General features: G+C 42.0%; 3 protein-coding genes, 1 long non-coding RNA gene and 1 pseudogene across 7 annotated transcripts; 4 read left to right on the forward strand and 1 right to left on the reverse strand.

The window, feature by feature from the left end:
- The first annotated feature begins 3,149 nt into the window (after nt 1-3,149).
- Nucleotides 3,150-4,956, forward strand: LOC147249892 (uncharacterized; annotated as a pseudogene).
- An 8,740-nt stretch (nt 4,957-13,696) lies between these two features.
- Nucleotides 13,697-32,000, reverse strand: LOC147249893 (guanine nucleotide-binding protein subunit alpha-14-like). The gene is made up of 8 exons (XM_086225567.1): nt 31,785-32,000; nt 31,280-31,441; nt 28,226-28,410; nt 27,200-27,354; nt 25,367-25,495; nt 24,085-24,214; nt 23,046-23,199; nt 13,697-17,045 (listed from the first exon to the last, which is right to left on the reverse strand). The coding sequence occupies exons 2-8, from the start codon at nt 31,428-31,430 to the stop codon at nt 16,840-16,842; spliced, it is 1,110 nt and encodes a 369-aa protein (XP_086081693.1). The 5' UTR covers nt 31,431-31,441; nt 31,785-32,000; the 3' UTR covers nt 13,697-16,839.
- Nucleotides 32,001-33,666: 1,666 nt separating this feature from the next.
- LOC147249894 (uncharacterized) lies at nt 33,667-35,775 on the forward strand. Its single transcript, XR_015119382.1, has 3 exons — nt 33,667-33,749; nt 34,944-35,014; nt 35,453-35,775. It is a non-coding gene; the product is annotated as an uncharacterized LOC147249894 (long non-coding RNA).
- A 1,905-nt stretch (nt 35,776-37,680) lies between these two features.
- On the forward strand, nt 37,681-65,313 carry LOC147249895 (guanine nucleotide-binding protein subunit alpha-11). 3 transcript variants are annotated; one of them, XM_086225578.1, is made up of 8 exons: nt 37,681-38,878; nt 53,669-53,853; nt 54,004-54,158; nt 54,499-54,627; nt 55,672-55,800; nt 58,640-58,769; nt 60,170-60,323; nt 60,855-65,313. In XM_086225578.1, the coding sequence occupies exons 1-8, from the start codon at nt 38,743-38,745 to the stop codon at nt 61,043-61,045; spliced, it is 1,209 nt and encodes a 402-aa protein (XP_086081704.1). In that variant the 5' UTR covers nt 37,681-38,742; the 3' UTR covers nt 61,046-65,313. The 3 variants fall into 3 exon arrangements, with proteins under 3 accessions (XP_086081704.1, XP_086081703.1, XP_086081702.1); XM_086225577.1 differs by lacking the exon at nt 55,672-55,800; XM_086225576.1 differs by lacking the exon at nt 54,499-54,627.
- A 1,970-nt stretch (nt 65,314-67,283) lies between these two features.
- Nucleotides 67,284-103,674, forward strand: tle5 (TLE family member 5, transcriptional modulator). Of its 2 annotated transcripts, none has more exons than XM_086224569.1 (7): nt 67,284-68,196; nt 85,396-85,484; nt 88,112-88,175; nt 92,378-92,422; nt 97,858-97,920; nt 98,682-98,756; nt 100,269-103,674. In XM_086224569.1, the coding sequence occupies exons 1-7, from the start codon at nt 68,170-68,172 to the stop codon at nt 100,491-100,493; spliced, it is 588 nt and encodes a 195-aa protein (XP_086080695.1). In that variant the 5' UTR covers nt 67,284-68,169; the 3' UTR covers nt 100,494-103,674. The 2 variants fall into 2 exon arrangements, with proteins under 2 accessions (XP_086080695.1, XP_086080694.1); XM_086224568.1 differs by having other exon boundaries at nt 100,266-103,673.
- Nucleotides 103,675-103,922: the final 248 nt, after the last annotated feature.

Here is a 103,922-nt window from a genome sequence, read left to right on the forward strand (position 1 = left end):
AGTAATGTAAATCAGAAAGTACTGCAGAGGGGATTAAGTACTTCTAAGAGATTTGTTGGAGGTATCATTTGCAGCAGAAGTCTGTTCTTTAAATATTGTTCAGTGAAGCAATCAGCCCAGTCTTATCCTTTGCCTTAAGCCTTTCTTCTACTTTTACTTATTCATTAATCCTAAAATACCATCAGAGTCCATTTAATCACATAGACAGACAATAAAGGGGCTCTGGGCAATGGATGCAAAAATATGTAGTCTGCTTGGAAAATAGCAGAACAACAACATGTTGATTCTCGTGTAAGGATGAAGGCAGCAAACAGGAAAATGGGGTTTTGGTCTGAGTCCCTGAAACAGCAAAGAAGCAATTGTTAGCTGAATTCTTTATGGTGTAAATGATAGCAATGTGAACTCAAAGACGAGAGGAAATAGCTCGTTAAACACATTGGACTGCTAATTATAATTAAACACTGAAAGGGTTTCAATTATGCCTACATTATCCTTGCACCATGCATTACAGAGCTTCAAATCATCTTGTTTCATTTCTCTAGCACGAGGAGCTTTATTGCTTTGACACGGCGCAATAATCTGCTGCTCAGAGAGATTGTTACCCAGGGACCCAAAGTTTGTGATAGTCAGTCTTTCGCTGGCTCCCCGGCAGAGGAATATACTGGTAGGAAGACTAGCGATCGCATACACGCCATCTGTCTGTAATTATCATTGCTCCCTTCTGGAAGGGCTCATCAAGCTCCTGCATGCGCAGCCCCAATACACAGTAAAACGCCGTGGCAGCTTGCAAAATAATATAAGATGGCGTTATTGCATTCTTTCATTACTGCCTTTGCCCTTTTCAACTCTTCAAAAGTTGTACTCTTGTGATATTATGATATTTTGATTGGTCGTTTCTGTGAATCTAGCAGGTAACTGGTTAATTTGTAACTTGATTTTGTGTCCTACACATTTTAAATACAATAAAATGATCAATAGTACAGGTCAAAAGGTAATTCTTAATTCATCTGCTAGTGACACAATCATTCAGTCAGACATTATACAAATGAGCTAATGTCCAAATTTAGATTTCCTGAGCACGAGTAAAATGCTTTTATCCTCTATCTGAGCCAGAGCAACGAGTCCACCAACCAATAGAACTGTGCAAGGTGTGTTTTTTCCCTACCATTTTTTTTTTCCATTTTAAGCACAAGAGTTGCTAACTATCCACTCCTCCCTCCACCTCCTCATATGGCATTTTCTCTCTTTTTTAATGTCATGCGATTTTTTTTTACATTGTCCTGAGTGCTATGGTCCCTAGATGGCATCTTATTCATCAAGTTTTCGACACTTCTATTCCTGACATATCTGCTCATTCCTCTGTAGTGGACATGCTGGGCCAGGGAATTGCTTCTTTCTGCAGTACTACACAATCCATCTCCTGACTGAACTGCATGTTTTAGGAGAGAAATTAAAGTGGGTTGGATGGTCTCACTCAACTCTCAGCACGAAAATGAAAAAGCATATTTTCTGTGCCTTTGAGAGTTTGAGCAATTAGAATTTAGACAGAAAGTGAGAGGACTTGGCAAGGCGTGCAAGTGATACTCTCATGGAAAAGACTTGATAGTGAATGTCGGTGCATCTCTCCATGCTGCATCCTCGCGATGTAAGCTGCCTGCTGCTATGTTTTGAGCATGAAATAGAAATTCAAAATACACAGCTTTAATGTAAGTAGAGAGTGCTTTCAATGCTGGTGATGACAGAAATTTAACCTTCATTAACTGCAGCACCAGCTAAAATCCCAGTGACGATGGCTTAGTTACTTTAAATTAGTATGATCCTATACATCTACAAAGAGGATATAACCGCCTGAATAAAAAACAGAAGCAGGCTAAGAGCAGATGTTTTGAAGTAATCGGGTTAAAAAGATCCACAAAGTAAAACAATTCAGGCCTAAGTAAGAAGTGGACATGTACTGGCTGTTTCTGTTTGAGCATGTTTCCTTTATTGTTGTTTTTTATTTTTTTATCTTTATGTAAATGAAGTAGCGACTTATATGTCAGTGACGCACAAGAAGTAATTTACATTGAATAGTGTTGCTTTAAAGTATCATTCTCTTCAGCCTGTAATCGTCAAAGCCATTGTTAAAGAGTTCTCTTGAGAACCGATGTTATCTACATTTTCTACATGCGCCGCTGAAGGCCACAATTACTTCTGTCACAATTCCGGAGCCTGTGCAGCTCTCACACATGGAGAGGTGTCACTTCTCCTTGACAGCATACTATTCAATCATACACGCACGTCACCAAGGCAAATTATATATGCATTCATGTGGGTATACATACATCGTACAAGAGGCACATTTTGTTGTCCTGGGTTTGGCGTAAAGTTAGACTACTTCTGATTATTTAGTCACAAACAATTAAATGCAACCAAAGAAGTAGAGTTACTGCATGTTGAAGTTATGATGCCAGGACCTATCTGTTTTCACCTTGTTAAAGGCTTGGGGGAAAGCTGGAGTACTCAGAGAGAACCCACACAGACACAGGGAGAACATGCTAACTCCACACAGAAAGATCCCATGCTCCAGCGCGGAACCCTCTTGCTGTGAGGCGACAGTGCTAACCACTGCACCATGCATACAACATATATTTTATATGATAAATTATACATTTTAGCTATTCAATTCTAACTGGGCATTAAAATTTTCCAACTTGTAACTTGGAAAATTCAGACTTCTGTGTTTTACTGGCAGGAGTAAGAGTCTGGTTTGCGTTGCCGGCAGTAAGTCGGACTTGTTCCCAGTGAGGGTTGAACTCCACCAAGGCTGCCCTTTTGTCACCGGTTCTGTTCATAACTTTTATGGACAGAATTTCTAGGCGAGGGAGTCGAGCTGGGTGCAAGGAGGATGTCATCTCTACTTTTTGCGGATGATGTGGTCCTCTTAGCTCCATCTAGCCATGACCTCCAGCTCTTACTGGGGCAGTTCGCTGCCGAATGTTTGGCAGGGATGAGAATCTGCACCTCCAAGTCTGAGGCCATGATCTTCAGCTGGAAAAGGGTGGCCTGCCCACTCCAGGTTGTGGAGGGTGGGGATGGGGGGTGGGGGGGTCCTGCCTCAGGTGGAGGAGTTTAAGTATATCACAATCTTGTTCACGAGTGAGGGTAGGATGGCGCGGGAGATTGACAAGCGGATTTGGGCAGCATCCGCAGTGATGATGGTGCTAAATCAGTCCATTGTGGTAAAGAGGGAGCTTAGCCAAAAGGTGAGGCCCTCAATTTACAGCTCAATCTACATTCCAACCCTCACCTATGGTCATGAGCTTTGGGTAATCACTGAAAAAACAAGATTGTGAATACAAGCGGCCGAAATGAGTTTCCTCCGAAGGGTGGCTGGGCTCTCCCTTAGGGATAGGGTGAGAAGCTTGGTCATTCAGGATAGCTCAGGGTAGAGCTGCTGCTCTTCCACATAGAGAGGAGTCAGTCAGGGGTTTCTGGCATCTGGTGAGGATGCCTCCTGGACACTTCCCTTGGGAGGTCTTCCAGGCCTGTCCAACCAGGAGGAGGCCTCGGGGCCGACCCAGGACACGCTGGAGGGGTTATATCTCTTGGCTGGCCTGAGAACGCCTCGGGATTCCCTTGGAAGAGCTGGTGGAAGTGGCTGGGGAGAGAACAGTCTGGGCTTCCCTGCTGAGGCTGCTGCCCCCGCGACCCAGACCTGGACAAGCGGAGGAGGAGGACAACAACAACAACAATGAAATCCTCTCATTACTTCGTTCACTGAGCTGGCCCTCCCTGAATGCTACTACCATGTCATGCTAATGTTAAGGGTAACATTAACAGCCCTTTCTGGAGGGAGTTAAGACTAAACTAACACTCTTCCAGACACCTCAAGATTCAATTAAAATTCACACATTTCATAAATTGGTTTCAAATCCATGAATTAATCTTAAGTTGTCATTCTTTGTTTATTTGTTGGAAGCCGCCATTGCTATGGGCTGTTCCGTATCTACGATCCTGTTTGTGGTGGCGTTTGAAGTCATCCTCATTGGAGCGAGGCAAATGGCCATAGGACTGAAAACACCATCAGGAAGAAGACTCCCCACACTGAGAGGGTACATGGAGGACAAAACAACCATCCTGCAAACAGCTCCATGTACAGCACGACTCCTTAAACGGCTCAATGAGCTGACCCAGTGGGCTCGGATGACAATAAAACTCTCAAAGTCCTAGAGCCTTTCAATTAGAAAAGTAGTGAGGGATGACAGGACTGTTTTTTCAGCTGGAGAGAGCAGATACCGCGGTTGGCAGAGCAACCCATCCGAAGCCTCGGGAGGGAGTACACATCAGAGCTCTTGGATAGGTAGATGGGGAGGGTGATACAGAGGCAGCTGAGAGAGGGGCTCATGAAGATCGACAGCAGCCAGCTCCCCGGGAAACTAAAAGTGTGGTGCTATCACACTCTTCTAGCGGGTGATGTGGCCACTGAAGGTGTACAAGATTCCACCCTCGATGGCCAGCAAAATGGATGGCATTGCCGACTCCTACATGAGGAAGTGGCTGGGTGTCCCCCCTGCCTCTGTGACGCAGGCTTCTTTGGCAAGAACATGTTACAACTTCCCCTGAAGTCCATAAACCTCAGTTACAAACAGGAGAAAACCCATCTTGTACTTGAGCTAATGGAATCCAGGGTAGGAGCAGTCAAAGGTGCAGGAGTGTCCATCTGCATAGGACGCAGGTGAAGGGCCCAGGACGAGGTTGGCCAAGCCATCAGCCAGTTGCAACAAAAGGAGGTCCTGGGAAGAGTTCAAATCAGCTGGGCCAGGGCTGGGCTGGGGAGAGCCTGCACAGTTCTGGTCCAAAGCCACAAGGGAGCAGAGAAAGACCATGGTTATGGAAGAGGTCTTGCAAGTGCAACAGGACTGCTACCTCATCAAGGCTGTGTCCCAGGGCAAACAAGGAGCATGGACCCACTAGGAGGACACCGTCGACAGGCCTCCATCACATTCTATCAGGATGCAGCATTGCCCTGACACAGGGTCATCTGAGATGACAATCACGTTCTAAAGAAACTTGCAGAGCAGTTGGAGGGATGCAGGGTCAGGTCAAACAACTCCCCATATTCTCCACGGCCAAACATCCCTTTCATCAGAACAGGACAGGATGTGCAGAAGATAGTGGCAGGGAAAAGAAATTAGATGTCTTCTCAATCCAGGAGAGGGATGGGGAATGCATGTTGACCTGGGCACTCAGCTTGTCTTCTCAACCGAGATCACACAGGCAGCTTCAAGACCAGATGTTGTGATGTGGTCCTCAGCCACCAAGAAGGTCCTCATCATCAAGCTCACCGTGCCATGGGAGGAGGGAATGCCAGAGGCACATGAGTTCAAATGGCTCAAGTATTCCAATCTGACAGCAGAGTGCAGAGAGGGAGGCTGGACTGCGACCATCCACCCAGTTGAAGTTGGCTGTAGGAGTGTGATGGGGAAATCCACAATCCAGCTTCTCTGTATGGCCGGGATGGCAGGTACAAGCCCGAAAAAGTCCGTCAAGAAGCTAGCTGAGGAGGCAGAGAGAGCAAGATATTGGCTTTGGCTGCAGAGGAAGGATATGAGTTGGGGCTCAACACCCCATTGAGTGCAGCTGTAGCTTTACCACAGCAAGATGTAGTAGTTTGGGGGCGAAACATCCATGAACACCAGCTGACGACCCTGCAGCTGACCGAAAAAGTGTACTGGAGGAGGTGCAGCAGCCAGTGATGCCAAGCAGATACAACATCATCTGTACATCACAACTGTCAAAATGTTTTCATTACTGAAATGCAATTTTTTGTTGTGACTACATGCTACTTGTAAATCATTATGTACTTGTAATGACCCATAATTAAAACAGTCAGATGGGCGGAGTGATCTGTCTACCTAACACATTGTTTTTACTAGCTGTGAAATGACTTTCTCTTGCAATGTCACTGGTGAAATGGTGGTGGTGGTGCATTCCTAAAAAGTCAAAGCTCGCTGTCAGTTCTTCTATAAATAACTATATAAGCAGAACCAGCAGAACCAAACAATTATTGATGCTGATAACTAACAATTTCAAGAGAAATGTGCTCTTTTTTGAAGACGTACACAAAGATTTACAACCCTTCCACATAAACAAGGCTACTCCAGAAGCTTTATAGACATTATTAAGACTGAAACGCTGCTTAGGGAACCAGACCAGATCAAACTCTATATCCCCTCAGGGGAGCGAGTGAGCCACCAAGACAAAATCTCCCAAGTTAGAAGCATCAGGCAGCTGACCTGATGTGGATCTCATATCTTGCCAGTGTCTCCCCCAGCAACTAATATGTGTGTGTGTGTGTGTGTGTGTGTGTGTGTGTGTGTGTGTGTGTGTGTGTGTGTGTGTGTGTGTGTGTGTGCGCGTGCGCTTTTCCATTTGATTGAGTGTCAATGGTCAGGGCTGATAATGGGGTAAACAGCATATAGCTGACTGAATGTCTGGCTGACTGGGAAAATGAACTTTTGGGAAACTTTTCTGTTAAGTATTTGTGTGGGTGGGCGAGGAGGAGGCGGCGAAGAAGACACAGTGTGCATCTGTGCGTTTCATTCTGTAACATTAAGCTCCGAGGGATAAGAGCAGATGATCATCAGTCTCTCGCTCTTCCTTCTGATTTGTGCTCCATTAGATAAAGTATTCAGAGAGGCACTACTCAGAGGCAAAGAAAAGAGGAAAACACAAGAAACAGGTTCTACATCACGGGAGTTGAACCTGGCAATTAGAAAATCTATAGCCATACAGGAGCAACTGATAGCCAAGTGATGACATCAGACACTTTAATCACGGTAGTAGTGCAGTTCCTTAGAGTAACAAAGTGAAAAAGAACAAAACATAAAAGACATGAAAAAGCCCCCTAAAAGCCAGTAACAAGTGAAGAGCTGGAGGAGACGACAGAAAAGCTCTGCTCCTCACCTTGGCTAAGTGGTTAAACAACAACCTACTTGATTTGATAGACGTCAAAGAACCTTTGGGAGAGAGAACGACCAATAATGTGCATACTTGGAACAAAGACTTCATGATCTCCTGTAACACAGGGATGGAAGAAGAAATCACAGGGTAATAACTAACAGGAGGGAGAGGCAAAACCTATAACACTGCAAAATTCTGCTTATTTTTATGTTCTCCTTTTTTATTTTGATCTAATATTTCCTTTTTATTCTTGGGACTCACTGACTAATTTGACCTCTTCAGTCCTCTGAGACACATTTGAATGAAACCAGAGAGAGAAAAATCGCACTGTTTGGCTGAGGATGGGAATCATCAGAGACCCTGCACTTTCAACACAGAGAGCCAAAATTCTATATCTCTGAGATTATCAGTTCCTTTTATCAGTGCTGGGATGTTTTTCTGACAGTTGCTCATTGGAGAACATTGATTTCTTATATCTTGAAAAGCAAAACAAAGAGCAATGCAGTTTATGTTTATTTAACATAAGCATAGCATCAATAGGGGAATCAACAAAGAATTGGAATGACAGGCAGAACCGATGATTGAATAATCTTTACTTTTGTTTGTTGGAGAGTTTTAAACCAAAAAGGCAATCCCATACTGAAAGTGTTTCTGTCTGCACTTACTGTCAGATACTTCTAGAACATGCCTATATTTTAACATTTTTTTTCTTTTTAGACCTTTTAGGCTTGTATTATCATGGACTCTTACTTGTGTTTCCTGTTTTTTTCAGTGTGATGAGTTTCCTCCTGTCAGTTTCTGTTTTATTTTGTAGAACTCCCATCCTTTGCACTTCCTGTCTTTGTGTGTTTTCTATCTTTTCTGAATCTGGCCTGTGTCGCATCAGTTCTTCAGTCCACGTCAGCACAGACCTGTTCCGTGTGTCTCCAACCCATTCAGCTCATTCCCTGCCTTCGTGTTCTCACACCTCTTTCTTACTTTGTGATTATTTGAGTGCCGCGTACTCTGACTTGATTGACAGATCTTCTCTTCAGTTACTCTGATTCTTCTCCACGCTCTTCTCCCACCTGTTTGTTTGATTGTTTTGGGGTCTTTTTGGTTGCAAGTTTAGTTTCTCTTTATTTTCATTATCAAAATTTTTCACTTCCACATTATCCGCCCTCTTCCTGGATTTGGTTCCACCTTCCTCCTGCCACCCTGACACTATCATTTTATTTTATTATGGGTCTTTCCATCAAATCTCAAGGTCACTGACACTGAGCAGTGGTTTATTTAAACTCTGATGAGACACTTGTCTTAAAATTATATATAGAATTAGCTATTTCTAGCAGTTTCCATGCTGATTAAAGGCATTCATCTTATGAAATCATAATACAATATATGTCCTGTAACGTGAAAAGCAACAACAAACTGACCAACTGTCTCTTTTTTAAACTCTTCCTTAAAGATTCCTTGAAAAGAACACAGTATTTTGATGCTGCTCTTTAGAAAAATAGGAACAAATAGAATTTCCGCTCAGATATATATATTCATTTATAATTCATTCATCATCACATTAAATTAGCCTTTCCAGGGAACTCATTACAGTCCTCCCTCCTTTGTGAATTAAGAAAAAATTATTCTCCTTTGTCTTCGGAAAGTCAGGACAAAAAGATAATAATTCCTTGAAAACTATTGGGGATTTTTTTTTTCCCCAAGTGCATGAACACACCATGAATAATTCATGTAAAGTAATGCCACAAAAGCAGCTCCTCCTGATGGGTCCAGTTTATCTTCACATCCTCCTCTTCTTCCCTGCGCAGTTTTGTGGTTCTGGCTCAGAGAAGGATGTGATGTGTTGAAGCTGTAACGCCGCGGGACCAGAGCAGCCTTTAGTGCTTAATGACCTATCTGTATGGCAGAGATTTAGAGAAACATGCAAAAGTAGTCACAACAGGAAGCCTACTGACTGCAATTTATCTTCATTTTAATTGGGAACATTTTGTGTTGCTCGCTCCTCCACATTAATAAACCGAAACCCTGGAGCAGTTTTTCAAAAACTCATTAATGCACGAGGTGCAATACAACCCAGGTATTGCTGAGAACACCAGAAAAGATTCTTTACTTCTCCCCGATCTTCTTATTTGAATTCAGTTTGTTCTTGCATTTCTAGCCGTTATTATCCTAACTGCTCTTTTTCTTTTCTTTCTTTTTTAAAATCATCACTACCATTTTCAGCGTTGTACAATACTCGTAAATACAATAATCCTACGGTGGAACTCCGTGATGGAGCTTTCTTTTTGCTGGACATTAAAGTGTTACTTCCCCTTAAAATGTATTTTGCCTTTTAAATTCTCAGGACAGAGTCTGGAGCTTACAGAGATACTTTTACACTGCTGCATCAATCGATTCTTTGTGCCAGCCACGTATATTTAGCTTGACGCTACTGCTGCCCCGTTGTCACCAACTACAAACACTAAAACTGCCCAAAAATGTCTGTTTACAAACTCACAATCCTGTGTGATCATTCATTTTCCAGCCCCAAACACTGATTTATTGATTTGATTTGAACTAAAAACACACAAATATAGAATAACAGTAGTTTTTTTTCTCAGTTTTGCAGTTGTTGGCATCAGTTGCCGTTAGCGTCAGTTTGAATATACGTAGCTGGGTCTTCTTGCATTGTAGAGCCAAAAAAGTGATGCACAAGCTCAAGATGTCCATTTGTGAGTACTTGAACAGTAAAATACACTTCTTCTTTTTTTTAGGTGAAGTAATTAAGCTTTAAGTAGCTCAATTTTTCCACCAGGTCAAGACTGAGTCAGATTTATTGATGCACAGCATTCAAACAGGTGTTATTTCCACTCTTGCCCCCTCTGAGCTGAGCAATAGCGTGAAACAGCCGGAGAGAAAAGGCTACAAAGGGGCCAGCTGCCTCCACAAATGTTGGAGCTGTTTTGGGAAACCAAGTAATGATTCATGCTGGCAAATTGATTCATTTCTTGTGGTGATCACCATCTTTCTTTTGCAATGGCAATGCTGAAATCTCTCTCCCTCTCTCTCCACCCCTCTCGCCATCATGTAAAGGACGGTGGACAATACCATAAAATGCTGCCTTTCAACTCACCTGGTAGTTAAATCGCCACCTTTCTGAACACATCACCCTGCAGGGTATTGTGCTGCAGTCGTTTACAGTATTGCAGTTATTTCTGCACACTAATCTTAACACCACATTGAGATTGCCGTTCCAGTGTGTGTTTGTATAAGCGAACACCGCGTTTGACAGTTTGTTTCTGCTTTGAGGAACATGGATGGAAATGAACTCGCTCTTATCAGTTATGGGTTGTCCAAACCAGGAACCAAAAAAAAAAAAAAAGCTTTCAGGACCCAAGGGAGATGAACACATGTAGGCCCAAATTCTGCTCTATCTGAGGGAGTAAACACGTGAATAAACCCTTGCACCTTGTGAGATGCTACAACCTTTCCACCTGTTGTCAACTCATCATCATCATTCAGTGGAGCCAATTTTGGATACACACACACACACACACACACACACACACACACACACACACACACACACACACACACACACACACTTCCAGACAAATAAGTCATTGTACATGTCAGGTTAACAAAATTTGAGTCTGTCTGTTCCACACAAGAACACATTCCATGATTTCATGCTGAACATTCCAGCCAGAGAAAACACCAACCTGAACATTCATCTTGTTATTTATTGAGAGCAAAGGCTGGCACATCCTCAATGTTTGGCTCACCTAAAAGAAATATCCCAAATAATTCAAGAATAGCTTTTTATTTGCAAAATCTATGATCAGGTACTTGTCTTGCGATCATAATCTTGGGCTTGAATAGGTTACAACTCAGAGAATGTGTCCCAGTTTTTATCCTTGTCTCAATTTGTTCAAAATTAGATAGTGGATCCCAGCCTGGGAGCAACAATTCCACGCAGAGAAGCTGCAGCTACCTTCACTACGACTGTGCTGAGACTGATGGAAAAGTACACAAAGTCCTCACAGGAATTAGTAAGAGAGGACCGAACCAACTCTGCCCGCTGGACCCAAAGTGCCATTGCTTTAAAACTGCATCTTTTATAATTATTGGGAAGTAATGGATCAAGACAGCATGTTGTGATCATTTTTGTGTCAGTTACTTGCGACATTGTGTGCAACCCCGGTGCTGTTTTGATTCTGTTTTGGTGTCAGATCCAGACTCTCCCTCACGTCACTCTTTGGTTCATTTCCTCTCTCCTGCTGCAATTTTATCCTGATTGTGTTTCTAACTCTTCTCTCCTATCTGTTGGGCTCTTGGGTCTTTTTTCCCCCCTCCATAACAAAGAGGCTGTATGAGGAGATGAACATGTCGAGTTGTTTTGGTGCCATAAATTGCACTTATCACAGAAGAGGAGCCTGTAAATGCTTAGTATCCAAAGATTGAAAGCTCTCTGTAGCAGATCTGCATAATTGAATATTTGCATCTCATAATATGGTCACAGTTTTAGATTTCAAGTAGGGCTATGATAATTTTGCACAGAAACTTTGGAAGAAAAACCTCTTAAAAGAGACTCATACTGATACGATATTCACACTGTATTTAATGCAAAATAGCAGTCTTTCATCAATATATTCATTATCAGTTTCAGCGACACTTGAAAATAAGAGTACAGATTTGGACACGTCTCCTTCAGTTGTCTGACACCAGCGAGGCTCCCTCCAGTCATTCTGTATTTTTGCATCTCAGAGGTAGATGACACTCTTTTGTTTTTGGAAGCAAGTTTTAATTGTCTGCAGTGACGAGTAGCTTAGAAGTGTGATGAGCTGCAGGAGTGATGCGACCACTGTGGAGTGACGCTGGCAGAGCTGTGAGATGGTCATGTCACTTGGTGGGAGGCTGACAAACACACACACACACACACACACGCACAAACACACACACACACACTTCTGTGTTTGTGAGGACGTTGATGGGCATAAGCCATTCTCTAGCCCCTTACCATAACCCCGACCCTAAAATCAAGTCTTGACCATCAAACAGCACCTTAAAGATGTGAGGGCCTGCTAAAATGTCCGCACTTTCCAAAAATGACCTCACACTGTTAGTGAAATACGGATTTTAGTCCTCGATATGCAGCAAGCACTAGAACCCCCACACACACACACACATACACACACACACACACACACACACACATACACACACACACACACACACACACACACACACACACACTTGGGAATGTCAAGTCATCTGATGAGACTGACTTTCTCCAGGGTCACAGGATCACAGTATTGCAATGCAGCAGTCTGACAGCCACTTCCAGAATGTCTGTGAGTGTGTGTGTGAGTGTGTGTGTGTGTGTGTGTGTGTGTGTGTGTGTGTGTGTGTTTGTGTGTGTGCATGTATGCACATACACTTGTTTTAGAAATTACTTTGGAACAACATCACCTGTGTAATATGTGGCATGCAGTACAGAGTAGAGCAGAGGTCAGCAGTAGTTTAGAAACACTAAAAAGAATTTAAAAAAAATAGAATGGTTCTCTGTTTTAGAATCATTATATTGCATTTTAGTTGAAGTGGTGCATTATATTGTTTTATCACATCACTGAAATCCATCCATCCATCCATTTTTTCCCGCTTATTCCTGTTAAGGGTTGTGGGGGGGGGGGGGGGGGGGGGGCTGGAGCCTATCCCAGCAACTACGGGCGAGAGGTAGGGTTCACCCTGGACAGGTCACCAGTCCATCACAGGGCCAACACATAGAGACAGACAACCATTCACACTCACAGTCACGTGTGGCCCCTCTTAGCAATCCTGCTGCTAAGAAGTCCCTTGACTGAAAGTTTACCTCAAAAAATATACATTGTTATATTATAAACAAACAAAACCTGTTCTTCGTCCTCTCACACACCAGATGTTGAATCTAAAAAATCAACTAGATTGATGGATACACAACAGAAGCACATTTACATTTAAATCATATACCAAACTGATTGCAGCTGATAGTGTGTGTGGAGCGTGATGAAGACGTTATAAAGATTTTTATATCATGAATACAGTTGTTTCACATTGTCATACACAGATGGTTTTGTTATTTTTACCTTCTAAGATTTGTGTAGTGAATCTATGAAATCTCCCCCTGTATCCCTTGCAGTACTACCACGTACCCCTAGGAGTGCATGTTCTCTCATTAGACTTGCATCATAAACTCAGGTGAAATCTTGAATTTCAAACTAATTTGACTTTTTGTGCCCCAACTTCATAGCTATGAATCACATGGGGACTAATTAGTCTCTCTGTGAAAAGGAACAATACTTTTACTACTTTTATCTTTACGTTATAGATTTATGCAAGAAAATTTGACCAAAATATTGTCCAGAACTGCATTTTATATATTTTGCTTCGGCGAGTAAGATGAAGGTAAAACTCGTGTTCAGCGATCATCTGATTTTGTAAAGGTTGAATATTCCTCCACTACAACAACATGTGACCTGTTTCTCCTACCTGAATAACACCATGTGTTAACAGTTTGCACCTTGGACACACACACACACACACACACACACACACACACACACACACACACACACACGTCAATCCAGTGCAAATCGTGCCGAGTTCTATTTGTAAACTGCGGGTGGAGCAGCCAAGTGGTGCGAGTTCTTATTTGTCTTGATGACAAAGAGAGAACGCAACACGCAGAGGGATTATGTACGATTAAATACATCCCAAAAGACAAAGAAAAGCAAATGTATGGGTGTGGTCACTGTTTGTTTTTAATATCAACTTGACAAAAATATTTACACACATCCTCCACCCAAGTCTGCACAAAATAATTCACTGTCACCTCGAAAGACGAGGTATCCCGAAGCTGCACTGGCAAACACAGTCACAGTTTATGTGCTGTTGGCAAACGATGTACAAATAAAAACAAGAACATCGATCAAAAGCAGAGCATTCACAGGCACGAAAGTTACATTTGTGTCTTACAGATTTAAAAATGCGTGACATCAAGGCACTTCACCTGCAATAAAATGTGCAGACAAACCAGATTACAGACGCGCTACACGGGAGCTATTGTTAGCTTCCCATCAGTAATGTCCATGTTATTTTCCATACACCATTTGCTCAATGATGCACATGGCGGGGACTCGCCAACATTCCACGTCTTAACACACAGATACTAAAAGGACACACACATATTGACTTGGTGCTGGCACCTCATATGAAACCTGACAAGCCCGAACCATGGTAGAGAGCTCCCTGGTATTCGTATCACACCTATAATTCCAGGCTCTGGTTCCAACCATTGTTGATTGTACTCGCAATGTTAAGACCGCATTTATTCATCAGCTTTTACTCAACTGTCCTCAAATGACGGATGAAGACGTTGGTGCAGAAACATGTGAGCAAACACAAGCTTTGAGGTGTTCCTTCTCGCTTCACACAATCGCACAACCTGAGCTTTCCGATGATGCTAATCCCGTACCTTGTAATAAAGTGCTGTCGAGAAAAATCATTGGATTTTTTAATCATATTTAATCTCAGTTAAAATCCGCATACAGATCTACATGTCCGTCTCATATATTCTTGTTTTAATAACTTCAGAACTCATTGTTGCATAAATATATCAAACACATTGAACAAGAAAGAGCAGAATAATGCCTGTCCAAGTGCTTGTATAAATAACTTTGTTTTCCAGTGTTTGAGAACTAAAGCGTCCCACATCTCATTTTTCATGTTCTTACTTTTTTCAACAATGATGAAGAACATTAAGAATTAACAGTGACGGGAGGATTTTGCCCTTTAACTTGCATCTATTAAAGTCCGTAAAGTTTTTTTTTTTTAAAGCACCTCTCTTGAACGGAAGAGTCCCTCATCATCAACTCAACCCCACTAGAAAAAATGTCACGTCTTTGTCACAGCGTGTTCTTCCACGTGTAAGACGTGGAGCTGCAGGAGCTTCTGACGGGGTGTGAACTCTCTCCCTAACACACGTGTTGAAAAGGACATTATCACATTGTTATGACTCTGAATTCATAGTGGAAGCTGCTCTCTTCCTGATGACACGTGGTAGTTAATGGACGCTGCTGAGCAGATGTGTGTAATACAGACGGAAATATTGCCGGTTTGTACCGTTTATGGCTGGGGATGCTAGGATTGTGATGGGCGTGTTTGAGAAACAATCAAAGACCCTGATGAAATCAATCCTGGAGCTACGGAGTTACTTTAGTGTATTTATGGTGCAAAAAAAAAAAGAAGTTTGCAACCAAAACATTTAATTGGGAACTGAACTAACAACACTGGAATTTCAAAAAAATGCTTTAACGCAAGAAAAGTCGGTACGAGTTGAATTTATGAATGTATTTGTGATGCATTTCTTTTTAATGAAATTATATAAAAATGTGCAAATAATATCATTGTCATTATATTCATGATCATCCAAGCTTTGGTGGGCTCCCTGAGTCGTTTGCATTGGATCACTTCCTTCCTTTGTACTGACTTCCTGTCTGATTTAGTTCAAAAGGAATCAGGTGCGTCAGACATTTTACGCACTTGGCAAAAGCTTGGAAGACTGAATGTTGAGTTTCAGCTCTGGCTTCTGTTTGTTGATCTAAATCGTAAAGAAATGTCATATTTTTGACTGCTGTGCGACCCCATTGAGTCGTCTCTGAAAACTTTTGCTCTTTGACGTCAAGCACACTGCAAAGATACAAGTGTGTACAAATATTTTTGAATGCGCAAAACAGCTTTCATTTTAACAATTTTTTTTTTTTTTTTTTGCTGTTGAAATGAGTCTGTGGGTTGTAACACAGTTCTCTCTCTAGCGCTACAGGTATTTTTGTATGCTAACCTAGAAGTTGTTGCTGCCATGGGTTCCCTTGACAAGAACTAATGGGATTTTTCCATTAGATTTAGAAATATAGCAGAAAAAAAGCTCTGCAGCCAACAGGATTTCATAATTTTTGAAACGTAAATGCGATTGGTTGGAGTACAAGTCATTGTTACGCTATCAACAAACTACCCTGTGGACAACACCACAAATAACTACAATATTTAATCTAAGATAGGATTTTTATGCTTTTGTTAACCACAAATCTTATTTCTGGCATTTTAAATCTATTTGGGAAACCGATGCTACCTTATTACCTTATTTTTTTTTCTGTTACAGCAAATTAAAAAAAGTAACTCTGTACAATTCAGGATAAAAACAGGTGCTGTGGTCTGAAACTCATGTACTGTCGAATCCATCATGTTTGTGAGCTTATAGTTTGTAGTGTAGCACAGGCGGATTCACATAATCATTGGGGTTTGTGTGTGTGTGTGTGTGTGTGTGTGTGTGTGTGTGTGTGTGTGTGGTGTACCGATGTGTGGCCCTCATCTCCTTTTGTAAAGATCATTACTCTGTTAATGGCAACATGACACTTCATAGCAGCTCTGCACCTTCTTCAATTATGGATGAGTTCAGTCACTGCAAGACCCAAACATTTCATCTTACAAAAAGGAAAGGTAAAAAAAAAAACCCATCAACACAGAGAAAGGCCTCTGAGGAAGAGAACTGAGGGTGATTACTGGTTCATCACACTCTGATTAGAAGTCACATTGTCTTTCATGTTTTCTACTTGACGGGTGGAGGAGGAAGAAGTGGAGGGGAGTAGCGATGGAGGTGGAGGTGAGTGTGACCTCAATCCCTTTTTCTCCATCAGCTTGTTCATGAACCTCATGAGGATGGAGGCTAGACCGTACACTGCATGCTTCAATGATGTCAAAGTGGAGAAAGAAGCCACATGTGGGGCTTGATTACAGTTTTTACTCTTACGGGTTTAAGTCATAGGAGAGTGAAAGACCTTGCTCCGCCCGTTCGTTTATCTCCTGACTCACGGCACTGAGTTCAGCTCAGATGACACCGTAGTCTCTGAGGGACTTGAGCAACACCGTGTCCTTGACGTCGCTGAAGACTCTGCGAATGTTGTTGGTGTCTGTTGCGCAGGTGAAGTGAGGGTAAAGAGTCTTCCACTCCCCCCTGTCGTCCAGGTTGTTGGCCTTCTGCTCGTATAACTTGCGGATGAAGTCCTGAGCATCATCTAGGTCTTGCCTCTTACCTGTGAGAGAGGGAATGAACATGTCAGAAACTCAATGGTAAATATTCTATATAAATATATATAATATCTATATATCTATAGATATATATCTATAGATAGACAGATATAGATATACTGTATATATATATATATTCAGTACATATATACTGTCATATTTTCATATTAAATTTCAAAAGCTGAGGTAAACATATATAAAAGCCATCCTTGTTTCACAACTTACAACAGATATAAAATGCAGGAGCCAATTTTGTGTGCACAGTTCTGTAAAATTATAACTGCTGACATAGAGCTGATATACACATAATCCAGGCTAAAGCTAGTTAGCATTGCACTTGTCAATGTAAAAAAAACCCTGTAATTAAATAACTGCTACTGTTTCCTTCTCTCCTTCTGGCACACATCCAGTACAGGGATGCTGCCCCTAAGAGTGCTTCTGGAGCTCCACCAATCACATAAAAGTGGGCTTTAAGGGAAGGGGGGGGGGGTGCTTAAAGAGATACAGGATGAAATGAGGAGCTGTAGAAGATAAATGATCATTAGTCCCAGAATAAAAACAGAGAAGGAAATGAGTACAACCGATCCCTTTTATGGGTTTTTGTGCATCATTTACTTCAGTAATCCAGTGTTTTTGTTACAGGAAACAAAAATATGTATTCTGGGGAAGATTTAGTTGTTATGCAGAGGGATTACCAACCATAAACCCAAATGAGGCTGACTACAAAAAAAAAGAAATCCCTCTTTGCTTGTGGTTGAATCCCAGATTAACATTGTTTGCTCAAACTTGGGTGGTAGAAACGGCAGACAGGGAACAATAACACGTTGTCTCAAAGTAGTTCTGACTGATTGTTGCTGTGGTTCTAGATCTCTTTTCATTAAAATGTATATTAATTTATTTCTTTTTAATAAACCCAATCACGATATTTATTACATGGCAACTAGATCAAAAACATGAAGTACTCCTGTCAGTGCTCTTAACCAAGGTGCTGGCAGAAGATCTGGAGTTGGTGTTCCATTGAGGATGAGTTAAACGCAGAGGACAACATTTTCTGTACAATGTACATGGGACAAATGTAGACTTATTCTTCTTCTAGATCTTTAAAGGCATCAGGGTGTTGTGATGTGCCAAAGGAGGATTAAAATGCACAATGAATATTTGCATCGCAATATCAGGCAAGGCAAGGCAAGGCAATTTTATTTGTAGAGCCCGTTTTCACAAACAGTTTGTCTCAAAGGGCTTCACATGGCATCATAACAACATCCTCTGCCCTTAGACCCTCAGATCGACTGAGGAAAATTCCATAGAAAACCCTTTTAACAGGGAAAAATCTGAGAAACCTCAGGGTGAGCAACAGAGGAGGGATCCCTCACCCAGGACAGACAGACGTGCAGTAGATGTTGGTACAGACAAGAAAACAGTTTACAATACAAAATGTGGGAAACACGGAAATGTTAATAACAGTTGAAGAAGGAAGCTTCTGGTAGGGGAGGCAGGGAGAGCAAGCCAGCTTGATGGGGGACTGGATGGCAGACTGGTTCATGGAAGGAGAGCGCAGGCCGGTGTAACAGTAGGGAATAAGGGGGGGGGGGGGGCGATGCAGGCGGCGGTTGGGGCTCTGGTGGATCTGTTGAAACACAGAGAGACTGCGAGACACCAAGGCCAAACTACAAAGTGCAACAAGTAGTGGTAGTGACAGTTCCAAAAATGTGCAGGGAGGAGAGGAGGAGAGAGGGGGAGAGGAGAGGAGAGGAGGGAAGGGCTCCATGTAACCTGATGTGTCCCCCAGCAGTCTAAGCCTGTAGCGGCATAGCTATCAATGGTTCAGAGCTACCTGAACCAGTCCTAACTGAAGGCTCTGTCATAGAGGAAGGTCTTAAGCCTGGACTTAAACGTAGTTAAAGTGTCTGCCTCTCTGACCCATGGAGAGAGCTGGTTCCACAGTAGAGGAGCCCGGTAACTAAAGGCTCTACCTCCCAGTCTGTTTTCAGAGATACTGGGAATCACTAAAAGACCTGCATTCTGGGAGCGGAGTGCTCTGGTGGGACAGTAGGGACTAATGAGCTCTTTCAAATAGGATGGAGCTTTATCATTGAGAGCCTTATAAGTTAGCAGAAGGATTTTTGAAGTCGATTCTAGATCCTACAGGAAGCCAGTGGAGCGAAGCTAAAGTGGGAGAGATGTGTTCTCTCTTCTTAACTCCCGTCAAAACCCTCGCTGCAGCGTTTTGGACCAGCTGGAGACTCTTTAGAGTGTATTTAGGACATCCTGACAAGAGAGAGTTGCAGTAGTCCAGCCTAGAAGTGATAAATGCATGCACCAGTTTCTCAGCATCACTCTGGGAAAGGATATTCCTAATCTTAGCGATACTTTGCAGATGGAAGAAGGTGGTCCTAGTGACATGCTTTATGTGGGAGCTGAAGGAAAGGTCCTGGTCAAAAATGACCCCAAGGTTCCTTGCAGTTGTACTCGGGGTGAAGGTGATGCCATCTAGAGTAGTGATCCGATTCAAGAGTGTGTCCCTGAGGTGTTTAGGTCCAAACACGATGACCTCAGTTTTATCTGAATTGAGCATTAAGAAGTTAGAGGACATCCAGGATTTAATGTCTTTTAGGCAGTCTTGCAGATGAGTAAGCTGGCTTGTGTCATCTGGCTCCATCGACAAGTAAAGTTGCGTGTCATCCGTTTAACAGTGGAAGTTGATTGAGTGCTTCCGTATTATGTCACCTAATGGGAGCATGTAAAGAGTGAAGAGAATCGGTCCTAAAACTGAACCCTGTGGTACACCATATGTAACTCTGCTGTACTCTGAATAGTCGTTATTAACATGAACAAACTGAAACCTATCTGATAAGTATGACTTAAACCATTTTAGGGCAGTTCCTTTAATTCCAGTTTCATGGTCTAGTCTCTGTAGCAGGATGCTGTGGTCGATGGTGTCAAATGCAGCACTGAGGTCCAAAAGGACAAGCACAGAGACAAGACCTCTGTCTGAAGCTATAAGAAGATCATTAGAGACTCTGACCAGTGCTGTTTCAGTGCTATGGTGTTCCCTGAATCCAGACTGGAAGGCTTCAAAGAGCTCATTGCTGTGCAGATGTTCATGTAGCTGCTCCAGGACAACCGTCTCAAGGATCTTGGAGATGTAGGGGAGGTTGGATATTGGCCTATAGTTGGCTAACACATCTGGGTCAAGAGAAGGTTTTTTTAAGTAAAGGGTTGATGACAGCCACCTTAAAGGCCTGTGGCACATAACCTGTGACTAAGGAAAGATTAATTTGATTGAATATAGAAGTGTTGACTAGAGGGAAGGCATCCTTAAGGAGGCTTGTTGGGATGGGATCCAGCAGACAAGTGGCTGACTTGGAGGAAGTGACTGCAGAAGTTAATTCTGACAGGTCGATGGGGGAGAAGCCGTCCAAGTGAGCACCAAGTCTGGGAGGTGCTTCTGTGGGGACTGTAGTCTGTCCTCCATTACTGGCAATATTTGTTCTAATATTCACAATCTTTTCAGTGAAAAAAGATAGGAAGTCGTTACTGCTGAGAGTTGGGGGGATGCATGGCTCAACAGCACTATGGTTCTTGGTGAGCCTGCCCACAGTGTTGAGGAGGAACCTGGGGTTATTCTTATTCTTTTCTATCAGGGACGAGTAGTAATCGCTTCTAGCATTACGGAGTTCTTTTTTATATATTAATAAACTCTCCTTCCAGGCTTGGCGGACTTCCTCGCGCTGGCTGGAATGTGTCTTCCTTTCCATTTGTCTGGTCTTCAGTTTTAAGGCACCCAGCTCTGGGCTGTACCAGGGAACTATTCTTTTTTGGTTGATAACCCTCTTCTTCAGGGGAGCTATGGCATCAAGTGTCCCAAGGAGTGCTGCTGCAGTGCTGTCCACAAGATAGTCTACCTGCGAGGGGGTGAAATCAGCATAACTGCCCATTATATCACTACAAGGTGTGGCAGCAAGCTCTGCTGGAATAAGCTCCTTAAATCTAGAAACAGCAGTGTCAGATAGACATCTGCTGAAGTGGGACTTTTTCCCAGGTAGGATATAATTTGTTAAAGTAAATTCAAATGTAATTAAGGAGTCATCAGACAAGACAGGGTTCTGAGGAAGAACTGTGATGAGGTCAGCTTCTATTCCATAAGTGAGTACTAAATCAAGGATGTGATTAAAATTGTGAGTGGGTTTGTTTACCCTCTGACAGAAGCCAACAGAATCAAGAAGCGACTTAAACGCAGTGGCCAGACAATCATCATCGACGTCCACATGGATGTTAAAGTCACCCACGACAATGACTTTGTCTGAATTCAATGCCAATGCCTGAATTCTCTATCACAAAAAGAGAAGAGCCAGAATATGTCTGATTTGGAGCCAAATTGCTTTATTGTTTCATCTGCATGAGATTTTTACGAATTGAAACTTTATATATATTATATATATAATTACAGTTCAGAATGATGCCAGCACAAGGCAACAGAACCTTATAACTGATTTAAGAGTTAGACGGACCAGTACTGAACCAAAATACAAAACGAAACAAGAAACCTTTAAATTCACAACAAGTAGATATTCTGAAAATGTTCACACTGAAGCTGGCAGCAGTACGTCCCTCCACAACAGCAGCAGCGCCATGTGAATACAACAACATGAGTTGTAGACACCAGTCAGGGGCACAAACTGCTCAGAGTTGCCATTAAGGTTAAATTGACATCAAGGAGCTTGAACCTGTGTGAGTCATTATTTTACCCTGCTAATGCTAATAGGAGAGAACACACACACATGCACACACTAATTCCCTCTCTGCTCTCACACACCTCACACATGTGCACCCCGGGGTTTGTGCAGGGGGGTTGGTGTTGGTGGGGAGGGGCTGAGGAAAGAACAGTATCTGTCTGTGGTTGCCATGGGTAACAGCAGGAGAGAGGGTGGTGCTGGAGGTGGAGGTGGAGGATGGGGACTGATAGGGCAATGCTTCACAGCCTCTCACACCAGCAGAGCTGCAGGCAGCGGCCGCATCACAAACTACACCAAGTACATGGAAGTGTCTCATTTGAAATTGCGTGTATATGTGTGTGTGTGTGTGTGTGTGTGTGTGCGCGTGTGTGTGTGTGTGAGAGAGAGGGAGTCTATTCTTGTTTCTTGTGTCTTGTTTCAAGCAACCCTTGACAAAACACCTTTGTTGTGAGGACATTTTGACTTGTGAGGATATTTTTGGCCACTAATTTCTCAAAACTTTTAAGGTCAAGGTTTGGTTTTGTGTGTGTGTGTGTGTGTGTGTGTGTGTGTGTGTGTGTGTGTGTGTGTGTGTGTGTGTGCTGACACCAGGATGGAAAACCTCTCCATTTTAGAGTCAGAAAACACGGTGAGGCTGAGTTCACCTTGCAAATTATTTTTTGGAAATGCAACATTACATCTGCCGGGTGCAGGAGGACATGATGAGCCATCGGCAAGCCCAAAGCAAATTGGCCGGAGGAAAACATCAACACAACCCCTTTGCTATCTCGCATGCAGTGAGGAGAACACACGCCTGAAGATAAATAACTGCAATCGTGGTCACCGACTGTGGCTGTTGATATCAACCTTAACTTTGACCACCCCCACAAAGTTGCTTTGCTCAATTTAAGTGAGCTTTCAAATTCCCACAAGACAATACCTACCCTGATTGTCCCCACTTAAGCATACACATTCCATTCGCATCTGAAGTCTGAGTTGACGTTTCCAACTAGGAACCCTGCAACTTCCCACGAAGGCACCATTTTCTTCTTACACACTATTATACTTTTGTAGCCCTCATTTTAGTCTTACAGACAGGAAGCTCCTCTTTGCTCCTGACATCTATTGTGTACCTCTTGTCATGGTCGATCACGCAGGATTGCAAAGACCTTCATGTTTTGACAGGGACACAATATATAATGGGCTTTGCGTCCTGTCTGTAAGACTAAATTCAGGGTTTAAAAAGTAAGTGTTCTGAAGCAAATACACACACAAGTATGCCCAGCTTACCTGTGAAATTTGGGAAATATTTCTGCAAGTCGGATGTTTTTATTTTATCAGCCAAGATGTCAGTCTTGTTGAGGAAGAGGATGATGGAGGTGTTGCGGAACCAGGGTGAATGGATGGTGGTGTAGAAAAGGGCCAGACTCTCTTGCATGCGGTTCTGAGAAGGAGAGAAGTCATGAGAGAAGTCTGCAGATGAAGACTTTTCAGCAGGTTGTGTAGATGAGAGGGAAACGAGGTCTCAGTAATGGCACGATGGATTCGGATGGCTGAACATGAAGGAGAGATGATGAGACCTGGGGAAGAGAGGAACGATCCCAAGAGGGGAGGGGAGGAGTTTATGGTAGTGGTGGTGGCAGTGGTGGTGGTGCGGGGGCTGGTGAAGCATCAGGGCCACTGAGGAGGTTAATGAATCTGTTGGCAGACTTAAAAGTGTTGGAGTGAGATAAACGGCTTGCCGGCAGGATGGAGGGAGGGAGGAGGGGAGGACAGAAGGAGGAGGGCAAACGACAGAGAGGAGATGGGTTTTCTTGTGTTAGAGTGAGACCTGGTGGAGGACGGATGAAATGACCAAAGCCAATGTGAGTGAGAGACGAAGGAGAGAATAGATAGAACTCATTAACTAGAACCCTCACTGTGACACTTGCCTCTGTGCGTGGCATCAGACAGGGGGAGAATAATACAAAATTCAGTGCAAAATCAGAATGTCGATCCTACTGTGATTTTGACATTCCCACAACATCTCTGCTTCAAATTTTCCAAAGTTATGAACCATATCATTTTTCACTTTATGATTTCATTGAGATGATATTCAGATCTTGAGTATAAACAGAAAAAAAAATCCAATTTTCATATCAATATAACTTATTGAACTTATGGTTTTTTTTATCTCTCGTATCGATCGCATAACAAAATAATGATATGCGGTCAAAATCAATATATTATGGTATTGTGAAGGAACTTGTGATTTACAACAATAACACCACTATGTGGACACACACATACACACACATGCACATGCACACAAACTACAAACTGGTCTAACAATTGTCTCTCGCTCCTCCAGGACCTGGTCGTACTCGCTGAGTGAGGCCAGAAAGATGAGGGAGGTGACGTTTTCAAAACAGTGAATCCATTTCCGACGCTCCGACTTCTGACCACCCACATCCACGATCCTGCCCGCAGAGAGGAAGGGAGGAGAAGGAGAAAATAAACAAAAAAATGTTGAGGATATTGTGAAAAATACCTTTGATTTTGGTTTTGTGGCAAGTTATGTAATCCTGACGATATTTGATGACGAGGGGATCTTCTTCCTCCACGTTTAAAATCGATCTTCGATGAGGTCTTTAAATGTTAGATTTTTCCAATAAGTTGGAATCTGATCTACATTGAGGGGTGGGGAGAATTTCATGTTTTTGTGTGGTTTGTTTGATCTAAGTTGGAGGAACCCAATCAATCACCTCCAGAACATGAATTCAACCTACCACTTGCACGCTGCATAGAGGCTTTTTTCATGGTTCCAATTCTATAATTCTATGAGTAACAAAAAAAGCCTGCATGTTCCGTTGACGCTGGGCTCTTCAACCTTGCACCTGTACGTGACGGGATGTATAAATACTCTCCTGCAGTCTTTAGATTCTTTACCTCACATCAGATTTTAAATGAAAATTTTATGTGGAGATTTTAGCTGTTAAAGGAGCAGAATTCCCATCGGCGCTATCGCTCACATTCGCCTCTATTATCGCAGCTATTACCTTTATTAGCATGAAGAGTATTCAAAGTAATAAAAACAAATGTAAGAGGAAGAGAGAAGATGTGAAGAAGAAGCTGAGTTGGCTAACATAAGCTAACGTTAGCAGCCTCAATGTTACACCTTGTCCTCAAGTTCTACAGCTTTCTAGGTGTGTGTGGGGGGTGTGAAATACTGTACGTCTTCATTTTAAGAGTTGATTGCTTAAAAGAATGACTCTGCATCTCATTCTATAATCCTCTCCTCCCTTTAAATCTGAGCTACACCTGAGTCCTTTCCAGTGGTTGACGTTTAATCTTGGTACACGATGTTCCTTTAAAATGAACCTTCTGGCTTTGTGTGCTCAGTCCTCCGAGAGAAACAACTCCAGTACATGTTTAGAATAAAACACATTGGGCGACACCTCACTTCCCAGAAGGCGCTTTGTGCAGAGCCAATCAGAAATCTGACCCCGACACGTCCAAACAGGCGTGAGCAGACAAAAGGTCAATAGGATTTTTCCACAGAGTGTTGAATAGTGTCTCCACTGCATTCATCGTGGTAACGTGAAAGTAATAAGAGGATCTTTATCAGCCACCTGAGTGTGATGGTCTTGATGGTGAAGGAATAGTCATGGATGCCTGTGGTGGGGAATCGAACTCGCAGCACGTCTTGTTCTGTTGGGATGAAATCTTGGGCTGAAATGCGGTCCAGATTACTCATGTAGCTGAAAGACAGGAAGAACAGAAAGTTTGTCTCTTTTGTAACTGCTGGTAATCCACACCGCTGAGACACCAGATGAATTAATAATGATTAAAGGTACAAGAAGGCAGCAGAACAAGTTCATATCTGGGTGTTAAAAGATGACAGCTTGATGGCTTGTGTTGACACAAGCCGTCATTAGTGAATGTTGACCGGCCGTCTCTTATCAAGCGCACGCCATGATGATTGAGCTGCTGGGTAAACAGAGACAACAGCAGTAGAGGAGAGAGACGGGAAGCAGGCTGGGTTGAGGCTTTGTTTTCTGAATCATCAGACACACTGTGTGTGAGGCGTACGCACTTACAAAAACACAGAGTCCGAAGGCTGCGGTGTGTTTTTGTGACTGCTATGTGTTTGTTAGCTGTTCAAGAGATTGTTAATGAAGAATCTGAGGGCCAACTGGTGGTTTCTCTGTGGCTGAGAAACTGAACACTGGACTCTGTAAAGAAACAGCGCCCTCCAGTGGCCTCAGTACCACAAGAACTAAGTACTAAGTGTACTCAAAAAAGCTTCAAAAGTAGGATAAAATCTATGTTTTTGCACAAGCTTCACAAAAAGTTTTAAATGATATCATTTTATTGAGGAATGATTATTATTCTTGTAATTATTAAAATCATTCCCTTTAAACAATAATAATAAGAACACCTTTTTATCCAGTTCCTTTCGTCCTGGAGCCCTCTCGTCTCATCTTCTTTTTGATCATCTGTCTTTCTATAAATCCGAATTGTCTTATATGTTTTTACTGGATATGATTGCGTCATGTATGACATTCAGATTTTATTTTCAAGCACACTGAATTTGTGCTCGCCGTAAGCAAAGTGCTGTATAAATAAACTTGATTGATTTGAGAAAGAAAACGGCAAAACTTCGATACACTAATGAGCATATTGGAGGAGATTCTTTAATAATATGACTTTTCCAAACATCTAGAAAATTATGTCAGTAGGGTTGTCGTTTTTTTTGGCTGCACGACAAAATGTGAACGTGGTTACAGTGTTCACATCTGCTCCAATGAAAACTAACCCCATTACACTAAAACTGGTTTGACAGACCCAAACTCAACAATCCAGGTGTGAATGCACCCTAAAAGCCCCTGCGATGTGACGCGAGCCCAATACATCAACATTCCTCTTGGCGTTTTGAGTTATGCAAGTCGTCCTTTCTTTCGTTTCTGAATCCAAGTCCGAACATTGCGGCTCACTGTAGGTTCTACTGGAGAGGGTGCAGTGATTTGGGGCGCTGCAATCTGTGACCTCACCTTTAGACGTCACAAGATCCTGCACTCGGGTCCTTTCAAAGAAATGACCTGACTTGAACTCAGCGTTATTTAGCCACGCAGACGCTTAGATTTTATCAGCCACAGATGTCTGCTGTGGACTTTGCTGACAATAATGGCTGATGGGACTCCAGACAAACAGGGACTGTGTGAGACTATGTCTTTAAATTCTCATTCTGTAATGAGAAGCTGATTTGTGCTCGATAGTGCTCTGTAAAAATAGGCTTTTTTTCTATTTTAGAAGCGTTTTCTTCCAAAGTCAGTGTCGCTTGTAGTCTGTAGTCGCTATATCCTCTATTGTGACACAGTCTGTAACATGCAGTATTTTATCATGCATTGGCCTCTGAACCCTCATGTAGGGTGTGGTAAAGTTTGATGAAAGCAGCTACTCACTACTCAGCGGAGTCCAGGAGCTGGTACTCGCAGCGGCGGCTGTAGCAGACCCGGATGCCAGAGTCTGCCCAGAGGCGGCGGATTGCATCCACGTAGCCCCGTTCAAGCTGAGTGACCAGCACTGTGTTAACCTCCTGCAGCCACTTGGCATAGATCTGGAGGAGAGCAGGGGACAGGGACTATGTTAACACACAGATTCTAACATTATTCAAAAATGACAAGATTAATAAGGGTCATTTAAACACTACAATCCAGTTGCACTTCCGGATTTAAGCCTTCAGTATTTTAGCATGTGCTGTTAGATTTTAGGAGCGTTCCTATGCACATGTATGCATCTCAAGTCTGAGTTTCTACAGCAGCAACCAAGCCACACACAACATCTGCTGACAGGCAGACTTCTAACAAGCAACATCTCTTTTGTTTAACCTCTAAAAATACATTCATATTTTTATTAATAATTAAACCTGCCAAAGCAAAGAAGGGAAGCAACAGTTTGACGCTTAATATCATTTATTTATGTTTCAGTTGAATTCTAATCTCGTCAAATCTCATTATATGTCACATTTTAATTGGACAGGAGAGAAACAGCCTCTCTTGGTTCTGCCCTTAAGCCTGATAACCCGAGCTCATCAAAAATTTGCTCAGCCACGTAAACAGTTTAGTCGTGATATTGTTATTTTCTGACTGAGGGCAAAAACTGAAACAATAGTGGAATTTTGAGTGTGTGTAAACATAGTGAATGTATGTGACAAGTTTAAAAGTTTAGGAGTACATCCTGTTGTGGGTTGTCTGTTGAATAACACCCCCAACACTTGCCTTTCTTTGACACTGCGAGCTTCTATTTATAACGCGTCTGTCATTTCTCTTGTTTACATGAACATAATCCCACTGTTCCACAGAGTGAGTGCACGCTGATGCCTGCACACATGCGTTGGCACCAGAGTTTGTGAGGGCGTGTGTGTGTTTGTGTGTTTGTGTGTGTGTGTGTTCATGTGTGTGTGTGTGCATGTGTTCACATGTGCGTACCTCATTCTGAGGGTTGGCGTAAGGGATTCGGAGCGTGGTCATAGCCCCTGTCATGGCCTTGATGGCTGTGAAGATATTCTGGAAGATGCATTTTGCGAAGCCTTTCCTCTCCTCTTCTGAGAAACCTCGCCCATGGATGATCCTCATCTGGCGGATGAAGGTGGTTTTTCCACTTTCTCCAGTTCCTGAGGTGACAAACGGGAGGGGATCATCTTCACTTCATGTAATTATAAAGAGTTGGACTCTGTCAACAGGACTGTGACATGAACCTGCCTGTTTGTTCATTCTACTGTCACCTCACCAACATGAAGAGAAGGTTGGATGTAATCAAAGTTTGCCTGAAGATGTAAATCTTTCCATCATTTTAGTGGTTAAGTGGCTCATAAAAGTCACCTGAAAATGATCTCCATGCCTCAATTAAAATTCAAAACAGCTCCATATGTGATTTGGATTGAATTTGAAAAAATAAAATTTCCTGTGGGGCGACACTGTGGTGCAGTGGTCAGCACTGTCGCCTCACAGCAAGAAGGTTCCAGGTTCGAGTCCTGGCTCCAGCACAGGATCTTTCTGTGTGGAGTCTCCATGTTCTCCCTGTTCCTGTGTGGGTTCTCTCTGGTACTCCAGCTTCCTCCCACAGTCCAAAGACATCAAGAGGGGACGAGGCTGATTGATACTCTGAATTGACCGTAGGTGTGACTGTGAGTGTGAATGGTTGTCTGTCTCTATGTGTTGGATTTACTGCACCTGAACATCCAAGCAACTACTGGTAACAATCAATATTGGCCCTGAATAAACAGTGTCTGCCAATCCCAATGAAATACTATTTCAACTTATTGTCAACATTTTGACTGAAAAATTGTAATGGTCAAAAATACAAGCAGAAGTCTACAGCATTACTAAACTTTTCTATTATTGGTCAATTTATCTTTATTGGACTTTCTCCAACTTTAAAAGGTCACACAAAACAAATTGAATCTACGAAGAAATAGATCAAATACGTCAATATCTATTTAATCACAAGAACAAATAGGAGAGTAAAAATCAAAACCAAAACACCAAAAACAAAAAAATATCCATAAATAAACATCACTAATCGCTTTGTTCAAAATGGATCAAATTAATCTGGAGATCCGCTCAGCACTACAGAGCATCTTTAGCATTGTTGGATATTATAACTCACAGTTTCTCATCAACCCCACTTCCAGCTGCGCCAACTAAGAATGGCGACACTTACCAAACATTATGAAAGTAATTCATGCTTGAAGATCGAGAACTGACCCAACTGTGCATCCTTCAGTGCCCTGCAACAGGAAACTGAATCTCTTAGCTTTTCCCTCCCTCCATGCTGCATTGATAGAAAGGGTTGGAGGTCTTTCTCTCACAGCCCTCTTCCTGCTCTCTAACAGCTGTTTTCTGTCATTCTACACGCTAACGGGAAATAATACCAACAATGATTCAATGTCACTGCGGGGTTTCCCCCCAGGAAATTATATCTGCAGAGCTTGTATTGTATATTGTGCGAATATTTACATCCACCAGGGAGGTTCACCCCCATCTGTTAGTTGGTTTATGTACGAACAACTGTACTGATTGTGCATGAAACCTTGGGGGGGGGGGGGGGGGGGGCAGCAGCTGTTACATTTTGGCAAAAAGCAAATGTATTTCTCACTTAAAGATACAATTTGTTGACCAAGTTTGTGCTTAATATTTAACATTCCAAACATTACAAAACAATTCAGGTTTCGTCTAGAATCCAGTGTATGAAACAAGCAGATGCTAACGGCTTCAGCATGAGCTAAAAGTAAAACCAGCAAATTTCCTCATTCAGATAAATAACGAAGACCATTTCTTTGTTAATTCAACACCCTGGCCTTTTTTACATTTGACCTGGACACATCAGACTTCCTAGACTCTAGACTAGACCCTCCTACTGTTCCGTGAAGTCACTGACTTTATCAAAATGGGAGGCTGGTCTCCCCGGGGGGGCGTCAGACAGTTTCAGGGAATATTAAATTACACTGATTATCAAAGGGAATGGAAAAAAAAAACACTTGTAAGGTTTGATGAAAGATGGTAGGGACAAACAAAAGTTGAGGGAATTCTACTGTTTTGTACTTTACAAGAAAGCATCCAGGAACTAAAAAGTAAAATAAACACTAATTGTGTGTGGGAAGTGAACATACTACCCTCTTGCTATAAGGCGACAATGCTAACCAGCACGCCACCGTGCCGTCATCCCAACCAGCTGTTGTCATTGTTATTGTGTGGTTCATCTCTATTACATCTGTTGGGCCAAACTGAACCCTGTTCTAGGTACATATTTCTGACAATATCAAAAAAATGAAGCTTTTCTGCCCTTAACTCAGAAAAGTTAGAGATGCCAATTTCCCCAAAGTGGGACAAATAAAGGTTTATCTTATCTTATCTTATCTTAAAGCTTCTACAGAGTAGAATGAGAGATGTAAAGCTTCCAGAGGTGTAGAATTAGAGATGTAAAGCATAAAGCGGTGCAGAAGTAGAGATGTAAAGCTTCCAGAGGTGTAGAACTAGAGATGTAAAGCATAAAGAGGTGCAGAAGTAAAGATGTAAAGCTTCCAGAGGTGTAGAACAAGAGATGAAAAGCTCCTGATTAGCATAACAACCATTTAACTCAAGGCCACAGCAGCCAATCGGGTCTGCGGTCATCAAACAAGCTAAAGTAGGCCCAGAGGTTTCTGGGATGAGTGTTTGCAGGCTGTGTGGTTTTCAGGTAGCTCCAATCCCATTCTAGACCATTCCTAACATACTCACATCATGAGTATGCACATGCATGACATAGTTTTCTCACTTGACTCCAGGCAACCAAACAGGCCAGGCAGTTTAAATCTGTTTGCAGGGTGTACCTCTCCCTGCATTCATGGCATGTTAATGTGACCCAGCTTAAAATTCATTGTTATGACTGATTATTATCTAAACCTACCATGTTAATATAAAAGATGAGCTCTGTGTGTGTGTGTGTGTGTGTGTGTGTGTGTGTGTGTGTGTGTGTGTGTGTACATGTGCGCCATCACTAACCCAGCAGCAGTATTTTAATCTCCCGTCGTTCCTTCTTCTTCTGCTGCTTCAGGATCCTCTGGATCTCTTTGTCCACAGCGATGGTCCTCTTCTCCTCCTCGGACAGACAGCACATACAGGTGCGCTGGCAAACCTGCCAGCAGCCAGCCATGACCCCAACAACTGCAATGATATCGTTAATGAATAATCAGCTGTAACATCAGCTGTAATATAAATGGATATCATTCTCTAGATGAATAAAGTCCATCCGATGCCAGTTACAGTAGACCTGTCCAGATATAATTAACCCCTCCACTGTAACCTATTTGTTACACTTCTGCTGAAATCACTGCTTCTGCTCTCAGGTCAAAGGTTAGCTTCGAACAGTGCTTCATATTTTACAGTGTACAATAAAAAAAAAAAAATCCTTCGAACATTTACCTAATTGAGTTACATTGCATCAGTTCACTCAGGCGTGCCAAAACAAGTTTTGAAGTTACAGAGCGGAAACGAAATACTTCCTTACCTCAGTCAGCCCGTCACACTCCCTTGAAGCGAGCAGGTACACACTTTAATCGCGTCTGCCGGTGGCCCATGTCCCTCCGCGTCCCCTGTCCTCCGCACCTGCGGCAGGTAGTTAACAGCCGCTGGAGTGCAACAGGGGTGTCACCGTAATTTGAAAAAAAAAAAAAAAAACCTTCCTGCCCACACGAAACAACCTGCAGCCCGGGAGAGTCCACCGCGCCTATACTGGAATGTGCAGCAACCTCTGCGGTCCGCTCCGTACTTGGAATGCGCTCCTGGCGACGCGGCAGCCAAGAGAGCGGTAAACAACCGCAGCAGCGCCGGAAGTAATATGACTACGCCTAAGAAAATTAAAGCATTCTGTAGTTCTTTCAGGAAAATCCATAACATGAGTGCATTTGTATATGAAGTAATTGGATTCATTGGCTCTCCACTGTATATTTTTTGTGCGTAAGAGTAGTCATATTACTTGGTGAGTTGTACGTCAATATGTACTGAGTTGACTGTACAAGCAGCCTTTCCCAGCAGCCTTCAGGCCAGAGGTGGAGTTCACCCTTGACGGGTCACCAGTCCATCTCAGGACCAACACATAGAGACAGACAACCATTCACACTCACAGTCACACCTACAGTCAATTTAGAGTATCAATCAGCCTCGTCCCCTCTTGATGTCTTTGGACTGTGGGAGGAAGCTGGAGTACCAGAGAGAACCCACACAGGAACAGGGAGAACATGGAGACTCCACACAGAAAGATCCCGACCTCGAACCTGGAACCTTCTAGCTGTGAGGCGACAGTGCGAAACACTGTTTTACAACTCAGTGAAATTATTTTTGTTTTGCATTATTATTAGCAGTAGTAAGCAACTACTTGTACAGTCGTAGTAGTTTTGGTCATGGTAACGGTAGCGGTAGGATTCTGCAAAGGTTGTTTGGGTTATACTATTGCATTAGTTACAGGCAATTAAAAAAACATTGACAAATTAAACAAGGTCTTAATAAACAGGGTTTTTTCTTAATCAAAAAACATTGGTCATGTATATGTCAGCTAAATCATTCCTTTAAACATGCAACTGTAATGGCAGATAAGACAGAACACATAATTTGGGAATTCATGGCAGAACCACTGTTGAAAAAAAAATTGTCAATGACCTCATTTTTCAGGATTTTACACTACTTGAGGTCGAATTAAATGTCTGTTTTTAAATTTGACTTTTTACCGTGAGTATACTGCTTTGTAGGGATTGTGTGTGGCAACTTTCAGAGTAGCACTTAAAGACAGCAGAAGAATTCTTTGCTGCAAAAAAAAAGACGCTGCAGAGTAAAAGGAGTCGTAAAAGTTATTGCTTTTTCTACTTTGGATCTTAATATGAGGCTACACCAAATTTTAGCGGTGATTAGACAAGAGTATTATTTTGAAAAGCTCAATCTGGAAGTTGATCTTCTCTTTTTTTTCAATCATCGCTCCCATTCAGTCTGAGGCTGGTGTTAATGAGTCCCCTGCTGCAGGTCAAGTTTCGGCTGCTGGGTGCTTCAGAAGCTCCGCAGCTTCCTGTTCCAGCTTGAATTTGACTGAAATCATAGACACACTTGAGCACTACTTTTGGGTGCATTTGGAAACTTCACTTGATCTTATTCCAAAAGTAATTTCATATGGTATTAAAACATAATAACGCTACAAAAACAAACAAACAAACAGAAAAACACCTACAGCAAATATAATAGAATCTAAAATACTCTGAAGAACTTAATAAAACAAGGTGTAACACACGCACAATATTTTTCATAAAGCAGCAACCACTGAATCCTCTCACAAGTGCACAACAGGTATTTTTGTCCCTCCTTCTGCTGGTTGCTGCAGGTATTTGGATGTCAAACATTTGTCTCAGCCAGCAGAACCGGTTTGTCTGGGCTTTCATGGTCTCAGATGTTGAGATCACCTGAGCTCTGGAATTGCCATGGGAACAAGGTGAGGTGAAAGAGCAGTGTACGAAGGGGTCTTGTGTAATGTTGCAAGCGTATTGTGTCTGTGTCTATGATTGCAACACTCATGATGAATTTTATTTGACAGCAAGTCAGTGAACATGTCGCTGAAGGGACGTAAACCTTTCTAACTAATCTGCCGTCTTGAGAACACGCGTTTTGCTGCTTAGCGGTTTATTTATCTCAATTTACTACATTTTATGTATGTGTGTGTGTGTTTGTGAGGAAATGAAAATGCATCTACACAAATAAACACTCATTTGCTGTTCCTCTCAATAATTAAACTGTTCATTTGCATGGTTTTATTGTCCGTAGATTGAAATTGACGTTAGTGGAGATAAACTCCGAGGTGGGAGGAGAACTATGTTGAGGAGGTGGAAAGAAAAGGATCGCAAAGAAAGTGTAGGCTGACTGGAAGAGGAAATGATCTGCCGCATCTTTCCAGTCAGAGGACGTTTATCTGAGGGATTCACCTGCTGCCACGGCTCAATCACAATCTCTATACAGTGTATTGCGTGTATGAATTATTCAAGAGGCCTTTATCATCCTTCGATGAAATCTTACAGCAGCCGCCGAGCAGCAATAAGGAGAGGAGACTTTGTCCCCTGACGCTCGCTGCTGTGGGAACAGATGATGATCAATGATTAATCTGACAACGGCCATCAGAAGAAACGGAGACAATGATGCATGACACACTGCTTATTTTCATGTCCTTACGATGATTAAACACAAATTCAGCTTAAAATTTTTTTTAAAAGAAAACCATTGGATAGAAAGGCTTAAAATGTTTTCAGATTTGTAAAGAAGAACAATGTTTCTCATAATCTTCAATCTCATTTCTTGTAATCCTGTGATTAGGTCATCTGACCACCCAGTTATTAATGTTGCTTATGGATTAGCAAAGGCAGAGGGAAGTTTTTACAATGTAAATGTCTTGAAAATTAAAGTAAAATTCCATGGAGAGCAAAAAAAAAAGAAAAAAGAAAAAAAGTTCAGGAACTGTTCAGAATATCAAAGACCCGTATGTGTTTTGCATTGTTAAAGTTAAGCGCTTTTACCACCATATATGGGAAGTGGTAAAATTCCTTTGTCAACAATAATGTTTTTCCTTGTAAATCATGTTGAAGCGTATTTGCTGAGTAATAATGGAGCTAAATAAAGAGGTTATTACTTTCTGTAGGCGGAGGCGTGTGGCACAAGGTGCAGCTGGAGTTAAAGCACAGAGAGGTGTGGGCAGGTTGGCCCGTGATGGTGAGTCACGTCTAAAAATTTTCCTGGTCATACTGAGCATACCTTAAATGAGCTGATGCTCTTTGCTTGCAGTGGGGAAATCAACTTTATGCACAAATTGAATCTTTAGATCAAAATCTGGTGTAGCTGCATTGGAATGGGTTGCTTTATACCTGCTGCAGCCAAACATAATTTAATGTATGCAATGTATTTAAGAATTGTATTGAAACAGAACTGTAGAGTTTAAAGGAAATCACTTTTAAAATGGTGGAATCTGTTTATCGAGGCATGCGTTTAATTTTTTTCTTGTCTTAAAACGTGCTTCAGCTATTAAGATGTGAGGTTTCTTATTGATAAAAGTTAAAAGGAGCATTTCTAACGTGGATCCAGGTGAGAAAAATACTTCAAACATGCTCCAAGTTCATACTGTAAATGATGTTTTACTGCTCTCTCTTGCAGTTACATCACATGTCCACAAGATGTCACTTGGCTCAACACAATCAGTCTCCCTGCAGGACAACTGGGATTAAGATGGTGGTGAATTCTTTAAAAAAAACTTTGCTTCTGTTATAATCGTCCATTTAAACCTGGAAAGGCTTTGATCCTCCGGTTTCTCGGCGCACTTGCAAAGGAAAAACCCCGGTGAAAGATGAATTATCGACAAGAGGACTAATAAGTCATTAACTGACAGACGTTTTGGAGGCTGCCAGAGGAGTTTCTGTTTTGGTTTGAATTTATCAGCATGTTTTACCTCTGCACTCATTTTTTCCAGATTTTTAACATTCACTGTACTGGAGGATTCTTTTGTTCTGAATAAACACCAGATGTGCTGCAAATGCTTTTAATTTTCAACAAATAATTACTCACTCAAGCTTAACCGCCAGCCAAACTGTATATTCAACAATGAAATTTGACAATATTTGTACTTCCCTTAAAACTCAGGAGTTTTGGATAGAAATTAACATTTAGTCAAATAACAGGATAACTGAGGCGCTTCAGTTCATCTCCATCTAATAGAACATTTATTTGTCTGCAGTTCTTAGTTTCTATTGCAGATTTTTTCATGTGCAGACAATTTTTAAACATAAATTCATGAGTAACAATGCTTTATATAAAATGTATAACTTTCAAATGAATGGCAGTTTTGCTTTTAAATATTTGGTTGATAATCTTGTTTTTGTGAAACAGGAAACAGGAAATTTGTTTTATTAATGCCAGTTCATGTTTCCTTGACCGTGTGTCGCGTGTGCGTCACGTTATAAAGCAAATATGAGTCTTTCTCTTCTGTAATATCAGGTTTACCGGAAAACAAGTGGCGCTCTCCTTATCCAGTCGTCCAGAACAAAAGGAAGGAAAGACACTTCAAATATTGACAGTATCTGTCATGTTTCCTGTTTTGTTTGTTCTGCTGGAAAGAGAGCGAGAGCTGATATGATGGTCGAAACATGTACACTGTAACATTTATGAAGAATTTGGGTAACTTTAGTGACCATGCTGTGATGCAGACGATGTTGTCCGGTTTCAAAGTACTAATACTGTAAAGTAAGAATACTCAAGTAAAAGCGGAAGTCTATCATTCACAAAGTGCCTCTTGAAAGGGGACGCACGCCAGTAAGATTAGAAACTGTTTCCTGCATCTTTTTTGCGATGATCCTACTGTTTGAGTCATTATTATGTTTTCAATGCAAATTATGGAGCCAAAATAGTAACTGCAGCAGTCAAAAGTACACCGTTCATGTGATGCAGTATTTGTGTAGTGTCGTCAATTGGAAGCAGAAAATACACGAGAGAGGTGGGAGAAAACAGGAAATAGAAAATATCTGAACAACCAAGTACATGTGTGTCAAACCTTCAGGCTGCAAGAAAACCTGAGTAAGTGAATCTTGCAGACAGTTGTTTGAATATCATTTAGTTAAAGTAAAAATAACTGCAAAACCCATGTTAGCAAATGACAAGATCCACTAAAACACACAGCTGCAGCAGCCAGGATGGCTTGGGACAGGACATGGGTGTGACCAGAACTCCCAGTCATACCTTTACTGACATGCCTCTCAAAGAAGAGTTCCCCCTCTGCACATTTCTCAGATTGTAAATTTTCAGTCTCTTTCCTCTCCTCACTTCTTCATTCCTCCTACCTGAGATGAGAGGGGCACCACTGCGTGCTGTGTTTTTGTGTTGTCACATCGTTGGATTGATTTTCATGACAACTTCTCTGTTTACATTGAACGTAGACTAACTAAGAGGATGGCATGACGTGAATGAACGGATATCATATGTCATTATTTGTTCTGTCTGGCACCAAAGACCCGTTTTGTTGAGTTCGTTTGTGAAAGTTTGAAATGGTTTCGGCTGTGTATCGCGTCTCTTTTACGGATACTTGCTCATAGCTCCTACAGCAAGTCTCCTCTCTCCTTGCTCCGCTCGTCTCCACAGGAGTTTTAGGAATTGAGGATCCTAGAAAATGAGGTCGATTTCCGGATCACATGCAGAAGGACAGAGGGAAGAGGAGACAAGGAGGCACAAGTTAGGAAAATGAGAGGAGCCCTTCCCCTCAAACTAACTTGGGACTGGAACGGTTCCTTAAAACCCCTCCTATTACACCCACAAGGTCTGTTTTTATTCGTCCTGTCCCTGTCAATCAATTATATCCCAAGCAACGCCAGCAGCAGCGCCACTCCTGGGCTGAGGAGTGGATGACGAGGAGCGATCAGCCCCACTAGGAAAAAAACACCAGGAGCGATGAAATGCACTGGCTACAAGGGTCCATTTGACTGTCAGTATTAAAATTACATTTTCGTAATTTAAGGGCGTTGGCCCTGGTGATTTATTTTGGATAAAACTAGCTCTACACAATGAATGTCCTTTGTCAGGCTGAGGTTTCTGGTTTTTAGCCAGCTGGCTGCGATTCCAGGGATGGCTAGCTGAGCTAACCCAGGTAGCTAACAGTTAGCTTGCCCATTTAGCTGTCCTGGGCTCTGGGTGCCTCGGTCTCCAGGAGGAGAACTGCTCTGAGATCAATTTTAAAGCGGTTGCTTAATTCGGACTGTTACAATTCGTCTGTTTAGTCGAGTGCATTGGACGGGGAGCCAGCATATCTGCGTGTTCAGTACATGGACAGTCTGACGGGCGCTCATTGTCACGGCGCGGGCGTACAGTGTTGGTTTCTGGGCGGCTAGGCTCGTAGTCGGCCGGGCAGTCAGCAGAGGGACTGTACAAATGTGGCAGCCAGGAGTGTCCCGCTGTTTTTGGGACCGAAGTTGGTAGTTTTAATAAAAAACGGATTTTGATAGGCTTCCAAGATACCCTGCAACGCATGAAAGTGGGATTAAAAAGTGTTGTAAATCTATCAACGTTAGCTTGGTTATAACCTTAGCAGCATTTAGCCAACAAGCTAGTCAGTCACCCAAAATTATCACCTCAAATTGCATCTGAGAAAATGGTTAGTTGCACCTTTTGGAGCCGTGTTAAACACGTCTTACTGTCCAGTTTCTCTGAGATAAATTGTCAGTCCCTGTAGCAGAAGGATTTACATAAGCTGTCAAATATTTGACATTTGAAAAGCAGTTTTCCCATCAACGAGGAGAGCCAGATTCTGCACCCAGCAGCGAGCCCAGCACCCCTGTCACCAAACTCTGGATATAACTTGTTGAGAACGGACTGTCGCTCAGAGAGGACTTGATTTAACGGATATATTGTGTGAGGTGAAGCCCTTCGCCTCTTGTCCGACGGGCTTTTTAGCTCATGCGGTGATGACTTTAGACTCCATGATGGCTTGTTGCCTGAGTGAGGAGGCGAAGGAGTCCAAACGAATCAACGCTGAGATCGAGAAACAACTCCGGCGAGACAAGAGAGATGCGAGACGGGAACTGAAGCTGCTTCTGCTGGGTAAGTCTGCAAGATCTGCACCGTCTAACATTTGGCATGAGTGCATCACTGACTGTTTTGATTGTATGGCTCATCTTTCACATGCAAAACATTGCACCCACAATTGCTCAAGCCACATTAGCCTGGCCGCCGCAGGATTTGTCTGTAATGTGATAGGCAAAACTATATTCAGCTGTGGTTTCAGATGGAGTCCTACTGGAGGTAGTAAGAACAGCTGTTAATCCAAGTTCTTCAACAAGCTTATTAATAACATTTTTTAGACTTGATTGTGTCCCAAGTTTCTTTAAGGATACCACAACCTCAGAAGTAACAGAAATATATGGGGCACTACTCTAAACCTACTAAGTTTCAGTTGTTGGTTCCCCCCTGCTTCTCTTCTGCCTCCAAGACTCCCAGGCTGATGACAGGACAAGTGAGCTCATCCCTGAAATGATCTTCATTTAGGAGCACGTTGCTGGGTTGTCTGTTGTGCCAGTCAATTATTAATTCATTTACCATAATTCAGGGTTGATACACTTGTGACAACCCACAAAATAAATAGAAACAGTCGAAATTTCTTTTGTCTTTTATCTTTTATTTTTTTGAACAATCTGTGTGATCGTGGCTTTTAACTAGAACTTTTGTCTTGTCTCTTCTTTATCTTTAAAATAAACTGTCATTGAAAAAAGGGTGTTAATTTAATCAAGTCTGCTACAAGTGAGATGGTATTCTCTCGTCGTCAAGCCTAGAAAATACCCTGTCTGAGGTGAACCTCTCTGGGAAAACAGTTCTCCAGGGAGTGGACTGGGTCACTTAAGATTAGTTTTCATCTTTAATGAGGACTGTCAGAGACAATGTGCAGTTTTTTTTGGGGGGGGGGGGGTTTAAAGGAAAAAATTGATCTCTGAGGGAGAGAGCTGTCATATTTTGTGTTTTCAACTAGAATGAAGTCTGACGAGTCAGCATCTCTGTGGTTTGCAGACGACTGAACCCCAACTTTCTGTCTCGGGTGCTAATTTGTGACGAGGTGGGATAGGAGGGAGACGAAAGTGCTGATCTCGCCTTGATCCCTTTTAATGCCGGTATCTCCAGATACTGAGTCAAGTCCAGTAGTTATATTTACATAACAGTAATAGGTATGCAGTGTTGGTTTAATCTGGCTCGGTGGAGTAACAGGTCGAGCCTTCTGACGTTGGCTCACGTATTTCCTGAGTTACTTGATCCAGATACCAGAGGTCCTTGTTCAAAACTTTGATGCTGTTAAGCTTTAACTAGAGAATGTGACCCGTGATGTCAGTCATAACAATAAATGCTCATACACACTAATATACATAATTTTCACATTTATGCTGTTGTAAAAGAGAACTAGTGGTGTAACTTGAAACTATAAAAAACAAAATTGAGTCCAGTCAGAAAACAATCAGCTTTTGACAGCTGTTTCGATAGTGAATGTCTGAACATTTAGAATATTTTCCTTGAACTTAACGTAAATGATTGTCTTCAAATTAGAATCACTTTCCTTATCAGATGACAAACACCTAGACATCATTCATTCAGCCCTTTGATGATGCTGAAGATTAGCAAATATCCCTCAGTGTGCAGTTTGGTTCCGAGTTTCCACCAGAACAGGTTCATTCATTGACTCACCGCCACTCTTGCTTCTGGAAAAGTTAGCTTGTAGCTCACAGACTTTATGCTAATGCAGCTACACTGAGCAAATTTACACTGCTGATATACACCCAAGCATAGCAACGTACATCTCAAATTTGGCTTGCGCCTTTCTCTACACACACACACACACACACACACACACACACACACACACACACACACACACACAGAACACTGACAAGTTCTTGTTATTTTGCTTAACACATGTCAGTTTTCAACAAAACATAAAGGCTGGCAAAGGAAAGAGCTTGCAAGCTAAGAATGATGCCAATTGGCTGAGTTCTGTCACCAAGTAATGGTTTGCAAAAAAATAAAAAAATTATTATGATATTTTTCGATTGAAATCGGCTTAATAAGTTCCAAAAGTGTGTTTTTAGGTTTCACTCTTGTAGCAGTTCTGTTGCTTTTCTTGACTCTAGTAGAAAAGGGGCCCTGAATCTAACCGATTTAATGTGATTTTTGTTTCTTTTGATGGTGATTAATAATAAAAAGATAATAAATCGTCTACCAGGAAAGTCAAATTTGTGCTTGTTTTGAAATATAATGTTGAGATTTTTCAAGTTTTGCACACACTAAACAACAGTTATCATGAATTAACAAGAAGCACCATGTCTTTCTTAACGATAACAACAACATCACGATACAGGGATTCTGCGATAATTAATGTATTGAGAGAAAATTCACGACACATTACAATATCTGCGTAACTGAAGAAATTCCTTCCAAAAAAAAAGAAATCAGGTATAAGATATTCTTATACTGTGTAGTGGGGTTGGTTTCAACAAATCTGACACCTAAATCAAAAACTACATGCACCAAAGTGCAACGTCTCTATGTGCATCTTGAACTCATACACGGCAACAATAAACCTGCCAAAATGTCAAGACAAAATCCCAATGGGTGAATTGGTTTATGTTGTAATATTGATAGTAGTATTTGGCACTGGTGTATTCGTACTGTATCGCAGTATCGTGACGCATTGCCATACTGATGTTTTGTTTTTGCTTGTGGCAGCACACAAAAGGTATTTCTTGGTTTGGTTAGTAACATGTTGTCAAACACTGATGAGAAACGTTCAAGTCTTTTCTTTACTGTAAAACATTGCCATTGTCTTGCGACAGTGAATCATCTAGAGATTGATTTTGGAGACGCACCCTTTTTATGACAAATTTAAAGTGCAGATATCAGGAGCCTTTTTTTTTTTTTGCTTCAGCTTGTGTTGGTAGGCTGCTGCTGTCAAATTATGAAAGCTTGTGTGAAAAAGGGTCTAAGCTCCGGTGTGAGTTATAGTGCACTCACATCATTTGGAACCTATTATGAGCCTCTTTGATCCTTTTTATAGACCTCCGTGCATAGTGTAGCTCTTCATAATGTCTTTTGCAGCGTATGTATCATGTCTCACATTTTCGCAGGCTTCTAACTTCTTAAATTTATGGTTGAGTTCATATTTTAATCACCCGAAGAAAAGAAGAGAGAAGAAAAGTTTCAGCTGATTGCTAATCATTGTTGTTGGCTGAACAGAACCGTTGCAGCTGTAATCAAATCTGTCACTTTTTTTGCTGAAAATCTTACTTTGGCATTGCTTTGTTTGCGCTCATTATGCTGTTCCAAATTACAAATGAAGCTCAAAACCTTTTCTTCCAGCGCACCGTTGCATGAAGGCAGTTTAGTTGCAGTGAGGAATGCTTATGTGCTTCTTTAAGGAGCAGTAGTGGTTTTGTCTGATGTTTTAAGTGGAGGCAATTATTCCAGCTGTTTATTAGTAACAGGCTGGCTTTCATTGGTCGTGTGGTTAGCTCCTGCTTGGAAGACATGCAGACTGAGGAAGAGCTGAGGTCAGAGTGCTCTGCCGCCTGCTCTGTAGCTAATGAAAGTCACAAGTAATTAAATGTGTACAGCCGGTGCTCAGGGAGCTGCAGTTGACAACAGTTGAGTTTCAGTGCTTTCTATAGTAAATTAGACTTTGGGGGGGGGGGGGGGGGTCACTGTGTCTGTGTGTGTAACCCAGCCAAATTGCCTATGGAACATTTTTTTATATGAAACTTCCCTTACAGTAATCTGCATGATAAGTATAGATGAGATCTGACAATGTTGGGATTGTGTGCAATGGCAAGCAAGGCTCCGATGGTTATCATCAAAAGGTCTGTTCATTTCCCGCTTAATCTGTTCCCACAATACATCTTCATATTCTTGAAAGTAGTCTTGTGATATTTCTGGAATTTCTACCAATAGCACCTTGAAAAATATCAGTATTCATAAGGGCTGGGCAATTTGCTCTATCCTCAGATGGATCAATCCTCTTTATTGGAGATTATTGATTTACGTTCCAATCACGCGAGGGCTGGGAGGAATTTTCAGTCCTCATTAATGGCAGCTTTTGCAAACGGTGTAAAACACAAACATGATAGCTCAAAATGGGTCAGGTGCCCAACAGCTGTTGCAAGATATTAAGCAAAGAAGTCACATAGGAGAAACTAAGAAATGCGGTGTTCGCAATGGGGGGAAAAAACAGGGTCGACAAGGGTGGGTGAACTGGGTTATTATTAAGGATTCATGCCAGTCAAACTATGCTTTTTGCAGAGGAGACATATCACTCAGATGGAAACAGCATCTCTAAATGTATGCATCGGGGTGCAAGTTTTTAGAGATTCTTTTTTTAAACATCTTACAAAAGTAAGCTGATTAACAGGCCATCCAATCGTCTTTGAAAAAACAACCGTGTTGCGTCTGTTCAACCCTGATCAACGATCTGATCACCCATCAGAACAAGCCGAGTATTCAACAGCACTTTTATACCGGGGGAAAAATGGAAGCAATTTTTCAACATGACAAGGTATGACTTGGTAATACTGACTGTAATGGTAACAGCATGAGTATCCATGTCTCAGCACTAAGGGATAGTGGGAAATGTATATATAAAAAATGTATATAAGATTCTTATCATCCCTGAGGCCTCCATTTAGAAATGTGTTCAGACCAAACACATCCCCTGTGGCCTCTTGGAAGACGGCTCACCTTGATACTCCAGCACTTCAACTGAAACAGTGAAAAAGAATCCTCCCATGAACAAAATTATTATACTGTAAAAAGTTCATTTTCTTCAAATATGTTGTGGGAAACACTGGGGGGAAAAAAACAACCAGTTAATTATTTCAACCATGTCAGGGAACTACTTTTAACCTTTTAACTTTTCCATGATGGATCCAGTGTTGACTTAAGGATGAAAAACAAGTAAAACATGTAGTTACACAGTACTGCACAAATTCTATTTATTTTTACCTCTGGAGAAGTCATAATGAACAAACCTGTTTTGAAAGGAGGCCAATCAGAAGCATTTGACCTACCCCTTAAACACATATGAACACATTCTTCAAAACTGATCTTGGCTAATACATTTGTATTCTTTGTAGGAGGAGAAACAACTTCTTCCCTTTTTTAAACTTCACTTTTATCTTTAAATATTTTACAGTAATCGTGGTGTGGCCATTTGTAATGTGTTTGTATTGTAGGTCAAGTGTGTCGTTTCACCTTAACTAACCACCTATGCTGATGTCACGGAAAATGCAACATGTAGTGCGGGCGTGTGTGCGTGCATGCGTTGACAGTGGGGAAAACAGTAGGGATTTTGCAACTGGACAGTTCTAGGAATCATTTTGGAACTTAACTACCAACATCATCTCTGCAGGCAGTACAGCAATGAGCTTGAAGACGCAGAGATCAGAGCTGTGTGTTTGTTGGGGGTTTCATAGTAAAAAAGAAACATACTTGATTTTTTTTTTTTCCCATTTTCAGATGCTAATTGTAGTTGCTTGCAAAGTTGCTGGATCTGTAATTACCCAAAAATCGCACACATGTCTATGTCCACCATGAGCTCTTTCTGCTTTGAGAGGACCAAACCTGGAATAGGAGCAAAAACAATGTGGACACAGAAAAGCGTTTATTCCTTCTCTTCATGAAAATGTTTTCTTCATGTTTTGTACTTGTTTCAAACTACTCTTTTTAAATATTTGTGTATTTATTGTTTCAGAAGTTAAATATATTGAACTTTAATCTAGTTTTCTCATTGACCTCTTTGAAAGACTTTTACCTGGATTGACCTCTTGCACGTTAGATGCAGTGGCCCCTGACTCGTGTCATGTGTAAGCTGCCAGCACAGAATGACTGAGAACGAGAGCGTTTAACAGCAATTATGAGCTAAATATAATTCCTTGACTTGAGGAGCACATTGTGTACACCTGAATGAGCTAAGGCTCCAAGCAGTGCAGGATATTTACCTTAAATGCTAATTGTAATGAGATTCAGGATCCTCTACACACACGCGTATACACACACACACACACACACACATACACAGAGCACACATTTTATCTGTCAGTGTGCACACTGCTTGAACAGGCCGGTAGTATTCGGGTCAATGAGTGTTTGTTTTTGGGCAACACCCAAGGATGTCTCATACATGAAGCCTACCTCCACCTTATGGTTTCTCTTACTGTAAGCGTAGCAGATAAGCCCTCTGTTAGTAGCCATATTTATGTGGATCAAGATCAACCGCTGCCAAGGTAACAACAGGCATGTAGAAGTAACAAAATTGCAGACAAACAACTTGCATTCTGAAAGGACAAAATGACCCACAACGACACTGAGAGTGTTTGGAGAACCGTTGGAGAGTTGCCCTGCAGTAGTCCATCCTCACTAGCGTGATAGTATCCCTTAAGGCAGTTGTCAGATGCTTCCTTGTATCCTATCTCCCACAGCTGTGTGTCTAAACAGCACCGACTGACTCTCAGATAATGTTGGTCATCACCCACCTGAGTTTTTACACTGAAGTCTCATATTTGTGGTACACTGGTGTGACCAATTAACAACCATTCGAATCACAACTTGATCTTTCAGTTTTGTTTCTCTAAAATTTTACCAACATGAATTGGAACCTTTCAACTCTTTTTTTTTTTTCTTCCCCTCAGGCATCTGTTCAGGACCAGATCAAATTACATTGAATTTCATAGTTGTGTTTATAGCTATACATTAAAATAATAAGCTGCTGTTATACCAAATGGACAATCTTTGGCCAAAAGCAGACGTGGGCTTACAGAGGCCACTTTAACCACATGAAGAGTTTAATTTGAAATCTTACGAAACCTCTAACAACAGTGAAATAACCAAATGTTTTGTGAATTCATATTCATTCCTTTACTTTGCCCTAATTAGTAAAGAGCTTGCACTGTATACCGTTATAAATGAGAGAACATGTGTGACACATGTGGCCCACACAGTTTGCTCACACACTTTCAGCGTCTTGTGACGCTTAAGTGGGAAAAAGAATCCTGATCTAACAAATAAAAACTTAAACATACAAAACTACAACGATACAGTTTAAAAATCCACAGAACTGGATACTCGCAATTGCAGCTTATTTAACTGTGAGGAGTGGGGCTGTATTAGTGCACATATTCATCCTTGCTCTGTAAAATATCCCCCTTAGTCCACTTGTACTCTTTGGTTGTGTAAGCAGAGTTTCCCACATATTCATTTATTTGTGATCAGCCACCACAATATAAACTTTGTCCACCTCATATTGATTTTATATTTTCGGAGTTGCACGTGTGGCTCTCACTGAAGACAGTGCACCCATCAGTGAATACCACGATGTTGTGTACTCTGATACAATAGATGTGGATGTAGCTGTTACTCCGCCAGAAAAACCAACGAAGAAGAGGATGAACAGTTAATTTATGGTAATAAATGACAGCTGGCCTGTTCCCGTTGTTTAGGAGGGAGAATGAAAAGTAACCTTAACTGCTAGAGTGAGGAGAGTTGGTCGGAAAACTGTAGTGAGTGTGTGTGTGTGTACACATGTGCGCATTGACTTTTAAGTTTTTAGCATCAAGACGTAACTACTTAATTATAGCACAGCTAACAGCAGGAGCTAATCTAAGTTAGCTAAAGGCTAAACTTGTGCAGAGCCGTTGCGACCTCTTTTTGGTAACTTAGCTGCCTGCTCATGTTGCAGCATAAAGCTGTAAGGTTAATTTAATACTAACAATTTTTGCTCCCTCATCCAGATTAGTATTAAATTATTTCAGAGGGCTCGTTCTGATGCTTCACCAACTCAAAACGTTTGTGTTTTACGTTCTAATATATTTAGTTAGCCCTCAGAAAAAATGCGACTGACTCCACTACTTGAAAAATTGATGTTAATAATGTTTATGTTAAAAATGTTTTAAGGTTAATGTAAAAACAAAAAAAGGCTGTCACAGTGGCTGTAAAGCCTGTGTATTTATACTTGCACTTTAGCAGCCATCCCGTACTTTTTGCCTTTGGTACATGTCTGTAGTTGAAAGTGTGTGTCGTAGATGAAAAACTAGGTTTCACACTGTAGTATGAAGGTAGGTGTTTGTAGGTCTGCCCTGTTTGTCTGGCAGCTCTGTTGGTGGAGCAAACTGATATTGACACACCCAGATTTTCGGCAGTTATGTGGCAGTCAGGCCTGTAAAAGACTGCCCAGTCCTTCTCATGACGCCACCTGTTGGGCTTGATGAGTCACCCTGCCAACCTGCTCTGGCTTGATTTATGGCTGATGGTGTAAAAGCTTGATTTTTCAAGGTAAAACATGGATAACTTACTTTTACAGGAAGTTGAAGATATGCACAGATGGTTCTGAGTTTGCAAAATGCAAATCCTGTGTCCAGTGGGATGTACAACTGTTACACTAGCATGTGGATGAAATGGGAACCAAACTAGGCTCAATGGTTAAATTGACATCTATGTCCTTAAGAAGGAAAAGTATCCAAGGAATTTTCTCCAAATTCAAATAGATCTCTCCTTGCTGCCCCACTCTATTTCCTTCTCATTCTGTCACTAACCAGTTCTAGATGTGCCCCCCACCCCTTACACAGAACGTTGCAGACACATCGCAAACATTTGAAAAGAAGCACACAAGCAACTTGGCTTCTCATCTGTCTGACATTTCATTTGCTCTCTCAGGAAAAGATATTTGAAAAAAAAAAGACTGCCAGTCTTTTGGAATGAGCAGAAGATTTAGTTGTAAAGACCGTGATGTAGATGGTTAGTGGGAAGAATGGTCTGGCTCGGCAGGTGTGTTTACAGGGAATAACGATGAAATGAATATGTTTTTAATTTGAAGATGAATTCCGAAAGAGATGGATGATCTGGGCAAAGAAATAAAGGCTTGCCAACGGTGATATAAACACATTTTTGGGCAAAATTTGAGAGGAATACGATTTTTTTTTTTTTTTTAGCACATGGAACTTTTTTTTTTTCAGTTTTACTTTGACAAATAGAAAGTTGAAGCAAAAATAATAGTTTAGCGTTTTGTAGTGTACTTAAGTGTTTAAGATTTATATAATGTCTGAGATTTATATTTCAATATATTCACACTGGTCTAGGAATATTTTTAAGATGCAAGTTTTACCATTTTATTGTCATGTTGTTATTATTAGCAGTGGTATTAAACAATCTTAAAATGGCAATTTTGCAAATATGTCTGAGACAAGTGGTTAAAATGACAGGACAATATTTTACACAAAATACAAGGAAATTAGGTAAAGATTTGCATGGTAAGTATGAGTTCTGTTGGGCACGCTTTTGAGGTGTTGAGAGAGGAGTTGCTCTCAGAAAAGTCGAGTCTTCAAGAGATTTCTGAGGATGGAGAGGGATGCAGCTTATGCGGCTCGTTCCACAACCGAGAAACCACGGAACAGTCTGGACTGAGCTTGCCTTGTGTGTAGGGATGGCAATGCCAGATGGCGTTCCTTGGAGGAATGCATTGGCCACGAAGGAGCATAAGCCTGTGTGATTGAGTTCAAGTAGAGGGGTGCAGGGCTCTGACCATGAACTAATGTTTCAGTTTATGATGTTCACCCACCATTGTATGTAACCTAATGGTGACCTATGGGATATTTGCCAATATCTGCAAACCTAAAAAATACCAGACACTTTTGCTACGAGTAGCACTGTTTTGAATTGTACTTTACTTCCGCCATATTTATTGGCTCCTGTTATCCAGCTATTATTAATTTCCTCTTCTTTTATGTGTCTCTTGAGGTCTTGTCTCCGCTGTCTCGCAGCTTATACATATAACCAGTTGGAGGAGGATCAGGGGATGGAAAGGCTCCATCTTGTTACTGGGAACAGTGACATGGGAAATGAATATGAAACAATTTTTATCTCTTTCGCTCTCTCTCGCTCTCTCTCTCTCTCTCTCACACACACACACACACACACACACACACACAAGTGGAAGATCCAGTATGGAAATCCAAAGTTATCCTCCCAGGCAGTCCATGAACATAACTGTAATACAAGTTGTCTTTTTACCCTGCAAGTGTTGAATCAGTCAGCACTTAGTAACCCGAGGTTTATGCACATGCCTTACATATATTTTTCTTTCCACAACATCTCAAGAATCAAAGATTATTGAAATTAGACAGTGTATTAACTTTGGGTTTGGGGGTGGGGGTCAAATGGCTGTTGGAGTATAAGCGGTTGGCCCTTGTAGTCATCAAATCCAGACACATCTGAAATGTCTGTTGCCTACATTTGTTCCGACCCAATGACATGGTTGTGTTGGAACTATTTTTTTCCTGGTATTCGAGAGTTAATGGTTATTTAGCAGAGTGAATAATACTCTGGTCAGTGCATGTTGCAGGCAGTGTGACACGGTTCTGCCCCAGTGAACAGTTATGCAGTGTGGTTATTGGGCTTCTCCTCATCCTGCCCCCGCTGGCTTTACTCTGCTGGGGATTTCAAAATTGCTCACAGCCTCTGGTAAGCATATATTGTTCTGTGAACACTAAAGCTATGAAGATTCAGACGAATCAACAAGGTCCTGTTGGGCTGGGATGCAATATTGATGCAGAAATACATCGAGATTATATTTTTATAGTTTTAGCAGATTTTATATTTGCAACATGTAAAGTTGATACTAGAGGCCCAGTGTTAGTAAATACTAGTGACTTTGTAACTAAATCACTTGCTGAGATTGGTGGATGGTACCCCAAGCCACAAAAAAGATGTGAGTGTAAGTGCCAAATTCCTTGAAAGTTACCTGCTGAAATGGCCATACCTCCGAAACCTCACACTTCCCTCACAGAGACTGATTTGCATTTTCACATCAGTGTTTATGTATTGGCAAAAAGTATAATGAATGAAAAAGTCTCATTTCCTGACACAGACGCAGCTGTATATTGTCATTACTCAGAGTGGAACTCAGCTGTACTGGTGTCTTGATGCCATTAAGGAGGAAAGAATTTGAAGAGGGAATCTTGCCATTGTTGACAGCCACATATCTTTTTGTTTTACAGATTTGGTTATTGTTGACATGGTTGAAATATGATTCCCTGCACAGTATTAGTAGTGATGTGAATATTTTCATATGTCTCTAATGGTGAGACCCTGTAAAGTAGAACCACCACTGTGTTCACACAGAATTTGAGATTATCATCCGTTATGTTTCATTATTTAAATTCTTTCCAATTTTTGGTTAAGTGGCCTCTTTGATTCCCATGACCTAAATGAGGAGTACTGGCCGACGACATGGGATTTAGAAAATGCACCCTAAAGTTGCGTGTTTGAAGGCTCTGTGGAGACATGCTAAAGTCGATCTGCTAGGCCTATCATCTGGTGCTTACTGCCATGTATTTATGAGTTCATTGCAGGAGTTGCCATGGGAACTAGCATTAATCCTCAGGAGTAGCTCCAGCAAATGTACAGTAGCTTTTCCATGAGAAATGCTTCTGCTGGGTGTTTTCAGTTAGCCTGGAGAAGAACAGCAGGATCTGTTGAATTAAGCTGATTGTGTGCGTGTGTGTGTGTGTGTGTGTGCGTGCGCGCGCCTGCGTGCGTGCGTGGACATGAATATCCTCACTCAATGCTACTTTCTCAATTATCCAACAAACCACACGTTTCCTTCCCATATCCACATACATTTCTCCTTGACATGTTTTAAGCTAGATAGAGTACTCCCATCCTCACATCTTTGCAAAGCTCCTTTTAGTCAATGAGAAAGTGAACTCTCCCTCTCTGTGCCTTGACAATTGCTATTTTTGTATGTCTCTCAAAGACATAGTCTGTCTGAAGGGGAAACTCCAATGTTGCCTGACCTGCTTTCCACAGTGAATGATCCTGTCTGGTTGGAGGGCACACAGCGCTCAGGGCACTCCTTGACTGCACAGTCAACTGCACTCTTCAGTCAGTGAGAGGCAAATTTAACTATCGTCATCTTTGATAGACCTTTCTGCTACATTGCCTTGGGTATACCAGCTGTAACACAAAGCAGGTTTTGGGCAGCCATAGACTGCCACTGCTCCTCTCCTGTACACACTCCACCAACACCCTTCTTTTACTTCTTTTTTGCCTCTCAACACACACCGTCATTGCTCTGAAGGGTCTGATATCCTTTTAAGATTCTCACAGTGCTCACTTTATTCTGCATTAGGAGTCTTCCAACACAGGTGAACTTGCTTTTGCATTCTGTGTGCCTCCACAGTCATTCATAGCTGGATACACACAAACAAGAAGACACTCGTGTGCATGGGCAGAGGACAAAAATACACCACAAGGACACTTACAACTATGTAGAGGCAGAAAGTACTATTTGTACTTTCAAGTAATTGCTGTCTGCAGATGAGTTTGCATAAAATCTATTCACAAACGACATATTCCTTCTTCAGACTGCTGTCCTTTGCTGTGTGGGAAGCCTTGCAACATCATTCTAAAAGAAAAAAGTGTCCATCACCGATGCACACATTCCCTCTGGTGCTTGACCAATGTGGGTTTTCAGTGGTGAACATCAACATCGCGACGCCTGATATATGATCCAATTATCATGTTCTTGTTGCATCATTTGGCTTTTGTCCATAGTGAATCACTTTGAAAAGTAGATTCATCAGTATTGAATCAACTGTACATCAGTCTTCATCAGCGGATATGTTCAGACGGAGTAAATTTAAAGTTTTATACTGTGTTTGTTTTCAAGAGTAGATCAATCAAGTGTCCAGGGGTTACCTGAATAGCTGGGTTTTAACATGAGCGATGGACCATTCTGCCTGGAGTTGTGAGACACACACAAATGACCATTTATTTGATCCTACAATCATTGTTGTCTCCTTTTGCTCCTATATTTTCAGTCTGTGTCGTCTTATTCATAAATGAACACACACACACTAATGCACTCAAGAAAGAGATGATTGTTATCAGGCCACATTGGCTATGAAACAGAACTGAGGAGCCACTAGTTGGTGCAGTCAATAAATTTGGGAGAATGCAGACCTCCGTCAAGGTGTCAGGTCAGCATTGTTTTTTAACTCTGAAGGTGTGCAGTTAATGTTGGTCAATGGTGTATACATTAATAAATTAAATTATTTGTTAAATAGAGTTTGGATGAGTGTGGGTAGAGCACAGCGGTTAAATGTGTTGCTGAAACTGCGGTGATTCAGTCTTGAGAGGACAGAAGGAGGGCTGAGCGGTGGAGAGCGCGGTTGTAGAGGAAGAAAAAGGGACTGAAGAGGTTTGGAGAGGATTATTGCGGAGAGAACTCTAGAATGTATGCATATGAGGAGAAACTCGAGGTTGGCTTTTGTCTTTTGAAAGTTCTGCTTTGGTTGATGACCACAGACTGATCCATGCTGACTGTGAGGTCTGCTGAGCCAAGAGTGCTTGCTTGTCTGCAGATTATGTCCATATAAAGATGCAGAACCGGCTGTGGAGCGTGGATTCTCTTGTGGAGAAGTCGGTCCCTCCAACAGAGGGACCTGTGGGTTCCTGCAAGCTTTTAACTAATCTTTTCTACATTTGCAGTCAAGCTTGATATCCATGACTTTGACTTTCTGTTTGCTTTTGTATGTTTAGACAAACACGGTCTCTGTCGTACAAAATAGGAGAAATCAACTGATTTGAGCTGTGCAGCCCTCATGTGGTTACCCTGGGCTGATCCTCTTATCCAGACGGTCAGTGGGATCTCTGTGGTAACCGTAGCCCAAACAACGATTACATTGTGTTGTTACATCACAACACAAGAACCAAGATGACATAAGACTTTTGACTTGCAGGATAAGGGCTCGACCAGAATAAGGCCCAGAAACATCTCTAATATGCATTTCAGTTTTTTGATGGGTTTTTTTTGTTTGTTTTTTAAATCTGGTGTTACTTGAGTTATGTAACACACATTTCTTGACCCTCAGACCACTCCATTCTGCAATCACCCCACTTACATTGTACTAGTTTTTCCTTGAATATTATTAAGTTTTGTTTATACGGAGACAATTGGAAGATACGACTGCTGAAATTGAAAGAAAAGGTCATTTGATATTCTGCAAACTGGTAGCTGATGCCAGGTAGAGACAGGAGTAATGAAGCAGGCTGTGTTGGTAAAACAGAGACTGGTTTGGTGTGGAATTTTGGCCCTTTGCCCGGGGGCATGATGGTGTGGATTTCTTCACAGCCTTGTGTATCAGCAGCACCAGGGTGAAAGTGGACAGGCAAGGTCAGCATGTTGCAAAGTCAGGCCAACTTATAACCACATAAAAACATGACACATTCGGTTGTTGAGTTTCTGGACCTTTCTCTATAAATACTCACTTTTCTCACTTTGGCAGAATTGCAGAAGTGTATGAAGTGATTCAATAATGGGCAGTACAGAAGTATTTAATTACACCTGAGTGATGTTTGTATTTTTAACTGATTTGTTCGACTAGAGCAGTTACAATTTGCAAATATTATTCATCCATTTGTACTGCTGTTCATTCACAGTTTTGTTTAAACATTTATCATATTTTACATTGGGCCTAATAATGCCTACAATTTATATGCACACAAGTTACCACCACGCTGCACTGTAGTTGTTTGTCTCAAATGTCCACTTGGACTCAAGGATGAGTTACAAGTTGCTATATGACATTATCACCTCACAAAACATGTTTTGGCCGTAGCTCAGTGATTCATTTGCAGATTATGATACAATATCACATATTTGGCTTATACAATAATGTATGATGATGTGTATGATCCTAAATCGTTCCAAGAGCAGGTCAAAGACTGATAACCGTTAACAATTTCATGGTTCTTATTCATGAGCCCTTTTCAGTGGTCAGCTGACCTGTACTTTGGTCTTTTTCTTCTCAGGTACTGGAGAGAGCGGCAAGAGCACTTTCATCAAGCAGATGAGAATAATCCACGGGTCAGGCTACACAGACGAGGACAAGAAGGGCTTCACCAAACTGGTCTACCAGAACATCTTCACCTCTATGCAGGCCATGATCCGTGCAACTGAGACCCTCAAGATCCCATTCAAGTATGACCAGAACAAGGTAGGTACCATCAGATTTAGAAAATATTTGGCTTATCACTATAAAAGAATACCATCACTTGGAGTAAACCAGAATTTTCCTCTGCATAAAATCTGAAAATGATGAATTCAAATGCTTCGGTTAATGTTAGCTTTGTTGCTTTTCTCTCAGAATAATGCCCAGTTGGTGCGTGAGGTGGACGTGGAGAAAGTGTCATCATTCGATCAGCCGTACATCAGTGCGATAAAGACACTGTGGGCTGACCCTGGCATCCAGGAGGCCTATGATCGCAGGAGAGAGTACCAGCTCTCGGACTCAACCAAATAGTACGTCTGTCAAATGTTAACCCACTAGAATGAGAATGACTGATTATTGCTTTCCATGTAGAAGAGTGGAAGATGCATCTTTTTTTCTGCTTATTTAAAAGGAGGACCGTGGGAAGTGGATTCAGGTAGATGGGCATAGTTAAGGGAACGCTTTGCAGGTTTAAAAATTCACCCTGCATACAAAAGGAAATTCAAAGCTACGATACTTTTCATATTGGTTTGAATGTTTTTTACTCACATTTTTGACAGAAAGCAGTTGTTTAGCAGTTGTGTCTTTTATGTGCATGTGGTGGTTTGCCTACATGTGCATCTCTTGTCTTATGTTCCTCCCCTTCCACAGTTACCTTAGTGATTTAGAACGAATAGCATCATCGGGTTACGTGCCCACTCAGCAGGATGTGCTGCGAGTTCGAGTGCCTACCACCGGCATCATTGAGTATCCATTTGACCTGGAGAATATTATCTTCAGGTACTGGTGTCAAGTGCTACCACTGTCTCTGGTTGACTAGCTGCTTGACAGTTGGTCAGCCAGTAGGAAACCGTCGATGCCGCTATCTCCGAAGTTACCTTGTGCTGCACAGCAGGGCTCAGCACTTTAACATATTCCTGATGGTACGCTCTCAAAAGACCAACCTCTAACCCCCTCCTGTCCAGACTAGATGGAAGAGAAAACCCAGGGCAGTCAGAGTTACAGAGGAACACGGAGTGCCATTTTTTTCCGTTTGCTGCCTCTAAACCTTGACATTGATGTTCATAATAACCAACAAAAAATATTAACTAGACTGACAACTCCACCCAGCGAGACACTATCTTGGATTCCTGTGTGATATTTGTACCCTATGAACATTTATGCCCTGCTGCACGTCTCACAGTCCACGGACTGTTTTTGATAATTATCCCTAAGCAGCCATGGTGGAGAAGGTTTATGGCCACCTTTCGTTGCCCTCAGGCACTGGATTATTCCTTGTGTTTCTATTGTTGATCTGTTTGGGGTTTTTTTTTCTTTCACATTTCAACCACTGGCTATCTCTACTATTGAAAATATTTTTCTGTTTTATTTGTACTGCCACTTGTGGGTATGAATCTTAACGTTACAGGGAAAAACTATTCTCTTGGCATTTTTGTTGATTTGGTAAAAATCCTTGCCCCCTCAAAATAGTGCATTTGAATCTTTTGGGATGAGGTTTAATGGTCTATTAATGAGCCTTATCATTTAGGGAGAAAAATTATACCAAAAGAGCATCCTTATACTGGGCAATTTGAGTCAAAACCTTTGAAATTGAGGTGGTGTTTATCTTTGAGAGCTACCATCAAGGATGAAGCTATATTTCTAAGAATGTGTGAGGGTACCGGTACATTTCACCTCATCCTCTCATAACTCTTGGAAATAGTCTCCTTTGGTTCCACTTGGACTGATCCACTTGCTTTTTGAGGGTGTATGCTGTATCTGCTGTTATGCTTCACTTTCTCTTTCCTCCCTTTCCGTCTCTTGTTGTTCTTCCTGTCTCTCTAGCTATCTAAGTGATCTGGATCGTATTGCTGAATCGTCCTATCTACCAACCCAACAGGATGTGCTTAGGGTTCGTATCCCAACCACTGGGATCATAGAATACCCTTTCGACTTGCAAAGCATCATTTTCAGGTAGAAGAATAATTACACTACTTTGACTAACCCCAGTTTCTCACACACGCACAAGCACATGCACACATGCTCACCCCCCCCCCCCCCCCCCCTCCACTTAGTAATTCAATTTAACCTCTAGAAGGTCTGGTTTAGCATGCTAATGTCACCTAGAGCATGTTGTATGTCCCCGTTTGAGTGTTAATTTCTAATCCAGTTATTTTCCTGACTTTATTATCCATGTGCAGTGTTACAGTGGACTCTGCAATGGCCACTGTCCGTTCATTAGTCAGGTCATTTAGAGCCTTAGTGGGTAACTTTTGTCTTCCCTGTCTGTAAATGAGAGTAATCGTCTATCTAGTGTGTGTCATATCAGGCGGGCATATTTCTCTTTTTTGTTGCCGGTTTAAGTGTGTGTGTGTGTGTGTGTGTGTGTGTGTGTGTGTGTGTGTGTGTGCGTGTGTGCGTGTGTGATCAGAGACATAATGCAGATTTACATAGCACCGAAAATTCCTAGTGAGAGTTACTTGAACATTTTTGGCGAGGGTTAGAATATAAGGAATGTTCCTTTTTATGTAAAAGTTAAGGATTTAAGCCGTTTTTTTCAAGAAAAAAAAGAAAATACATTCCTAGCCTGCAGGTTGTGAGATGTGATGTGCTTTTTTTGTCTTAAGTGGTCAGAGACTGACTATCTTTGGTATTTGGACTGTTGGTCCGATTACATTGTGGAACTAGATGAGGAAGGAAGGAGATTTGAGGAAATGTTTATGTTTGATTGATAAGTAATGAAGTGAGAGGAGAGAACAATTGAGTATGTGTGCTCCATAAAGATTCCCAAGCTGCATTCTTGACATTCACATATTTAGAATGTGGAATGCTCATGAAGGGCAGAATTTTTACATAAGAGCCCTTCCCTTTGTATGTGTGGCCCAGAGATGCAGCCCTTCAAGACTTGGCACAGAAACAGGCTTACGGGATGCCACCAATAGAACAGTTTCCATTTCTTCTCTTGCAAAAGAAAAAAGAGAGAGAAGATAGAAACGGACCCAGGGAACAAGAGTGATTACAGAAGAGTGCAAATCGATAGGAAGCCATCATGTCAGCCCCCTCCTACGCTTGGCAAGGCTAAAATAACTCTGCTTGCAATGTGGTTGTGCTGAAGAGGTTCCCAGCAGCCCCACTGCAGCTAGCTGATAGCTGATAGGCTCCACTCTGCCTGGCTGAATCACCACATGCTCTCAATGAAATACATTTTGTGTTAAGAAGAGACTAAATATGCAGCTAGGAAATGAGAATGAGGGAATGAAAGTGAGATTTCAAGTTTTACTAAAGTGCATAATGGTTTAGTTACCTCAGTTGAGGATGCATTGTAATATTCCTTTAATTGAAGCACGGCGCTCACTTAACATCAGATGGGAAGTTCCACAGTTGGATGTGTGGATAGTAACAAGCACATGTGGGACTGTACGGCTTGTGCTTGCAGTTGACAGGCTGTAGCTGCAACAAGGAAGCCTTTCATGAACAGACATCTCAATTAGCCGTGCTTCCTCCTCTTTTAATTGGCTTTTGAAGTCACAGAAAATGTCATTTCACTTGGCTTATTCAGCATAGGAGAGCTTATCGTACTAAGTAGGTCACTCATCCTTGCTAGAGGAAAGAAAGGAGGTTGTCTGATGTGAAGGAGTTTTATTTTAGGCCTTCTCCTCTGGAGGACTCCATTTATCAATGCCCTCCCTCTTTCGGGTGGACTTCACCGATTGAGCTCATCTCAGTGATGTGTGATCAAAAGTTTCAGTGTGTAGCTGTTGAATGATAGCGGCTATTAGGTAAAATATATGTGGACTGCGGTCAGATCAATTCATTGTTTCCGTAACAGGTTCGTTGTTTTATCTTAAGAAGGGAAACATCAGATTTTAGTCAGTGTCATTTCCCGTATCTTTTTTTTTTTTTAAGTGAATTTGGGGAAGTAGAAACCAGTTTATCTAAAAGTCGATCCAGGTCGTCTACCCCTGAACTCAGTGTCCATTTCTTGTTTGTTCTGTCTTCCTGGTCTTCTCCTTCAAGCATTCCCCTTGTCCTCCCCTAAGCCTCTGTGTTGCACTCTATCCCTCCCAATTAGCACCTTATTGGCACTTCATTATGGATTTACTTTCTCCCACCTGGGCTCCACTGCATCTACTTTGCAAGCTTGGGAGAGAGGGATGGCATCCATTGTTTATACACACACTTCTCCTTGGAGTTATTTTGGTTAACCTTGAGGGAAAAGTTAGCTCTATCCTCTTTGCCCTGCAATTTTTTATTTATTTTTTAATATTCACAGTGCAAAAGGAGTGTTTGGCTTAAACTCCATTATACTCTGTAGTGCTAGTAAGTCACGCCATACTGACTTCAAAATATATCGATTTACCACCATTAGATACAACACTTGCGGTATCTTAATATGGAAAATTTTTGCATCTTGTAAGATGAATGCCTCTCTCCTCTAATGAACTTCCTGCATGAGAATCTCACTTCTGTCCCTAAGTGACCCAGATCTTTGGCTGGTGACTCGTCATCCGCCGAATGGCCTCAGGGTTTCCTCTCTGGTGGCTCTGTTACAAGATTTTGAGTTAATTACATGTTGTAGTTGAATTAAATTGTGCTTGATTTGAGACATATGTCATCATATTCTCTGGTTTAAGTTGGATCGGAATTAAAAAAAAAAATCCTTTGTTAAATCTTTGTGGTAGTTGAAATGCATGCCTTTCCCTATGTCACAAACAAGACGCTCTCTGATGAATTGAAATGTTTGAGCTTGTTTTAATCCCTTCTTCTTTTTATGTTTTATTTGATCCTTCTTATCCCATCATGCTATATTCAGGATGGTGGATGTGGGGGGTCAGAGGTCAGAGAGGAGGAAGTGGATCCACTGCTTTGAGAACGTCACTTCCATAATGTTTCTGGTGGCGCTCAGTGAGTACGACCAGGTCCTGGTGGAATCAGACAATGAGGTGAGGGAGATATTTGTGATTTCTGACCCGAAAAGCTCATCTCCATGTATTGAGCATTATAGAGGTGCAAGGTTTTTTTTCTTCTTTCCCCATGCCGGAGCAAGCATCTCTAGGAACTTAACATGGAATGCAAGATTTTGACTACTGATTAAATGAGAAGATGCAGTCTGACAGGCTACAGCTCTGCAGTCTCGACATCTCTTTAAAATGCTTCGGTGCCTGTCAAGTCTCCGAGCTAATGCTAATGCTGCTCTCTGTCGTCTGCACGATGAAATAAGCAACTGTTGGCTCACACAATCCCTGGATATGTTTGTGATCATAGCGAATATGAAAAATCTATTATATGGCGTATTTGCCAAAGTCATGAAATGTCACATTGATATAGCAGAGTTTTTTTAATCTGATATAAGATTAGATATTTGTGTCATCGGGGGTGACACCCATATAGTGACGATGACTGATAAGTTTCGCTCAACAAACAGGTCCTTTATCTGTTAACTCAGCATGTCCATGTTGTGGTCTCGTCTCATCTGAATAATCATGAATAAAGCCGGTTAGATGTCATCAGGGTTTGGTAAAGCGGACCCAGCTACCAGCTTGACTCACCATATCTACTGTCTGGCAGCGCAGCCTCAAGGTCAGCTGTTGTCCAGGGTCGTGTTAATCTACTCTGTACATGTACTTTACTAAAACTCTGGCTGGTTCTCTCTCGATTACCAGTAAAGTTGGCGAGTTTAAGACCCAGACCAGTCATGGGCTGATTGGATTGTTTTAAACTGTCTTTGAGGTCATCGGGTCAAATCTGGATCATATTAACATTCGCCAAGAATAAACTGTTGGAGTGATGCTGGCAAGTACTTGAGAGAAGTCATGTTAGACAGCAGCTCTAAGCTTTTACCAGTTTAGAGTGAATTAGTTTCAGACTTAAGAGGCAAAGTTAAAAGTGCCTCTAAGTGTCAGAATCTCAAGACCCATCTAGTAGCTGTGTTGGTGGTTTGCAAATAAAATGTAACCAGCAGACAATTATGTGACACTGTTACAGCCAAACTGTGCTTGCAGTGTTAGACACCAAATAGTGACTGGAAGAGAAAGGCGCTTTATCCAGCAGCAAGAATGAGTGTTCCAGGGAAACAAAATACCTGCTTCACTGACTCTGATTGTTTAGTTGTAGTAATGGTTGTGGTAAACCCGGGTCAATTCTCACATTGTGATAAATTTAAAAGTATGGCAGCGATCCAGATCCCTCTGATCCTTCAGACATCTGGTTATGAATCCAGAAATAATATTGAACTTCGTGCAGCTTAGTTGTGTTTACAATGATTTAGAATAGATTTTGTACTGTGAATGTATCTTGAGGGTTTCTGTCTACTCTCTGACTCTCTGCCCTCCTGGATGTTCAGAATCGTATGGAGGAGAGTAAAGCGCTGTTCAGGACCATCATCACATATCCTTGGTTTCAAAACTCCTCAGTCATCCTCTTCCTCAACAAGAAGGATCTACTGGAGGAGAAGATCTTGTATTCTCACCTGGTTGACTACTTCCCAGAGTTTGACGGTACTTTGACTTATTCCTCCTTCTGCTTCATTAGAAAGTTTTAATTAAAGTATGAATTTTACATAACCTGCCCATCCCTGAATGTGTCATGTAGGGACACGCTGTTGGCAACACTCGGTAGTTTCATCAGCCACTTAAGCTTTAAGACAAGCATTGCAGATTTCCTTTTCAATCAAATCAGATGATTACTTTCATAACAATGGAAGTTGCTGGACACTCTTTTATTACACTTGAGAATATTAACTCGCATTGAGAATCCTTGTCATATTTCTGGATGTAGAGTGACACCTTGTGGCTGTGATGTTGAACTACAATAAAAACTGAAAATCAATTTGAAGTCATCCAACTCCTTGTAGCTGGTGATGTAAAATTGCGTGATGTCCACTAATCCATGTCATCGGTCACACATACGTTGATGTAAACTTTTTTCCTCATTAGAGCTTTATTTTCTGCTCATTGATAAAGAGCTAATTCACAATAGCAATTGAATTTAGAAGGATGGGAAATTAAACGACCCTGTCTGTTTCCCAGGTCCCCAGCGTGACCCCCAGGCAGGTCGAGAGTTCATCTTGAAGATGTTTGTGGACTTGAACCCAGACAGTGACAAGATCATCTACTCCCACTTCACATGCGCCACCGACACGGAGAACATCCGCTTTGTCTTCGCTGCGGTCAAAGACACCATCCTGCAGCTCAATCTGAAAGAATACAACCTGGTGTGAAGAACGGAACGGAAACAGAATGGAGCCAATGAGCGAGCGAGAAAGAAACCTGCAGCCCAACACACAACGCAGAGTTCACTCATAGAAACACACATCTGCATGAGTCATTGCTGCTCTGAAACATTTGCTTTTTTCTTCACCAGACCAACTACCATGTTGTGTCTCCATTCACCTGGCTCCTTGGTAGCTGGTTCGCCTGTCCTTTTTTTTTTTTTTTTTTTTAACATTTTTGTGGTTCTATTAATCGCTCTTGTTGCACAAACACACCTGATTATAACACCCCCTCCATGTGTTCCCCTCTCTCGGGGACCTCATTGGGCCTTGGCTGTGGCTCACACGCTGGCTTTCTTTTACACCATATTATCACCAGTGCTTGTGTGTTTGAGGTGGGTAGAGGGCCGTCTCTGACTAGATTTTATGGACAAAGGGCTCTCTCTCACTTCTTATTTAACCCCCCCTGCATGTTATACACTACAACAGCGAGAGGGCACCGAACCAGGACCCAGAGCCTGGACTTAGCTCATCTGCAAAAGGTGACTAAATATGATGATTATAGGAATACATTGCCAGGCAGCGCTGGGGTGCAGTGAGGTACTTTGTTCATTTGGGTCTTGAAGTTTTGTTTTTGAAATCATACTCCAAAATCAGAGTCCCCAAACTCTGTTGAATGTAAATACAGTTTTCATGCTGCTCACACAGAGTGAGGGCTAGACACAGTTGAATCTCCAAAGTATTTCGTAGTTGTATTGCTGTTGTCATCAAACTAACATTAAATTGATGATGACCTAACAAGGATTGCAACCCTCTGGAACAAGTCACACCACATAACTGTTCCACTGCCCGTCTTTTTAAAGTGTTCAACAGCACTACAAGTATACTGGATATCAACTCCTCTGTAGGTTTGTATTGATCGCTAAATTTAAACTAGATGGGGTTTTTGTTTTGTTTTTGTTTTTGTTTGTAAATATGAATATGTTGCCAGTATCCTGGTTTAGAGACTAACATATTTGGGATCTGGATTTGCCAAAATCAAGTACATTGTTTTGTTTTTCTTTTCTGATTTTTTTTTTTTTCTAAATCATTTCAAACGTCGATGGCCAAAAAAACTCCCTTTGTGCGGCATTCATTGCTCTCGACGTTTATCTGAATCACATATGGTAGTACTGTGATTGATTATCTTTGTTTCTTTGGATGGTGAGAATAATCTTCCTGTGCACAAAGGTGTAAATGATGACACAAGATTAGTACAGTGCAATAGGTTGTTGTAGAATAAGTCGAGCTTTTGCGCTGCCAGTTCTTTTACGTTGGTCTTGAATCACCCCAACGGCTTTTGTCTGTAATCAACTTTACCATAGTATTTGACCAACACTTGATAAAACTGTCGTGAACAGCAAAGAAGTAAAAAGTTTTTTTTTTGTATGTTTAATTTATCAATCAGATCTATTATTGATGGAAAAACAACAACAACAAGACAAAGATTTGCTCCTTAGTTTTAGCTCAAAAGTTTCTCCAACCGAGGAGATGGGAGATTTTATACTGCTGTATAATATCAAACTATTTTATGGACAAGTGTTCTATCTTTATAAGGATTCTTCATATATTTAGTTGTTGCCGTTCTGTTTTGAAATGCTTGACAATGGAAAAACATTGTTTCCATTTCAGGTTCGTGCTTTATTCAGAAATCATAAAGTGAAAACAGACAAAAAAACGTAATTGTTAAGTATTTACTGTCTGAGGATTTCTTGCATTTTTGTAATTTTTACGGATATGCGTTGGCTGTCGGTACCAATCCCATATCGTGTCTCTTGCCTGATCGTTGTTGAAATATTCTATTAACCTGAAAGTTGATAGATGGTTATATTTGTCTTCACAATGTAATTCAGGTAAGTTTTCATAACTTTTTCATCACAAGGGCTACAACTAGCAGCTTCGGTAGAATGAGCGGTCTCTATGGACAGCATAGAGAGAAAGGTGCAATTAATGAAAAGGCGAGGGGGGCTTTGAATCAAGAGTGTGTTGATATCCTGTCGGGCGATGGGGGCGATGGGGGCGATGGCTGCGGGTTCAGTGAGGGAGGAATGCATCAGTCCACAGATGCCTACATGACATTCCTGAGGGAAGTCTGGTGGCTGCTTGGCTTTTTTGTTCACTTGTCTTTTTGCCTTTAGAGGAGGAGAATGGCTTAATAACCAGCTGAGGGCAGTAACCGTTGATCCTCCCTCCAAATAAGGGATGGTCTTATCAACCTTTTTGGCTCATGTTCTGATTGGTAGTGTTTCCGTTTTGGACTTTTGTTGGAGTTTTAAAAAAAAAAAAAGAAAAAAAAGGGAGTGTTGTAGAACATTTTGACCTGAGAAAGCCGGCCAGGTCGGACGTAACATCCAAAAAATCATTCTAACACACTTTTTTGCAACAAAATGCTTTCTGATATGCTCAGTTGGAGGAGATTCACCCACAATGTGGATCATTTGAGCTTGATTTCAGTTTCCATTCTGTGATGAAGCCATTTTTTTTTTTGCATTTTGCATTTTGAAACACTTAACACTTATAAAGTATAAACCATATAGTAAGTAAATAATAAGTGCTACGTATGATTGATCCAACTTTGACCTACCAAGTTGATTTGAGCTGTTCCACCCATCAGCTTTGGTGCTTTAGCCAACATTTAAAAGGCCTTTTCTTAACTAGTTTGTCTCAGGTGATTTGTTGTTTTTGGAGGTGGTACTTTTTTAGCTTCATTTCCAGTTTGATATGCTGATTAATAAACTATATTTTAAAAGATGTTAGGATTATAGCAGTGGGTCAGCTTCACTGGAATTATGAATCAGTCGGGACTGACTTTACCACCCGAAGGGCAAGCACAAGGTTCCTTATGTGTTGTTCTCTTGGAGATGTCAGGAAAATGCACTTGAATGGGCTGCTGTGAGGATGAAATATGAAGGTGACTGCTCCAGGGACCAGTGATGGCGTTCGCCCTAAGAAAAAAAACCAACTTGTATTCCCTCTGCGAACTTGATTCTTCGCCTGACGCACAGCTCCAAGTCAGATGACTACAAGACCAGAGACTGGAGCCAATTACAGAGCTGTGTCAGTTACTAAGATACATCCTTCCTTTTGACTTTGGAAATGGGGTTTCTACTGCAATCCAGTATGGAAAAATTGACAGAAAATGTAATGAGAATTCATAATTTTACACCAAGTGGGCCCAGATCTCTGCTCATTAACTCATACAGCTTCCTTTTTCAAATGAAACACTTGTGAAGGTACTGAGCTGGCCATTGAATCATTCAGGTGGTTGTAACGGTGGGTGAGTGAATGAATATGCTTTGTGTTTACATGTCCACCATTCTCCACTCAATGGGTTTTTTTGTTTGTTTGCTTGTTTCGTTTCCTCCCCTGACTTGATTGGACTGTGTATTGTTTCCTGGGGTCAAAAGCACTGAAACCGCACCACTGCGATGGGCCTGCATTCATGCAACTTAGATGTCCATTTAAGTGCGTTCGTTGGTACTCTGAGGTGTGTGTGTGTGTGTGTGTGTGTGTGTGAGTGAGTGAGTGAGTGTGTGTGTGAGAGTGTGAGTGAGTGAGTGAGCGAGCGAGCGTGCGTGCGCGCGTACACTTGATGGCTATTGCTTATGCTTGAGATCCATTCTGATAAATGGGATGGGTGTACAACGATAATAAAAGCTATCTTTGCATCTTTTTTTTTTTGGTTTCTTTTATAAAGCTGACACACCTTAACACGTGTATTTAGGACCACTTAAGATTACTTTTTTTTTAAGCGTTCAAATAAACTTTGTGTAGTGGTGTACAAATTGAAAGTAATGTATTTTTTTCTTTTTAAAGTATACCAAATGTAAATTATGTACAATGAGTGTGCCAATCCCCTTTCTTTGTAAAGCCAGACTCTTTAACAAGTGCCAATGTTGTGAGAAATCAAGAGGGCCAGTGAATTTCATGGTCCGGTTTTTAAAACAAATAAAACACTAAGTATGTGATTAATTAACAAAAGGACAATTTTATTCTATATTTAAGATTAATGATAAACTGCTGTTTTTAAAATAAATAATGTCATTTTAATTGCATGTGTTTGTCAGGTCGGGGATGGGGACGGGGGGGTACTGTACTCATGCAAATGCCCTCATGATAAAGGGGTCATGGTTAAGGTTGTTGATTTACAGTATTTTAGCCATATTTCTCTTTTGTATGTTTCATTTCAACCACTGTTGCCTGAACCTCATTCAAACATGAAAATGATTTTCATAGCCTTCTCCTTTAAATGTTTTAAATTGGAATAAAATATGTTCCTATACTCTTACTGATGGATTGTATGCTTCTTTTTTGATCAGTGATTTTTAAAAAAATGTGATTTGCATTTTTACTACGTTACTACAACCCTTTCAGTTTTTAGTTTCATCATACTAGTATCAAATCAGCAGTATTGAACGAATAGTTGTATCATCTTGAATCAATAACATCTTTAACAGCGATAAAAGCACCAACACTTGATATTAATATTGCTACGTCTCCTTTTAAAAACTGCTCTTAGTTCGCCGTGAGTCATTTTGATACCACAGAAGAGTTCCTGAAAGTCAGCGGCATCTTTGAAGTACTGGAATGTTAAAAGTACATTTAATCAACTACTGACTCCTGTTCCAAACAGCTCTCAGGCTGCTTTGATAACATCTAAATGTCTTCACTATTTGTTTTTGTGTGTGTGTGTGTGTAACAAGTAAAACCTTAAGGTACTTTGTAATTTTTCTGGTATATACTAAACATCTAGATGAAATAAATGGCCCAAAACATAAAAAAATGCAAGCTTTCTTGTAAGATACACTGCAAGAAATATTGGTTCAAGACTTCATCGCCGTTCAAGTGTGTGAGAGTACGACCGGGATCCTCCAACAAAACCCAAGCTAAAAGGTGGGGTCAGGAAAATGCAGGCCAAAAAATTAGAGGTGATGCTTAATGTCACAATATATCAATTCTAAGAGGTTAGTACCACATTAGTGATAGCCTACACAAATGAAAGGAATGACAGGCAAAGTTGTTGTTGTTTTTAACTGTCCTAATGTCTAAACTCTGATATCTTAGCAGGCACCAAATCAAACATTTCTGAGGTTGGTGGGGTCCTGCTGGGGGAGTCTGCACTCTCCTGGCTACGGGTCTGCACATCGACATGATTCAGTTACTCTGACATTGTTCGCTCCTTTATCAATAAATAATGATCACAAAACCCCGAGAGATCTCAGTCACAGTCCCACTGTCAGTAGCTAAGCTATTTTGGAACAACTTAAGTCCTGTTTTCATAATGACACAGCTGGTAGAATTTTAAGATCAACTGCCAAAAATAATAATAATAACAAAAAAATCTTTCCGAGCTGAGTTGTGAAAATTCATCATAACATCATATACAACTATGTTTGTCTTAAAATTTAACCATCAATGCACGGCAAAGAATAAAACAACAACAACTGTCAAACAGAAACTACTGTGATACCCATAAAAAGAGAAGGTGCAATTTTCTTTAATTCAAATAATAAAATATGAATTCCGAAGATGTCTTGGGGAGTGACTATGACACTGTATTTATTGGCAATTCCGTTTCAGTGTGTGCTACTGTAAATCTTACTTTCAAACAAAAGCAAGGTGATTATCATGATCTCTCTTGCATGTGCTCCGTTTTTTTCTATATTCAGTCCTCAGACATTTATTGGTCACTTGTGACTGTGAGTTTATATTAGTCCCATAACTGAATAAGTGTGATTAAAAAAAAAAAAGTACTTTAGATTGCTGTACTACGTTTAAAAAAATCAACAAATATGAGAGAAGTATTTTGCAAAAGCAGTGGTTTATCTTGGTAATGTTGAATAAAAGAGATGTCTGGGAAATGTTGTAATAAACATTTGAATTTGCTGCCAGTTCAGAGATAAGCTGTAGAAATGTTATTAAGTCAGTTCTGAGAGTTTTACTTGGCGAAAGAACAAAGCCTATGTTCCTATAAACACTGTTCTATTAATGTTTGTTGCTTGTTTGTTTTAAATCCTCTTCTTGAGCGATAAAAAGTGGTGCCCATTCCAGCCTAGCATGCCACAAATGAAGACTGTGTTAGTGCCTATCTTGTCCACACGGGGCGCTAGCTGCTAAGACATCATCCGCCCGGTGCGGTAGAAATGCGGCGTGTAGATCTGCGCGGCACCGCGGCGCTCGCTGCATCTTATCTACCCATCGTGCTTCTGTGTGGGGGCGTTCAGCTCAGCATCGTCGCGCCTACCAGCCCCAGAAGTGGACTGACTTTCCAGCTTCACCACCACTGACATTTCCCTCAATTTCCACTGGACTCTTCGATTCACAGGATAAACATTTAGGTTTTTATTCAAGTCTGGGGAATCTTCCATTAGAGGCTGATTTACCGTCTGAGCGGCAACGCAGATTGGGGTTTTTTTTCCACTCGCGCGGCGGCTGAGTTGTTGATCGCAACGGGATCCAACTTAAACTAAACCGCAGACATTTTGTTATTTCCGAGAATTAGACCGCTTTTCCCCTTCAACTTGTTAACCAGTGCGCTCGAAGCTGGCTGGAAAAGCAAGCTGTACAGCTGTGAAAAGCCACGGCAAGGCGGAGGGAGAAACCATTACCGTCCGCTCGCTAGCTACATCCTGAACACCGCCGCGTGCATAACGTTATTAATTTACAGCCCGCATCGCTGCCGCTCGAGCGCTGAGGCGGAAAGCTCGCAATAGCGATGAATCATTTTGAGTGACAGCTTTTGAAGAATTAGCTAGCTTAGCCAGCGAGGAGCCTGAACCACTGATGGTGGTTTCCTGTTCCCATACACAGTAAATACGGAGACTGCAAATCAAAGCTGAATGGTCTTGCATCACCCAGACAAGACACCGACTTTTACCTCGCAAACGGCCGCAAAGTGCATCACTTATATTCAGCTTAATATTTTGGGGGGAGGGGGGCTAGCTACCGTTAGCTAGTCATCCTGCTAACGCTGGACAGCTCCTGATTAAGGTTGGGCTAGCTTTGGACAAAGGACCAACGCAAGGAACAAATATAAACACAGGGTACACAGTTTAATCGTGTTTGGGAAGGAACGCACCAAACAAGGAATTGACATGATGTTTCCACAATCAAGACACTCAGTAAGTGGTTTTTAATTTGTCATTTCTCTGTAAATCAGCTAGTTACTCTACATGAGAAGCAGCTGATGCATCCAGTCAGGTTGGTCAGGTGCATGCCACTTGTTCTTTTGTCATGTTGATGAGTTCTTCCAGCACTTTTAATTAAATATTGGTCGATAATAGTAGTTAATTCTGGTAAGTGCTTCAGAAGACGCATGGTTGTTGATTATAGAGGGATGCAATAATTAAGACATGATCTTTTATGCTTTTGCTTGAAACTGTTTATCCAAGTGATGGCATTTTTTTCTCCCCCCTTAAATCCAGCAACTACAAAGAATACTGTCACATCTCAGTACCTGTAAGATTTTTAGTCAGTTTCATTTCATGTGGCTGCATTCTACAAAATAGCCCTAACTACACATAAAACCAAATTAAAAGTGTTGTTCCAACCATTGTCTGGCCATCACCCCGTTCAAAATGCACTGTACATACAATTTTTTTGCAGGTGGGTGTTTTTATGACAAGAAAAAGCACACATCTCCTCTGTTCCCTTAAATCCCAAGTTTCCATGGTAACAGTAACTCAGTCCAGGCCATGCATTCATCATTAATGAGGGCTCTTAACCCATTGGCCAGGCATTTATGTTTATGTAATTGTGTGACTTATCCCATTTGTTCAGTTGTGTCAGTGGCGATACAGAGCAGTGATTCTCTAAGCTGATGAGTTGCATTGGAGAAGAATTGCTCAAAGTGACAATAAAAGCCAACTCCCTCCTCTATGTTCTCATAAGAATAAACTCCTATTGTAGTTGCCTTCCTCTATTTGCCATTTATAGTTTGATCTTACCCTTGTAAGGGCAAACAACACAACAAAAGGGCATGTGTGTAAGTGTGCCCGGTGTGTGTGTTGTGTTCAACAGTAACAAGACTGTGCCCTCTGCTTCTCCAAGGCAACGTCTTGTTGCCACCATTAGTTGTTGTACTGCTGAAAGAGGAGGAGTTGTTTGCTGGAGCTAGAACCTGAATGTCTTTTGTGACATGAATGGTTTGCCCTTTGGCAGTCGGTCTGTGCGGCAGGCTGATTGTCCTGTGCTGGTGCTGTGTGCCACTTGATGTGTGTGTTCATACTAGGGAGCAGAATGTGAGGATTTGGGAACCCATGGCTGCAGCTTGGCTTACAACCACAGGAACAGGAACCATGGGAAGAATTAAATCCTTTATTAGCTGTGCATCCCTGGAGTTTTACTTAATTTAACTTGAGCCACAAATTAAAAAGCCTCCAGTTTTTGGCTTTTTTGTCATTATGAGTATCTTTGTTTAAATGCCTTTCACTATCAAGTACATTCTTGTCCGTTGTAAATGATAAAGGAAAACTCGCCGCTATGTGTAAAATTTACATTTGCAATGGTAACAGGTGTAATTGAGATTCATTCTCAGGTCAAATGACCCTGCAGTAAACATGGGTATTTATCAGCCCCTGCTCTGAGCGGCATTGATGAGAACACCAAACCTGGATGCACATGTCACTTTGCGGCTAGCTTCCCATCTTGGACTTCTATATGATGAGCAGTAGGTACTCCTCTGTCAACAGTGGAGGAATGACATTTCGCAACTTTGCCAACTTTATGTCAACTGAGCAGCAAAGTCAACCAGCCAATGTTCAAGCAGAGGCTTGCTTAACCATCTTTCAACCTTGAGTTTGAAAAAAACCGACTGGAGTCCAGGACCAAACGTTTAACTTGATGCAATGAACATGATTTGTGTTGTTCTAATTGTAAATGGCTAATACTCAGTGGCCCTCCTTTATAGTCATAAACAAGGAAAAAAAACAACAACAACAAATTACAAAAAAAACCTTTACAACCATCATCTATGTCAATACATTGAAAATACTGAGAGGAGCCGTCTGTATCTTCAGTTACAATTACAGGTATAACTCCATCTCGAACACCTGACATTTATGCATCAACTGTAACTAAGTGAACAAATACTGAAATTCAAGTCGTGGACGTATTGTCAGTAGGGGAAAATGTATATCACACATCATCTGAACAGCTCATTAGCTGACAAGCTGTGATACAAGCTAGATCTGTGGAGCTATTTATGTGTTTTATAGTAGCTGTCATGTCATATTCAATTGACCGTGAAGACATGGACATTCAGGCATTTATTTTTGGTCTGTTTTGTTGTTTATCTGCAGTCATAAACACAACTCTAATTTAGCCATGATAAATCCCGCTGGGTGAAGTACTTACCTTCTGATGGGCTGAGTAATCAGTCACCTCTGCCTAGCTGGACCACTCATATTCTGCATGCTTGTCAGATGGCAGGTTATTTTTCTAATCCAATTGAGTGCCCTTATGTTCATTGAATGGAGTATTAACACAAAAGATTAAAAATGTGGTTTGGCACGTCTCCTCACCAGTGCAGAGTCAGTTTAAAATCTACAAAAACCTTCCATGCACCTGAGCACTGGACCCCCACACTACACTCTTGCTTTATACTGTAGATACACCCACATCTCTCCTCTTAAAATCCAGCCTCTGCTCAGCTGCTGCTGCTGTCACAGGGGCCTGAAGATTGGGAGAATGCGTGACACCCATATAGATATGAGTGTCAAAGATAAGTAGGTGGAGGATCAGAAAGTAACAGCATTGTCTCATAATGTCTCAGATGCTGGCTCTTTCCAGCTGACTCAGTCACCACTGAATCTGCCTTTCTCTCTATTTTCCCTTGGTCATTGCTTAGTGTAATACATGTTAAAGGTCCAAATCAACGTATGATTTGAACAAAAGATTTCTATTTCCACTATGGATACATAGAGTACAATTGCCCGTGCTGGATGTGCCTAATGTACCCCGCCAGTAGAGCCTGTTACGGTTTCGGTGATAAGTGTTGGAATGGTAGATGCAGTTATATTGAAACATGGTATGGATGTCAGTGCGATTGTACACAGAATGTGGAATATCCTTTGTCAAAGACTGATATATGTAACGTGGAAACAAATTTGATAAGCTGTTGTTGGACTCAAAAGACCTTCAACTGTGAGCCATTGGCAGGTCAGCAACATGCCATGCTAAGCTTAGCTCAAGCTAATTTGCAGCTAATGATTCATTCACACTATGGTGAGTGTAAATGACACAGCAGAGCTTAAATATGTGCCTGTTTTGTTTTTGTTTTTTTGTTTGTTTTTCCAAATCAGCTGTTGGAGAAAATCTGGGACTCCCAATGGACATTGATGGCAAACTTTTGATTTAGTAAGGGTAGGTTTTGCAGTTTTCACAGCTAGTGTTTCCCTTACTGTTATATTGGTAGGGGTAGGCCCCCCCAACGTCAAGTTAATTATATTTAATTTGATTTTATATGCAGTGCCATATCCCAATGGAAGTCAAATAAGGTAACTTTTACTATAGAACAGATTTAGACTTTGTTCTTTTAATTAATAAAATAATTAGGTTTATGTTTTTAATCTATTTTTGGCAAAGGCATTTCATTTCACTCTGCATCGTCGAACATTTGCAGTTCTCCTCTGTTTTTCGTTTTGTGAAGACTCTACCCCTACATGCTTTGCAGACACACACATGCACATGCACTTACATCCAGACACAGAGCAGAGGAGAACATGTCTTTGCGGGGGGGTAAAGCCTAGGGGAAAGCACTATACACCTATAAGCTGCTCAATACAGCCACAATCCGATCTGCTGCCTCAGGAGCAGTTGGGGTGAGGGACTCAAGGCCACCTCAGTCGTGATAATAAGGGTGGGGCAAATGCTACATCTTCACTTTCCTTACCTACATTTATGTCACGAGAGGCCGAGAAGCTACAATCAGACGTCCCAACCCCATGTCACAATAACCTCAGACTATGCAAGACACATGGTCAATGATGTCAGTGAAGGGGTTCATATACAGTATATAGAACTTAAGACCAATCAATAGCAGTCAACAAAGCTTTTGTTCGCTCTGCACTAAGAGAGGAGTCAACACGGTGTCCATCCTGACCAAGAAATGAGTTTAGCAGAGCGTGATCGAGCTTGTCAAGCCTTCAAAGACAACCACTGCAATATTTATCCCTGAAACAACACCAACGCAGGGATCCTACTACTCAGAACAGTGATCCTGAACTCCGTGGAGCAAATGATAACAACACTCCAAATGTTTGAAGAGTTTTGTTGTTTGCTTGTTGTCTTGAAGAGAGTATCATTAATGTTTAGTACAAATCAGCATTGTTATAGCGTTATCTCAGCCCCATTTTACTAATCACAGAAAAATCTTAGTTGAAAGCAGCAGATAATCAGACGCAACACTTGGAGATTCCTCCAGTGGTGTTGCTGCAGCGTGATAGTGACTTTGGTCATGTTCGATGAATGAAAGATATGATGTATCAATGTGGAGGTATGAAGCCCCTGCTTCTCCTCATGTTTTCCAGTTGAGAACAGTTTGTTGTTGTAACAAGTTTGAGAACACAAATTTGAGATTTTTTTTATGTCGTAGGTGAATGACCCTTTGAGCTACCGCACTGTTTCCAGCAAGAGTTTAAGGTCTCTAGTTTCCAACGTAGATCCCACTTAACCTCTAAAAACCATTTTAAACCAGACTTGAACTTTTGTATTTTGTTTATTGACTTTTTTTTTAGGTACAAAAAAGACCAAACAGTTATTAATGGGTCTCCTTTTTCTGTATTTGTTTTTTGAATGTTTTATAATCCTCTGTTACAGGTTATGGGCATGGTTCATTGGATTAAGAGGGGGGGGGAGCCTCTTTTGATCGTGGCACAGTTCCTGACCCAATTGATAGCATTTGCCATATTGTTTGGGTGTTGATTAATCCTTATACAGCTTCAATAAAACTGGCTGAGGCACGAAAGTGGAGCAACAGAGAGGCCCGCTGCCAAAGCTGGAGACTAGCGCAAGTAATATGGAGGCGAAATCTCTCAGGTCCCCTGAGCCCATGCTCAACTGTAGAGATGGCCACAGGTTGTATGTACACACACACACACACACACACACACACACACACAAACCCCCTCCCACCCTCCCTACTCCTCCTCCTCCTCCTCCACCTACTTGTCTCCCTTTATCATGTGTTTCCTCCCAGATCTGATGTAGTGGTGGGAGGGTCAGGGGCAGAGGGTGCACAGGCATTATTAAGCCCACTTGAATTAACAGAACAGCCCCCAGCCTTTCCTCTAAAGCCTCCAGCTGGGGGGAGCTTAATCCCTGTGGTCCCCTGTCTCGCCCATTAAACAACCCCCCCCCCCCCCCTGCATACACACACATGAACACGTGTGTGTGTGTGTGTGTGTGTGTGTGTGTGTGTGTGTGTGTGTGTGTGTGTGTGTGTGTGCGTGTTTTATCAATCCCTGGCTATGTGTGTTTGTTAGTGGGGGGTACTGGACATTATTGCCTAGACACACGTACCACAGATGGAATACACTTTGCCTCTCCTCTCTGCTGGTAATTTTTGCTCTTGTACATGCATAGCAATAAAGGGATTTTTCCTTTTACGCTCATACAACAAGAACACACACACACACACACACACATTCTTACTGGCCTCAAGGGTCTTATCTGCTTTTTGTATCTGGGGGACAAATTGAATATGGGGCTTGACACACGCAGGCCAGCAGATGTCTGGGTCGTTAAGGTTAGGCCAGCTGATTAGCATGACAAACAGACCCCCCCCCCCCCCGCCCCCACAACACCCCCTTCAGGAAACCCTGCTTTTGAGTAGCCGAGTTGAGGCCACGGGTCACAGGTGATGTTGATTTTTGTGAAGGGCCTCAGTGGATGATTGTCAACATGCTTTGGGTTTGGTTGAATAGGAGGGGCGTAGACTGGTACAAGCCTCCTCTTCTTGAACACACACCGCCACGGACTCAAGGAGAGAGAAGATACCTGTGGATACACACTGAAACCTGAATTTACTTATTCCCCCTTCATACTGAGTTTCTGTCCCATATACACCCTTTACAGTTTCTTCTTTAATAGTTGTGGCTTGTTTTATGCCTTATTAGGTAGCAGCAATAGAGAATTGACAGGAAACAAGTGAGAGAGAGTGAACCCTGTAGCAGCCTCTTACTTGATGGTTACAGTGGACCATGATGACAGAAAACATGTCACCAATCAATGAATGAGGTAGGGATGCCCTGATCTGCCAATAATGATCAGCTGATTGTAATTAAAAAGGGCATGAACGGTAGGATTGTAGTCAGCGATTACCAAAGCCAGTCCTATGTGGTTCATACTCTGTATTCTGCGTCTTAGCGCAGCGCTGTGCCATGTAGTCCCGCCTCCCACCATATTCACTGGGCTGGCGCATGACAGGACATCAGATTCAGGCAGCCACACTCTGAACAGTGTTCAGTTGGCACTGGGTTTGAAAAAGACTGGAGTAAATGAACAGAAACATACCATGCTGCTTTTACTGCAGCTTCCAGCTCAACATGGTAGATTCTGCTGCTGTTTTTACGTCTTTCAATCGTGTCTGGTGCAGTGACTCGGCTCCTGATGACTTACCAGAAAAAAAAAACACAAATTAGTGTGCATAATGCTACTTGGTTCATCTTCAATGATGTATTGCCTTTTATTTGTCAGATTGTTTACCTTTGAATTGGCTCGGGCTTCTTTTTCAGTCTGTTATGTGTGTGTGTTGCAGTGATTCCCCATGCATAGACTTCATTTAGGCAGCCTGCCTGGGTACATCAACACCCGCCCAGGAAGATGAAATCCGCATTCCACTTTTTTCCAATCTACAATGTAATTGTATAGTGTACAGACCATCCACCCTCCATACCCACCCACCATCTCACACAGCGTGCATGTGTGTAAATTATTTCTGAAGAGGAGCCATATAAACACCAGCTACCATTAGCGTGTGGAAGTGAAGATGAAACTGACACCACGTTTTGTGTAGCTCGGCGCACACGGAATGACTGAGGTTAACTTTACTATCGTTTGCCTGCTAGCAAATGAATGAGCAGCTGACCTTTGCTATTATTTTACAGTGAGCTAAAATAGAAACTGCAGCTCACATTGTTCTACTTATGTAAAAAAAAAAAAAAAAAATGAAAAAAACACCTCAAGTGAGCTTCAAAATAATTTTTTTGGGTGAAATTGTTGGACTGTTTTTTCCCTGAAAATGTTGCTATCTCATGTAATGAGTAGGGCATACACATCATATAATGCAATGTTACCTCCCTCTGCCCCTAATCACATCTAATAATTTCTTCATCCTCTTTTGTAATCCAATAATTTGGTACTCTGTGGTCATGTAACTGACTTAATCCCTGTTACGAAGTGTATTTTAGTTTTAGACGTGGTAGGAGACAATTTCATCTGGCAAAGTCTTAAAGCTTAAAGCCAATGGCAGTGTTGCCTGTTTGAATTAAAATTTTGTTCAAACAATATCAAAGATAAATGTTATAAGCTTATTTATCAGTCTGCATCTTTGTGTGGATGGACGACTTAGCTTTACACAGTCTGTCACAGTAAATTGACCAGAATTGATGTGAATATTCTATAAATAAAAAAACAGATGTCTTGCTTATTTCTTGTATTTTGGTTTTGCTCAAGTCCACAACAGGAGGTGTGTGTGCGTGTGTGCACACGCTGGATTTATGGACAACGCTTGCATGTTGCGGGGGTGGAATGCTCTGTAGTCATTTTAACAAATTTGTAAGCATTTGACAGCTTAGTTTGTGTGGGATGGTCTTTTATTGTCTGTATACATTATTCTCTTGCATTGTATGTGCAGATTTGTGTGTGTATTCGTGCATGACAGAAGGATGTGGTTTAAGAGAGAAAATAAAAGGGTAATGAGTTTTCACTTATGTGTATCTGCGTGCATATTCAGACACACTTTCGAGAGCTCATCGGGTGGTGTTTTGGTTTGCATTTGTTGTGTGGGAGTGAATGTGGGGTGTGTGTAGAGTGGAGCAACTGCATCAGTATTCAGCAGTGGCTCCCGACGAGGACTGTGTGGGAGGTGGGAAGGAGGGGAGGGTGGAAGAGGTGGTGGTGGTTGGGGGGGGCAGCCCTTCCCCAGAGCAGAACGGTGCGATGGGCTGGAACAAAGCCTCTCGACGGGGGGCTGCTTGATTGGCCCAGCCGGCCCGGCCCAAACGGGGCCCCCCTAGACCTGCCAAAACGCAAGGCACTGCACCAATCCAGACAAGAGAATTAGCTGCTCTGTTTGTCGGCCTAAGAACAGTAAGGCCCTGACTGGAACAATATGTCGCTTCATCCCCAAAATCCCATTTAGACACCATGAGGATTCACAGTAAAGCAATGAGAACCTCCCTCACTCAGTCTGTCAGGGGGGGGGCATGGTTGGTTCCTGCCTTGATGTATTCAGAATACATGTTGGCAGGTATTGTCACCCCCCCCTGCAGCGAGGTTGGCACCCTACTCTTCCTGAGTGCCTAGTCCCATCCTCATTAAGCATGCTTGATATCTGGAATGTGGCGCCCTGTCAATTGTGTCACCCAGCCTATTGAAATACCTCAGTATTCAGACAGGAAACCGTATTAGAAGCTGCACTGATGTTGGCGTGGTGCTACAGACAACAATGACAGACAAGTATGATCAAGCTTGGCCAGTTTTAGTAGATTTTTGAATGCTGGGATTATTGGGCAAAGCTTTGAACAGTGGTATGTGATGCATTTGATGAGATTTTTGATCTGGAATACTACCACGCTGACATTAACGATATTGATCGTAGGTGATCCGGAACTTACCTTGTGAAGCAGCTGCAGTCCAGGAAGATCATGTGAGAATCCATCTTACCAGGCTTCAAGTTATGTGCTTGGGTCCGCACCAAAATAGTTCAGAAGATCAGTGTCCTTTGAGGACATGGGGAGTGGTTTTGGTGTGAAGACGGGTGTCTGTCTGTGAAACATTAATGGTGGCTCCTGAGAAGTTCGCGTAGTTGCTGCTGGAGCATAAGTTATATCACACCAGCAGAGTATTTCTTCTGTAATAGAATTGCTAACACCAGCTAAGGCTTTTCTTCTACCAACCAGCTGCAGTTGCTATGTTAGATTTGGTTGAAGTTGGTCCATGATAGACAAATTGCAGATACTTAATCGCACACAGGACTGCTTTTGACATGGATTGACATTTTAGCAAGATGCCCCTGTATGGTTTGTTTTTCTCTGCTGGAGCCCTGAAAGTAGGCACTTGCATTGAAGACTGATCATGGATACAGACGTAACTATATTTCAAGGTGCTTGTTGGATTGCTGCTCAGCGTCTTTTTTACCTACTATATTGTCAGAGATGAAGGTCTTATCAACCTGTTATTTCTTGTTTTCTAAACAGACTTTAAAAATGGTTCGCAAAACAATTAACAAGGTGTGCTGGAAGTATGGGCTCCCTTTTTTAAATTCTTTACTCAGCTGCAATACCTTCTTTTTCTTTTCATATTTACAGAGGAATGCAGCACCGTGAATACCTCTGAGGAAATTTTAGCTTACATTTTTTGGTTGTAATTTTCATCTTACCCTTCTCTTTAATGACAGCAGCCAGTGGGAACTGCTACAAACCCTTGTCTCTAGATGTGAACAAACTAGTTCTGAAGAATACTGAGCCCTCATTGCGCAGAGAGTATTCTGTCAGTGCACTGAGCTCATGAAAACAAAAGAAGAGGAAAAAGTTTCTCTTTTTTTTTCCTGGAACCGTCAGTCTGAACGTGGCCTCAATATGCTGAAATTTCATGATTATTTAGTATGATATAAATATTAGATTGGGACTCATTAGCAGATACTCAAAATGAAATGCCTTGAATCAGAATCAGGGGGAAAATAGCTTTAGCTCTTAAATCTTTCAACAAGCGCACACAAGAAAGTCGGTGCCTCAGCTGAGCAGATGAAACAGAAGTTCCCTGGTTTCAGACGCTGCTTTGATTGTCCATTTATTTGTTGCAAACTTTGGGACTAATCTTCCTTTCCTCCCACTCTCTCTTCCCTCCTCTGTTGGCTGTTGTAAGTAATAACCTGGGTTTTTACAAGCAGGCATCAATCATCTGCACAACCATATTGGGTGTAATCTTAAAGCCCCCCTTCTGCGAGGCTAGCTTTAATCTCAGCCATGGTCTCCAAACACACGGTCCTGTCTGCCTCACCACTTTCCCCACTCTTGACAAATTGCCCATTTCCCTTTGCTTTGCAATCTCTGCACTCTTTTCCTGTGAGTGTGTTGTGCCGTAATATGCCTGCACCTACCTAGTCCCTGCTATTTTTGTCTGTGCTGTGTGTGTGTGTGTGTGTGTGTGTGTGTGTGTGTGTGTGTGTGTGTGTGTGTGTGTGTGTTATTGGTGAAGTCTGGTTCGTGTCTGTGCATGTGTGTGTGCAGGGCAGCGTGCTGTAAGTGTCATGTTTGTATGTGTCTTTACTGCGCGCTTGGCTGGCCTTGCACAGGGGGTCAAGATTGTGCTGCAGAGTAGGGAGGGAGGCAGAGCAATGCCAAGTCTATGTTTGCAAGGGCACTTCACTCGAAGTGATAAAAGTAGAATAATCCCCTTTAAAGCATCTTAACGAGGTCAAATCTGTTGGGCTGCAAGGGGGAGGTGTTTGTGTGTGTGTTGTGGGGATAACGCTGCAGAAATGGGGGTAAGCCTTGGCTTGGTTCGTGAGAGATAATAATCAAAATCAAATTCCTGGCCCAAACAGGATTAGGCTCTTTCTGCGCTCTAAAGCCCCTGTCCAGAGCGGCTGAAGACACAATCCTTTTCCTCAGCCTCAGCACACACACACACGCACACACACACACACACAGTTGCTAACATAGCACAGACAGAGTTGACTGGGGCGTGTTTGGATGCAGGCCAGTTAGCCCTGTCCCTCTCTCAGATCACTGAGCACATATGCTGCAGTCCAAACACTAATCTGGGATATTTAGATGGAATTGTTTGGTCCTTGCTATTCTTAGATGGAGGATGTGATCTTATTTGCTTGCTTGTGTATTAGCAAAACAATTTAGCCCCTGCAGCGTCTGGCTCAGTGAATCACGTCATGAGGGATATTTCGCTAAGAGTTTTGCCTACATGTTAAACACATACTCCACTTGGTATCTTCACCAATACACAGAGGACGACATCAGTCCTCAGGAGCAGGAATGCAAACCTTTCAAATGAGAAGCAACCCCCCCCCCATTCTGGCAACTCTCCTGTGAAAGACCAACAAGCTTGTCGTCATAACGATGCCACATGAACCATCTGTGACGTAATTTTCAATTTGGCACGCATTGGAACCTATACAAATGCCAGAGCTCTTAAATTTATCCAAGTATCTTCCAGTTTAGGGAAGAAAAGAGATATTGTAGAAAAATATATGTTAAGTGTCAATTGCAAGTTAAAATTCACACTTATTCCTAATTTTATTTTCATCAAGGGTTGGCCAACCTTTTGATGAGGTTTCTTGAAATGGTATCTTTCTCACGACCAAAGTAACTGCAAAGATCAACACAAAACAGATATTTTTCTGAGGGTTCTTCATTTTGTGTTTTATTAATTTTTATGAGTCAAAACCTTTTACAGGATGTTTATTGTTTGATTATCACTTAAACATACTTCAGGTGAAGTTTGAATCACGAAAAGTGGCACACAGTCATCAGTTACATGTTATTTTTCTTTTTCTTTTTTTAAAAAATATGTGGTTTTACTGCTGACAGTCTGCACTCTCAGTCCTGGTTCTGGGGCTGCTGTCTGCCCTCTTGGTGCTTCAGCAGCAGTACAGCGTCATTACTGAGTGTAAGTCCTTCAGCCAAAGACAGATTCATCCATCAGCTAGATATGCCTATACACAGTGAGGACAACAACGAGGTAACTCTCTCCTACTGTCCAGAGGATGGTCCCCCTATCCTGCCAGCAGGGTCCAACACTGGATCTCAAGGGTGACAACAGAGCTGATTGTCCTGAAAGATTGCATGAAGGACACAGTGGACAGAGAAAAAAGTATAGAGTGGTAATTGCCACTTTGGCACAATGAAAAACTTGTCTAGATGTGTTGAGCAAGTACCATGTTGCGCTAAAATTGCCACCAGAAAATATGTTGAGTCTACAGTTGTATTGATGGATCCTGTTGGATCTAGTTCTCAAAGGTGTTCGTTTAAACCACTCATGTACTGCACTCACCTCTCAGCTCTTACATCTCTAATCTCACCTCTAACACAACAATTATTTTGCTTTCAGCTTTTAAAAGTTTTCTCTTAAGACATTTAGGAAAAGCTTTTTTCATTTGAATAGCAGTGTGTTCCGTTTCCGTCCTTCCTACTCAACCTGAACAGTGGGAGTCTTTGATGGACAAAGAAAGTGGATGGCTCTAATAGCATCCTTGGGACTGTTGCTATGGAGCAAACAAACAGCCTTGCATTGAGAAATAGGCCAACTGTTAGCCAGTGTAGATCTTCTGCAGTCATTTAAAAGTGGGAGTGAGATAACACCCAGTCATTAGTGAGTGCTTACAATGCCAAGGCTCCATCCCTGCCCCCAACACACACAGACACACAGAGAGACACACACACACACCAAACGCACTCCAACTGAGATGTAAACAGACAGGCGGTGCTCCAGGAAATACAATCCCCACACTGCCGTTACCCTCAGGCAGGATTTATACAGAGGAAGATGTTTTCCAGTCTACCCCATTGTTTCTTTGTGTGTGTGTGTGTGTGTGTGTGTGTGTGTGTGTGTGTGTGTGTGTGTGTGTGTGTTTCTCTGATTGCATGTACATGTGTTCTGCTTGTATGTCTAAACTGTTCTGGATGTATGTATGGTGTTCATGTGTCTGTTGTGTCTTCTTGTGTGAAAATTTATTAATCTGTGTCCCTCTCTATTGCCTCTGTCAGCTAGTCTATGGAGTAGAAACAACCTAAGCCCACTTCTTATTTAAAATAGGACCTTATAGTTCACACTAGATTTCACATGGATTGGACCAGATGATGAGGCTACGAAGTGTGTGTGTGTGTGTGTGTGTGTGTGAGGTGGGGGGTGACGATGAGTGGGCTTTGGGTGGGATGGGAATGGGGGTGGGGCAGCAATTTCCTGAAACGATGAATCTCATTTATTCGCTGAAGACTGTCTCAATTGCCTCACCAGCGCACAAAGCTTTTTAATGCTTTAATTACGTCTCAAAGGAGCAGGGCAGAATCAAATTAGAGATTGTCCTACATTTAAGTGCCGCATGCGTGTGTATGTGTGCGCTATGCAAATTTTGTATAGAGGTAGATGGTGTGTGGGCTGTTTGTATCCTTGTGTATGATTCATGGCAGCGAATATTTTTTCCTCTAGCAGGCAGGCATCATACACGCTAGACTTATCACGCCCTGTACACACGTGTATTCTCTCAAAATCTGTCCCTCACACACCTTTTCTCTGTTAAGGCTCTGTCTCTTTGCTCTCACACACACTTTCTTTGTCACATTCATGCTGTCTTCCTCAGCAACACAAACAAAAGTATACACACAGACTAGCCACCCTCGTGCACAAACACATATTTGCTCACGCAGCATGTAGGCACCTTTTTTGTCACAGCAGATGGCATGTGTCACAATATTACTGCGGTATTTCATTAACATTATGGGCATCCATCTGTTGTGATTGCTTAGGCTCCCATAGAGCACCTTGTTTTGGGCGCTGATGGAGAGGGAGATGATAAACATTGTTAGCCATGTATACTTACTGCATGAAGGTGGAAGAGGAGGACATAGGTCTAGTGACAAGAGTACCGTGGTAGTCCTCATTGGCCCCCATCAGACCTGGAATTGAGATGCATCCTGAGGGATCTGATCATTAGTGGGGAGTTTGGTATAGGTGTGAACATACTCAGGACATATTGAAATCTGATTGCGGTGACAGTGACCACATTGGGGTGTCATCTGTGCCACATTCTTTTGGTGTTGTCATTAAATCTCATTAAATGAACACCTCATTAATGGATGTCCTGTGTTTAAGCAGAAGTTGGAACATATTCACATTCAAATGCACCATACTGTAATCTACAACATCTGATCCTTTTGAAAAGCCTAAAGAGGAATCAAACATCACGAGCAGTTCAGCTTGCGTTGGGCAGGACAAGGAGTTGACCCAGTCTCTATCATCCGAATTCTCTCTATAATGCTGTTCTCTTGTTAAAAGTCCTGCCAAGAAAAGCATGTAGGGCGTTCATTTGAAGGGAGAGCAAGAACGTGATGGGCGCTCTCACGAGGTCACTAGAGACTCAAGTGTGAGCACGCAAGCTGTCTACTTGTGGTCAGATCACTCAGTGCGCCATTCTAAAGGTAGAAAAGCGCTTTATAGATCAAATTCATGAACTGTTTATCCTTGTTATTTTCTGCCATTGCTCATGCTAACTTAAAATTTGAGCTACAACAACACTACAAATTATCTAGAACAGCAGGTACACAATAGACACCACTTTCTTAAATTGTCCCTTTTCACGTCAAACGCCACAATCCAGTACAATGGACATTAAAATGAATTTTTCATTTGTTTAAGACATATATATTTGATACAAAGTGTTTCATCATGTCTTAAATGGATACGATTTATTGAATATTAAAGCAGGAGCCCTCAAAAGGTAAAGGAGAAAGTAATTTTCCCAAAAGCACTTAATTCCTTGTCTGGTCTTTTGTTTGTTTGTGTTTTTTCTAAATGAGCTTCTGTGCTTGTCTTTCTGCCTGTTGTCTCTGTCACCCTCTCTGGTCTCTGTGCAGCAGCATGGTCTACCTGGGGCTGTTGACTGAGAAACCTTGGCATTCTAAACGTTTGCATACTGTGCTGCACCAGGAGGAAATCGGATCTAGGGCAACAACTCTACCCTCAGGGTACAGGGGGCAATCACTAGTCTCACACACACACACACACACACACACATATACACTTGCACTCACAGAGTATGCAAAAATGGAGCCAGTGCAGTGCAGGGAGCCGTTAGAGCAGAGTAGATTGTGTGGATGCCTGAAGCTAAGTGCTTTTTGTTGACATAGGCTCGGTGTGGCACAGACCCATGTACCCATGTTGTTGTTTGCCGAGTTTGGTTGGTGCCAGAACTGGCCGGAGAGATAATGGAAAAGGTTATTTTGCTTTACAGTCCGAGCCTCCATCTCTGAGTAGCGGCTCAGCCTGTATGGGTTGGGGGTTTCTGTGTGTTGCAGCAGCATGATAATGTCAGCACTTCTCTTGACATTTGGAAGTGGAATAGACGAAGTCACTGCTGTTTCCTGGACAGGGTTTTTTTTTGTGTTTTTTTTTTTTTTGGACTAACCTCCTAAAAGTCTGTCTCCTTAAAATATTTTTGTCCAAACATACCATGAGTATTTGTCTTTTGTAAGAATTCATACCTAACCTTTAACCATATTTGAGGCAAGCAATCCACTGAGCCACAAAGGGGAAAAAAAATCATTCAGCCTTTGAAGGGAGCAAGGCTACTCCTTCAACCCCAAGCAATCCTGTTGCTTAGCATTTTCTCTGTCCATGGCTGTGTGAATATGAAGTAGCCTGTTTGTGGTTAAAAATGAAGCAGAGTGACATAGCGCAGGGAACGGGCACAAAGCGACAGGTTATTCCCAACAACAGCAGGCCAGCTTCACGTAAGTGCTGCAATCAGATTTCTGATTCTTTCTTTTTTTTATGCCAGCTCATTTGGGAAAATGTCAATTTTTTTTCTCTCCCACCTGACCCATTATGCAGCCTGCTGAGAAATAATGAGATTTTGTCCCTATTTGGGATTGATGGTTGCTGTGCTTTTACACACAACCAGGCCATCCGCTGCTGCCTGGGGAATGTGATGTGGACAGATTTACAAGAAGGGCAAATAGCAATACTCAGCTGAGGTGAAAGCATTATGGCCTAGGTTGCTGTAACAACCTCAGACAAAGTGTTTTGACATGATGGATTTCTTTCGGCTAACATTTATAGTCCGTCACACTCCATCTTTCGATCCAGCTGACCTACAATCATTGATTTATCTGCAAAGTATTTCCTTGAATAATTGATTAATAGTTTTTTCAGGGGTTAGAATCCTACAATATGTCACTGTAGGACACTATCACAAACCTTGCCCATGATAACGATAGTATCATGATACAGCCATTCTGCATCAATTAGAATATTGAAAGCCTTTTTTATGTGTAACAAGAAGACAAAGTGGCCTCATTGCTAAAAGTCTGTTTAAAACACACACACACTCACACAAACACACACAGACTTGTACAATAAACACCTAAAAAAAACTTTAAACTACCTGTACCTTAGGATCCAGTTGCCTCCTAAATGCGGTTGACGCTCAGTGAGGTACCAGAAGGCCTTCTGAGGCGTCGCTGTGGCTGATCGGCTGAACATGCTGTTTTTTCACCATGTTCTTGTCTCATTTTGGACATTTTTCTCAGCCATATTTCGACCTCGTCTCTGCTCTCTCCCTGCACACTGCAGCCAGGTAGCAGAGCCCTGAATTTTCATCCTCACCTGCATCTGAATGAACATGTCACTCAGCCTTTATTTTCAGTGAAATTGAAATGCGATAACTACATTCCATCTAAAATCATGAGTCGGGTGCCTGTCAATTGCAATATGATTTTTTTTGCAGGTTTGTGCATCTTTAAACCCTGTAACAAGGATGATTTATTCTTGTATCGGTGCATCAGTTAACATAGTGCCACCAAGGTTTAAATAATTTTGAGGAACGCTGGAGTAATAACACACACTGGATTATGTATTTACCTCAGCATGCCATCAGTCAGGAGACTGTTATGTCCCAACATGTGCAGGTATGCTGTGGCGCTGGGTAATAAATTGTAAGGTTGCTTGGGCTGTGTAAAGACCAGTGACAGACCAAGGACAATCAGAGTCTGGGTTATGGAAGATTAAATAAGGTGTGTCATTATCCACTTATGCCCATTTGTGGTTCTGCATAGGTCAGTGTACCTAATAAATTGGCAAGTATGTGTAAAACTGTGCAGGCGCTTATAAATCTGGCAGCTTCTGTTCATGTGCATCTTTGGTCCTGAATCTACAGATGGTTTTAAATGGAAACATGCTCTGCAGTTTTTTTAGTGACGTCATTGCTGTTGGACTTTGGTAAATTGAAACCTGCTTCATTTCTTGTTCATGTTTTCAATTATTCTCCTCTGCTTCCATTGTCAGTCAGGTAGTCCTAGTCTTTCACTCTTCACTTGTTTCTCACTTTTTCTTCTCTCATTTCTTTTTTTCTCCCCTCTCTTTGGCAGGCTTCATCGCAGCAGCTGAAATTCACAACCTCTGACTCCTGTGACAGGATCAAGGATGAGTTCCAGTTCCTCCAAGCACAATACCACAGGTGCAAAGAGAAACACTGACATGCACACAAACATACAGGAAAATCTGTTGCAAATGACAGCCTGTTAAGTGCTGCTCGTTATAAAAAGGCACATATCCTCAGGCTAGACATGCATGGCATTGTGTTGTTTTTAATTAAACACCTTTTTTTGTAGCAGCAGCTACGATGGGAAACTGCTGAATTGGGTTACTGTATTGCTCGCAGTTAAATGTCATATCTTGGCCAGATATGGGCTTAATGTTGATATGTGGTCTTTTTTTCTTTTCTTTTTTTTTTTTACCTCATATAATAATGAACACTAAGTGGCTGACACCACTGCCAGCTAAGGGGCATCTACGCTAGTATTTTAAATGTTAAAGCCAGATCACATCGGCGGCTTCACAATTTTATCAGAAATCCTCCAGTCATACAGATATTTCAAATAGACGCTGTTTAATTTGGCTCTGGTAAATAATGCCAATTAAGTCTGTACTCATGATGGAACACAATGTTTTGAATTTGATGCTTAATTGCTAACATATGGTGTAAACTGAATGTGAGTAGAGCAGTTCAGTTATGTCTGTGATAAAATTCCACCCATATCTCAGCTCTACTACCACATTTCACATCTCGGTGCCAATATCTCTTTTTCAGTCATACCCCATCAATCTTTTTTACCCTCAGCTATTGATCTCTCTGTACTGCTTAAAAACTGCTACAGCGCCAGAGGTCTGACTTCCAAACAAAGTATCTGGTTCAACCTTAAATCATCTGTTTGATAAAAGCTATAGAGACGAGTTGGGTCCTAAAAGCTGCCAGTCTTCCTGAAAATGCTGGTTTGTTCTTCTATACCTGTTCTCCCGGAACCTTCCAGCTTTACGTTGCCTTTACAGAGCCAGGTGGAGGAAGATGAAGGTCTGGTACATTGTGTGCACAACACCTATTCGGGTGTGATTGCTCTTGTTCACAGAGGATTCTGAAGCAGCAATAATACCCTGCACATCATTTTCCTCACCTTTTGGTTTTTGTAATTCCCACAACGGTGAGCAGCACCGTTTAACCCTCTTCAGAGAGCCAAGGCGCAGCTGAAAGAATACCTTTTTTGTCTGAGCATACAGAACATGCATACAGTGCCTATTGACTCAGGAGGGGGGCTACGATGGGGTGGGTGGCTTGGGAGCCACAGACATGGCTTTGTAGCACTTTGCTGCTGTGTTGTGCTTGTCTGTTGCTGAAGCTTTTAAAAGGCAAATGTACCACAGGCGTTCCCACGGGTATAGTAGCAAGCATTGTAGCTGTCACTGTCTTCCTCTTTCTATCCCTCCGCCCCCCCGTCCCCCACCTCCTCTTCCCTCCCCTCGCTCACATGCATAAATAGATCAGGGAATACATAAATCAAAATAAAGATGACAGCAGGAGCGATTTAGCGACGGAAGAATCAGCAATAAAACTCCATCAAAGTGTCGTTTGAGAGCAGCAGTGGAGGCCCGGGGGTTGCTGCTCACCAATCAGAGAAGGCACAAAGCCAATCCCAGGTAGGCTGGGGGGGGGGGGGGGGGGGCTGTTGTCATGACAACCCACCACCCAACCTACTCATGTGCACATGGAGGGCAGAAACCGTTTTATGTAGGTGGGAAGGGGAGCATTTTGGATAAGTGGAGGCTGTACGTGTAAACGGGGAGGGCAACACTCGTCAGGTTGGTCATGTGTTGCTCAGTGTCATGATGTGAGCAGCCATGGTCACCTTGGACCTAAACCAACACTACAGCTGCTACAATAATCATAGATATAGCTCAATAACATTGTATTTGAGTGACATTATTGGCCGTTTCTGACAGACTTCTGTTTAGTCAGGGTTGAAGACTCTGCCAGTGGTGTGAGCTGTAATCAAGCTTTCTTTCCTGCAGACAGCTGAAAAGAACATTCCGGCATGGATACACACACCATCAAACAGGTTTATCCTAAATCCGAACCTACCCTCCATGTGTGCATATCTGTATCTGATCAGAGTCTTATCCTGTCTCATCGGATGATGCCATCTGAGGCTGGCACGCTGGAACTGGCTGCTTCAGTCTGAGGCATCAAGGGGTATTTGCCCCCCTTTTTTCTCTGTCTTTTTCATTTGACGATCAGGGTGACTTGTTGACGTGTCCTCCTTTGTCCTGTCGCCTCTTGTGTTATCAGCGCTGACATGATTACAGCTAATGGCTGTCATGGGGACCGGGTCACAGGGAATGCTCTAACACTATATTTAGACTTTTTTATCTTTTAACCTCACTGCCTCCTCTCTTATTTAGAAATCAAACATTTTGGCTAGACAAGTCTCAGGAAGTAAGAGGAAGTTTGACCTCCTGATGTCAACTGACATGTGGAGTTGTTAGAACATTCCCACCGAATACTGGCGAAGATGGCGAAGGTCAGGAGGTAGACCATGGTAATGATGATTAAGATGGCACTAGTGGCAGAAACGATGACAAGGGAGGCAGTGCTGATGATGATGAAGGTGGAGGTAGTGATGAGGGATGAAGTGATGACAGTAGTGAGGCAGAGGTAATGATGATGAAGGGGATTGAAGTCACCTGGTGTCAGCACTTCAGAAGGAAGCCTGGCTGACTCGCTTGCTCCTCTCTTATTCCCTGTCTCCACAGTTTGAAGCTCGAGTGTGACAAGTTGGCTAGTGAGAAGTCGGAGATGCAGCGTCATTATATCATGGTGAGTGAAGCTTGTGTGTGAATGTGTGTGCGTGTTGCACCACAGATGATATTTCATGTATCCTTTGATATCAAAACATCACAGTAAGTAAAACCAATGTGAGATTTGTTTTTGTGTAAATAATCTTTTTGTTTTATGTCATTTCCTCTTTGCAGTCCAAAATCTCTCTTGTTGCTCCTTGTAAATGTGCTCTGTTGATAAAAATAATATAATAATTCAGGTTTATTACTAGTCAGATAAGATTATTTGCTTTGGTTTAGCTATTCACTAGCTATCAGCTAAGTATTTGGTTTAGCTATATAGTCACAAAAAGTTGAAGCAACACTACGATAAACAGATCAGACTTGAAGGAAATACAAACAATCACCGTGTTAAACAAACTCCCATATAATCCAAAAAGAAAATCTAAAAGTTAAGGTCCAGGCTTTATTGGTAATATTTTTATCTTATTAAGTGTGTTTTATTTTTTTTGAAACTTCAGTTAAGAGGTTTGTAAGAACTGTTACTATTGCAGTTCCTCCAAGCTGTGAATATACAATTACTTGTACTGTGTAAACCATCCAATCATGCTCTCAGTAGGGCATTCCAACAGGTAGGAGAGCAGTGACTGCAGACAGAGAGAAGTGGCTTCAATTATTTATTTATTTAATCGGTTATCAGATAAAACAAATTTCAGTCGTAACGAGCAAATATAATAGGGTCTTTGCCTGAAGTACCTTCAGGCTCAGGCCCTAATAATGAAAGTCAGGCTCAGGCTTCAGGTGAAATAGCTTGTCATGACCCTTTAACAGTCCCAGCCTTTTGCTTATGGAGTTGAGTGATTTCTCTCTCTCACTCCACATCCCGTTTTCTACACGCACACACACACACACACACACACACACACACACACACACACACACACACACACACACACAGAGCTTTTTCTGTTTCCCTTTCCACAACTACACACAAAAACACAGACCCACACATGCGCTTGCCTGTTCGCTGCTCCACCTCGGGGCTAATCTCATTGTTGCTGTCCATGTAGCCGTCTGATGTTTTGCCTCTAATTGATCCTCTGACTAGCTTTAATCTCATCTAATCTGTGCTGCCACACTCCTCCCCCCACCATCACCCAGCCAGACAACACACACACATATGCTCACAATTCAAACACACACACACACACACACACACACACACACTTCCCACTTTTTGGAAATTCAAAAACATCTAGTTAAAGCAGAATTGTAATACATTAACAAGGGATTGCAATTTTTTTTAAGCCCCAGTTTATATCACAATTTTTTTTAATATTAATTTTCCATTCACAGCAAGTACAGTCTAATACTAATATTTATACATAAACATTTATTGAATATGATATTTTTAAAGAACAGCTGTAAGCTATTCAGTATGAAAAATATGTATATTTTTTTTTTACATTGGCAAGTGTTTGAATGTAAATTGACTGGAAAACTGGGAGTTTTACCCTCAGCTCATGCTAGGAGCTTGTTAGCATGCTCAGTATTTTGTTTTTTCTTAATGGTTGTGGCCATCCAACTTTAGGGGTTGTATGCTGCCCCCTATTGATTTGGAATGTGAAATATGAAGTCACAGTTTAGTAAAAGCATGATGTCACACAATGGATTGTGGAATTTTAAAAAATGAACGTTATCTGTATCAAAGATAACTTTAAACTAGCAATTGAGTGCTTTATGTCATAAAGAAAGTGTTAACTCAGGTAATAAATCTAGTTGGACGAAGGCTCATTCACTGGCCACAATCTGATTCTTTCTGCAAATAGTGGGGTCACTCCCTTCTGACCATTTTGCATTCCAGGTATGCAACCATGTGGCTTGTAACTGTTTTCTTTTTTAACCAAAATTAGTTTCACTTAATAACTGCTTGCCATAGAGTGCCTGTTTACTTTTTATGAACAGTGCTTTGGCTCTATTTTTTCCTATTTACTTAATGGGAGTATGTGCCAGATCAACATGCTAAGCGAGACCAGACAAAGCTCTACATGTGCAGAGTAATGAAAAGGTGATGGTATCTCTCTGACTGAATTTTTCTATGTCAGTCTGACTGGCCTTTTTGTTTGGTGTAGAATTTAACCCCCTCGTTGTTTCACCACATCATGCATGTATGCATTACTATCTAACATGTGGAAATGTAGGAGCCATGGTTTAGTTTGTCCCAGTTTTTGGTCGTGAGTTTAAAACAAGCTTTAAATTTCATATTTGATCTGTTTTCATTCGCCCCAATTAAAAATATAGCAAGTAGAACTACAACAGTCCAGGTTGCGTTTGTAACTGCACTGTCACTATGATCTGTTACAGGCGCCTTTGCCTTCATACTCTGATCAATGTTCTCTTTGTTCCCACAAAATAAAGTAATAGAATGCACCATGCTAAAGGAATTATCATCACCTAATGCATCGCAGCACTCCAGAATCAAAACCACAGATGGAAAATTTGAGGATAAATATCATCAGTAAATTACTACTTCTTCTTTTTCCATTTGCTTAAACTTGACGTTGGCCCCAGATGGGATACATAGAAGAACCAACCAAACGTTACTCAGGAATGAAAATGAGTGTACGGACTCTTTTTTGTAGTTTGTCATTAATTTGCACTTCACAGTATATTTTTCTTTGAAATACACTTCATTTGTTAAAACCACCTTCTGATTTAACTCAACCAGTTGCAATATACAATATGTTGTAACCCTCTTTCACTGAAACACACACACACACACACACACACACACCGTACATATGCACCTGCAAACACAGACACACACTTCCAATAGCACTTCCACTCCATCAGTGGCAGGCTGGGTCTTGTATCCCCTCTATGACCTCCCCACCCCCACCTCCCCACCTCCTCCACTAATAGCATATCAGGTTCCCCCTCTCCCATGGTCAGCAGCAGCACCTCCATTTCCCAAGCGCTGTAATTACTTTAGGGGGCTTCCATGAGGGCCCCGTACACAGAGAGAGAGAGAGAGAGAGATGAAAGATCAAAGATCATTTGAGATCTAACAGAAAACAACAATGGTTCGTGCCAGTGACGAAAGGTGTGTGGACTTGTGTACATGCACATTTGTGTGTGAGGGATCCGTGTGTTTGTTTTCCAGTGACAGTGCCAGTCCCTCCTGCAGACAGAGTGGGTGATTAACAGGGTTGACGCCTAGAGGGTGGCCCTCTCATTAACACGGAACACACAAAGAACACTTACACAAACACACTCTCTCTCTCTCTCTCTCTATCCGTCTCTCTCTCTCCCTCTCTCTCCCTTTTTCTAATTGTAGCATTGTATTTTCTGTGTATGAATGTGTGCATGTGGCGGTGTTAGTGTGTGAATATGTGTATAAAACCAAAATCTCCCATCTCAGGAGGTAGATCCTCAGAGGGAATGAGACTCTTTATTGTGTTGAAGGTTCATTTGTCAATGATCAGCTGCAGCTTTTGTAGTTCTTAGCACCAGTTTGACAAGTGGGTCTAGTTTACAATGAGTTGTAGTGGCCTGGGACATAATATTCATGTTTGGTAAATGTCTATTGTCAATGTTTTGTGATAATTACTGATCTAAAATCATTCTAAATTACTTGAGTTTACTGTAGAAAATGAGTGTCAGTCCAACTTTTGACTGAAGCATCATAAACATCAACTACCATGGTCCATCACAGATATCACAGTTTAGTTAATGGAGATTATAAATGACTGATAACATTTTAGAAGTGTACATAGTCGGAGTCTCACTGCACCTGGAGTGTTAAAATCTCGAAAGGACGATTTAAGATTTTGGAGGATGCCGCATCACACCATTGTAACTGCTTCACACTGCCGTTACGTTGTGTGTACAAAACCGTCTCATTATATTCAGCCTGAAACACACCAGGTCCATCTGATGTCTAACAGCGGTATAGTGAAGGTCATTGCAGTCAATAATCATTACCACTTTGAGCTGCTACACTGACCATGTCTGGTGCATAGCATCTGTATTTTTCGCAGTCTTCTTTTTACGATTCAACAACAGGATCTTCCCTGTATTTGAAATGACAGAATCTCCATTGAAATGTCTCTCTTTGTGCTGAAGCGCATGCAGAAAAATTTGGCAACAGGAATTTGTTGTCTGTGCTCTTGTTACTAATAACTGCCAAGCAGTCCAGATTTTTAAGAGTGACATACAATCTTTTGTTTCTGTCCTCACCAGTACTATGAGATGTCCTACGGACTCAATATTGAGATGCACAAACAGGTGAGTTTACCCTTCTCTTTCCATCCATCCATCCATTTTTCCATTTGAGGGGGGGTTGGAGTCTATCCCAGCTGACATTAGTCGAGAGGTGGAGTCCCCCTGGACAGGTCGCCAGTCCGTCGCAGGGCCATCAGGAGAAATTAGGGGTTCAGTGTCTTGCTCAAGGATGATTATACATGGTCACCTGGGGAAGTGAGGATCGAACCCTTCGGTTGCTAGATGGTCCCTCTCCCTCTGAGCCTTGCTCCCCCTCCCCATCTCTTCCCATCACATCATATTTAAAAGTTAATGTATGTAACAGTTTGCTTGTGCAAAATGTATTGGAAGACGCTATCTTGCTGTATCACAGTGGCGTGCATGCTGCCTCATGGAGGAAAAAAATCCGATGGCGACCTTGTGTTGTTGAGCCCAACAAGCTGAGGCTTGTTAGCCCCATACCACCTGTGCCCTTGTGGACAGGAAAACCTTCCATGAAATACAATATATGCCTCAGACATTGCGGTGGGCACTATTTACTGCATTTTACATGATTAAACAATTTTCTTGATTCATACGATGAAACTGTGGGAGATTTCCCTTAATACTGTAGAAAAGTAACCTGAGTGACCCATTAGCTTTCAGCTGTCACCTATAGATTTTTAAAGTATGCTGAAAATGGTATTTTTGTGTGTGCCTACTGGGGAAAAGCTTTCAAGAATGTGTTGCTCTTAAGCATCTGTGTTGGCAAAAATGTTAGCCGCTAGCTGAGACTGCTAATGTTGCCAAAGGTGTTTCCAATCCTAAAAGATGCTTCCAAACCAATGATTTCAGAATATAATTTCACTCAAGAAATTTCTAAAGGAGCACCTGTCTTGTTGGGCCACACAAGCAAACAAGGCAGCAACCTGTTATTTCCCAATGGCAATTGAGGGTTGGCTGTGTTAACGTAAGAGGAATGAGGGGGAAGGAAAAAGTCAAAGCAGTAGTAAATTCAGATCAAACGTTTTGATAATTCATAACAACATGATCCAAACTTTGAAACTGAATTGATTCAAGCTGCTCAGTGCAACATCTTCCTCTACCATAAGTGCTGCGGATGACATAGCCTCCTCCCTGATGAGTCTTTCTCTGAAAGTCCGTCATCCAAGTTGCTTTTTTTTTTTTTTTTTTTGACGATTCAACTTTCAGAGTTCTATAGCCATTAAACCTCGGAGATGCCAAGCTAAAGTCAAGAACAGCGTGTAAAAAGACACTTCCAGAACCTTGACTGTCCAAAACAACACTCCTCACACTGATTTGACTCTTTTGACGGAGTCACAGCTGTGCATTCCCATCCCCCCATCGCACACCTGCAGCTCACTGATTGGCAGGTGTGAATTGCAGAGATAATCTCCCATCATTTTGGAGGAGACGTTTGAATGTCACCTGAGGCTGTGTGTAAATGCGAGCACACAGGGGTTATCATTTTTGCCAAACAAGTTTTCTTTCAAGCGAGAGTGAAAATGAGTTTGAGAGTGTTACATTTGCAATCTGTAATAGTTGCCCAAGACTTATAGTATCCATGCAGTTAGAATCAGCTGGACATTTTGAAATGGAAATAAAAGGAAGCGTTGGTCAGACTGGGCGGCCCAGAGGCTCATACATCAGTTTGGGCCGCTAGGGTGGGGGGAGTAATTTATGCTCCGGCTGTAGGAGGGAGAGCACGACGGGCCCAGTCCACACACAAACACACATGCTGTCTTATGATTGACGGCGCACACTGGCAGCCATATTGGAAAACCGAGTAGGCTTTGACAAATGGACACACATGTACACACAGATGTGGCAGCATTCATGATTTAAACTCGTTCACATATATGCACCCACACACACTCTGGGGGAGGAAGCGCAGGACTACCACTGTGATGCATGCTGGTCCAACACACTGACATACTAAAAACGAGAGATGAAGCACAACACACTCCGTTTTTTTCTCTCTCCCTCTCTTTCTCTCTCTGTGTCTCTGTCTCTCTCACACACACTCTGTCACTCATCTCTGTGCAATTCATCAAACCCTTTTCCTTTGTGTGATAGAGATGAAATTCACGTGTGTGTGTGTGTGTGTGTGTGTGTGTGTGTGTAGGAGTCTATCTGTTCAACATTGCACATTTACTCATGTTTTTTTGTCTGTCTGCAATTTTTGTGTGTGTTCATAAGCAGATGTGTGTGCGTGCGTGTGTGTGTGAGAGAGAGAGAGGGAGCGTACTTTCTTTGTATGCCGTGTGTGAGTGAGTGGGTGACTCGCTGGTTCCATTAGAGAGTTGAAATTGAAGGAGACGTGTGGAAACGAGTGTCGAGGAGCATTCATGTCGAGGCCTATTGTGCCATGCCACTTTCTCCCTCCCGCCTCCACCCCCTGCTGCTCCGCCTCCTCTCTCCACCTCTGTCTCTATTTCCCACTTTCTTTCTCTCTCACACTCTCACATATTCAATTGCTCCCTCTTGATCACTCTGTCCTGCTTGATTCAAAAAAACGCCTCTCCTCTCCATCTCTTTACTAGCTTTGTCCTTCTGCTCACTCACTCGTTTCTGCTTTCTCTATTTCTGTTTTGGAGAGAAACAAGGCTGAGTGTGTTTATTTTTCTTTTTTCCCTCCTATGTTTAGTCCTGAATGAATTTCCTACCATGTTTGTGTTTGTGTTGTGTAGATTCAGCTTTCATGTGGTACATAAATGTCACATTTCCTCATTGCATGTATGTTGCCATGTAGTGAGATAGTTTTTATATTTCAACACAGGTCCTTTTTTTTATCACAACAACAGTGGAAAGGAAAGAGGTTGATAAAATTTCAGGAGTGTTGGGAGTGGAAGTTGAGCAGGTTTATAACATAACTTGTATAAACATGGCAAAAAAAACGTACAAAGCTCCAAACATCCCAAATGGAAGCTAGCATAACCGGTGTCCGACTGTAGTTATAAAGTGCATTTATAAGTTTGTTTTGGGTTTTTTTCTGTATTTTTTATAAATGATGAGTACATGTCATGTGGTGGTGTATTCTCAGCAGGAAGACACAGAAATAGTGAGACTCATGGAACAAAACCAGGACACCTCCAGGAAGTCTATTTATACTGCCCTGCACACACACTTAATCGACTTGGAAATACTCCTCTCTCTCTTTTGAATGTTTGGCACCAGGCAGCATTTCGAAATGACAAAAGATATAAAGCTCATTGAAATGAGCTTAATAAGAAAAGATATCAACAGAGTGTGTTCATTCTGTTGTTGATTGTTGATATATTTGTCCAGTCTCACAGCCCAGTTTTGTGTCTCTATTTGCACCCAAACTATCTAACATGCTTGTCGTTGCATGTGTGCTCCAATAGTGGTTGTAGAAAGACCGAAAGAAGTTAAGAGGACAAAAGGAAAATAAAAAGGAAGTTGACAGAACACAGAGAAAGAGTGCTGGAGGAAAAGAGGAGGAATTGTTAGCAGGGACGAGTTCCACCGAGACATTTTACAGAGACATTTTAAAGGTGTGTGTGTGATGGGCGGATAGGAGTGAAGTGCTTGATGGGGAGCTGTGCTCTGCATGCCTAATGATTGTTAGGAGGGCCTCTCTCTCCTCATCGCGCCACAAATTACGCTCTAACACAATTACTGCTGCTTTGCATATCTCAGACGGATTGGATGATTACCAACCAAATGTGATAATAGACCTGGATGTGAGAAGGATAGGGAGCATGCACTGCCAGAACAAGGAGTGTGTGTGTGTGTGTGTGTGTGTGTGTGTGTGTGTGTGTGTGTGTGTGTGTGTGTGTGCGCGCGCGCATACGTATTTGTTTGTTTGTTTGTTTGTAAAAATATGAGCATTTGTGAGTATTTAGTAAGAGCAACTTAATTAATGTGGTGAATAAAGGGATTTGTATGTGTGTGTGATGTGAGATATGTCTGTCTCAGTTTGAGAAGGTCATGGCACACGTTTCCCATACGAATGAGAGTGTGGTCTGAATCACTGAATGGCAGTTTTCATTTAATGAGGATTTAAAAGGTTAAATCTGGAGGTCGTCTATATTTTTATTATTGGCAACAAATCCCACCATAAGACCTCAACCAGAAATGCATTGACACTCCTAACTAGAATTGTCTAACACTGCTGTAGCTGGCGGAGATGTTCATTTTTGTCTGACAATGATTAAAGGTTGGGTGGCACGGTGGAGCAGTGGTTAGCACTGCTGCCTCACAGTAAGAAGGTTCCAGATTCCAGTCCTGGCTCAGGCACGGGATCTTTCTGTATGGAGGCTCCATGTTCTCCCTGTTCCTGCGTGGGTTCTCTCTGGTACTCCAGCTTCCTCCCACAGTCCAAAGACATCAAGAGGGGACGAGGCTGATTGATACTCTAAATTGACCGTAGGTGTGACTGTGAGTGTGAATGGTTGTCTGTCTCTATGTGTTGGTCCTGAGATGGACTGGTGACCTGTCCAGGGTGAACCCCGCCTCTCGCCCGAAGGCTGCTGGGATAGGCTCCAGCCCCCCGTGACCCTTAACAGGAATAAACGAAGAAAATGGATGGATGGATGAGTTAAGGTCCTTATCAGGTCAATTAGAGCTCTAATTAGGTTGGACAGAGCAGTTATTGTGTGTTTCATAACCAGTGCGGTCTTGGTTAGAAGGGGATCCCCCCCCCCCAAAAGCTAAGAATCGAGGACTGACACATATAAACAAAAGACGGCCCATGCAAACAGAACAATAAACACATTTCAGATGACCTGTCAAGTGTGAGTCCAGTTAAATGAGCCTCTTTTATGCAGCCAATATTATGGCGCGGTTAACACCTCACCGTGCCTCCCTCAGTGGAAGCAGTCACAGCTCTGCATCAACGTCATCCATGTCAAGCTAGTTTGAGGATCTCAGTGCTGCAAATATTTCCATGTATCAACCCATCCTGCTGTGTATCTTTGATTGTACAAACGAGCAATGTATCATGATGGCGGGGTCATTGTTAGGGTAATATTGCAGATGTTGAAGCTGTGACACGACATAAGTTCATCACTTCCTGCTGCTGTTTACTCAGCTGGTAAAGTTTTAATAGCATATGCCACCTGCCATGTGCACGCATGATACCATTATAATGATAAAATATATCATTACAGCTGTCAGTCAATCCCATTGGTACACACCCACACAGTCTGGAGATGCAGGCTCACCAGCCTGCTGAAGAGAAAACACTTGTGCAGGCGGACTGTGGTTATATAGGGGCTTGAAAACAAAGAGCCACGCAGTTGCCCCGGGTGACGTATTCCTTTATTATCAGGAGAATGGGTTCTTATTTTAAATGTCACTTTCTACCACCACAAGCACTCAGTGCTACTTCTTACAACAATACCACATCTATGACTAATATCGGGAGAGGACAGTCATTAGAACCAGAGAAATCTCAACCGGTGTTCTCCTTTAATGAAACATGCCTCCTTCCACAGGCGGAGATAGTGAAGAGATTGAACGGGATCTGCGCACAAGTCCTCCCCTACCTGTCCCAGGAGGTGAGCGTGCACACACACACACACACACACACACTGATTCAAAGACGTCACTAAACCTCTGACCCTCAGCCCTATTTCATACGTCCTGGGATGAGATCACCCTCATTCCCGCCTCATTACCTCCACACCTCACTGACCCCTCACTCGGCATCCCTGCCTCCTCCCCTCTCCTCCTGTCATTCATCATCACTCGCTTCCTGTGTTCTTCTCTACATCACACTTACACCTCACTCCTCCTTCCCCCACTACCTTGATTCCTCAACACCATATTCAATCCGTCCCACCCTCCCCTCCCCCATCCCTTTGTGACTTCCTCCTCCACTCCCCTCCTTGCCTTCATCACCACCTTCTACACCCCATTTGTCCTTCATACTTGTGTGTGTGTGTGTGTCAGTATAATAAATGGTTGTGTGTTTCAGATAAGCCATGCTCTTATCTGCCCACCAGGGGGTTGACCTCCACCCATTACAGCACACCAGTCGACCATCCATTCACCGATGTCATACAGAGCTTTTGTGCATGCGTGTGTGTGTGTGTTTGTGCGTGTGTGTGTGTGTGGGGGGGGGGGGGGGCACTGAGTGACTGGGTGAATAGCTGAACGGCCGGAGGCTTGTCAGCTCTCTGTTTGCACTATTGATATTGATCTAACCTTTCCACCTCTCCCCCTAAAAACTCTCCTCCCCTTGTTTCTCTCTCGCTTTCATTGTCTCTCTCACTCACTTTCCTCTCCTCTTCACCCCCATCCTGGTTCTCATCCCCAGCACCAGCAGCAGGTCCTGGCAGCCATAGAGAGGGCCAAGCAGGTCACCCCCCCAGAGATGAACTCCATCATTAGGGTATGATGTCCCAGCCCCCAGCCTCATCTGTGGGCTCAGTGATTGCTTGAAATGTGCAATTATGTGTCATTATCATCAAATCTATTATGTTCTTTAATGAGCTTTATTTGTTGGCTTCTTGTTTGTGAGACCATTAACGCCCGATTTTTAAAAGAGCTGGACATTTCACAGCAGCAAGTCGTGGGGGGTGGGGGGAGGTCACTGCATTGGAAAGTTTTTTTTTTTTTTTTTTTTAATGTGATAGTGAGGTTTCACTTCTGACTTACGTGAAATCTTCAGCTTCACCTATGATTGTTCTTCTTTTATTCCAAACATCATGGAAGACCTAGACGTATATTTACAGTAAGGTTCTTGAAAGGAACATTTAATGGTGCACTTTAGTGATTTAGACAACTTCCACCTGAATTTACTGACTTGAAATTGAATAAATACTCAAAATCAGTGTAGCAGAAACTGAGTTATTCTCACTTTCACTCCATAAATGTGTGCTGCTCTTAAATCGCTACATCCTTCAGTTCTCACAATGTGACCCAGTAGTGTTTTTCATTTAGTTGACGGCCCTGCAGTGACATCATCAGGGTTATATTTCTCCGTCAGCCACACAACAGTGTTTACAGACTGAGACTGAATAAAACAATTGATGACTTTTCACATATTCTAGTTTTCATAGTGATCATCAACTTTCATGGTAAAGCTTATCAAGAGATGGATTGGACAATACATGATCGCTAAAAAGGTTTAATTTAGCTTGTGAGCTAAAATATTAAATCGGTACGAATGGGACATTAGCCAGCTAGCCGCACTCCACCTCCGTGACTGACATGTAGATAAAATGAACGCTAACTAGCAAGATAGCCTAGCTGCTTCATCAGTGTGATGTGTGATATATGTGGTCAGTTGACAATGTTGTTTGTTGTGACTGATGCCGCAGTGACTCATGTCTATAGAGCCTCTAAGAGCTTTGCGTAGGCGTCTGTAGGTGTAACCTGAGCTAGCCGTGGTGGCTGTTCAAAGCTGTTGATGAGAAGTCATTCAAGATTGTCTTCAAAACAACCCACTGCTGTGTCATTGTTTAGAGTGTGTGTGCACTGTAGGGAGTGACTAAAGTGCACCGTCTCTATATATTAAAATGAAAAGCACGCGCGCCCTGTGGGTATGTTTTTATGTGTATTTCCGTGTTTCTTCTCTTCTCTTCGCCTCCTTCTGCTTTGCTTTCATCTTTGTGTTTTCTTTAGGATGTATATTGAAAATTCTCTCGATGATAAATAAATTATGTGTGCAGCAGATTTTCCGTCTCCTACTGAGCATGTCTTTGAGCGATGATACGAGCCTTCCTTCCGTCCTATTGTGTTTGAACCATTAGCACGTAGCCTCAGGGGTTATATATTAATCATAGTTTGTAATGTATATTAGCTTGCACACTACAGATTCAGCTTTTGCATCATTTTCTGTTTTCCCATGAATGCTGTCCTGCTGCGTCTAAGTTGTGTGTGGTTGTCTTCCATGTAGCAGCAGCTCCAGGCTCACCAGCTGTCTCAGCTCCAGGGTCTGGCCCTGCCCATGACCCCGCTGCCGCTGGGCCTGAGCCAGCCGACGCTCCCCGCTGTCACCACCTCCTCCGGTCTCTTCTCCCTCTCCTCTCTGCTGGCCTCCCAAGCCCAGCTGGCCAAAGAGGAGAAAGCATCTCGTGATGGAGTGGACAGCCATCGCGAAGAGGACGGAGACAAGTCTGACTAGATGGTCTAGCCATTCAGCTCTTTTTATCTAGAGACCTGAGCCCCCAACCCCCCCCCCCCCACCCCACCCCACCCCCCACACCGACCTTCAGCCTCTCCCCTGGTCTCCCTCTCGCTCTTCGAGCTGATGGAGCTTCATCCTAGCGCCAGCTCTTCCTAACCCCTACCACCTCCCATGCTCTACCAGCCTACCTGACACTCTTACTGGGAGGGCACCTGCCCCTCCTGTCAGACTAGACCTGATCTCTCTAGATTAACCCTATTTGGTTCATTTCTTCCTCTCCTCTCTCTGCACCATCACTGTCTCTTTCCTATGTGTTGCTGACTTTTTTGAATGATCAAGCTTTTTTTTTTTTTTTTAAATCAAGACTACCTTCTATTTCTGTTCTTCCTGCCTTCCTGTCTCTTAGCTCTTATATCTGTTTTTACTCCCTGCTGCCTCTGTTCCTTCTTTTTCTTCGACCCCCCCCCCCAGCTCTTGCCTCTGTCCTTTTTTAGCAGCACTGATCTGTGTGTCTGAATGCACTGTATTGTAGGTGTTAAAACATGTTAAACACAACAACGGGAGTCCTGCAAACTTCCTTTTCTGAGACAAAGGTCTCCCTGAGATCAGTCGTGTTTCTGTTCTTTAGCAGTTCAGATTGCATGCGTCTGTTCAGAAACACAAATCGGCTGAGTGTGTAAATGGATGATTGTTATGGGTCAAATTTTTTTGGAAGAATAGTGCCCTCATACCCTAATTGTATAGTTTCATCCATGTCCTAACCAAAAAAAATGCTCTTTTTAATTGCTTTGAATATTCCAGAACATCGTTGTAATGAGAAGACGCCTCCAGTCAACAAACCAGAGATTTAGCGTATAATCCTGACCTCATACAGAGAGAGTAAAAGCACCTTCTTAACGCAAGCCTCATGCTGAGAACTGTCACCCACCTGACTAAGTAAATCCCACCCCCACCCCACCTTCCAATCATGCCCGACCCACATCCGATAAATCCAAGCAGCAGCACCTGAACAGGAAGGCAAGTGTTTCACCAGAAGTATAAAGAGACACCACTTAACTCCTGTAACCTCCCACTTCCTTCCCCATGTTTAATGTGCACTAATATTAGAGCAGAGAGGACCGGGTGCATGCTGCATGTTGGACAGCAGAGGGCAGCGTGTGTCTTTGATGAATGGGTTCAGGCCTGAGTGAAACAAGGACAGGATGGGTGACGGAGAGCAGGCTGTGTGTGTGTGTGTGTGTGGGTGGGTGGGGGGGGGGCATATCCGCTGTGTGTACAAAGGTAATATACAGAGAATTAGAAGGGAGACATGAATGTCTGCATGTGGTCAGTTCTGCTCTGTGCGTTTTTCATGATCCACTTCTTTTAGTCCATTTCAGGGAACATCTCTGCATATAGACGTAGTTGGACTGGAGGTTTTTGATCCCTGACGTTTAGATCCAACGCACACGCACACACTTACCCTTCACATATCTGACTGACATGACATCTACACACAGCTCTGACTGACCAACAAAAAGATATCACACAGACGAAACACAAGCGCCTCAATCTGACCAAAATTCTTCTTCATATGTATGTTGCGAAACTGATCGCAATCTCTTCATCATCAGCGGAAGAACTCTGCTCAACCCAGTCTAAGGAAGAAAAAAAAATCACCCTAAAGATTTAATGGCTTCTTCCCTGACCACTGTCATGCCCTTCGACCAAGTTTGGTTAAAAAACAGCCTCATAGTTTTTTGTATGATCCCACTGACACGCAAACACACGCCACCACAATAATCTGGCATTTAATGGACCAAATCATTTAATTGAAAAAATAATGACCAGGTGGAACAAAGCAAAGATAACATGATGATAACATGAAATTACAAGCCTGTAAAACCACACCCTTTACAGACAAAGGGAGGTGTCAATCCAGAGCAGTTTGGACACGCCCTCTCAGTCCCAATCACGTGACACTGGTTAAAAACAGAGGTGCGGGGGAGGGGGGGTATGCAGAGACTTTCTAAAGACGAACTTCAACACGTGTAAAACATGCAGCGCACAAAATCACATGTTCAGCAGAGGTAGATTGGACCCTTGATGTTGACTCTGACGAACGAAGGAGAGGAAGCAGGATTAATGCTTGACTAGAGGTCTAAACGAGGCTTGTGTTCATTTAAAGTCAAGCTGTTGATGATGTTTGAGTTTCGACGAGTGGAGAGTTTCATTCTGTCATAATAATCAAAATGGTATATCTAGTATCTGTCTGGTGTATCAGCTCATGCGATTGTCACCCAGAATGAAACACTCCGTGTGTGTGAAGATGATGTAATCCTTCTCTGATGTATGTATGTGAATACATAAACAAGTACGGTTGCGTCGCTAACATGCTACTCTGCTTGTGAATGAAGCTCGCAGCACATCGTCCTCCCATACTTGACGTAGTGATCTGCAGAAAGCGTGGACGCGTGGATGCATGTCTTTGGAGAACCAACATTGATTTGTTCTTTAAAAACAAAAAAAAACAAAAAAAAATGTTTGGTTTCTGTGATTAATGCACTTGTTTTGGTTTTTCTTCTCTTAGCTTTTACCGGCTATGAATTAGAGATCAATGATTTCACCGCTGACTGAAATTCTCTGTATGTGTTCAAGTAGTTGGAGGCGCTCACCTCAGTATACATAGAAAGCTTTACGTGTATATGGCTGCATCTTCTCTTGTCTCTACTGGATGATTCTTGTGCTTTAGTGTTACAAAAACCTATGTGACACCAGGGGGGAAACTGCAGTACGCTGACCTTCTTCTCCCTTTGACCCCCGTTCCCCTCGCTCCCAAACCCCCCCTCCCCCCCACCACCACCACCACCACCACCCCGCCCCCATTTCCCATAGCGTGAAGCATTGTAAGCGTTTTGAGCTTTGTAAAGGTCTTTCTTCTTTTTTTTTTCTCTCTCTCTTTTTTTTTTTTAATACTTATTTTGTGTAAAATGTAAAACCTGAAAGTGTGTACTTTGGCAAAAAAAAAAAAAATGTTTTGTGTCTGAAATCATAGCTTCATTTAAACAACAACAACAAAAGAAACTATAAAAAGTACAACAGACATTTACTATAAATAATATGAAATGTTCTGCAGTAAGGAAGGACTTCTGGTGCCTTACAAATAAAGTCAATCAAATCGTGAGAAATGCTCCGGCTTGTTCTTTGACTCTTTTGAACCGCGACGGATGAATGGATCCAATCTGATGCCTGTGACACTGTTTATCCCAGAATGTAACTGCACTTCTGCTCTCATAGGTGGTGTTTACATGGGCAGGAGGCAAAATCAGCTTCTACAGACTTATAATAAATTTAAAAAAAAAATCCTGTATTTCTTTTTGACACTGATACTTTACTATACTACTGATACTATTGAAAGATGCCTTAACAGTCAGTACCTAAGTGTGT

Source organism: Aulostomus chinensis, chromosome 14 (genome assembly GCF_037954235.1).
Source record: "Aulostomus chinensis isolate RoL2024-O1b breed Wild chromosome 14, RoL_Achi_v1.0, whole genome shotgun sequence".
NCBI lineage: Eukaryota > Metazoa > Chordata > Actinopteri > Syngnathiformes > Aulostomidae > Aulostomus > Aulostomus chinensis.

Excerpts from the sequence above, each read along its gene's own strand:
- LOC147249893 (XM_086225567.1), bottom strand. The coding sequence starts at position 31,430 with ATGGCTGGCTGCTGGCAGGTTTGCCAGCGCACCTGTATGTGCTGTCTG. Across the intron at positions 28,411-31,279 it reads GATTAAAATACTGCTGCTGG|GAACTGGAGAAAGTGGAAAA; the intron begins GTTAGTGATGGC and ends TTGTCACCTCAG. Across the intron at positions 25,496-27,199 it reads CTCCTGGACTCCGCTGAGTA|CTACATGAGTAATCTGGACC; the intron begins GTGAGTAGCTGC and ends CCTGTCTTTCAG.
- LOC147249895 (XM_086225578.1), top strand. The coding sequence starts at position 38,743 with ATGACTTTAGACTCCATGATGGCTTGTTGCCTGAGTGAGGAGGCGAAG. Across the intron at positions 54,159-54,498 it reads CTCTCGGACTCAACCAAATA|TTACCTTAGTGATTTAGAAC; the intron begins GTACGTCTGTCA and ends CCCCTTCCACAG. Across the intron at positions 55,801-58,639 it reads TTGCAAAGCATCATTTTCAG|GATGGTGGATGTGGGGGGTC; the intron begins GTAGAAGAATAA and ends TGCTATATTCAG.
- tle5 (XM_086224568.1), top strand. The coding sequence starts at position 68,170 with ATGATGTTTCCACAATCAAGACACTCA. Across the intron at positions 85,485-88,111 it reads CTCCAAGCACAATACCACAG|TTTGAAGCTCGAGTGTGACA; the intron begins GTGCAAAGAGAA and ends CTGTCTCCACAG. Across the intron at positions 97,921-98,681 it reads TCCCCTACCTGTCCCAGGAG|CACCAGCAGCAGGTCCTGGC; the intron begins GTGAGCGTGCAC and ends TCTCATCCCCAG.